At 41.0% G+C, this 144,179-nt stretch overlaps 3 protein-coding genes across 5 annotated transcripts; 1 reads left to right on the plus strand and 2 right to left on the minus strand.

The window, feature by feature from the left end:
• The first annotated feature begins 11,394 nt into the window (after positions 1-11,394).
• col5a2a (collagen, type V, alpha 2a) lies at positions 11,395-53,451 on the plus strand. The gene is made up of 54 exons (XM_058082645.2): positions 11,395-11,631; positions 33,541-33,762; positions 34,710-34,729; positions 34,815-34,847; positions 34,950-34,982; positions 35,186-35,239; positions 35,365-35,457; positions 35,556-35,627; positions 37,422-37,466; positions 37,547-37,600; positions 37,694-37,747; positions 37,925-37,978; positions 38,076-38,129; positions 38,229-38,282; positions 39,422-39,466; positions 39,768-39,821; positions 39,899-39,943; positions 40,069-40,122; positions 40,238-40,336; positions 40,423-40,467; positions 40,542-40,640; positions 40,715-40,768; positions 40,856-40,963; positions 41,352-41,405; positions 41,790-41,888; positions 41,996-42,049; positions 42,160-42,258; positions 42,328-42,381; positions 42,497-42,550; positions 42,631-42,684; positions 42,758-42,811; positions 42,917-42,961; positions 43,046-43,144; positions 44,683-44,790; positions 44,904-44,957; positions 45,054-45,107; positions 45,190-45,243; positions 45,339-45,392; positions 45,511-45,618; positions 45,708-45,761; positions 45,875-45,928; positions 45,990-46,151; positions 46,321-46,428; positions 46,526-46,633; positions 46,714-46,767; positions 46,829-46,936; positions 48,367-48,420; positions 48,509-48,616; positions 48,790-48,843; positions 48,935-49,042; positions 49,980-50,289; positions 50,578-50,759; positions 51,585-51,827; positions 52,929-53,451. Exons 1-54 carry the CDS (start codon positions 11,541-11,543, stop codon positions 53,073-53,075), a joined length of 4,488 nt encoding a protein of 1,495 aa, XP_057938628.2. The 5' UTR covers positions 11,395-11,540; the 3' UTR covers positions 53,076-53,451.
• A 1,253-nt stretch (positions 53,452-54,704) lies between these two features.
• On the minus strand, positions 54,705-106,258 carry gulp1a (GULP PTB domain containing engulfment adaptor 1a). 3 transcript variants are annotated; one of them, XM_058082044.2, is made up of 12 exons: positions 106,104-106,258; positions 69,407-69,484; positions 60,838-60,899; positions 59,978-60,049; positions 58,792-58,890; positions 58,487-58,624; positions 58,253-58,369; positions 57,531-57,617; positions 57,208-57,432; positions 56,923-57,061; positions 56,753-56,847; positions 54,705-55,355 (listed from the first exon to the last, which is right to left on the minus strand). In XM_058082044.2, exons 2-12 carry the CDS (start codon positions 69,432-69,434, stop codon positions 55,284-55,286), a joined length of 1,134 nt encoding a protein of 377 aa, XP_057938027.2. In that variant the 5' UTR covers positions 69,435-69,484; positions 106,104-106,258; the 3' UTR covers positions 54,705-55,283. The 3 variants fall into 3 exon arrangements, with proteins under 3 accessions (XP_057938027.2, XP_057938028.2, XP_057938029.2); XM_058082045.2 differs by lacking the exon at positions 59,978-60,049; XM_058082046.2 differs by lacking the exon at positions 57,208-57,432 and having other exon boundaries at positions 106,104-106,257.
• Positions 106,259-135,278: 29,020 nt separating this feature from the next.
• LOC131131201 (uncharacterized) lies at positions 135,279-136,214 on the minus strand. The gene is made up of 2 exons (XM_058075675.2): positions 136,021-136,214; positions 135,279-135,927 (listed from the first exon to the last, which is right to left on the minus strand). Exons 1-2 carry the CDS (start codon positions 136,131-136,133, stop codon positions 135,645-135,647), a joined length of 396 nt encoding a protein of 131 aa, XP_057931658.2. The 5' UTR covers positions 136,134-136,214; the 3' UTR covers positions 135,279-135,644.
• Positions 136,215-144,179: the final 7,965 nt, after the last annotated feature.

Here is a 144,179-nt window from a genome sequence, read left to right on the forward strand (position 1 = left end):
ATTTACCTATTACTATAAATTTCCTCCTCTCAGCTTGTGCTGCACATAATAAGCAGCTGACCTCTGTCAATTATCGACCTTATTGAGGCCTCACACTTTTCCAGCACCAAACAAGTGAGAAAACATCACTGCAGGCACTCCTTACCTGTACCAACGGCAACCCAACAGGTTTAAATAAATATCTCTGTGAGGTGCCGTCATTACTCATCTATCAGCTATTCACATTAACTGCCTCAGGTTAGGTTTTCTTCTCCCTCATTCAGCTGTATTACCAAGACAAGCCACTCTGTATGTCAGGCCTCTGTATACAGTACATTTAGGGTCTGCACAGACATGTAGCGGGCATGCTGTAAAGACAATTTTGAGGCACACATAGAAACACGAGTCAATGGTGGAGGTGGAAGAGATGAAAACTGCTTCATTTGTGATATCCTTTGTGTGCAACAATTACAAATAAAACACCTCAGTGGTAATTTTGAGATAGGTTTTGAGGCTCTGCCAATGGTATAACAAAATTATGTGTTTCTATTTTTGCTTTGTACCCCTCACAGGTTTCTTCAACTGCAGATTTTCTTTCCTTGTGGGAATATACAGGCTTTTTCCTTTTGACTCATAGATCTCAAGAGTGATAAATTACACCGGTGCATTCCAGTTAGGAATAAAGGAGCCCCCCTGCCCTTGCCAGACACACCAGGGTTGTCTGCTCATCTGCAGAGGTGGCTGGAATATAACGGTCATGAACCCCGCCCCCCCCAGGCTGTGGAAACCAAGACAACAAACATGAACCAATAAAAGTGTGACATCACCGGATTATGTGAATTTCATACCTAGTGATTACTCGTTCCGTGGTGAATATACCATAAAGGTTCTCTGTCCTGGTTTTGTAGATGGAAATGTCAGAACTCCAAAATACGCATTAAATCGCAAGAATAAAAGTGCACTGTACTTGCACTTGAAAAACTAAAGCAACATATTGTCCCCTCAGCATCCCTCCAGTGTTCATACATGAAATTCACATACAGTCCTGCAAACTACAAAAATCTCCCCCTGAGTACAGTGTAAGATGAGATGCCATTATTACTAAAGCTCCAGCAGGTCTGGACTTTTTTGCCTCCGTTTGCAAAACTGTCTCCAAGCTTGTGGTTAAAATGGCTTGAATGTGTTTTACATTTGCTTTTCTGTCATATTCGTCGAATTGGACTACTGCTGTGTTAGTAGATAGGTAAGTAGGTAGATTGAAAATGGATGTGAATGGTTTTTCTAAACAGTGCACCACTAAGCTGGGGTTAAAGGGCTGGGTCAGCGATCATCTCTTCAACAAGTTGTAGGTTTTTTGGTCTGCAGCAGGGCTAGAATCTGGTTTGTAAACCAAACTCTTAGTAACTGAGCTAGTACCTCCCCAATTCCACTGGATGGACCGTTCCCTTGATGTCACAGCGAACTCAAACTGGAGTAATAGATTCCCGTGTTAGCTCCTTTATCCTGATATATATATATACATATATATATAAATCAAAATGTGATGGTTTGATTTCTGCTCTACTGTATATAGGGAGAGAGGCATCTGTCCTATTTACGGTTTTAAGGTGTTACAACAATCCATTTAGTAATGGCCTATGACTTTTGCACAATCTGGCATGGCGCAGTAAGGAGGTCACATGCCTTTTTAATAAGGGGAAACAGAGGGTGTGTTCCAACCTGCACAAGATCACACCCCTCAGCTTTCCTGGAAAAGCCTATTTCAGAGAAATGTGAAGAGAACTAAGATGTCAGTCAAATCTTTAACTGAGGAGTCTTTGAATACTGGATGAGCTTTATATTGTATTTCAATAGGATACATGAGTGTGTGTAAAAGCCTTCACAGTCCCTTATGCTATGTGGACTTTTGGCATTAGACCGTGTTCCTCGAGGGTTTCTCCAAAATTACTAGGTCTCTCCCCCTTGGATAATAGAGGCCTATCGGATGGACAATGGCCTGTACCAAAGTTGCCCTTCATCCCTGATTGTGTTGTATATTTTGTCCCAACCAAGGCTTGGCGTTTCATCACCTAAGAATATTGACTTAGCAATGTGCTGATGTGGTTCTGATGGCTTTACTGAGTTGTGACCATCCAAATTAGCTGCATTGATCTGTTGTGCAAAGACAGCACTGCAGCCAAAGCAGATGCTCCCATTTTATCAATCAACCTTTTTAGCTACAGTAAAGTCTCGTTATATCGATATCGGTTATAACGAATTACTACTTATTACGATACTATTTTCATTTCCCGGCAAATTTCTAGTCTTTTATGATATAATTAGTTCCGTTACCCGGTACGATACCCGGTTATTATTATAATCCGGTTACTACGATGCCCTTTTCATCTCCTGCCAGCCAATTTGGTCTGCTTATATCGATACAAAAGCAGCTTAAATCAATCTTTGCTTAAGGATTTCAATACCAAAAAAGAACACTGGGAACGGCTGCTTCCAGTCAACTTTATTTTTCACACTTTCACCACCAGAGCGCAGCACACACATCGATTCCCGCACTTCCTGGTTCACAGGTCATGCTCAACCCGCCCCACATAGCTGGCCAAACACATGCCTGCAACAGAAGAACCAACTGACATAGCATACACACCTATTCCAACGAAGGCACAAGCGTACAAATACATGTATTTAATTGTGTTGTATTCAGATATCTTTTTATCGCTTGCAATAATCACTGTTTTTCATATGTACATGCTGGCGTTCGTGGTTTCTCTCGTGTGTATAGATTCTATACAGGCATGTGTTTGGCCAGCTATGTGGGGCGGGTTGAGCATGACCTGTGAACCAGGAAGTGCGGGAATCGGTGTGTGTGCTGCGCTCTGGTGGTGGAAGTGTGAAAAATAAAGTTGACTGGAAGCAGCCTTTCGCCGTGTTCTTTTTTGGTATTGAAATCCTTAAGCAAAGATTGATTTGAGCTGCTCGAGTGCATTATTGCCCACTTTAAATGCAGTTCGGCGCAGGATCGGATATATGGATAGTCCGGTTATATCGGTATTTTTTCCGACTCCCGAGAATATCGATATAACGAGACTTTACTGTATTCTCATCTAAGCTTTTGAACTTTGTGTACACATTGAAAGGAAGCCATAATTAATACAAAAGGTTGCCTGGGTTCACACTCATAGAGGGTGAAAAGCGTGCTTATTCATGGTCGAGTTGCCGATCTTCCACTCCACAAATATCTGGTGCCAGATTAGTTTGGAGACGTAGTCAAGGGAGTTCTAAGACGACACAGAAGTTGCTCCACCAATCAGGAAACAACCAAGAGAAAAGATCAGCGCAATTCATTTGTGCATTTATTTTTATTAATGAAAAAAAATGTGTTTCTTGGGTTTCTTGAATGTTACCATAAAGCAGTGAACAAACACACTGAAAATGAAATAGCCAAGTCTGTAAGCGAGGTGAGAGCCAGAAATTTAAAAGGGCTCTAGTTCGATAACCCAAAAAAAAGCTCTGCCAGAAACCTACCACAAATCAACTCTGAAACAGCCACAGTGGGAAGGGGGTTTAGTGGAAGGTTTAGTGTCTTCATAGAGAAACTTCTTCAAAAACAGTGGTTTGAGTTCATCTTATTGAACTTCCTATCATATTGTGTCAAGTGTGACGTTATATCGCACCAAAGACTTATAAACGTGAATCATTTGGGTTTCTACTCATCATTTCCCCTTCTTGTGCCTTGCCCTTGTCTCTCCGAAATGTAAACAAGTCCAGCACTCCAAGGCAAGACTCCCATCCCCCTCAAAGATAGCTGGCCAATGACTCATGCTCTGTGGCCTCAGTCCTCCTCACATTTTCCACAAGGTGCAAATCATTTCCTCTCTAGCATGTAAAACCAAATGTACATGTGGATTTGCTTTAGGCACTCACAACAAATATATGCAGGAGTATGGAGTAAAATGTATAATTTGTCTTTTCCCAGATAAAAGTATAAAGGGTTTTGAAAGAAAAAAATACATAAAGTATATCACTCACTAATTATAATACCTTTATGGGCTTTCACTGTCAAAACAATTAAACACACCAAAAGAAAGGTAGTGTTGAAAGGTCACCCTCAGGTTTCTTATGATGCGTTGGACAGAGAAAGAGAGGGAAGCTAGTCAATTGCTTTTAACAATTAGGTATTAAAGGGGACCTATTGGGCTCATTTTCATTTTCCAACCCTTTGTATTGAGTTGTGGTCTCCTATAGAGCAGCTACACACAATAACGTTTTGACGTCAGAAAAGTTTTAGATTTAGCAGAATTTGAGCTTCCTGCCAAAACGGTCTGTTTTCATTTATTCCACTCCCAGCCCGCCTCCAGGCATGCCCACTCCGCTGTGATGGGTCACACACCCCAAAGTGCTTCCTAACTATGAACCATATAAGAAAAGTCAGCCCCTCTGTGACATCATGAAGAGGCAATTTTGCCATGCGTTTTGAAACCGAACAATTTTAGCCATGCCACACTTCTTTAAGGGCTCACTTCCAAATGCGCAAACCTCATTATCTGAAACTTTGGCATCGCTTAACACAAGAATACAACATTCTAACTACATTTATAGGTCAGAAAAGTGGGAAAACCATAATAGGTCCCCTTTAAATCTGACATCATCATGAACTCATTCGCTACCATAACCAAATTTTTATCAACCTCAATGCCCAATCTCAAAGATGTACTGACTTTATTTTTGTGAGAGGCAAAAGGAGGTGATGACACCACTGCACAATAGAATACATCATGTTTGGTGCAGTTTTAAGTTGTAAAAATGGCCACAAGGTGGCACAAGTGCATTTCATGAGCGCTCGGCATCCATCAAAAATTGTAAATAGTTCATGGTGTTATATTTCTAAATTAATTATTTTCATGAAAAACAGCCATTTTTGTGTTGTTTATGTTGTAGTGTAGTTATTTCAATATTTTGGCTAAATATGTATGGCTAAATTCATGTCAAAGTGACGTATCTTTTCACAAAAATCTGTGTTTCTCCTTTTTCTTTGTTGAAAATTTTCCTGAAACTGCTGTTGATGACTAAAGAACAGAAAAAGGTGCAAACAAATTTTTTTTCTGATTAAAGATGAGAGTGTAATCTTTCTTTTAGTATGTACCATGTTTATATTGCCTTACAGCCCACAGCTTGTACCCGGGCAGGCCCAGCTGACAGATGTCACACACTCTCTGAAAATGAATGTTCAGAGCCATCCCAAACTTCTTTCGGGCTCACTTCCAAATGCAAAAACTCATTAGCTGAAACTTTGTCATCATTTAACACAATAACACAACATTCTAACAACATTAATAGGTCAGAAAAGTGAAAAAAAACATAACAGGTCCCCTCTCTTGAGGAACCATCTTTCTGATTCAGTCTGTCTTGTATTTTTATCCCTCCCACATCACTGAAGAACCCCATTCACTGGTTGTCTGCTGCTGGCGTGAAGAAGCATTCCAGTGTGTGTGACTGATGACTGTGATGTTATGAGTATGCTTCTTCATTTGTCACCAAACATTCCTATTTGTTATGCTAGGACTTGTTCTGATAACTTCTTCTATATCCCAAAACCATTCATTATTATTGTAAAAGCTGTTGTAGAAAAAAGAAAGGGGGCAATCACTTTTTTTAAGCAAACATGAGATAAACATGTTTGTAAGTGGTAGATGCAGAGAAACAAGCCCCAACATAAAACATTGTTGCAGTTTGGTCCGGACCAGTACAGAGCTGGCAGTCATAAAGTGGTTGGACTGAATGCTAATGTTGCAGTGTATCTGCTGGATAACTTACTAACTGGCTTCCCAATGACATCAAAATAATAACTTAACCACATTTTCTTCAAGCCTGTTGTGCTGCACCTACTTTAAAAAATATTGCCTCTCCCCGGCTAACTCATGCAGCTCCTCCCATAGGATTCCGAGGTATTCCTAGGCTAGTTGAACTTATCCCTGTGATCTGATCCAGTGAGAGCTAAAGATTATGGTCCGATGAAGCTAGCAAAACCACGTCATCTGCAAAAGGCAAAGACCCAATCCTCCGGTCACCAAACCGGATCCCTTCTAATAATATAACATTATAATAATTTGATATGATATCATTTTATTTTCTTCTTTTTGAAAATCGCTGTGTCTCTAGTGTCAACACAGCACAGGCAGTACCAAAAGCCATTGTTGTTTATATTCGGACATTCCAATGAACATGTGCTTCACTCAACACAAGGACTTTTTCCAAGCTGTTCGGTTATTGTCTCTAATTTATGGGCCTCAGATGTCTTGTTTTGTTGGGGATAGTGGGAGCACAAAGACTTTAGCAGATGCAAAAATGAAACTGCATTTTCCGGAAATGGGGAAACTCATCCTTGCCTGGCAGTCGAACCTCTGTGTAACATTTACGTAGAAGGAGGATTGCCGTTGCATGGGAGATAGCGGAGCAGAGGAAGCTACAGCTTACTTGGCCTGGGAACATTTTCTCAAGTTTTGTAGGTCCTCCAGGATATTTAAGTGCACTGTTGACTCTTACTTGACCTCGTGAATTTGACTGAATTTAATGGGATGCAAACAGAAAAGATACTTCGAATTAAAAAAAAGTTAAAATTCACATAATACAATAGGGAAATAAAAGTAATTTATGTTTTGATCTCATCTTGCTTTAACTCCTGCAGTCTTAGCTGGAATAAACAAGTCAGTTTTGAAATTGGTTTGACCATTTGTGTCTGACGGTATGATAAACCATCCCTCGGTTAGTCTTCTGTCTCAGGTTTGGATCTATATTTAGAACGAAACATTTTCCTGTTAAGTGATTGTAATACCCAAAGTAATGTTTTGTAGTCTACTCTCCCACATGTTCTGTACCTCTTTTTTATCTAGTTTATTGCCTCCTTTCTGCTCATTGTACATGTATCTGCCACTGCAAGAAAATATAGACTTACCTTTCTTTTTTGTATTAGCTTTTTCTCTGGAGTTCAACATCTTGTAGATCCTTTGCACACAGAAGAATGGACAAAATAAGACCACAACTGCTTCACGTATTTGGAAAGTGGTGATGACAATGCATAATCGTACGGGAATGATGTACGTTGTTTGTGCTATTGTCATTCAGTAGATGTAAGTTGATAAGCTGTGAATAAATCATGGCATGGTCAGCTCAGGCCAATGGGCACCATTTTCGGTCAAAAATCGTGTGCCAAGTGCTTAATTTATGCATAGAGACTGAAAACTAGTGCACAAACTTGTCGTCATGTATTTCAGGTGTGCCATAAAAAAATAAATGACACGCATTGCCACGGCAAATTGTGGGACAATGCAGAGGCAAAATGCAAGTGTAAACGCCGTTTATCTCTCACCAAAGACACAAATTAGGAAGAATGTTCAAAAATTCTCATAAAAAGCATGCATAAAAACAAAAACACCACAGGAAACTGAGATCAAATGCGTGTTAAGTTTTGGAATGTAACCAATATCATTGGGAATATGTATGTGTGCATATATATACATATATATCCAAACAGTATATACACAATAGCTTGACCAGGATAATAAAAATACTGTTTTGAATAAGAATGAGGGTGCAAGAAGTTTGGTGACCAAATGAATGTTACATAACATGACAATGGCAGTGTCTGTCTGATTAAAATGACACATAATGGTTCACTGTACTGTACATTCCAGTCAAGGAGGCCATAGCATGTTGTCGTCACAATATGGTTATTATCTTCAAAGCCCTTGAAAAGAGATTCCAAATCATTTTATCTTTCAACTTTAACAATGAACTTTTTAATTGATTTTGCTCAGTTCGCTCTGTCTGCTGTCTGTCCTCTAGCATTTTGGAAGACTACACAAAATAAGCAGGGGCGGAACTCACAGTAGCAGCACAGGCCAAAGTAAATGCAATTACATTTGGTTGAGAGGTTAACTTAATAAAATAGCTTTTTTTTCATTGACCATGGTGGTCATAAAGGCTCCACAGTGGTCCCTTCTGTTGTTTTCTTATACATTCTTTCCATAACTTTCTATGTACCCTTGTACACTCAAGACAAATGAATTAAACATGTTATTACTGTGTAGAAAGCAGTACAGTTAATGAGAAATACTAAACTATGAGATATTTGCTCTATACTCTACCAGGGCCCTTTCATTTAGTCAGGGTAGCAATACGAGTTGATTCATAACGCATTCATGTTAAAGGGGACCTGTAGTTACAATGTTGTATTCTCGTGTTAAATGATGCTAATGTTTCAGATAATGGGGTTTGCACATTTGGAAGTGAGCCCTGAAAGAAGTTTGGGATGGCTGAAGGACTCGAAAGGACTTCAGAAACTTTGGAATAATTTTGATAGCTCATGATTGTAATTGAAAATTGCATGGTAAATTATATTACTAGTTACAACTTCCATGTTAAAGTTTTCAATAACATAATTTATTTTTAATTTAGCTGCACTGTGGATGAGTGGTTGGGCCTCACATCTAGGAGACGCATGTTCGATTCCCTGCTCGGCCATCTCTGTGTGGAGTTTGCATGTTCTCCCCGTGCGTGTGTGGGTTTTCTCCGGATACTCCGGTTTCCTCCCACATTAAAAAGCATGCTAGGTTAATTGGTGACTCCAAATTGTCCATAGGTATGAATGTGAGTGGGAATGGTTGTTTGTCTATATGTGCCCTGTGATTGGCTGGCGACCAGTCCAGGGTGTACCCCACCTCTCAATCGAAGACAGCTGGGATAGGCCCCAGCATGCCCGCGAGGATAAGCGGTACAGAAAATGGATGGATGGATTTAAATTTGTAGATAGATAAACTTGAACCAAACTTAAACCAAAACTCGCCTTACAGAGAACAGAGTTTACTTAATCTGAGGACCACCTGTACAAGATTTGATGTTGCACCAGGAGAACAGGGGAACGATGGCTGTTTTTTTTCTCCTGCTTTTTTTTTTAAATTCTGCAATCAGAGTGGTTGTTGATTGCTGAAACTGCTGTCCACCTAAGTGGAAGTCCACATATGTTGCTCCACTTTCAATTCAATGTACACGTTTGACTTATGCACCCAATTCTAGTTTCCAGTTTGAGGCATTACAGAAGACAGAAAGAGGAACAAAATGTAACCAAACTGATCCTTACAGCACCATTCCAATCAACCGCTTTCGAAACATTGCTCCAGTCTTTGGTGAACACAAGTTTGCTGGCAGTCTTTGTAGAGACATTTGCTTTGTACATGCAGTATTTCCAGAGGAAATTTACAATTGATGTTTCTCGAGAGGATTCTTGCAGGAGGCCTCTGATTTGGCTTACTTGCTTTGTGGGTGAGGCTGACAAGGAAACAGCTGTCATTCTCATTAGTTCTTTTGAACCCCCACCTCTTCTTTAGACAGGCACACCGACGCACACAAGCTGATAGAAACCCTGCGAACAGCACACAGCTGTTTCCTGCCATAAGGCTCAAGAAGTTCAATCATTTGATTTGCTAATCACATTTTAAAAATGGCTAAATTGTGGAATACATTTTAGGACAAGCTGAAGTAATACTGAATAAATGTAAGATCGATAGACACATCACTGGACTGACTCATATTATCAGATTGGGTACACTGATGGGAAATCCGCATTGCACTGGATCAGAAAACCAGATTCAGCACACTTGAATACACCTGTCTTGTCTTCATCTGTAAAACAGCCAAGAGTCAATGGTATCTTAACAAGCCATTGCATGCTTCAAATAACGTAATAGATTATTCTATGTACTAAGGCAGTAATTCACAACTTGCCGATCTCGTTGTCAGTGGGTCACAGAAAATAAATCATATGAAAATACTTTTGCACTTATATCAAGGTTTTTTTTTATATATATAACAGGGTGTCATCTATTAATACTCCTTAAATGGCAATGCTGTCGCTGTCTTAAGGATTTTATAGAAAAAGACCAACAAAGTGTGGCTTCACTTCATCATGTATTTAAAAAATATATCAATGAATGAATCATGCTGTCCAGGGTGTACCCCGCCTCTCGCCCAAAGACAGCTGGGAAAGGCTCCAGCATACCCACGACCCTAGTGAGGATAAGCGGCATAGAAAAAGTATGTTTTGTTATCTAGCATGTTTTTGGAATGTGGGAGGAAGCCGGAGTACTCGGAGAAAACCCACGCATGCACAGGGAGAACATGCAAACTCCACACAGAGATGGCCAAGGGTGGAATTGAACTCGGGTCTCTTAGCTGTGAAGTCTGCACGCTAACCACTCGACTGCCATGCAGCCTCGTTTATTATTATGATCTCACAAAATGTATTTTCACTCATCTACACCATCGATTACCATTTACCATTACTATTTACCATTACCATTGTATTTTGCTTTAACATTATTTTAGTTTTACTTAGGTTCAAGGATAACATATTTTTAGTAAACCATCTTTTTAGTCAGCCGCGTGCGGCCGAGTGGTTATCACAAATCTTATATCACTTTACAGTACGGATGAACAAACAAGAATCCATTAAGTCAACACAAATAGAACGCACAATGCAATTGCACCACATGGACTATGTGCAGGTATCAATATAATACACTAACATACATGCAAAACTATACCAACATGCCAACAACTTGTAAGGCATGCTGAGTAACTTTCCGGTACCTAATGGAAGCTAATTGAAAAGCTAATAGAAACTTGACAAACTTGAACAATTTGGGTCGCCTCTTGTCATTAAGAGGTGGTGGTTGAGAATCACTAATCTATAGCCTCTCAGACTGTGTCAGTTTATCATTTCACCAGCGTTTGGAGTCTCATCCTGTAAACAAATTCCATGTCTTCAATGCTCCCCACTCAAGAGGTAATGACTTGCACTTCCCTCTAAATTTACACCCTGGATTTCTTATCATTTTGACCACCTACAATGATGACCACCCACAGTGACTATCACACATTGTCAGTTGGTAGTTTACCTTTCACAGACAACCTGTGACTTTCAGGACTACAATTTTATTGACAGTTTTGTTTGTCACAGACTTGACTTCAATTCAATACGATGTCGGGCCACTCTTTGATTTATTACAGACCAATGAGAAAGGGGATACTTGTTTGGCACCCCAAAGCCTGCAATAAAACCTCTTTTATGATCTTGTATAGCAACCATGTCTGTCAAGACTCCAAATTAAGTAACACTTCCAAGCAGACAAAACTACTTGTTTCTTATCAGATGCATCTTTAAGACTGAATTAATTTCACACTTTTTGCACACAAGTGGTTTATCCTAATAACTAAGAAGAATAATTGGAAACTTTGAAAAGTCGTGAACATGGGTGTAGTTCTCTCGCCAACACAAAAGCCTGTGAGAGGATGGGAGAGGGCTGACAAAAGGGGGAGGAAATTTTGGCTCGCCAGCATTCTTCTCATTTAAAGCTGTAACTACACAAAAAAACACTCAAGCAGTCTGGGCTGGGTCTGCTTGCTGCTTACAAGGAGAGGCTCTTTGGTGTACATGCAGAGATAACCTGATCTTTTCCTCTTCTTTTATCCCTTTTCCCCTTTTGGAGTCTCATGTCTTTCTTATAGACATGATGGACTTTGTGCATTTAAGGACTTTTCTATTTTTGGTGGTCTCCATTGCTCAGGTTTTGATTGTTACATGCCAAGATGGGACTGATGGTAAGTAATCCCACCCGCCCCCCCTTGCTGTTTATTTTAACTTCTGATGCTGTGTGATGAAAGCTGTTTGGTTGCTCTTCTGAACTGAATGAACATTTGCTTGTTTTCATTGAAAAAAGACATTTCACTGTAGTTTAGTCCGCTACAAGAGATGCTTGAGATAAGCTGGGGTGTGTGAGCTTACATGCGTTACATGTGTTGCTTGAGTTTTGCAAAAATATTTGATGCCGCTAACAGTTAAAGATAAATTTTGTTTATGGAAGATTTATGGAAATGTAGTATGTCTATTTAAAGGTGAAGTCTCTAAAGCAGATTTGTGTGCAATATGGAGAAAGTTGTGGACATCTGTCACTTATTGCCAGTGATGTCACCCTCAGGCACTGAAAAAGTGCAAAGGGAAGCGGGTATCTTTATGGTGGACTCCGTCACAACTTGCATCACTGGGACCTTCATTATGTCTTACCACAACCAGGTCCCCTTCCTCACCTTCCAAACGCCCACCTCATGATGCCATTGCACTACATTGTATGTCTGCAAAAATCATTTCATTGTGAAGGCTCACACGTCTGAGAGGGAACATAGCTATGTTAATTCAGGGCAGATGTGAAGGAACGTGAGGAGGGGAGAAGCTGTTGGAGTTTGGGGAAGGCGGGAGGACTTTGGGGCTGTTGATGTCTTCAGCTGGCAACCAGAGGAACTGGGACACCTGAGTGTTCTTGTTCAAGTTGACCTGCACTTCCACCATTTTTTTCAGTAAGAAAATTCTTCTTTTGACGTCACATACTGGGTGTTTTTTTTCTGTCTTTCAAAGATGATGTCAGTGGCTTCTTGGAGCACAGAAAGTTCATTTGATGGACTTCTGCTAGGCAGACTAAAGACGTGCAAGCAACACTGACACTTATTAAAATGTGAATTGACAAGTCTTCAACTATTTTAGTTTTAAATAACAGATTCAGTCAGTTAATATGTGGATTTAAGTATTTTTAAATTCACATGTAATTATTATTATTTAATTAATTTATCTTTTTTACATTTTTAATTTAAAAATGTTTTTTTTTATTTTGTAATGAATTGCTATTACTTTTAACTAATTCATTGATTTCCATTTTATTATTATAATTTTTTAATAATAATAATATATATACTTGTGTGTGTGTGTGTGTGTGTGTCTGGAAGTAATGTTTGTTTTTGGTTTACATTAAGACACATTACAAAGGCTGCTGTTGCTTTACTCTTCTAGTCTTGTAGTACAACTGTCTCCGTCTCTACTTGTTCAAATGACCTTGCAAGCATGTTTCCATGGAACAGTTGTGGCTGAGTTGATTGCTTGTTTGAAACTGTGGAAATCTCGCTCATGTCTTTTTTGTGTGACTATAGGAAAATATGGTTCACTTCTGGGTTGAGACGATTCACTGTTCAGACTGTTCAACACTGTGAGCAGTTAGTTTTGGATGGAAACACCGCCAATACAATGAGAAGAGTAAAAGCACTGGAAAACCTAGTACTAAACAAGGTGTGTCCAAAGTGTGACTCACAGCACATTCTAACATTACTATTTAAATTACTATTAGAAAAAATAACTTGAAAAAAGCAAAAATGAAAAATTTATAATAAAATATTATATAAAATAAATATATAAATATATTATATAAAAAGGCGGCACGGCGGTCTAGTGGTTAGCGCGCAGACCTCACAGCTAGGAGACCAGGGTTCAATTCCCACCCTCAGCCATCTCTGTGTGGAGTTTGCATGTTCTCCCCGTGCATGTGTGGGTTTTCTCCGGGTACTCCGGTTTCCTCCCACATTCCAAAAACATGCTAGGTTAATTGGCGACTCCAAATTGTCCATAGGTATGAATGTGAGTGTGAATGGTTGTTTGTCTATATGTGCCCTGTGATTGGCTGGCGACCAGTCCAGGGTGTACCCCGCCTCTCGCCCGAAGACAGCTGGGATAGGCTCCAGCACCCCTCGTGAGGAAAAAGCGGTAGAAAATGAATGAATGAATATTATATAATTAAATATATTATATAAAATTTAAAATGAAATATAATTTGCAAAAATAAAGCAAAAAGTTTTATTTTCATAAGAGAAACTTTGTAATATTATAAAGACAAAATAACATTACATTGCCGATAGTTACTATTGATGTGAAGTACTACATAATTTGTAGCATAACATTAAAATATTACAGAAATACGTTATTATTTTAAGTTCTAATATTAACAAAGTTAACAAACAAAGCTGCAGAGGAAGTTATAATGTTTTGAGACTAAAACAAAAATATTAAGGACATGAAATCCTAATTACGAGAAGAAAATATATAGGAAGAGAGTTGAAATAGTTCAGGAAAAAAGTCAAAATGTAAACAAAAAAGTTTTAAGAGATTTCACTCCTTTATATTATGAAGAAAAGTAATGTCTTTCTAGTGCAAGGGTGAGCAAACTTGTAAAAATTTGTCGGAGGGGCCTTCTATACATAGGTGGCATTCAAGGAGAATGACATTCTTTCTCACGGTGCAACAAAACAAAAACAGCATCAGATAAATCAACAACTAATGTACTAAACATAACAGGTAACTTAAAACTGTAATTTCCAAATTCCTGCAAGACATGCTGGGTAGTCTAATGTGAACTATGAACAACAAAAGATGGGATATCAAGACTATGTTGACTCACCTTTGTTTACTTGTCTGATGACCTAATCAACATATTCTGCATCATACAAAAATGAGACGAACACAGCAAAATGTTGGGAGAACATGTTGAGAAAAAGCGGGACTATATAGGTGATACTGTCCATAGATATTTGTATGCCCACAGTAGGTAGGCTACATTGTGTGTCGTGTATTGATGTATTGTGTTTGGATTGCTTTTGTCTACAAGTTACAAATTGCATCTGACTATTTTGGCAACTCAAGCATGCCACATTAGCACTGCAAGTCATATTGCCAGCTACAGTTTCCATTATAAAGGTTTAAAAAGATAATTTGAAATGCCCAGTGGGCCGGATTATAATGCTTGGCAGGACTGATTTGGCCCGTGGGCCACAGTTTGCCCACCCATGTTCTAATGCAGTGGTTCCCAAACTTATTTTGCAGCTGCCCCCCCCCCCCCCCCTTTTGGAGATGAAATTATCTTCTATCTAATGGGATAGTATGGAAATTTAAAAAAATATATAAGTGAAACACATACAAAAAAATGAACTTTGTGCTTTGCAAAACATCAAATATTCCATCCTTTCATTTTTCAGTATGTGGTTCTCGTTGGACACCCCTGCTCCACTTCAGTAGTACATTCAGGGAAAAAAAATGTACTAGGATGGGATTGACATGGTGCCCTCTGCCTTAAAAGCAGCAGCTGTACCATTACACCACAAGGGACTCACAGAGAAGTAGTTGAATTTTGCCAATTCTGCTTCATCACTGTGGCTAACTCGCTGCTCACATTGGGGCGCTCCAATGGGGCCCCAGAACACTGTGCGTGTTCTGCAGAATAGGGAGAGGCGGCTCTGGGCAAGTTAAGATGGAAAAGTGGTGTGGTTGTATGCTGACGAGACGACATAGTTGCAAGATGACACATTCTGTCAAAGCCATTTAATGTTTGATTTTGAATAGTCAGCAAAAAATAATGTGTTGAAGGGCAACGGGTTGACTGGAAAGATTTGTGAGGAACCTGGTGGAATGTGAGTGTGTTGCTTTGAAAAATCAAACCACGTTTTCTGGGAATGCTAAAGATTTTTCTCAGCACGGTCCCATAGCACTAGATGAAAGTCATATGCTTGCACATGTGTGGACAGTTTGCTTGCTTGCACGTGACCATTTTTGGGCGACGTAGGATCATGAAAAAGGCTTATACGCTCACAGTAGGAAATAGTGCTGCTACATAGATTATCTGGTTTAAAGTACAAAGAACCTTTATCAACTTCCATATGAAAACTGCTAAAACTTATATTTGATGTAGGTTGTGGGTATATGGTCTTCATAAAAGAAAGAAAACAGTAGATAACATACCCATGGCCTCTATTTGTGCTTGAAAATAAGTCCTCTCAGACGGTGACAAGGCTGTAAACTATCTTCAAAGATGCCACTTACGGCTTCACATCAAAGCGCTCCCAACACTGTCGTGTAAAACTGGTGGCTGACTCCATCATCGCCTACTTTGTGAAAACCATCACAGAAAATCATCTCCAAGGAAAAAAAGATCATATCTGTGAATCCAAATCACTAAAATTGACATGAGGTCATTTGCACTTCCACATTGTTTCCATTTGGTTTTGCCACATCACTAACATTGTAACGAATGGGCTGTTTTTCACCAAAGCAGCTACGTCCAAACATGAGAATTTAAGCAGGTCCACAGACGGCTTAGATTAGAACCATATGCTGCATTTTTTTAAGCTCCGAATTTATTACACGCTTCTTTTCTTCCGCACCATATTGTACTTTTGGTTTAGTCCCATTTTTGTTTATTGTTTATTGCGTGGTATAGCAAAACAACAATTCATACGCCTTTAACGATTAGGATTACAGCTTCATGGGAACCTCTTATAAATGAAATTATTGCAGTCAGCAAACGGAGACTTGGGTGGGAAAGGGATGGCTTCCAGATGTTGAAATAGTCACATTCGCCCTATTTGGAAAATATTACACGCGAGGCCCCTTTGCTGTGCACATATGTGAAAGAAGACAACCTAAAATGGCCGATGGAAGCTAACAACTTAAGTTAACTTGCAGGATGTTTTACTTGTACTTTTATGCACATAAAGTTCATAGATATTTAACAAACTTTGATTGAACAGAAAGATGACTTCATTTCCATTAGGGTTACACCATGTACTGATCACCAGGGAATCACAGAGCACATGTTGACAAGCATTCACACTCATATTCACAACTATGAGCAATTTTAGAGTCTCCATTTAACGTGTAAATTACATTAACGCCATACGTTTTGGGGATTGGGGGAGGAAGCTGGAGTACCTGGACAAAATCGCATGTTTACAACCTTCTAAGTGTGGTTTTAAACATTATTAGAGGCTTTTAGATGTGAAATAACATCACTACAGTCCCAAAATAGGAGACATAATAACAGAAAATAAGACATAAATAAGACAGATAGTAAGGACAAGGACAGATAGTAAGTGACGGGTTGAATTTGATCTTGGTCGGGATTATTGTGTTTACTGTTCATTCATTCATTTTCTACCACTTATCCTCACGAGGGTCGCAGGCGTGCTGGAGCCTATCCCAGCTGTCTTCGGGGCGAGAGGCTGGTACACCCTGCGCTCGTCGCCAGCCAATCACATGGACAAACAACCATTCACACTCACATTCATACTGATGGACAATTTGGAGTGGCCAATTAACCTAGCATGTTTTTGGAAAGTGGGAGGAAACCGGAGTACCCGGAGAAAAGCCACACATGCGCGGGGAGAACATGCAAACTCCACACAGAGATGGCCAAGGTTGGAATCCACCGTACAGCCTTTTCTGTCTATTATGAGATAATTCAAACCTGCAATAGAAGCCAGTTGTTCCAATAATCAAGTTTGATGCTTGAACATCACAGTGACATCAGTAACATTACTGACACCTAGTGGCCATTGTGGAACACTACATATCTGCACTACTTCTTTGAATGTGTCTTCTGAACACCTGATATTTATTTGATTTGTATTTTAGGTCATTTAGTCATTTTTGTGCTTAAAAATGCTCATTTTAATGTGTATATTTTGGACTAATAATAGGCTGTATACTGCGTTAGAGTGAAGCTGTGAAATCAAAGGCATTACAGTATTTATAATTAAAATGAATAAATATCAACCAGCCTATTGAGGCCAAACAAAATAATTAGTTATTAAGGACCAATAATGGCATAAAAATGTTATCTTGGTTCACATCATTAAGTAAGTCACTTTGCAATTTACAATGAAACACTTATCATGTGAGGTGTCTTCCTTTAATACTACTAATCAAATATGTTTTGGTCATGCTGCGTTCATGCGTGACGTGCTGAGTGAGGCTCGTTCATAATTTCAATGATCGCTTTGTTGTCATGCGGATGTTTGTGCCACATTGAAATGTCCAGTTTTCAAATTTGTATAGTTGTGTGCCTTTTATCATTGGATTTTCATCTCTGAATTTATTAAGAGTATCAGTCTTAGTCGGAGAACATGTTATTTTGTGACGCGGTGAGCTGAGTGAGCCTTGTTCATAATTCCACTGATTGCTTTGTTGTCATACGAATGTTTGTGCCACATTGTTAATTTAGTTTATTATTGGTGATGATTTTTTCAAAATGTTTCCAAAAAATATGGCACTATCCCTACAGCTTGTTCCAGGACCCTGTGGAGTTATCCTCCATAGGTCGGCTGTATTTTTTTTTGGTAATTCTACACATGTTCTCTCTTTCCTCTGCTGACTTTAAAAGGCTTCTCTAATTGTTTTAACCTTCCTATGTCATGAGATAATGTCTCACCGAAGGAAACCCTCTGTGACACACAACAATGGGTCATGATCCAGCTAAGTGATTTAACAGCTGTTTACTTCCTATAATTGTTTTGGTGAAGAAAATTTACAAATTCATGTCATGATCACACTTTACAACGCTTTGTTCTGTATGGCATTATATGCATTGTCCCTAATTATAAGATATAACTTTTAAAGACAGAAGGTACTTGTTATAAGTGTGATAATATTCACTGTCGGTCGCTAAACTGTCAGGCTCACTTTGCTTTATGCCACAAAATGGTGACTCCAGCCCATAATTGTAGGTTGTGGTCCAACCTAAATTCTACGTTGTAGTAAAATTGTGTGTGTAACAACTGCAGAGGGTGACCAAGTCGAGCGGCTCGGCTGTTGGTGGCGACTCAGGTTAGCAATGTGGCCGATGTGTTTAGGCTCCTATAATGATGAGTTTTGGGCTTTTCAAAAAGGCCTCAGGATGCTTTGTTAGCATTTCTGGTGGGACACAAATGACAAATTCCTTGACATGTGCAGTTATTAGTGCACTAATGCAGGCTGCACGTGGTACCGGTATGTTTTGCACGTTTATGTTTCAGTTAGTTAGTTATGTGTGCTAAAACAAAGTTTCTTCAAAGCCTGTCAGAGATACGGAGATACGTTAGAACACAAACTGGTCCGTGGATTAAAAAAAAGTTGGGCATCACTGCCCCTGGTGTTTCATATTACTTCACCATATAGGTAGAATTACAGTTGTGTGTTTCCTTTCCTATTGTATGCTGTAATATTACTATTACAGCTGTTCGCTACGTCAGGTAAACACATGTAAAAGTAATTCAGGCATCTTTGAGAACAAGGTTTCCCCTGTTTCTATTCAAGCTGACTTCTTTGCAAGATCATTGGCACAAAGTCTAAGAAAGATAGACATACAGTTTCTGCTTTCCACCGTACAAGAATTATTCTGAAATATCTACAGTACATACTAGAACAAATAATGATTTGATTCCCTCATTTTGTACATTTACCCCTTTCTTACATGATCAGAATATAAAAAAATTTTTAGGAAAATAAAAAACATTAGAGAAGTTTGTTAATGATCTAAAATAGAACCGGGACCACAGTGGACAAGTCATTGTCATGAAACTCGATAACATATTGGCACTGGACCTTAACACGGCAGCAGCAGTGCTCAGTTCTAACACTGCACACACATTTCGCTGCAGCGCTGTGGCACATTATTACTTGCCCGCCAACATAATTTTGATACTCTTAAATATGCTTATACAAATTGTGTTACATCAGTGTCAACTCTGGAGCATAACAAAATCTTTATGTGCTGTGTGTAGTGTGACGTCCAGTGACTGGGAAGCTAACAAGCTAAATAGTTGAGAAGAACTTTGATTGCTTACTGAGTTGACAATGAAGAGCTGTTAAAAAACAATGGCCGGAAAACAATAGAACTTTTGTTTGGATATAGGGTCCAAATTGCAGGAAACATTCTGTTCATCGCTCTCCCTCAACAGCAAATCCGCCAGTGTAATTCCATTCTTTGACCTCTCTCCATCCTGATAGTTTGACTTAAATCCAGCACAGGAAGTTCACTTAAAGTGGAATTTCCTTTGGTAACACATGTTGTGGCTCTGGGTTGTCATTTGTGATTAAATGTTCAAAGAGACAGATATGATCTCACATCTTTATTATTGTGTATGTATGCCTTATGAATGTACAGACAGTTCACAAGTTAATGATTGGGTCAGGTGGTGTTAACAAACATCACTATTTTTGTTATTTTTGCTATGTAGCTACTTTTCTGTCATGGCAGTCATTGTTGGTGGTTGTTATTTTGCATATAGACATGTACAACCTGGTTATGTCTGCTTGTGCAAGCTTGCAGTTATCAGCAACATTCAAGAAGTCACACTTTACATCAAGGCATCTGTTTAGTGTTGAAGAGAAAGTGATCAATTGTGTGATCCCTTGGCGCTTTGACTTGACTGATGTCAAGAGAGGGCCAACCCCCTTTTTTGACTCCGCTTATCTAACCACTAGTAATTCCAACTAATAAGGATTACAGGCCACCAAATCCTTGACTTTGAATCAGCCCCTACCAATACTGATAATCTTATAGACCGTATCTAAAGCATAAGCATGTAATACCCAAATATATTAGTTTAGCAGGTTTTAGACTGCTGCTTTCAAGAAAAATTCCAATAACCTCAAATCTGTGCTAATTATTTCTTCTGGAATCTTTATCGCGTGCCTGTGACTCAGTCAAACTCAAGTCTTCGACGAGTGCCATTGAGTCAGTGAAACTTAAGTGGGTGAAATGGTAGTCTTTGTTGAGTGTCATGCATCAATGAAACCTTTGAAATGAGATGAAAATGATATTAAATGAGTAGAAGTCGACTCTTTGTCAAACACCCGAGAGTCTTCATCAAGCATCCATGAGTTAGTGAAACTTTTGTCTCCATTGACCACTTGTGAGTCAACTAAACTCAAGTTTTTGTAGAGCACTTGAGAGTCTGTGAAATCCCAGCTTTCATCAACCGCCAGTAGCAGTGTGAATTAATTAAAAGAGACAAGTACCCATGAGTCCCGATTTAGTAAAAAAATACGTTAAAAAGTTTCACATCTATGCAGTGTAGGATGAATCCAGTTTGCGTTTGTTAATCACCATGTTTTGGGGTAAAAAAATATATATATATTTTTGAATGTTATTTTATTGTTTTTACCAAGCCTTTATTTTGGATGTTTTAAAAATCTATTCAATCTATTCAAAAATCCATTTCATGAATATTGTACAATGACTGCACACAATGGAAAGGTTTATGTAATTTACAATAACTTTAATTTGATGCATCTACTAAAGTAACATCTGCACTCACATCATGTTCTTGGTGATGATCGGTTTTACCAAAGTAGATTATCTTGTTTTAACTCATTGTTTAATATACCAGGCAGTTTTGTTTTCTTTAAAAGAGAAATAAATGAGGTGACTTGTGATTATTATGCATTTGCAAGTTTAAAATTGTAGACGCTTGTGGATAACATTCCTTGCCAGAGTGGATGTATATATGACGCAGTGTATATAAGCTCTCTATGCCAGCAGCCAAGGTATAAGAATAACAAAATGGAGACAGAAACAGCAATGAACAATGAAATCCACACTTGGGAAAATAAAAAAGAATGAAAAAAGATGAGTAAAAATGAGCACGGTATCAGGAGGAAGTCCAGAGGGAAAGAGTATATTTTAGTAGTGATAAGGAAAATGGGAGTTATGTTGGAAAGTTTTACAGAGATATGAGAAAAAGGACAACATGAGGAATTTAAAAACTGCCTCTGGCATCCAGTTGGTTTGAGCAAGGACGGGGTTGCCTTAAACAAGAGCAGCACAGAGGTCAGACAAAATGTGCACGCAATAAACATCCCTGCTTTGGGGGATGGAGGATCCTCACTATGAGTACAGGGCACCTCATAAAATGACTCCTCCAGATGAAAAACAATAATGACTAAACCTGTCCTGTCATTGGTGTTTGATTAGCTGTACAATTAAACATTTAACTCAACCTGTCATGCAAATTAATTTTTGTCAGTCAATTTTTTGTAGCGGTCTTGTGTGTTAAACTTGTGTTTCTATTGCTAAGCGTTTGGTGTTTACATGCCTGTGTTTATGGCTGCACATCATCAAACCAGCAATGCAAAGACAACAGAAGGTGCCAGCACAATAAATGCGACAGCAAACAGATGTGTTGGCAACATTATTGTTGTTTTCTTCCCTATGGTTGCTATGAATATTTTAGTTGGTAGACCAACTTGTATTTCTATTTAATTGGGTTTTTTCATTTAGAGCAGAGTGGGAGTGCCCAGAGGCAAGTCATGGGTGGAATAATTTAAAAAAAAACGTTTTTGAAATCCAAGGAAATATAGCTGGAATAGGTGCAGATTCTGGAAGATCTAGAAAGATTTCTGTGAGGGTTATTGTGTGTAGCTGCTCTATAGGAGTGCAAAACTCAATACAAAGGGTCGAAAAGGAGCATAATAGGTCCCCTGTAAACATGCTAAAGAAATGTGTTAAAAAATGACCTTGCGTATGATGTAATGACGATGTTAAGAATTCCGTTCATTGTGAATGTTGCCCTGTAATGAGGAAGGTTTGTGTTGCTGTTGTGGACAGTGTGAAATCAGTGAAATCTATGTGCGGTGTTGGAACTATAAGAAATAATCCGTAAAACGTTTTGTTCATATTAGGCTACTCAATTGCCAAGTGTCTAGAAACATTTAATACAATTACCATAAGCGGTGTCAATTTGTGATGTTTCCAGCAAGATGAACACCAAATGTGTTCAGTGTCTTTAAAGTTTATTTTCTTCCATCTTGCTATCTGCTCTGACCTTGTGTATAGCCAGAGGCACTGTCTGCCAACAGGCAAGTTGATGCTTTGAAGGAGGGGCCCCAGGGGTTGATTAACTTTGACAAACTACAGAGCAGTGTCACCATGGAGAGTTTACAATGACCTGCACAGTGTGCCTTAAAAGGGGCCCCAGACCCACCTTTGGACAGGGGTTTTGGTTCGCAGCAGTGTTCAGCATGCAGTATTCTGAAAATGTAATTGTGTAAATGTAAATGTGTTATTCGATATTCCACTAATAACTACATGATTTGTCACCTATAACACAAGGCTAACATTTCAGTGTTCTGTTTAAACAGATTAACATATCTTAACCTACATTTGACAAGGCATGATGGCAATTTTTTAAATATGTCCTACCACAAACAAGTACTGTAGTTACATGTGGGGCACTATCATTGAAATGATGGTCAACACTTCCTCCTGGCCCTACCCATCCCCAGCTCCTTGGCTGTTGTTCATCAGTTCATGGGATAAACGATCGCACTAATAAATCGACTTGACTTATTATGTGCAAGAATGTTTGATTGAGTGAGCAAGCGTGAGATGTTTTTCAGTTTTTCTATTCATTTCTATTTTTTTAAAAAATAAATGTCCGATCGGGAGCTCCCATAATGATCAACAAAAAGACAACTGGAAGTTTCTTTAAAGCAGATCATGAAAATGACAAGTTTAAATGACAACCAGCAATAAAAGCCAGTGTGGTTTCTTTAAAACACAAGTGTTTAGTGTGGAAAAAAATAGCCCCTGAAAAGTCCGAAAATGGCGATTCCCATTTTCTGCTGAATCATCCAGCCTTCCATCCAACCATACCCCTTGTACTGTAGAATAGCCTCGTATCAGATGCACCAGTCACAGGATGGATACTTACAGGCAACCATTCAATCTCACATTTAGAACTACAGACAATTCAACCCTCTCCAATTAAGCTGACATAGAGTCAACTCGAGTGCCCAAACAAAGCAGTTTATGCGTTGCTGATTCACTGCCTGTGCATTTTGTATTGACTATCACTGCTAAATAAAAGAAATTCAATCAAGAAGGTGAGAAATAATTTGATGTTGTGGGATCAACAATAAGTTCCATCCATTCATCATTTATAGTTATTTTTGCATTGTTTTCAGTGTATAAAAGTACAATTATTTGATATAAAATGCCTTGTTTGTTATTATTTTTGGAGGTCTGGAATGGATTTATATTATTTTGTTCTATCAACTCTTTACTGTACAGTCCCTGACAAAAGTCTTGTCGCTTATCCAAGTTGTAGGAACAACAAATAATAACTTGACTTGTAGTTGCTCAATTGGAATCAGAAATGACTTATATGAAAGGCAAAGCCCTCTAGATTATGCTTTTTATATCAAAATAAAGTTTTGTACCGTTCATTGAGTTTTATCATTTAATTAGGACATAAAGGTCAGATTTTGCTTGGACAAAAGTCTTGTCGCATACAAAAAAAATTTAGAAATAATACATATACTTAATTTTGAATACACAAATATGCTACAATAACATCAGAACATAAAGTCATTGTACCTTGGAAAAAAGAATTAATATTGTGTATGGCTTCCATGAGCTTGGAGGACTGCATCCATAAGTCTTGGCAATGACTCAAATAACTTATTGATGAAGTCATCTGGAATGGCCAAGAAAGCAGTCTTGCAGGACCCAGAGTTCATCAGGATTTTTCGGCTTCATCTTCCAAGCCTCCTCCTTCATCTTACCCCAGACATGCTCAATAATGTTCATGTCTGGCGACTGGGCTGGCCAATCCTGGAGCACCTTGACCTTCTTGGCTTTCAGGAACTTGGATGTGGAGGCTGAAGTATGAGAAGGAGCGCCATCCTGCTGCAGAATTTGCCCTTTCTTGTGGTTTGGAATGTAATGGGCAGCGAGAATTTCCGGCTGTTGATGTTGCCATCCACTCTGCAGATCTGTCGCACACCCCCATACTGGATGTATCCCCAAACCATGATTTTTCCTCCACCAAACTTGACTGTTTTCTGGGTGAATCTTGGGTCCATGCGGGTTCCAACAGGTCTTCTGCAGTATAACCCGCATGTATAACAACTGTAGAACACCATCTGTTGTGCAATATAATAGGCTGGGAATACTTCTATGTCATTTGCATCTGACATGAATTCTCTAGAGAGGGGTGGTAATTGAAATGCAAACATGCTTAACAAAGTTACATTAAAGCCGAGGTCACAACCGGACGTATGATTGTTTTGGCATTCTCCAAATTACTGTGTTTTTTTTGTTTTGTTTTTTACTTAGTTCTCGACGTGCATGGAGCACATCGGAGAAAGCTGAATGTGCTCTGGCCGCACTAATGACATACATTGGGTGCATGTGTGAAGCACGACATGCATAGGAGTCCACAAGTGCGATTATGAAAAAAAAATACATTTTGCCTAAAACTAACACCAACAAAACGAAATACATACAGAAATGCACTGTATGAACCATGCATGAAAAAACAAAAGCGTTCTCAGCGTTTGTTTGACATGACACTCTGCGGCCGTACATCTTGTTGTACATCTTGCATTTTTTTCATGCCTGTTTGTGAACTAGGCTGAAGGGACGATGTGGAATGATGTGACAGTGAGATCAACACGGCCACCACCATCATGTTTTGCCATTGCTGAGTTATTTATTATATTAAATAGTTTTCTCACCTGATTTATCAAATGCTGGCACTTGCAACTTTCTTCAGCTTCATTTGGTGTTATTTTGTAGCCACAATCAAAAGTAAAGCAAAATACTTGAGGTGAGAAACACAAAAATAATTCATTGCAAAACATTAAGGTGGTGTCTATGTTGCTCTTGCTGTCACATTTTTTGTCAATAATCATGTCTTCAATGAAGATTAATGTAACTTAAATAATTCATTTTGAATTGTATTCTGCATGGAGAACTATAATTATGCAACTATAAACACATGTTTTGTGCTAACAGATTGTATTCACGCTATTATATTTTTTTATGTGGAGAATTGATTTGGTTGGAGTGTGTTTTCTGAAAGGGACAAATGACGCTAGCCAAGGTTGCACTATAATGGAACATAAACAAAATGCTGTATTAATATTTACATTTTCATCTTATTAGTGCAAACCAGCACAAAATCCTTCTAGCCAAATTCCAACACATCTGCATGTTCCACAAAGAATCCTCAAATATGCAAGCAGTCCACCTTTTCCAAAGTGAGCCTCCACAGCTCCTCCCTTCCTAATACTCCAAGCTTTGTTTGGAGAAGCCAAGGAGGAGAACATGTTCAAACGAGACAGCGTTTAAGCCCTGTCAACATACAGTAATGCAGCAAAGCCTGAATGCATTAGAACACTAAACAGACAGGATCTTTAGTTTTTCCACTTTAAAGTCTTTAAAACAAAAGCTGGGTTTTGGCTAATATGGCAGAAGCCTTGTCTGGAATGAAAGCTTTTATGGATCGCTGTATCGGTGGACCATTTATTGGCGAGGAGTAAAGGTCCTTTAGAGAGGAAAGATTTATGTGTTTCCATGACACCTAGGGTTTTAGAGAGGGAAGGAGCAGCTGGTGTGAAGCCACCCCTCAGCAGCTGTAAGTCATCTGCATCATGCCTGGGAATCAAGCTGTGCGCCTTACACTTTTAATCATATCAGTTAGGGAAAGTTAGTCTCACCGCAAAAGAAGTTAACCTTTTACTGCCTGTACATTTCTGGATGAAAATTATGAAAAATACCTTGGAACCTTGGGGTGGGACAATGGAGAGTCAGGAAGGGCGTGAGAGGCAGGGAGTGTGCAGACCTGCCAACATGTACACACTTATTGGACTCAACAATTTGACTCTTGAGTACGCTTGTATGCTTCATAGCTCTCCGATTTACTGGATTTGACTGGTTTCAGTTCCGAGCTCAGTCCGTACAGTACAGTTCAATAACATTTGGCCCTGGTTGGGGCAACACCGTCTCGGTTATCGCACAATATTACACGTAACAAACTTGTATTTTATTTTTTGGTACGTTGAATGTTGGATCTTGAATGTTGGATCACAAACCCAAAACCAAATCTTGCAATACTTAGTACACACAATACTACGGCATCCTATAACGCAAATGCATTTGTGTATGGTCTGCTGACTGAGCTGGATTATCCGTATCCGTAAGGGAAATACTCATTGCGTTTGTATACACCTCTGTAGTTGTGAAAGTTGTTGGAATAAAGTTTTTTTGTTTTTTTTTAAATCATTGGGCAATTCACTGTTCATTCTTCACGCTTTGTGATTGGCCAGTCACACACAGCAACCACCCCTGCAACAAGCAAGCATGTCTCTATTATGTTTGTGCACATGGCGATCCCAAGATGTGGTACTTCCAAGTGTCTGCTGACGACTTGCAAAAACTTGTGGAAAATTTGGGGATTCGTCTGTGGTGGCAGGCAGACACGTCACATTATTTTCACGAAGGAGGGACCTCCACGGCGTGCAGGCAAGCAGTCACTTGTGGAGATGCTGTCCAATGGATACACTATACTGGATTGTTGCAGCAAATACTCTACAGGAAAGACTGTGACATAAGTGCTGTCCTACTCATTTCCTAAAAATACTTTTTTTTCATTTGTATGCATCCACACTTCATTTACATGTGGTGGCACATTTAAATTAAATTTGTCGAAGAGTTGATTCTAAAAAAGAAAGACTCTGACAGATCAGTTACACACATACACAGTACACATACAGCTGAATAATAATAAATAATAAAACAGCTTCTCATCAATCAATCTTAATTTTTAATTTCAATTTCAATAATGGACAGATTTAAGCTACGGCCAACCATCCCCACTTCCGGCTCAAATTACACCAACTTCCAATGTAATTGTGGAATGGAAACCCCAGTATGTACTGCCTCACTGCCTCAGATCCCATGCTGCTGATTACAGACACTTGATTGCGGAAAAATGATGCCATATGTATGCTTTCATTTTACTTTTACAGTCCAGCTCTACACAATGCTAACTTTTTTAACTTAACGAGAATAAGTGATTCACTTTCTCTTTGTATCCACTGAATCAATAATTGACCAAAAAGAATCTTCTAAAGCGCATTGAGCTCTGAATGTCGACATATTAGCCCAAAAAAATCAATGAGGTTTCATCTGCCAGCCATTGTACATCATAGTTGGCAAAGCAATAACAAAAGGGATTTCCTCAGACTGTTTCTTGACGTACTGCATTGTAGATGTTGTTCTCTTCATCGTCTGGCAGTAGTCTGGTGAACTGCACAAAATAGTAGCAAGACACCTGAGTCATGCTGAAATGCTCCAGACTCCATGTTTCAAACCATGGGAGGAAAATGTCTGTCGATTAGCTGACCCGTGGAAAAGACTCATCAAGCTGACACATTGGACGTAGGATGGCTTTTCATCTTCAATATTACTAAAGTCTGCTTTATACGCATGTGGAAAATTGTGGAACCTCAGTGCATTTGCTCCAAAGGGGAAAATGTGAACAGCTTTCTTAAGGCTTGTGGTCTGATTTTTAGGACCCCAGTGAAAACCGCACTACCCTTCCATTAAAAATATCAGATGCTCTTGAAAGCTAAGAGTCACTAAAAACCCAACAGGAAAAATCCCCGTCCAACTATGCGGGTATAGACAACTCTGCTGTATTGTTTTTATATGATCGGAGTAAATGTGGAAATAAGTGTGGAATTAAGTTGAATGTCACAATGCCATAAAGGTTGGGAATCAAGTCAGGCAAGACATGAGACAAAGAGTCCTTAATATAAAAGAGTCCAAGAAAAAAGGTACAAATGATAGAGATTAAAAGGAAAAAAGGTGTACGGAAAAGGCGAGTGGAAAAAGACACCAAGAAGAACACAAGGAGCTAACTCCAAGAGTACCATGTAACCCAATCATTCCCATCTTGGACAGTGGTGCTCAACTGGTTTGGCTGCTCGACCCATCACCACTTATTTAAATGGACTGTGGACCAACAGTGTACCAATGGACCAACAGTAACAGGGCTGCTGAGAGGGCACTAACTAAGTTGGGCATCTCCATTGTGGCCCACACGCAACAGAACATGGTGTATCTCCCTTTAAGGCCCACTCTTCTTCAGCAGGTGTCTTCAGCTGTCTATCAGACTAACTGCATGTGAATCCCCCACTTGAAGCTTGACAAAGTAGCCCATAAACATGACATTACATTTTTATTTTTGCCCAGGCAAAGACCTATGACACTGTCTCTCTCTTCATGGCACACTCCTCTCCAGATATCCACAGCTGTGTGCCGGATTGACAGAGTGTTAAGCCGCCACTCGAAACTTGACATAGTAGCCCAAGGTACAATCACAGACATCATTCATTAGATGTTTTCTGCTTGTTTTCCCCAGGCAGACCCACGACTCACCAATTTAGGCTTGGGCTTTAAGGCTCTGCCACTGGAAAGCAGGCGATGCAAAGAATGTCCACCTGTTGCCCTGTTTGCACAAGGCAATATACCAGAGGTGGGAGCAAGGGGTGTTTTGTATGTCTGAAGTCTTTAATTTCAAGTCTTGAGTCAAGCCTCAAGTAAAGAACTGCAAGTTCAAGTCAAGTCTCAAGTTTGAAGTCATAGGCTTGAAATCAAAAGTGTCAGTGAAGCAGCTCACAATTCCTGTTTCTGGCTGTTCCGCCTTTCACCCCACGTCAGTTGCAATAGACTCCAGCTATTATCCCCACGACCTTGAACAGGGTAAGCAGTAGAAAATGGAGCCAAAAAAATCCCAAACTGAAACCTACCAAAACAGAATGGCAGTTCTGCCAGCCAACAGCCAATTGGCTGCCAGCTCCTCTTCCAAATCCTCTGTGAGCTTTAGTTCTCCCTCTGCCTGTTTGTCTCCTTCCCTGAGCAGCCCCCTTTAAACTTACAGCTTTTAGTGATAACTGATAAGTTCAGATGAATGAGGTCTCACTTGGGTTTCCATATCAATATTGGCAAAAAAAACTATATATATATATATATATATACAGTGAAGAAAATAAGTATTTGAACACCCTGCTATTTTGCTATTTCTCCCACTTAGAAATCATGGAGGGGTCTGAAATTTTCATCGTAGGTGCATGTCCACTGTGAGAGAGATAAACTAAAAAGAAAAATCCAGAAATCACAATGCATGATTTTTTAACAATTTATTTGTGTGATACAGCTGCTAATAAGTATTTGAACACCTGAGAAAATGAATGTTAATATTTGGTACAGTAGCCTTTGTTTGCTATTACAGAGGTCAAACGTTTCCTGTAGTTTTTCACCAGGTTTGCACACACTGCAGGAGGGATCTTGGCCCACTCCTCCACACAGATCTTCTCTAGATCAGTCAGGTTTCTGGGCTGTCGCTGAGAAACACGGAGTTTGAGCTCCCTCCAAAGATTTTCGATTGGGTTCAGGTCTGGAGACTGGCTGGGCCATGCTAGAACCTTGATATGCTTCTTACGGAGCCACTCCTTGGTTTTCCTGGCTGTGTGCTTCGGGTCGTTGTCGTGTTGGAAGACCCAGCCACGACCCATCTTCAATGCTCTGACAGAGGGAAGGAGGTTGTTCCCCAAAATCTCACAATACACGGCCCCAGTCATCCTCTCTTTAATGCAGTGCACTCGTCCTGTCCCATGTGCAGAAAAACACCCCCAAAGCATGATGCTACCACCCCCATGCTTCACAGTAGGGATGGTGTTCTTCGGATTGTACTCTTCATTCTTCTTCCTCCAAACACGCTTATTGGAATTATGACCAAAAAGTTCTATTTTGGTCTCATCTGACCATAAAACTTTCTCCCATGACTCCTCTGTATCATCCAAATGGTCATATGCAAACTTAAGACGGGCCTTGACATGTGCTGGTTTAAGCAGGGGAACCTTTCGTGCCATGCATGATTTCACATCATGACGTCTTAGTGTATTACCTACAGTAACCTTGGAAACGGTGGTCCCAGCTCTTTTCAGGTCATTGACCAAGTCCTGTCGTGTAGTTCTGGGCTGATTCCTCACCTTTCTTAGAATCATTGAGACCCCACGAGGTGATATCTTGCATGGGGCTCCACTCCGATTGAGATTGACCGTCATGTTTAGCTTCTTCCATTTTCTAATGATAGCTCCAACAGTGGACCTTTTTTCACCAAGCTGCTTGGTAATTGCTCCGTAGCCCTTTCCAGCCTTGTGGAGGTGTACAATTTTGTCTCTGGTGTCTTTGGACAGCTCTTTGGTCTTCGCCATGTTACAAGTTAAAGTCTTACTGATTGTATGGGGTGGACAGGTGTCTTTATGCAGCTAACGACCTCAAACAGGTGCATCTGATTCAGGATGATACATGGAGTGCAGGTGGACTTCTAATGGGCAGACTAACAGGTCTTTCAGGGTCAGAATTCTAGATGATACACAGGTGTTCAAATACTTATTTGCAGCTGTATCACACAAATAAATTGTTAAAAAATCATGCATTGTGATTTCTGGATTTTTCTTTTTAGTTTATCTCTCTCACAGTGGACATGCACCTACGATGAAAATTTCAGACCCCTCCATGATTTCTAAGTGGGAGAAATAGCAAAATAGCAGGGTGTTCAAATACTTATTTTCTTCACTGTATATAGTATATATATACACATATACACACATATATATATATATATATATATATATATATATATATATATATATATATATATATATATATATATATATATATATATATATATATTTGATCAGATATTTTATTCATTCATTCATTTTCTACCGCTTACGCGGGGGGTGCTGGAGCAACCCCAGCTGTCTTCAGGCGAGAGGCGGGGTACACCCTGGACTGGTAGCCAGCCAATCACAGGGCACATATAGACAAAGAACCATTCACACTCACATTCATACCTATGGACAATTTGGAGTCGCCAGTTAACCTAGCATGTTTTTGGAATGTGGGAGGAAACCGGAGTACCCGGAGAAAACCCATGCATGCACGGTGAGAACATGCAAACTCCACACAGAGATGGCCGAGGGTAGAATTGAACTCGGTCTCCTAGCTGTGAGGCCTGACCACCTATTTCTATGCCTATATTGCGTGATATTATTGGACATGTACTATTAAAAACATAATCCATATATATTTTAGAAATCTGTTGTAATACTTCTCACAATTGTCAGTAAACTTTACGAGTTTAAAAATGCATATCAGAAGTTTATTTTACTGTTTATTTTTTAAAATGGAAACGCTGTGCTTTCACTGTCACATTTTTTAAGGATTATTAAATATTGTTATACTCTCTGTTGAGTTAACATTAGCGATGTCAAATGATTAAAACATTTGATCAAATTAATCACAGCGATCAAATTAATTCATCACGATTAATCATCATTTGCACTTGTTTGTGAAATATGCAATTTCTTTTGCATTTTATGATTCGAAAGATGAATGACAGGATACAATTAACAGCTCCAAATGAACTGAAAATTTGTAGCAAGCTAAAACATTTTTAAAAGCTGTTTTTTTAGTGTTAGCAGATACATTTGAATCACACTTCAACCTCGTTATTATAAGCAATGAGGGGTTTTGTTTGTAAACACCACGTAATGGAAGATGCGTTCACATGTTTTGAATGTACTGTTCATGTATTTTCTCTGATTTCGGAGCATACTTAAATGCACCAAATTGCACTTTTGCAGTAAGTGTTACAGTACATAGGCTCCAGCATATCCCCCGCAACCCTAATGAGGATAACTACTATAGAAAATGGATGCATGGATGGTGTTACATTAGTGAGTGATGAGAATGTTTACGTATGGTTTTTCTTTTGTGTATTTAGACCACACATACACATAAGACCACACATAAGTGTCTGTGAGTGCATCTCAAGGTCATCTAATGACAATAAGGACATGTTGTTCCGAGGCTGAGCAGACTGGAGATGTGTTTGTCAGTTGGAGATACATATGTGGTGTTAGAATCGCAATGCTGTCGATGTGTTAAAGTCAGAAAAAAGTTCCAAAAGCGGGTCAAACTCTGTGTGACTGTGTTACCACCCGCAACCCTTGTGATGGAAAATGAATGAAAATTAGTTACCGCCGTTAACACACTACTTTTTAAAGCCCTTGATTATATACTTGAGCACTACAATAAACTTCAGATATTTGTATATTTATGTGGAACTAAACGAGATCATCTTTTTATTTTTTTTATGTGTTGTGCATAAAGACTTGTTACCATAAGTTAATGAGCATGAAATACATGTAGCTTAGTCACCAAAGACAATATATATATATCAATATATATATCTCATTTCACTCAATGTTGAACGGCTATCCAATTTGCGTTTACATTCGCATTCTCCCTTTCCTAGAAGATTTGTTCTGCCAGATATGAACTTCGGAGAATGGTTTCTCCTTAGCTTCTTTAGATCTTCTTTAAATCCAACTCAGCTGGAATTGCTTAATATATCCGATTATGGGAATTGTTTTGTTACAGTTTTTCTATTAATGTTGTTAATGTCATACCAATTAGTTATCAGGGCCTGCAAGATTAAATAATATTGGTATGAGTAATTGCAATGCAGCCTTTCTCTACAATGTGTTTTTAAATTATCTAACCTGGTTTACCTGAAGTTAGGCTCTGAGCTGCCCCCTGCTGTTTCCAGGGGAAACTGGTGAAGGCTGAAACTCATTTACTCAAGTCTTTAAAAGGTTTTTTTACAGCACAGTTTTTGTCAGTGGCTTCAGGTTTTCTCTTTAGGACAAATTAATTCACTTCAGAGACAAAGCCTCGAAAGGAAATGATGTCATGTCTAACGGCTGAAATTAAGTATCACATTTTCCAGAGCTTTTTCTTGGTCTTGTGTCTGTGCGTGTTGCAGTGTTGTGTGTGTCTGCAGTCGCTGGGGTATGCTTTACTGTGTATATGTAGTGTTGAAGAGTTAACTTTATACTACACATAATCATGTGAGCACAGGCTAACCAAATATTGTTTATGCATTCTTTGAGCCACTAATGCACACTGATCTCTCCGGCTATATGATTTCCTAAGAGTATTCTCCACTACTGTGTTTCAGGAGATGATGGGAGCTGCTCAGCAGATGGACAAGTGTACCCTAACAAGGACATTTGGAAGCCAGAACCATGCCGGATCTGTGTTTGTGACAACGGTCAGGTCCTCTGTGATAATATCCAGTGTGAAGAGCTGAGCAACTGTGAGAAGATGTTCATCCCTGAGGGAGAGTGCTGTCCTATTTGTCAGAGCCAAACATCCAGTGGTGGGGGGCAAGGCACTTATGGTGAGCAGGCAGTTCTGTGGTTATTTGTCCTTTTGATTGGGATGCCATGGCAATAGAACATGGATTTTTTTCCCCCCCAAAAAACCCTCTCATTTTACATTTCAACTTGGGGTGGGTGATACAGCAACTTTTGGTTTCATTGTTTATCGAAGGAATTTGACTTTATACCAAGTTTTACGATACTGATACTTCTTACTTTCAATGTTGCAATTTATTGAATTATTATTGTTTTTTTATGTATTGATCATGACTATACAGGTGACTCTGAAGTTACAAACGAGTTCCATTCCTAGGCTTATGATGTCAGTCAAGTTTTAGCTTAAGTCGGAACATATAATACATATGTAACTTCCGCTTGTCCTGCCAGATCTCTTTGTAACAGCACACAGAATCCATGACCACGCTTGCATTTTTTAGAACATAATAATGTTGATCCTGAAAAATGGTCATATTGACAGTTGAGTGGTTGAGACCAAAAGAGAGGCCACCATTGGTGGCCGTGTCTCCGGTCTCTTGGGGTTTTAGAAGTCTTCATTTTCACTTAGTATGTGGTAATTGCTTTCCTTTGGTGCACAAAGGTAACTAAAAATCCATCTCTTAATCTTCCTCTGTGTGGCTGGGCAGGCACATAGTCATTGTAGTCTTCCGCTCAGTACAAAGTTTTGTGGAAACTTCGTAATATGGAACGTTGTACCAGAGGACCACCTGTAATTGCCACTACCTTAAAACAACTTCAGTTTTTGAAAAGTGTCACACAAATATAAGGGGCAAAACAACTTGTTTTTTTTACATTTTTGTAGTGATACTGTATACATATTTTTCATTTACTCACAACTGTCCCGAATTGCCATGCATGCAACACTAGTCCTATCATGTAACTAACATCATATTCACGCTATTAGTGTTAATGGAAGACTAATGTGTGTACATTTATTCTTTTAATATAGGTGGGGGTAGAATCTACAGGGTAAGCAGCAGCAATTTTACTATGAAGACATGTGACGTCATTATCATTGGGAATTCTAAAATGTTATCTCTCTTTGTGACTCCAGGGCCAGAAAGGAGAACCTGGTGATGTCCCAGTTGTGTGTATCATATTCCATTTCATTCAAATTTCCCAACATATTTACCAAAAAGAAGGGGGCGAAAAAACATGCATTTTCTGATTTCACATTATTTCTCCATAGGTGACGGGTATTCGTGGTCGTCCTGGACCTATGGTGAGCATCTTGGTGGTTCTTGCCTGATGCGTTTATATTATTTTTTATTTGACTCCATGAATGTTACACATCATGTGTAAGGAAAATATGTTGCTAAAAGTTTTTGGAAATATTTTTCAATTTGCAATTGACAAGTGATCTGGACTGCTACCATTAGAAAAGTTGTCTGGACACTGATTTTCTTTTTGTTTTTAATCTAATAGGGACCCCCTGGTTCTCCCGGAGAAAGAGGAGCACGGGGAAACAAAGGACGGCCTGTAAGTTATGTCCCCTTAGTTCCAAATACAAAATACAGATAATAAAACTAAAGAATCAAGACACTTACAAATAGCTACAATTGTTGTCAAAAAACGAATATCAAACTTTTGGATTATTTTTTTAGGGACTCCGAGGCCCTGCAGGTTATGACGGAGAGCCTGGAGTTCCAGGACAGCCCGGTGAACCTGGACCTCCAGGACATCCAAGTCACCCAGGAGTAAGTTCTCCTCACAGTTAATTCTAGAGTTGCACAACACAAAGTACTTTGTATAAATGTAAACCTTAAACATTTCAACTCTGATTAATGACCTACAGGGCCTTGGGTCGCAGATGGCTGGTGGGTTTGATGGAAAATCAGGACCCCAAAGCATGTTGAGTGGCTCAAGAGTAAGTATGTCTGCAGAATGCTATAACAAATGCAACAATGAAGTTTAACTTTAGACTTTAGAAGCAGCCATGGCCATAAATGTTTTTGTTTGTCCTACCTTGTCGTGGAATATGAACTGATGAAGCCTGCCATCTTGTAAGGCAACATGAACAGATTGATTCAATGCCCCGAGTATGCCTGGTGGAGACACCCTTTGTTGGCAAGCAGAGAGCTCAAGCATTTCCTGCAGTTGGTCACAAGGTCCAAATCTCTGAAAGTCAAGACTTTCAGTTTGCAAGTCAATGTTTCAATGCCCTCTGGAGATTGTCTATGGGGAAAGGGCTGGGCCACACCAGGATCTTAATATGCTTATTCTTTGTTGCCTTGGCCATATGTTTAATGTCGTTGTCATGCTAATCTAACGTCAGTGTTCTGGCTGAGACCAGGTTGTCATCCAGAGTAAACATATGGCCAAGGCAACAAAGAATAAGCATATTAAGATCCTGGTGTGGCCCAGCCCTTCTGTTCTTCTGTTATTAGCAAAGAAGAGTGTACCCACCTATATGTGTGACAGTGAAGATGGAGTTCTTGGAGTCATAGTCATCATTTGTCATTGTCCCAAGCCTTCCTGGTTTCAGGTGTTCACTGACAAACTGCAGACTGACCTATACCTCTGCCTCTTTCAGCTGCAGGAACTTGTGGTTACAAATGGCATCAATCCTTTACAACAAAGGCTATTACCAATGGTTTTCTTGGTGTCTCTGGTCCAAACACAAAACAGCACTATAGTATGATGCTGCCACCATGATGCTTAGTTTTGAAAGCCTCAACTTTACTGCCGAAAATATACATCCATACATCTATTGTTGCCAAAATAGTTCATTTGACTCGTGTAACAGATCCCAGTTGGTGCAGCTGTGTGAAAGTATGTTGGTGAACATCACTCCAATGAAACAGAAATGAAACAGACTGGGTCGGAAGCAGGAAATCCATGGAAACACTGCAGAAAGAGGTGCAGAATCTGGAAGATCTAGAAAGTGTTCTGTGTGGGTTATCATGTATAGCAGCTCTATAGTATTGCACAACTCAATACAAAATTGTGACCTTCAAGCTTGATGGCTAGCGCTCTCAACCTTTATCCTGTGGACGTTGGTTGAAGCCCCGGGAAAATGCAGGCCTGGCTGGACCAGGCAGGTTACACTTGCCTTTGTGGGAAGCTTAAAATTCTTGTTGAGCTTGAAGATGTCACTTTTGGAACAGGAGCTTTTTTCTTGGTCGACACCAGTCCATGGTGGTGAAAAACTGGCTACACTGTAGACAATGGCACTCGTGTTCCAGTAATTTCCAGCTAATGTCTGTCTTAAGTCTTGGTAGTTCCTGAGTGTTCCTGAACATCTAAACCAATTTTCTTTCATCTGAGTAAGATTGTTCATGTCTACTTGTAGATCTTAACAAAGTGGTGACAGATCCAAATGACTCATATGTAGGTTAGTAGGTATTTGAAATGATAATCCTCAAATCAGTTGTTTTGAAATGACTCTAAAATTGTGTGAATCTACAATTTCCCTTCTTCTTTGGACTTTTTCATTGTTTGATCCAATGAGTTCTGTTAAATCCAGGCAGAAAGAAACTCAAAGCTGCAATCATAATCAAAATCAATGATAAAAATCAATGATGAAAATCAATGAAAAGGTTCAGTGTATGTAAATTTCTGACAAGAACTGGATATGTATGTTAATGTATGTTATATTTTGTATCAATAGGACATGTTGCATTGTTGTCATCATTTGTTGAAACCACAATATTTGTTTCAGGGTGAAGCGGGAGCAAGAGGACCACCAGGGCCAACTGGCTCCCCTGTAAGTCCACTTATGTATCTGCAAAAACATGGAATAAAATACTGACACATTGTAAACACTGCTTGTTTTGGTACAATAAGGGTCAATCTGGACCACAAGGACCTCCTGGAGATGTTGGTGATCCAGGACATATGGTATACTATCATTTTTTGAAAAGATTTTGCATCTATCAAATGTTACAAAAATGTATCTATGAGAATCAATTGTAATGACAATCTGCATTTCAGGGACCAGCAGGGCAAAGAGGACCCGAGGGCCTTCCAGGGAAATCAGGAGAAGATGTAAGTCAGGCCTGTGACCTTTATCAAAAATTGCAGCACTATATTCAGTATCCAGACATCTGAGAGTAGTAGTAAATTTCCAAAATAAAAGTCATCCTACAGAGCACTCATCTTTACATGCAAATAAAATGCATCCTTTGCAGCAAAATAACTCTTGTGTAACTATGACATCCTCAGGGCGAACCAGGCAAGTCAGGAAATGCTGGAGAAGTTGGATTCCCGGGATCAGCGGTACGATATCCAACATTACTATGTGACTGTGTTGCGTGTGTTGTATCTATTGTATATCAACTGTAGTTATAACTGACAGTGATAACTCGTATTTTAGGGAGCTAGAGGGTTTCCAGGTACACCAGGGCCTCCCGGACTAAAGGGCCACAGAGTGAGTAAAAATGTTCATTGTCATGTTCTGTATTAACGAACATGTTGATTGCGCTTATAGTTTTTCCTCCTATTTAACTTCAAGTATTTATCATGACAGGGGCATGCAGGGCCACTTGGGCAAAAAGGTGAAACAGGAGCAGTTGGATCTAAGGTAAACACACTAAATAGTGTAATTGTACAGTGAACAAGCATTCATAAAGTACACCCATAAAACCCATAAAACATTCTTATTTTTGACACATACCCCTCTTTTTTCAAAATCACCTCCTCGCTTGATGTTGCCGTTCTCCAATTTCAGATCAACATTTACAATAAAAGTGACTGTTGTAATTATTATATTAGATTCACCTCCAGAAGCCTCTGCCATTGTTCACTCAGAAGCTAGCAAGCTAAACGCTAAATGTCCAATGCAGGTTTAAGCCCTAAATACTCATCACACACTTATTAAACATTTTTAAAAGTATAAACTGTACACACATAATGCACACTGCTTGCCTGTTGTAATTTCAGTAACTACTTACAATCATACGCTACTGGTGTTCACCATGCTGCAAGTTTTCAGGCGTTTTAAGAGCGTACCACCTTCTTGCACTGATGTCACATTCTTATGTGAATTTAGGCATATGTGTTAGGATATGTATATGTAGGATATTTATCATATATACATTTTATGTACTGTATGTCATGTACAATGTGGCTGAATTACAACAAGTATGCAAAGATGAGTGAGCCAAAATTCCTCCACAGCACTGTAAGAGACTCGTTGCAAGTTATTGCAAATGCTTGATTGCAGTTGTTGCTGCTAAGCATGGCCCAACCAGTTATTAGGTTTAGGGTGTAAATTGGTCTCACTTGTCTATAAGCCACAGGTGTCTATGTTGTAACATGGGATAGTCATGGGATCGTTACACAGCAAGACACACTATAAACCTTGCAATCCTACTTGCACTTGGTGTTTACAGTGTTGCTCATTAGTTCAGATGAGATGTGAGACCTTTTTTTGCATTGGAGTTCATGATCTTCAAGCAGAAGCTGTTACAATTCTACACTTGATCAAACTTACTGAAGAATTTTCAGGTCAAAACACGATTGCTGCATAAGACCACAAAACATGTTATTTCCGTCCACTTTCAGTTCATTATTCATGGGAACTTTGCTTCTTTAGCCATAAATTGGCTGCATCACTGTTTTAAGTTGCAGGGTTGTGAAAAAAGTAGTGGCTTACAGTCATGAATTTATGGTACACTTTATCCATGGTTGCAATAACTGTCTTTTTTCATACTTCCTCAGGGTTCCACAGGCCCCCCTGGTCCAATGGGTGCACCGGGGCCGATGGTAAACATTGTTTCTATGTTTTTATCCTCAAATTTACAGTATGCTGTGATATAGAAACAGAATGTCACAATTGGTCTTTTATACCAACGCCATTTTGGTGATGATTTGCAATTTCTACTTCTAAGAAGACAAAATAGATTAATAGATGAATGATAAAAATCTATAAATTTTGCAATGATTGTGTTTGTGTTTGATATTTCCTTTCACATTTGATCTTGTATACAAGTGCGTCTTCTTGCTCTGAAAGCATGTCTGCACTGGGTGGAGGACAGCTATAACTGATCACGTTCTATGTTTACAGGGGCCTGCTGGGATGCCTGGGGAAAGAGGCCGTTCTGGACCTGGTGGAGCAGCGGTATGCAACACATCATTACAACATATGCCAAGAGATACAATATTTTAAACTATATGTTTGTTTTTGGTTATTCTTAGGGTAAGCGTGGCCTACCCGGTAACATTGGAAAACCAGGTCCAATGGTAAGTCAGAATTCACCATGCTTCAATATTTTCAGTATGTATTTGGAAAAATTCAGTTCATATATCTTAATGCATATTGTCTTCAACTGAGTCCATTGTAACCTTGTAATATGTTTGGTAACCAGGGTCCGCTGGGTCTCAGTGGCCCTCCTGGATATCCAGGAACACCAGGGATGAAGGTAAGTACAATAAACCACAAATGATGGAAAAAAAGCAATGACAAAAATTTCATGTTGTCTTTAATAATGTTTGCACATTTCTGTTTTCTCCACTTCTTCTGTACTTGTATCACAGGGACAACCTGGTCCCACTGGTGTTCGTGGTCCAGAAGGTCCTCAGGGACAAAGAGGAGAGACCGGACATCAAGGGAGACCTGGACCAGTTGGCCTCAGGGTAAATAATTTAATAATTTATCACTGGAGCAAATCCACAAATCCAAGTTTTGACTGCATTACTCAAATTGTATTCTACATCCAAAGGGACCCATGGGTACGGATGGTGGTGTAGGTGCCAAAGGACCAGTGGTATGTAAGACAAAATTGAACAGAAAAATAATATAATTATGAAAAGATTTCACTGACATGCTGTCTTTCTACAGGGAAATCTTGGTCCACAAGGTCCGGGTGGGCATCTGGGACCTGCTGGCCCTCCAGGACCTCAAGGAAGCACCGGCCAGCCTGGTATCAAAGGACAACTGGTATGCTGATTCTCAGTTTCAATTCTACAACAAAGTGACTGTTGGCAGTGTTTCATATTCTGTTGTTGATAAAGGGAGATGTTGGTGTGCCGGGATTTAAAGGAGAGGCTGGACCCAAAGGAGAACAAGTAGGATAATAATCACATACATGACAGCATATAGGTTCATACATGTACAATTTCACAGTAAGAGAATGTTACATTCTTCATTATTAGGGTCCTCCAGGGTCCCAAGGAGTGATTGGACCCCAGGGTGAGGAAGGAAAGCGGGGGCATCGTGGAGACCCTGGAACTGTTGGTCCTCCTGGTCCCGTTGGTGAAAGAGTAAGTTATCATTCATCCTCCTTTTATAACCTTCACTAGTCGAAGATGTGTACATTAAGGTTCCTGTCAAATCATAATTTAAGTTAAGTAAGTCACCCCCCAAAATGATAAACCAGTGATTTGGTCCCAGAACATTTGCTAATCCAAACACCTTGTTGAATCATGTTAATCATCTATGTGTGGTTCTTAGTGGTGCTTGTATTTGGAATTGTAATAGAGAACCAAAAACTCCAGATCTGGACTTTAGATAGATGTTAATGATATAAAGGAATTTGTTTTAGTACTATATTACAGTCACATGATGATTGATTCATTTCACTGATCTTGTCTGAAATCCTAATTGTATAAAAATGCAGAAAATAAACATCTGACTCATCTCCGTTCTCAGGGGGCCCCAGGAAATCGGGGATTCCCTGGTGCTGATGGATTACCCGGACCTAAGGTATAGTTATTTATTCCTTAATCTTATTACACGTGTAATTCAAGATATTTGTGATTAAATCTGCAAAATGTTATCACTTATCCAATTAATCGACAACTCTTGGTATTTGATTATTCATTTCAAAATGTAAATATCCTCTGATCTCATCCTCTCCAATGGGAATATTTTCAAATTTCTTACATGGTTGCCTCTTTACTGATATGCTGTGGACCAAACCACTAACTTTTTGTATTTGGTTCATATTGTCCGTCAAATCAAATCAAATCATTGAAACAACTACCTTCAGGTTAATCAACTTCAAAAACAGTCAGCCCGACTTGTGAGAGTATGTGCTATGTATTTGCAAATTTAATAATGTCATCTGTATTTTGTTTGGCTCTGCAGGGAGCTCAAGGGGATCGTGGAATATCAGGCCCACCAGGACCAAAAGGTTCTTTAGGGGATCTTGGCCGTACAGGAGAACCTGGTCTACCAGGTGCAAGGGTAACACTGACAACCCTAACATTTCACTATTTAGCTGGATCTCTGTTAATTCAAACACTTCTGTTTCAAATGATTCTGTTGCTAACAATTGGGGCTGCTCTACATAGGGTCTTACTGGTACTCCTGGGGTCCAGGGGGCAGAGGGAAAGCCAGGACCACTGGTAAGCCTATGTGATCTACACCAAATAATATTTTTTGGTATTACCATTTTGGCATTTCTACAAATACATATGACTGTGTTGATAAAAAGTACGGTTTGCCGGTTGTTTAGGGTGCACCCGGTGAGGATGGTCGCCCAGGCCCTGCTGGTTCCATTGGCAACCGAGGACCAGCAGGAACAATGGGAGTACCTGGCCCCAAGGGATTTAATGTAAGTCTCACACTTTGAAGCAGTCTGTGTCATCCATACTTGAGTCTTTAAAGGTTTTATATTCAAAAGGGTGACCCAGGAAAGACGGGCGAGCAAGGATCTGCGGGAGTGCCAGGTCAAAGGGTAGGTAGCCAGGAATGGAAGTGGGTTTTGGGAGGATTAACGTGTTACAATTATACAGTCAGCAATGCAATGTTTGTTAGGGTACATAACAACTTTATTGTATCTTTGGCCTTAGGGTCCTCCTGGAAAAGATGGAGAAGTTGGCCCTGCTGGCCCACCAGGACCACCAGTAAGTGATGCCACATTGATACCAAATTGATACTTCAGCAACACGCTTATCATGTGACTCACATACTCGTCCATCAACAGGGTGTGGCAGGTGACAGAGGAGAACAGGGACCTCCGGGTGTAAATGGGTTCCAGGTATTTTGTTTTTAATTATCACATACTAATCCCAGATCTCAGTAAGATCTTGCTGCATTTCTTCTTCTACTAGGGTTTACCAGGAAATCAAGGCCCACCTGGAGAACCTGGAAAACCAGGTGACCAAGTGAGTATGCTGAAAGTCATCTTAACATATTTAACATATTTATAATGTATTATAAATCTGATCAATGCAGGATTTTGTTTTGACAACATGTGCATTTGCTTTCAGGGTATTCCTGGAGAGCTTGGTGCTGTGGGTCAAATTGGACCAAGGGTAGGTGGAGTGCACTGTACTAAAACTAGATGTGTGGTGGACCTTGAACCTAAAACTATGTAACTGTTGGGGCTTCTTCTCCAGGGGGAGCGTGGAATTCCTGGGGAGAGAGGCGAGCTGGGACCAACTGGTCTACAGGGACCTAAAGGGATCCCCGGAGCACCTGGTCCTGATGGGCCAAAGGTATCACCAATGTCCTTACCTTTGCGCAACATACAATTTTAGTGTCTTGCAGAAAGCTTGAATTTAATGTACCACTAAACGATTATGGACAATATCTGTGATAATGTAGGTTTTTTATTGGTCTTTTGGGAAAGCTCGGGATGAGCATTTGAGGGAGAAAGATATTTGGGAAAACTGCAAAAGGGGTTTTGCAATCATTCTTCACCTCAACCCTTGGACATAATTCATCCATAAATTTTTCTCTGCTTATCTGGGTCCTTGTCGCGGTGGCAAAGCCCAGACCTCCCGGTCCCCGGCCACATCTTCCAGTGCCACTGAGAGGACACCAAGGCATTCTCAGGCTAGCTGTGAGACATAATCCCTCCAGTGTGTCCTAGGACTGCCCTGGTGCCTTCTCCCGGCAGGACATAACCGGACCACCTCAGGTGTCCGGGAGGCATCACGACTCGAAGCCACCTCAACTGGCTCATCTTGATGTGAAGGAGAAGCGGCTCTACTCTGAGCCCCTCCTGGATGACTGAGCTCCTCACCCTATCTCTTAGGGTGAGTCCAGCCACCCTATGGAGGAAACTCATTTCTTGCTCGCTTCTATACGTTATCTGGTTCCTTTGGTCACAACCCAAAGCTCATGACCATAGGTGAGGTTGGGAACATAGATCGACCGGGAAATTGAGCGCTTTGCCTTCCGGCTCAGCTCTCTTTTCACCGTGATGGTTTGGTGCAGTGACCGCACAACTGCCAACGCTGCTCCGATCCAAAAAAAACATGAAAAAAAACAAAAAAAACTTTGTATCGGTGCATCATTTCGGTGCTCAGCCGCTGCAACATGTGTGTGAAACTGATATTGGGTAAGTAAAATCATACAGCGTCCTCACACATGCACGCAATACTCTTTTTTAAAGGGGACCTATGATGCTTTTACCACTTTTCTAACACTTGGACTTGGACACTTGGTTTCAGAGAGTTTTTTCCAGCACCAGCTCCCTGCAACATCACAGTTATATGGGCGTGCTGAGGTACAAGCTGATAGCTCTACAAGCTGAGTGGAATAAATTAAAACAGACCATTTTGGAAATCCAAGGAAATACATCTGGAATAGGTGCAGATTCTCGAAGATCTACAAAACTTTCTCTGCAGATTATCGTGTGTAGCTGCTCTATCGGAGTCCACAACTGAATACAAAGGGACAAAAATAAACATAATAGGTCCCCTTTAAACTTTATTGCTGGCCTTACCACTCCAATGCATGGTAGGGGTTAAAAAATTTGGGTTAATGGTTCACCCAGGGTTCTCTTGGCACATTCTGAAAATAGCATATAACAAGAAAACAAAAACAAAAACAAAAACAATTGCAAAAATTAAAAAATCAGAAGTAATGTTTATAAGAGTAAAGATAATTAAGACACAGAAGTTGTAATATAATCATAATTTTAATATTTGGATAAAGGTAACAGAGCGTATACCAATATAATCTATATACTACATATATACTATACTATACTATACTATATACCAACAATTTCTGAATTTCTTTGAAGGGTAGTCCTGGTCCCCCAGGGGCCCTTGGTGATGTGGGTCCTCCAGGTCTTCAGGGAATGCCAGGAGAAAGAGGCATCTCTGGCCCACCAGGGCCTAAAGGTGACAGAGTAAGTAACACATTTTTTTCAATTGTATGTTCTGTGTTCCACTCAATAGCATTGTGGGAATTAGTACTTTAGGACAACATGGACAAACTATATGTATGTTGTTTTCTGCACAGGGGGCCATTGGAGAGAAAGGATCAGAGGGTACGCCTGGAAATGATGGAGCACGGGTGAGCAACTTCATATCACCTAACCCACAGATTTTCATTACAATCAAGAATAATGATAAAAGTAATTCTGATTGTTTGAATATTTCCTGCCATTAGGGTGCACCTGGTCCTGTTGGCCCCATAGGACCCGCAGGACCCAGTGGTGAAAAGGTACAATGTTTTAAGCGCACAGTTTTGATCTTCAAAAACAATTTAGCAACATTACTATAAAGACATATGTGCCATATTTTAGGGAGAACCTGGACCTAAAGGACCTGCTGGACCTCCGGGATCAAGAGGAGTACCTGTGAGCATACTTAGTCACTCTGATAAATGCATACATTCCACATTCAGTAGCCGTAGCTATTGCAGTTAAATGTAATAATTGGCCATCATCTGCAGGGAGCAAGAGGTGACCCTGGCCCGATTGGTGCAGTTGGTTTTGCTGGACCACCTGTAAGTCCCCATGCATCAATGCATGCATTCTTGGAAACTCCTACCTCTTTAATTCATGAAAGATAATGCTTTCGAGTGATTAAGTATCCATGTTACTTACACCACAATTATATCATAGGGTCCAGATGGCCAACCAGGAGTCAAAGGAGAGCCTGGAGAAGCAGGCCAGAAAGGAGATGCTGGGTCCCCAGGGCCTCAGGGCTTGGCTGGTGCTCATGGCCCCCCTGTAAGTTGCAAACATGATAAAATCCCATCTGTGACACGATCATGAGTCTTCAATGTAAGTCCCTCTATACTGGATGATTATCTTTATAGGGGCCAATTGGCGTTGCTGGATTAAAAGGCGGAAGAGGAACACAGGGTGCCCCAGTAAGTTTCATCATCAAAAAACTGCTATGATGCAGGTGTTACATAATAGACAAGAAAGGTGTCAGTCAGCGTGAGGGTATCCCCTAAAAGTGATATCATGTTTTTTTTCCCAGGGCCCCACTGGTTTCCCTGGATCTGCAGGAAGAGTTGGCCCACCAGGCCCAACTGTAAGTATCATCCTCAATGGGAAAACCTGTAGACTATTCAGATAATAACTGCTCTCCTCAGGGTCCAGTTGGTGAACCTGGACCACTTGGTGCTCCTGGGAAAGAGGGACCTTCAGGTCTTCGGGGAGACCACGGATCCCCAGGAAGACAAGGAGAGCGAGGACCACCAGGACCACCTGGAAGTCCAGGAGACAAGGGCGATTCCGGAGAGGATGGACCTACGGTTGTAGTGACTCTTTTGCCTGAGAGACTGTTTTTGATCAATAGTCTTAAATGAATTATTTCATGATAAGTCACAGTGGATATATTATATACTGTATATTCTTCTTTGACTCAAATTGTTAACACATAACACACAATATTAACTTCCTGTTATGTGAACTTGGTTTCAGGGTCCTGATGGTCCTCCAGGCCCAGCAGGAACCACAGGCCAGAGGGGCATTGTGGGTCTTCCAGGTGTGCGAGGAGAAAGGGGGATGCCAGGTCTCCCAGGACCAGCAGTCAGTATCAGTTTAAGTCCCTGATCTCCAATACAACTCGAACACATATAAGGGTCAATCTACATCACTCCGGCCTTTCTTCATGTTTTACTTTTAGGGTCCACCAGGAAAACAAGGAGCCACAGGAGCAACTGGAGATAAGGGCCCCCCAGGACCAGTTGGTGTTCCAGGGGCCACCGGACCTCGTGGTGATCCTGGTCCTGATGTTAGTCATGCCTGAGAAATGCCTGAAATTGTCACTCCGATGGTGTTCCTGGTGTCTTAATGTTTGTTTTTCCTACTTAGGGTCCTGCTGGTTCTGATGGTCCACCAGGCAAAGAGGGTGTTCTTGGACAGAGGGTAAACCCAAAAGAAGATGGCAGTCATATGTTGCTTTAGCTGATTATTCATACTTCTACAGGGTGACAGAGGAGATCCTGGTCCAGAGGGCTTGGCTGGTCCACAGGGACTTCCTGGTCCCCCGGGTCCTGTTGGCGTAGCTGGAGATGCCGGAAAAAGGGGACAAGCTGTAAGTAAACCTTGCTTACAAATGTGTCTTGAATTGTTTGTAAGTTGTTAAGCTCTCGCTGCTCTCTTATAAGCTAAACCCAAAACCAAACTGATGTTGTGGTTTACAATTTAGTGGATTAGGTTTTTGGCAAAATGCCGTACTTCAATGATTGCGCAAGTTGCTTGTGATAATGGTGTTCATCCAATATCAACTCAAAGTTCAGATGTATTGTGCAAGTATTGCAAACAACATTTTAACTAACACGACAGTCTCCGTAGGGTCTGCAACTTGTTTGTCCAGAGTAAACCAAATCGCCATATCCTGGTACTTTTTGGCTGAGTGGCGATAAATGACATGCAGTATATATACCGCCATTTTCTGCAAAGTGAAGTCAAAACAAGATAATTTCACAATGTTTACAAGAACAGACAACGTCACTGTTGTTTTTAGTAAGGATGTGGGGGTGTTGCCAGGGGTGCCACTTTGCTTAGGGTTTGCTCTGCCTACTCTGTTTGAAAATAGACAGCTGAATATCAAATGTAAATTCAAGTTGAATAAAATTAAAATAGTCATAATCTCGAAGACAGCTGGGATAGGCTCCAGCACCCTCTACGGCCCTCGTGAAGATAAGCGGTAGAACATGAATGAATGAATGAATGAATGAATATGTCACGTCCTGTGTAGGCTCCCGCATTGCAGTTTGGTTTATGTTACCTTCTTGGGCTTTAGTTTCTGTTTGGACACTCCCACTTTGTATGTAACTTCCTGCATTGCCTTGTCTTCCTTTGTTATCCTCATCACCCACACTTGTCCCTAATTTCTGTTTGTATTTAGTTCAGGTGTGTGTTTGTCCCCGGGTGAGATCATTATCATTTGTCCGTCTGCCTACCTGAGTGCTTTATCCTTCTACTAAGATAAATCTTTTTACCTGCATTTGGTCCTGTTCTCTGCATCTTGGGGTCGCTACACAAAGCCAACGATGCACGACCGTGACAGAATAATCTCTATTGTTTTCCAACAATAACACAGTGATGGAGTGCAAGGAAGACCAAACTGATTCCCAACGTGGCATCCAAATTTGTGTTCTACCAATCAACCATTAAAAAGTATTTTATTACTGTGTGTACTATGTTCAGATGAAATATGTAAGCCTACGTGATATTTACATGAAATACATCAATAAACCTCGGTATACTGCCCAACCCAAGCACAGAGATTTTCACAGTATCACTTTATTTTTCCCCCGGTTACTTCACCATGACAGAAGCACGTGCTTTGTTTGACATGTTAACTAAGAAGAGATGATGAACGCCATTTGTGGGCATGTTTGAGCTTGAATGAACTTAACATGACACATTGGAAAGAGTTGGGTGTTAAAAAGTAGCTGGGAAGTGTTGGCAGAAGCAATTTGTCCCTGAGGCCTTTCTCATTACTCTTCTCAATTGCAGGGCTCCAGAGGACCTGTTGGGCCTCCTGGATCAGCTGGAAAGAGAGGATTAGTGGTGAGTCTTCACCTGACAACAGCTTGATGATAGAACAACAGGAATATTGCTGTTCCGAGTCCTACCTTGATATTTACATGCATTTCAGGGACCCCAAGGACCACGAGGAGATAAGGGTGACTTGGGTGATCATGGAGACAGAGGGCAGAAAGGGCATCGTGGATTTACTGGTTTGCAGGGTCTTCCTGGACCGCCAGTAAGTCAGCATAACAATCATTTTCAGTCCTTCATGTTGTGGTTACATTTAAACAGCTGGTTGGTTTTCTGGCCAAAGAAACACATTTGATTTATTTTGTAGCTCACATAACTATTCAAATGTGAATCTGTGCCCTTGGGAAGCTTCCAACGATCTGAAATTCTCATTTTTAGGGTACAACAGGTGAACAGGGAGCTTCTGGAATTATTGGACCAAACGGTGCTCGGGTAAATGCTACACTTTGCCATATTCAATGTTATTTTTAAGAATAATGTTCTTAGTCTGAATTGTAACACTGCATACTAAATCTTAATTCAGGGGCCACCTGGTCCGATTGGCCCTCCTGGAAAAGAAGGATACATTGGACAGCCAGGGCCAATGGGACCTCCAGGAACCCGTGGAATCTCCGGAGAAATTGGACCGGAGGTATGATCTCAACAGAGCTGGGGTGTCCATACTTTTTCCACCAAGGGGCACATACTGAAAAATGAACGGTTGCAAGGCAACACATTTAGATATGCTTAAAAGTTACTATATATGCTGTTTTTCAAGAAAAAACAGCATCTCAGCTTCGTAATGTAGGTTAAAAAGCCTATTATTAGTATGAACTCACGCTCAAAAAGCCTTTGCTTTTTTCCTCTATTTTTGCTGTTTTTTTAAAATGCTAAATATTTGTGCTATTTTCATAAACCAAACTTGAATTTTGAATTATTATGAATTTATTCTCATTATATCAGATTATTATTGAGAATATAATTTATTCTCAAGATTATAACATTTTCCCCCAACTTCATTGATAAAATGATAAAATAAAATGACATTATTATTCCTCATAATATATTCTGTAGTTTGACTTGTTATGACTTTTTTTTTGTAAAATTTTATTTATTTTATTCTCATAAAATTCCAGCTCTTTTCAACGTTGTCTTATACATTTTGGTATAACTTTATTCCTATTTTTTGACATTATTCTTGTAATATTAATATTAACCCATTTTCTAAAAAAAATAGGTCTAATTTCTTAGTAGAGCAAATTTTTTTCCTTAATATTTTGACCAATTTTTACTGCTGGTTTTACAAATGTCACCTAGTTTTCTTGTTAAATTATATTATTAGAATGTGCTGCGGGCCAATAGAAAAACAAAACAAAACATCTGACGGCCACAAATTGTCCCCAGACTGCACTTTGGACACCCATGCAATAGACAATGAAGCAAAGAAGGTTGCCCTGGAAACATCAAATATAAAACTCCATTATTTCCAATTCACTCAACATCTTTACAACAGATGTTTGTTTTGTTTTTTATGTCTCTCTCGCTCTCCAAACTGGATTGTAATCATAACTATTTTTTTTAACAAACAGGGCCCTCCAGGAGAACCAGGTCCTCCAGGTCCCCCCGGACCACCAGGACCTCCCGTGGCAGCTATGGACGATCTGTTTGGAGGCCCTCACGATTATGAAGATGCACCCCCCCCTCCTCCAGAGTTTAGCGAGGATGAGGCCCTCCCCAACAGCAACTCCTCCACCGTAGTTCAAGTGGACCCTGGTGTCCAGGCCACCCTGAAAGCCCTGAGCAGCCAGATTGACAGCATGAAGAGCCCAGATGGCAGCAGGAAACATCCAGCCAGGACCTGTGATGACCTCAAGAGATGCTACCCCATGAAGAAGAGTGGTGAGTGAGGAAGGATAACACATGACATGGATTGAAGTATTTTAAATTGGTTTGTTATAGTAAAGGCTGTGGGGTTGAATAATTTGGCGTAAACAATGACATACTATATTCGACTGTATTACCACTTCACTATTTCATGACCATGTACTAACATTAAAAACATTAAAACACCAAAAAAGTGCCCCACCAGCCTCGATGAGTATGATGCAGTGTCGTCCTAACTGAATAGATCGCATAGAACAAACTAAGTGTGACCACGCATATTTTTGCTTCTTTTTCTGCATGAAGGGGAATACTGGGTGGATCCAAACCAAGGCAGTGCAGAGGATGCCATCAAAGTCTACTGCAACCTGGACACCGGAGAGACCTGCATCTCAGCCAACCCATCCAGCATACCTCGTAAAAATTGGTGGAGCTCTTCCAGGAACAAACCTGTGTGGTTCGGAGCTGACATCAACAGAGGAACATATGTGAGCGCACACATTTGAACCAAGCATAGTAGCATAGTGTTGAAATATGTATATAACAATGTGTAACGTTTCTAAGAGGGATGATAATATAAGAAACAACACATAGGAAAGTGGGCTGCTCATCGGACAAGTGGTTAGCGCAGAGGCCACACAGCTAGGAGACCCGAGTTCAGTTCCATCCCTGAGTTTGCATGTTCTCCCCGTGCATGCGTGGGTTTTCTCCGGGTACTCCACATTCCAAAAACATGCTAGGTTAATTGGCGACTCCAAATTGTCCATAGGTATGAATGTTAGTGTGAATGGTTGTTTGTCAATATGTGCCCTGTGATTGGCTGGCAACCAGTTCAGGGTGTACCCCACCTCTCGCCCGAAGACAGCTGGGATAGGCTCAAGCATCCCCCATGAGGATAAGCGGTAGAAAATTAATGAATGAAAGTTGAAATGTTTGTAAAATGTAGATAAAAAACAAAAATGGACACTCCTGGTTTACTGGGTTGATTTAGTTAGAGCACTGCTGCCACCTAGCTGTTGGCTTGTGTATCATTCAGGCATGAATACCATGCCACTGAAAAGCTCCCGCCTTGAGAAGCACTGTCTATTTGTGTATTTGGTTTGAGACTTAAGAATGCTGGTTCCAATGAGTTCCAAATGAGTCTTGAGAGCCATGAATGGGAGCAATAAACAGCTGAGTGCATTGTTGGTTGAGGAAGCGTTTTTTTGTGTACGGCAAAATGGAATGAGATCCAATACAATGATGATGGTCAGATGGGATGAATGGCAGTGACGAAAGAATGTTGGTCTCATCGATTTTATATGTCTCTGTAGTTCACTTATGGGAACGAAGATCAGCCAGCAAATACCATCACCGTCCAGATGACCTTCATCCGCCTGCTATCTAAAGAAGCCTCTCAGTCCATCACCTACCACTGCAAGAACTCCGTGGGTTATAAGGACCAGAAGGCAGGCAACTTGAAGAAGGCCGTGGTCCTCAAAGCTTCCAATGACTTGGAGCTCAAAGCAGAGGGAAACAACCGCTTCAGATACACAGTGGTGGAGGACTCCTGCACAGTAAGTTCTTTGTCAGAATCAACAAATCCCCCAAAAGTAGGAGTGGGATAATCGATGCAAATGTCGCCATTGTCAATACCAAGGGATAATTAAAGGCAGAAGCATTCAATGATTCAGAAAAATGACAGGGAAAAAGTATCGACAATACTGAGTTTGTGTTAATTCGTACTAATAATGCTAAAGATGGTATTTAAAAGGTTGTGAATGGGTTTGAACAGTATATCACTCCATTTATGACTAAGGAATCCTACTTTACGGACTGGAACCAATTAACTCAGATAAACGAGAGAGTACTGTAATTGCAATTATTAAAACTCAGATGATGCACTTTATGTTATCATGCCTTCACACGTTTATTATTATTATAGTTATAGTTGGCCCAAATGTCGTCATTTTTGAAGCTCATGGCAGTATCCTGTTTTTTTTATTAAGCTATTTTAGTGTTACACGCAGAAACAATGCAAATATAATTCTAAATGACAAATGAAGTGAATAAATGACATCACTTTTATTTACTCTACTTTTATTGAAGACTGACAGAGAGGAGGGGATCCACACCAATAACGCCTCTTCTTCTCAACATCTTTGATCGTTTGAGATCTGCTTCCATAGTACCGTTACCTCTTTTTGCGACTTGAGCTTCCTTCAGCTCGACTTTCTTTGCCTGGATAGAACTTACTGTAGATACGGCACACGGACCTCATCTGGGTTTGCCACAGGAATGTCCCCTACAGCAGTAGTCCCCAACCTTTCTGGGGCCAACGGACCGGCTGGTCTTCCCAGAAATCCATAAATAGTGTACATTACAGCAATCTAATTGGTCTTATTTATTATGCATTATGTGAAGCTAAGACAGAAAAAACTAATCAAATCAAATTAAAAGCACAAAATGAATACTGACCAGTACGAGTCATTCAGCGCCGTGTGATGTGTGTGGTCAAAGAGTTTTTTAATATCACAAAATACAATGCTTTTGATAAACAAGATAGAGAGCCATGGCAAAATGTTCCCATACATTTTGATCGAAAACCAAATCATCCAAAAACCAAGGTTTATGTGCATACCATCGATACACTCACCTTTATCTCGTCTCTTTCACAGAATGCAAATGGAAACTGGGGCAAGACAGTGTTTGAGTACAGGACACAGAAAACTGCCAGGCTTCCCATTTTGGATATTGCCCCTGTGGACATTGGCGGCCCAAATCAAGAGTTCGGCATTGATATTGGGCCGGTGTGCTTCTTGTAAAAACACCAAGGAGACTCCTGAGACTATTGAACTGACAGGTGTTCTGATCAGCCGCATTGTACATACAAGTACTGAGGACTGTTCTGGCCCTGTGGCAAGATATTTATTGTGCCTTTCAACTCAGAACACATCCAAAGATTTAGTTAGATGAATGTTGGGAATTGGCAGAATCATTGATTTTTCTGGTTTCTGGTCCAAAGTTATTTGTTTTGAAAAAGCGACAGTCCAGATAAAGATTGGTCTGTGTATCTTTCAGCCCCGCCCCAAAATCAACAAAAATGAAAAGCCTAAATAATATCTTGGATTGTTTTTTTTTTGTGAGTATACTTGTGTCACTGACAACCAATGGGAAAATAATACATTTTTGATGAACCAATGTTTGTATCCATTCATTTCAACTCCACATGGACCACATAGAATATTCAAGAAATATTGAGATTGACGTTTCCTCTGTGAGCTACCTCGTCACCGAGACTGACATCCAACGATACAACATGGAAATGTTCTTCCACAGGTGCTGTTTTGTATAGTAGCATGACACTAACTACTCCACGGCAAGGGTCGGGGGGGATGCCAATAAAGCCAATCTTTCTGTCTCACGATGGAAAGATGAATACGATGTTAGTGTGAGTCGTGTGTGTGTGTGTGTGATGCTTTGTAACATTTAAATCTCAGTTTCCAATATTGAACAGTAAAAAGTCGCAACGATTATTCTGTTTTTTTATGCATGTCAATTCTCCCTCTTCAGTATCCTGGGTCAATATATGCTCTTAATCATTTCATTTCTTTTATATAAAAAGGTGGCTGTTTGCTTTGTATCTCTTGCTATGCAACAAATTAAACAAAACGCGTGTTAATCTCCCAAGCTCTTGTCATATTAATTTAGGAAGGTTTTTTATTTTTGTCATTTTGCACACAAAGTGACAACTGTATTGATAAGAAATGTATTCAGGAAAATAGTTTGACTTTCTTTGTGTAACTTGAACTGTTGAATGTGCCCTAAGTCATTCTATTGTGGTCATCTGGTGCTTATTCAAGTATATTTATTATAGTTTGTTTTTTCAAAACACATTTGTTAGGCTTGGCTGCCTGCTAAATCCCAGGCAGAAGGGAAAAGGAGAAAAGAGGACACCATTTTTCACACTGGATGCATTTGAATTTCATCCGTTGAAATAAACATTGCAACTACTTCTTTCTGCCTGTTCTTGTTTCATATGACATAAATGTTCAAACTCCAAAATATGAAATTACTATTTCACAGAACAGCTTTCTCACTGAGGAACATAGAAAAATATACGTACATGGGGAATGTGTGTATGTTGACATTGTCTTTAAAAGGCAGCAGCTGTACCATTACACCAATGGGGACCGAAATTAATTGTTCAACAACAATTATTATTTATAAACAAAAGGGATCAAACCCAATCACCTTCAAGGCAACAGCTGTAGCATGACACCACCAGGGTGCCAATGACTTGGTGTTCTATGCCTCATCGCAGCGGTGCACATTTGCACAGAATAACGCCCCCTGTGGATCACAGGGCGCTGCACACGTGTGTTCTTCGTGTAGAGAGGAGCGGCCCTGCTTGGAAGTCACAATTAATGTGGCATAATAAGGCATCATATCACTTTGTGCAATAACATTATCTTTAATAAGTGTGACAGTAAAAATACAAGACCAAAAGTAAAAATACAAAAAAGTGCCTTCTGGTGCAAGAAAGTTAGACAGCTATAATCTTAAATGGCAACTAAAAATTGTATTAAAATCACAATATCAAAAAGAAAGTCAAGAAAATGTGTGGAATAATAATAGTAAAGATGGACTGCATTAATTTAAAATAAAAAAATGTAAGATGATGAGTAAAATTTGATGTTATGAGTGGGTTAATGACACATTCCATTGATTGACGCTGGCATGGCAACAGTGAGAGTAACATTGGACATACGTAACCAGATACACTCTCATGCACTGTGCAAGCAAATGTACTCAAAGCTATCTCTTCCAGTTTTACAAAAATATGTCTTCTTCATAATGGATCCAAGTTGACCTTTGACTATCCAACAAAGCAAAACAGAAATGAAAATTCATATAGAAACCACAAGATGAAAAGTGTGACATTTCAACTGTGGAGGAGATTTTGGCACTTGTTACGTACAAACGTTGTCAAAGTAAGAGACGAAAAAAACAACAACAACAATGTTGAGGCATCAGCAGCGGCTGTCTAGCGGGTCCAGAGAGAAGACCGTGCCTTCTAAGGTTAGTCCCATTTTGAACCCCTCCTGGAAGACAAGTGAGACATCACATAAGGACATTGTTGGAGCAAAACAAGCCCCGAATGGCAGCTATAAATTTAAATAATCAGAATGAGATGAAATGGGCTGTGATAATGAATCATGCATTCAGGCATGTTGAAGAAAGCGTGCATCTTAAAGATACGGCCACATTTGTAAATAAGTAATTTCCCCAAATACTGCATGTAAGAACACTCAAATTCAAATACAAGGAATTAATGAACTTCACACCTCAGTTCCTAAGCCACAGGCACAATGTGGGCGACAGCAGCAAACCAGGGTAACCCTAACAGAGGTCAAGTACACAATGAAAGGTTGTGACATGCATGATGTGCAAAACCCCAAGCAACCCGTGCAACACGACAGAACACATGTTGACACCAAAAGAAACATACAAACCATCTTTGACGCTACAAGTGGAGAAGGTAGGCCATAAATGCAATTGTGAAGAATTAGACAAAGGTTAAAGCTGACAAGGAAAGGCATTCAACACTGCCATCTAGTGGCACATTCTCACCACAAAGGTTAATTATTTGAAGTGAACCTTGACTTAAAAAATGTCCCCTACTGCCCTGTAAGGCAATTCAAGTATTTGATCCTGCTGATGTTGTATGTTTACGTCTTACAAATAATATGAATTTTAATGATAGCTTTATTGTGATAGACAGAGACAGAATGAAACAAATCCAGAATAATAACATTAAATAAAGGTTATAAATTCATTTGCATTTGATTGAGTGGATTTCATCCCCTACCAACCAGCAAGCATTCTGACCTCTATGTAATGTCCCTCTGATGTACTCGTTCCTGATCCTATCCATCCTGGGCACTCCCAATGACAACCTCAGCATCTTCATCTCTGCTACCTCTAGTTCTACTTCCTGTCATGCCATGGCTGGTCTCACCACAGTTTTGTATACATCATACATATATACGTATTTCCTATTCTCAACTCATTGTGTAAAAACCACACCTGTCACAGAAACAGGACCTCAGGACCTGCAGAAGATTGGAATGGACAACAAGACCACGATTAAGACGTGGATGGTCGTGGATCCAAAACATACTACCAGGGCAACACAGGAGTGTCTCAAAAAGAGGCATATAGCAGCTATAGTATGCCAGTCTCTCGACCTCTAACATAGTATAGAAAATCTGCAGAGGGAATTGAAACTGCCGAGTTGCAGCCTCAAACTGTTTCTTGATTTGGAGAGTATCTGTCAACAGCAGTGGACCAAAATCCCTCCTGAGATGTGTGCAACCCTGGTGACCAACTCCAATAAACGACCTCTGTGCTTTTTCCACCAAGTACTAACCCATGCTTTACTCTGAGATCAAATACTTCTATGGCTAAATAAAAAAAAAATGTAAACACAGATGCTCACCTGCATTTCATCCAACTTGGATTGAATATCTGGTGGGAAGTCAGCTGCACCGCAAGTGAAGGGATCAAATGGCTCTGCACCAAATAGGTCTTTCCCTGCAGTCAGCACATTAACATTACAAAAACTGTTGACTTATTTTGTTATAAATGGACCATAAAGCGGCCACACACCTATATTTGATGGCAGTGTGGTTGGTCGTGGTGGAGGGCAGCCATTGCTGACCTGTGTTGGCACCAGCGGGGTCGCAGGGGAGAAGGGAACCATGTCAAACATGTCTGTAGACTGCGGTTTCACCGAGATGCTCCCTGCCTGTGAAAAGTGTCAGATATGGTTACGGTCGGCAGGGATGAAAGTTTGTAAATAAACAATAGAAGCATAACAGACAAAAGGCTGATAATAACAAGACTTGCAGGACAGCCACAGAAGCAAAATAACAAGAAGCATCAGGGGTTTACACTGGGTCGCGGGATGCTGCATCCCTCAGGAGGATTAGGTGGAAGGAAAGTGGGTTTGGCAGGCGGAGGAGTTAATAGTCCAGTAGACAGGTTGGACTCTGGCGAGCTCAAAGGAGTGAGCGTGACAGAAGAGATTTCCAGACAGGAGTTGATGTTGTGACACCAGAAGAGAGAAGAGGGTCTCTGCAGCATGTATGCTTCATTAGCTTCATTTACATATAATGGCTGAGAAAAGATGGCAGAGGAGCATTATTAGCCAAAAGCTTTGCACAAAAGCATTAAAATCTGTTATGTTAGCAACCGTCTGTGCACATTGCCCTTACTGGTGGCACATGTGCTATCATCAGCTGTTCTTCCAGATCTTGAAGCTGCTTCTTCAGGTCTGAGTTTTCAGTTTCCAGTTCTTTAATCTGCATGCAAAACAATGCAGGTGAGCAAATAGTTACCAAAATTTACATGACTGTAAAGTCACTTCCGACTTACATTAGAACTCAACTTACATCACAGTTTAGGAAGGGAACTAATTTGTAAGCCACGAACTGAAAAACTCCAAATGCACTGTAAACGTGCCAAGTATGATGCAGATGTGATAACTTTATTGCCAAATACACTTGTCTTCAACTTGATGTGAAAAACTAAGTTACACTGTAGACTCAAAATGACATGTTTGTTTCTCCGTTAATTAAGTTCCTATACCCATTCCTCAGAAATCGCATTTTGGATGTAATTATTCAGTTCCCATCAACAAACAACACCCAAGTACCCACACTGGATGATTTTCAATTATCCTTTAATAAGAAAAGGCACATGAGATGAAGTTGAGTGTGGCGTCTTTCATACATAACGGTACTTGAGGCACTTTACTTCATCATCATTCACCCACTTCTGATGGCTGAGCCAAACAAGGTAACGAAAGAGCTCAGTCACATTCACCCATACCCAAATGACACATCATTAAAGGGCAATTAGTGGTTGGTGCATGTCAAAGTCAGTTACACTCATTAATAACACCAAACAAGCTGAAAGAACCACATATGAGTCATACCCTTTTCTGTAGACATCCAATCTGCTTTCTGGTTTCGACATCTTTACCCCCTGACTCCAGGAACTTCTTATAGGCTAAGTCAAAAGCCTGGCCAATAGTTAGCGTGATCTCTTCAGCCTGTAAAATAACAGAAAAGCACGACGTTGCATTTAACAAAATGGCATAATCGATTGAAGACTGATAATTGGGTGGATGAACTTGAGACATCCACCTATCAAAACCTGGAGCACTTACACACTTTTCACTGTCAAACACATAGCAGAGGTGTTTGTTTGACTCAGAGTCCTTGCAGATAAATGTGAATATCCTTTTATCGGTTTTGTCATCTGCACAGAAGGATATTCTGTGTAACTGACAGTTATGCTGCACATCCTGAAAACCAAAGCCACAATATTATGAATTGACTTCAAAAAAGTGTTGCATGACTATTTGTACAGTAGATTATTTTTTTAAACGCAATGGGAAACATAGTAATAAACATAGTAATAATAGATTTAACTGAAAAGCAGTGCAGTCAAAGTTGATGACATAGGCGTTACCTTTGTCTTGGGATCTAGTATCTTCACACCATATATGGAAATCTGCAGTTCAATTTTGGGGATTTTCTGTCCCTCGGACTTCTTGATATGCCTCTGAAACTGCAAACAGATCAGATAATTATTACTCTCAAATAGAGTAATGTTGACTATAAGTCACAGAGGCTATAAGCAAGCTGCACAGGTCAGTTGGTTCAAGAAATACTATTATCCTTATGACTACAGCAAAAATCCATAATACAGTGGACAAACTTTCCACATGAAACACATCTCATTCACCATACGTTGGTAACAATTTATACATACATGATAGTACAGGTAGAATGTACAGCATACATGCAGTTGTTGAATGCACCAATGTTGTGCGCTTTATTGTTTGGAAGGGCTAGCTTTGCCCAATCCAGCCACAAAACCTGCAGTGAGGTTAATATATCACTCTATGCAGCTGTGAAAAACGACTTCTCTAGCCTGCTAGCCTCTAGCGCTGACACTTTTTTGTCCTGTAAATGCTGTCAGAATGTTGTATTCTCGTGTTAAACAATGCCAAAGTTTCAGATTATAAGGTTTGCGTGTTTGGGATGGCTCTGAACGCTAGGTTTCAGAGAGTTTTTTCTAACACAGACTCACTGTGATGTCACAGTGAGCGGGACTTCATTATATGGGCATTCCCCGGTACAAGCTAAGTAGGACTAATCACAGCGTCGTGGGCATGCCCGGAGGAGGCGGCCCGTGGGTGGCTTTTTGGAAATCCAAGGAAATGCAGCTGGAATAGGTGCAGATTCTGAAAGATCTAGAAAGCTTTCTGTGCGGGTTATCATGTGTAGTTGCTCTATACAAATATAAAGGACCAAAAATCAGCAGGATAGGTTGCCTTTAAGGCCATTCTGAACAGTAACATTAGGACTGTTGCTGATGATGAAGCACCATGAGTGGTCCCCAGAAATGTAATCAACTAGGTACTGTACACAGCGTTTAATATGGTCATTTATTTGGTCAACTATGTACACTATACTTTCAGAAACATTCAGGGTTGACTCAGCTGAACAACCTATATGACAAAACTCCAAAGGCACCTTGCCAGTAGCTGAAGAGCTGGTATTTATCACCGCTATCATCTGCTCTGAGGTTTTTATCTAATTTGTCGCAAGTGACAGGCTCCTCCAGGCAAAAGTCTGCAGTCAACCTTTACCTTTAGCTTTCTCACTGCATCCTTTACAACCTCTGTTCCCTTTGGGGCTTCCACTTCTGTGTTACCAAGTAGCTGGAAGAGAACAAAAGTCACATGAATTATCATAAAACAATACTATACGTAATTTTTAATTTGTATTGTATGTGATGAGAATGGAAAAAATGAACATACGCTTTTCAAGAATAGAATAAATTCTAAATTATCATCAAGTTCACTCACACAGATGGCTTCTCAATGCTTTAAAGCAAAAACACAAGTACAAAAACAGCGGCAATACATGCAGAACATTTGCAGAGTTTTGTCAAATAGGTTGTGCACATCAGTGAGCTAAATAAGCAGTCTTCCAATATCAGATGTCATAAACACCGATGTTGGCCCCTTTAAGGCCAGGAAAACCAACATTTATCCAGCTATATTACATGGCAGCTCAAACAGGCATTGATCTTTCTGGTCTCTGGTACAAATCTGTGTGAATCCATCCATGGTTTGCCGCTTGGCTTGCAAACTAATGATCCTGCATTCATGCGGCATGAAGCAGTCTTCCGTACATGGAATCCTCTCTTGCACGCCTTATTTAATCAAACACGCTACCTTTTATCTTCAACCCGCTTCAGTGAGTGAACCACTTACTTAATTTTTATTCCGACTGTTTGTCACCCTGCCTGTCTATTCTAGGCCACAGTATAAAGATAATCACTTTTCTGAAGTCTAGCTGCAATAAAACAAGTACTCAGACAGTCACCTAATTAAATAAGGCAGTGTAGTCTCCACTTTCCTCTGTGGACAGGAGAACATGACTGTATGTACAAGTAAACAAGTAAGTAAGCAATTCTATTCCACACCAATTTGTTGTGACGTACCTTGGCATTGTAGGCTATGTAATGCTTGGCCAGGGCCTCGGGGGTGTGCATCCATGATTTATCTGATGACAAACATACAAAAGAAATAATAAATAAACAGACACATCAAAACATTAGGGTCTCATTGGCCAGGGTCTTATTCAACAATATACATACACAAATATAACAGATGTATGCGTATGCAATCAAGAATCAAAGAGAAAAAATTTCAATACTCCATCGTGGTACTCATGTGCAGTCAACCTTTTACAGTCAGTCTTACGTTACAGAATAACACTTTAGAACTGACTTTTAAGAAAACGAGTGATGAATGTGCTTGAACAAATTAAAAGAAATTAAATGATCCATAAGCAAAACGCGACTTAAACATTACCAGAGCCCTCTAGACATGAAATAATAGCCCTAGTCATTTTGACACTTGCATTATCCAACATAGTACATGTAATAACAATAAATAAGCAATTAAAGACATAAATAAGACTCATGCTTGAGTGTTTCTATAAATGTATTCCCTCGGGGAGTTGAGTCAGGGCGGGACAGGAAGTGATATCAGGGGTTCAGAATTGAGTTTTAACTTGCCGTGGATTACGGCTGCAACAGTTGCCTATGTTATTACTACTGTGCCTGTTGTGAGATAATTCACGGGCAATAAAAGCCTGTTGTTCAGGCAATCAAGTCTAGTGCTTGTGTGTCTCATCGAACATAACAGTAACACTGACACTGAATATTACATATCATTGGAATGCCTTATATTTGTATTTTAGTTCATTTAGCCATTGTAATGCTTGGAATCAGGGGTGGGCAAACCTTTTGAATCGTGGGCTGCATTGAGTTCACAAAAAGTCCACCTGATGAAGATGAAGATGAATTATTACATTAATTTATCTGTAAAACTGTCATACAATCTGCTATATTTTTGAAAAAACTTAATGGAGTGAAGCAATAAAATTTTAAGCATGATGGTGTAAAATAAGAATAAAATAAGAAGCGATGATGGTGTAACCCATGTCATGACGCGACACTACTGAGGAGCGGTCATATGACTTAGTCAGCTGACGTGAAGTCCCCTCCTGATTTGCTGTTGTTGCTGAAAGGAAACACTGAAGTGCCAGCAGGTGCAGGCAATCAGCGGCTCCTGCTGTGGCTGGTCACTACAAGCGGCACGCTCACAACCATTTTGGAAATTGACCTAAAGAAAACAACTTTGTGGTAAGCCTTTCCCTCTCACCGGCTATGTCTGCGGCCGCTACATAGGTATGTTGGACGAAAATTGTTGCTAGCGCCGATCGCGCCGTTAACTCTGCACTCCATTAGGGAAATGCATGTTTTTTGGGTTGCTAGGTTACAGTTGAGTGGCTGATTGAAAAGCCCTTCCATAAACGTCCCTGTTGATTATGTGTATGTATACGTATATGTCTCAAAATTGCTAAACGTATTGCTATCCAGTAAAGTGTGATGATGATTTGAACTGTTACTGAAACTATGAAGTGTAAATTAATTGTATGGCCATCTTGAACTGAACATGTAATAGTAAATTTTGACTGACAACACAAATTTCTGGCCTGTACAGGTCAGGCTCTGCACCAAGCAAGGAAGCCCTTCAGAAGCGACAGAGAACTGGTAGGACTGTCTTTCCTTTTGGCTCTGTGGATAGTGGACTAAAGGATCGAGGACCATTCCTCAAGAGTGGAGTTCCTCAACCCACCATTACCCCAGAGACTCCACAAACTGTTATACCCAGCTACTTGACAAAGATTGCTGTGATCCTTGTTAAAAATTGCCTTTTGTTTGTCATTTTGTTTACCCCCCTCCCCCCATTTATAATCTCACTGAAAAGCACCTGTGGGTCATTGTTTCATTCACACCAGTTCATACTCTCAAGAACTGTTTTTCTGCATTTAGTCACATAGCCCTAAAATAACCCCGCACTACAATGGCACAGTGGTAAAACGGTTCTTGTAGTTGGTTACCAGATTTGTGCACAGATAAGGAGGTACTTTGTTTTGCTCTTCTTTACAAAAACTCTCCAAGGCCTGAAGGCTTTGAGACTGTCACTTGGAAACCCAAGGTTCCAGGTCTTTCAACAGATTTTTTTTTCGAATTAAGGTTCAGAGATTAGTGAGGTCATGCCAGCATCTCAATGTGCTTTTTCTTCAGCCACTCCTTTTGTTGTTTGACCTGATAGCTTGGGTCATTGTCATGCTGAAAGATCCACCCTCAACCACATAATATATGCTAACAGTGTGTGAATAGTGACAGCAACACCCATTTAGTGTATACATGCATATTGTATGTAAATAACTTTACAGAGGTAGCAAGTAAAGACATCCTCTCCAGTACTGTACCATTTTAGAGGATTTTGACTAATCTTTCAAAGCACATAGAGTATTATGTTCTCGGGCTATTATAAACAAAATGTTTAGACTGCCACCAGAAAAGTTTTTTTCTACCTTTTTCCATTCCTTTTGAAATCAGCAGTAGAATGTAGGTGACTTTCAGCAAAATATCAGTTGTCAACAAAAAAGGGGAAAAAATCTTTTTGAGAAAAAATGCGTTGCAAGCACTTTTTGACACAAATTTAGCCAAAATATCTAAACAACTATGCCACAACATAAATGGCACAAAATGGTTGTTTAAAGTGAAAATAATTTATTTACAAATATAACACCATTAACTAATTACAATTTTCATATTTGGAACTGAACTGTTGCGCACGCATGTTTGTGTGCATGCGTTAAAGTTTCCCGTCACCTTCTGCACACTACACTCCATGCTTTTCCACTTCCTCCTTCCTGTGGAGTGTTTTAATACATGGGAAAAATGCATGGCAAGTTCTTATCAAATACACTTCTGCCACACTAAAGATGATCTCTTCTCCTGTGCAGTTGCATCATCGCCTCTTTTGCCTATTGCGCAAAAAATATAAAAGATGTATAAACATGTCTTTGGGATTAGGCTATCGGTTTGAAAAAAAAAAATGGATAAATACGTCTTTGGTAGCGAATTAGTTAATTAATCCTCTTTTTTTATTGCCAGTACATAAAGTTTTTTATGATGCAATTAAAATATGATCACTTCTTGCATTTTAGGCATCCTGTTAAGTGAAATTAATTTCCTAATTTGCCTCATGAATGGACTTTGATAGAGGGATGACTAATGCTGAGCAAGGGGGCACAATAAGAATAAATCCAAGGGCGTGGTCAAGGATGTTACTTGGGACAAGGAGGCTTGTTTCAAGGCTTCAGTACACATTTGGGCATACACATTTGTTTGGACTAGATGAAAAAGTACTGAATCTAAGACAGGATTATTTGTATCATTTTGTAGTATCAAATCCTTATAGGGTCAGGAAATGTGGCAAAAGCTGTTGTCCAAGTGAAGGTTGCTCAGTTTGGTTTTGTCATCTGTTGTATGACAGCAGGTCACACGGTATAAGAGTGGTTAGCCCGCAGGCCACATAGCTAGGAGACCCGGGTTCGAGCTATGAGAAAACTCACATCAAGCTTATCAACCCATCATAAACCGTGTGAGGTCATTAGTCAATATAACAGTGTGACTCACAGTACCATCTTAGAAGGAACGCTAAAATCATCATGCAGCAACTTAACACTCAAAAGGTAGGTGAAAAATATATGAGTACCAATAAGAGTTTAGAATAAAAAAAACAACTCTTCAAAAGGATTCCCGCCATGCCTTTCTTCCAAAACAAACATTTTATTCGGCCATGGCTGCCGAGCTGCAATGATTCTTTCAGTTGCCTCTTTGACACATCTCAGGCTGTTATTGAGTAATGACCTCCTGCAATTTCAGATGGGTTGACAAACTGGTTGTGAGTTCCCTTCGATCTTGTGATTGGTTCCTACTAAAGAAAGAGGTGTTGTTTCTTCACTAACACGCGTTCTTCCTTTGGAATTGTTATGGATAGTATTAAATAATACAACAATTTTCTATCCATACAGAGGAGGCATACTTTAAGTTTATTGAATTTTTTGGGCATCTTTGCGTAAACTGTATCATTTTTCCATGCCTAATGTCCTAGTTTTATGTAATCAATACACATTATGTTCACCCGATGGTTGAGATGGTTGACGTTTGCATTGTAAATGAGTCTTTTGTAAGCCTTCAAGAAGTGAGGATACAATGACTTTATTCAATGGGGTACTCAATCAATGACACAAGAAGGGTGCAGTGTTCTCTATCATGCGGGAAGAAACAAATCAGATGAGCACCAAGGACAACCTTTATCACACGTCTACTGATACACAATTGTGCCGCTTTGAGATACACAATCTCTACTCACAGCACTTTTTTTCAAATATAGTCACATGGAACTGCAGTAGAAGATGACACGTTCCCCGATGATGCAGAGATCTATACAAGGATATTATAATATATGTATATTTTGAAATTGTTCCTCATAGGTGAAATAGAAATTGCATGATTAGAATTGTTACAATATTGAAGTGTAGTGATGATCAAATTATTCTTGAATAACGTAGAGAAAAATACTTGTATCAGAACTTTATTGAGAGACTCTGATATTGACTATAATTGCATCCTATAAAATGATTTGCATTGTCACTCTCGTTAATTAATGTAAGAACCGTTAATGTAAGCAAGAAGCTGGGCTATATTTTTGGGCTATTTTTGGGCTATATTTATTGGCGGAAATCCACTTGTTGCAGTCGGGTCTGGAACCAACTAACCGCAATAAAAGGATTACTTTACTGCTTTTGGTCATTATGGAGGTGGATTAACCAGTGTTTTTTTTGTGTCAGGTAATTAAACTTATCAGCAGTTTAGCAAAATCTCAACAGTTACATATTTCACATACAATGTCTGATTTAACTTAACCATTATTAAATTTCATCTTCTGGAAAACACACACTGTATGTATATTTCATAGATAATTGTGCCATTTCAACAATTTTCTGATATTCTATACCTTCTAGAACACATGGATGTGAGTAATGTCTCACAGTCCATGTGTTGTTTCCTGTTCACCTTGTAGAAATCCTGTTGTAGTAGTCTTTTCATGGATTACATGTCAATTGTTGTACATTTGGCATCTCACTTCTTTTTACTGAAAATTACCTTAAAACATTTAACCACTCTTCTTGTCTGAGTTAGTTCCTGGCAGAGACCCAGCTTTGAAGCATATAGTCCGCAAATGAGGGCTTGGGTATTCCAGAACTGTAATAGTAGCCTGCTTTATCCTTTTCAAAACTGGTTATATGTGCTTGGGATCATTGTCCTGTTGGAATACCCAACTGTGTCAAGTTTGGTCCATGTAGCTGCACTTTGTACAAGAGTCCCAGCGCCTGTGGCAGAATCCCAGCCCCACAGCTTGATACTACCACCCATTCTTGACAACTGCCACAATGGTCTTAGAGTTGAAAGCCTCAACTTGACTGTTCCAAAGATATTTCTTAACATTATGGCCAAATAGCTCGCGTACCTTTTTGTCTTGTCTGGAAATAAACCTTTTACCCAGGAGGGATGTGTCTTGTACACGAATGCAGCTGTAAATTTCAGTCAAGTTTTTCTTGGTGGGCTCATTTCACGGGGGTTTATGCTGCCACAGAGACACTCTCACCTTCATGATTATTACTAATGAAATGTTAATAGGCAATGGCCATGTTAAGTTAAAAGGCATTCTGGACCACTTATAAGGTTTAGTACGGTATCTCAAAAAAGTGATGACACCCCTCACATTTTTGAAAGTATTTTATTGATATATTTTCCTGGTAAAACACTAAAGAAACGACAATGTATGTAAAGTAGATCTTGCACAACCATACGCTTACGCATGTTTGGTCAGCCTATCAACTTAGCTTCTTTATTCGAAGCGTGTTACAGCTGCATCATGGTTCACTCCCTCACTTTGTAGTGTTTGTCAAAAAGTAATTAAGTGATCATCGTTTTGTGGTTGAATATGGCCTATAATTAATTTAAAAATAGGCATACGTAAAATTTTCTTATTCTTGGGTTAAAATAAGCCCTTTCAAGCAAACATTTCTAAATCAACTAAAATACAAATATAAGACACAAGAAATCTAATTCTAAGAATTTGAATTTAGTACTCTACTGTACATTGGCCACTAGGTGTCAGTAATTGTTTGGTGAGACAGGCACTAGAATGGTCACTGAGGTTCACTAGGGAACACATTTACTGTGAAACGAGAAGTTTTATTTATGTCTTAAATTGCTTATTTGCTCTTATTTTGTCGACTAAAGTCATGGAAAAAATATTACACCAGCCTTCTTTCTTTACTTTAATTAATTAATTCTACCTGATGAAAGTATTCTTTTACCAATTTGAGTTCATGTTGAACAAGAAAATAAAGTTTTCTCCTGCATTTGACACACAGTGCAGAAATGAGACTACGCCGGAAAATATGGTACAGTGCACACGACAGCATGGAATGCCTAAAAGCACTGTTTTTGCAGTACCATGGCAGAGCTACTGATGGAAGTGGATGGATTCAATGTCTTAGGGCGCTAATAATGTTAAAAAAAACATATTTAAAAACATGTTTTTTATACCACAACTACAGAAATATTCCATATCGCAGTTGGGTCCGGAACAAATTAATGGCAATAAACAAAGGATGACTGTATTCATATTTATATATTATTGCACAGGGTAAACATAACATAAGGGTGTACTCAAGGTTGTTGTTATACATGCTGTACACTGACTAATTTACATTGTATCCTAGTGGTTTCATTAGGCAAAGTAAAGTACAAGCAAAAATCATTTTGAGAAACTTTTCGCACCATGCTGGAGTGAGAAGTGTTTGACCTTCTTGATTTTCATCTTTAGCTGGTAAAATAGAATAGTAGAGTAAAAGTTAATTGTGACATCAAATCGTAAATGTATCCTAGTGGGCCACATGGGCCCTGAACACTTTACCATACACCCTCCAAAAATCCTCCAGTCCTGTTGATTTAAAGCGGAGGAGCACAGCAGATGGCGGTAAACAGATCAAGCTGTTTTTCTGTAGCACAGCCCCAAATCTTCCCTTTTTTTCCTTTGGGTAAGGTCACCTCAACTGGTGTGCTGCATATTTCTCCTAAGTAACCAAAACACATGACCGGTTGTTTTTGTCTTCAGTGCCTGTGTTGTTTCCATAAGCTGCAGTCTGCTTGTATGAATTGTTTTATTGTGCTGCGTGTGTTCATTAATAATGTTTTTGTTTAGACTCAAGGAGTCAAGTCATGTCTTAAAGTCAGGAGGCAAAACACCACTTTAGTGCATGTGATGCATTACTTAAGTTAACGGTGTTTAACAATGATGTCAGCTACGATTCATTACCAATCCACACATTTTACTTCAGTCTATCACACGCAGCACCAGAGAGCAAAACATCAGAAACTTAAAGCAAAAAAGGTAGTGTTTTCAAAAATAAATATTGTTAGTAAGGTTGGGCCATAATTTTTATATACCAGTATACAGTCTTGGCATACAATGACAACAAAATGGCTTATACTGGTAAAAATTATAATTTAAAATGGGGAAAAAAGCAGAGTTGATCACCTCGAGATGATAAACAAAATATGTTAAAATAGTTGACGGAACCTTGTCTTACGGAGCATGAATAGAAGCTAGCGGGGCTTAGCTTAGTTTAGCATGCTAGTGCGGTTTATCGTACAATGCCCGATGACGACGTGCAGGTTCTAAGTGAAAAAACGAGAAGCATGTTTATTCTTGCACCAAGTTCAGGTTCTCTTACGTCATTATGAACACACAGAAAACACTACAGGCCTACAAAATAAGAGCGCCATTTGCTGTCGAGCCGTGTAAAATATAAATAAATAAAAATATCTTACATATGCAGTTGGAATTGCACCAGCGACTACATCTTCCTTATAGCAGCAATGTGTGCAGAGGCTGACATCCCATTAGCAAAGTTAGCCAGTTTTTGCTCAGGATGAGCGAGTACACCACTACCTGTATCTGTCCTTGGAGTGGGCGGGGCATAAATCAGAAATGGGCGTGGTTTGACTGGAAATGTGTGGGGTTTACCGTTGCCAAAAGGGTCTGTTTTAATTTATTCCATCCATGGCCCGCCTCTGGGCATGCCCACTCCGTTGTGATTGGTCACACTCCCAAAGTGCTTCCTAACTATGAACCATAAAAAGTCCGACATCAAAGAGGCAGTTTTACCACACCTTTTGAAACTGAGCGTTTTGAGCCATCCCAAACCTCTTTCAGGGCTCCCTTCCAAATGCGCAAAAACTAATTATCTGAAACCTTGGCATCGTTTAACATGAAATGTATCTGTTTCGCAAAAATGAATATTCGTAACAGATACTGCTTTATAACAAGTATCCGGCTCATCCCTAGTTCTTACCAATAAATAAATGTGCTTTATGATTTAAGACAAGTGTATTTAATTATATGGGCTAAGGTTGGTAGCTTCTTTTACATGCTTCAATGATTTCATTAGATCAACATAACGTGATACATCCCAAAAATATCATTATACAGTTCATGCTTAAGGTCCATATTTCCCAACCCTAACTATGAGTATCATTCCAGTTTCAATATCGTTTCTCTACTCACCTTTTTTCCTGTTGAAGGCACGATTCATTGCGGAAAATGTCAGCTGCTGTGGCTCCTGAATATAGTCCAATATTCCACCTGGACGAGCAGTGAGAGAAGAAGATAACAGGTTAGACTAAAGAAGTTTAAGCAAATCACCACAACAACGGCTGTCGGGTTTAAAATAAATTTATTCCTCTGAAGGGCTTGGTCCCTAACATTTATCATCACCATGTGCTATTAAGCAGGGCTCGACAATAACGATGTACCGATGGCCCGGGGCAAGTTAAAACAAAATTCGGGCAAGTAAATCCAATCAGTGATATTCCCATCGGGCAAGTGCACTTTGGCATGCCATACTGAGTTTTTTTTAAAGCGGTTCTTGTTGGGTGTTGGTAAAACACGGACTGCGTAATTCTGGTGGTAATTTGCAAAGCAATCCTTGCAATGGACCAATCAGAATCGTTTATTTAGACCGCGGTCCGTAATCCACAGTCCGCGTTTTACCCACACCCGTTGTTCGCGATCAACCAATCAGCGATCGTTTGACTACGAAAACATCCATCATGGCGTCGCTGCCAACATCGTCTAATTCTGAAGGAAACAGCAAAAAGTGATGAACCTCTATCGTTGCATGGTTTTTATTTCCAAGGCAGCATGAAAAACAACTTACTGGCCTGTTGCAGACTTAACTAACTAGCTGGGCGCACGGCAACCGAACTTCTCCTTTTTTCCCTCTCGTTCCTCTTCTTTGGTCCCAAAACGCCCGCTCCAAGACCGCAAGCTGAACATGACTGCCCCCCAGCGTCCATGCATGAAACTACAACCCGGAATACAACACACACACACAACGCTACAGTATTATTTATTTTATTTATTTGAGATTCTCATGTGATGCCACAAAAAATGACATGATATCATTATGGCAGTCTTTTCATTTTACATGGGGCAAGTTCGGGCAAGTAGTTCTCACCTTAAGGATTCCCCATGGGCAAGTCATTTTGGTTTTTAATGTAGAGCCCTGTTAAGTACTTTTGTGTCATGCAATGATGGAAAGTTGAATGACTCTTGCTGCATCAATGCATTGCTTTTTTGAGCCATGGCCAATATTCTTCATCTAGACCCAGAACATGCTGTGGCAACTGGAGCAATTAGCTATCGATCAACGTCTGCACGATAAAAATTTGGTTTCCAATCACATTCTGCTTGTGTTACTCCAACTTCAAAGAGTCACAGACGGGTCAAGGTGTTTACATGCATTTTAAGTCTGGTTTCAATAGATTATATGCACTACAGAAAACTGCACGACTGCATCAGAATATAAGGATTGACACAGGTTTTCCAGTAATGACACATTTCCATCTTAATGTCTTTGCCTCCACTGCTTTGGGTCTTTGAAAATCGAAGTATCCTGGATAAGATAGCAGTGTCAGAGTGTCCCACAATCAATACCCTTCATCCTTTTACTACAACTACTACTACTAATAGTAATAATAAATATTGATTAAAAGCATAAAACATAAGTAAATATAAAGTTTCAGCCCTGTTAGCACACTTTCCTGAACAGAAATGTTTTTTTTTTTTAATTTGGTCCACAGTCGGGCTGCATGGTGAGGAGGTGGTTAGCGGGCAGGCCTCACAGCTCGGAGTTTCAATTCCACCCTCAGCCATCTCTGTGTGGAGTTTGCATGTTCTCCTCCATGCATGGGTTTTCTCTGGGTACTCCGGTTTCCTCCCCCATTCCAAAAACATGTTGTCAACTCCAAATTGTCCATAGGTATGAATGTGGGTGGGAATGGTTTTGTCTATCTGTGCCCTGTGATTGGCTGGCGACCAGTCCAGGGTGTACGCCGCCTCTCGCCCGAAGACAACTTAGATACGCTCCAGCACCCCCTTGTGAGGCTAAGCGGCAAAAAATGAATGAATGGTCCACAGTCTGTGACAACTGTGGATGCAATAAAATGTACACTCTGCCAGTGCATGAGCTGCAACCTTCAAAATGTGAATAATATATTAACAGTATATGGAAATATTTTACATTTTAATGCAGACCCGCTGTCTCTGGCCACCATCAATGATCAGATCCATTCCCTGTCCTGTCACTCATTAGTATTGAAACTCACTACCCCCTGACCTTGGCAATATTGACTCTTTAACCCTCTTGAGCTCAAGACTGAAAACACACTTATTCTACTATGTTAAAATCTATTTTCATACTGCTTTTATTGGTCCTCATGGCTTGTTTATATGATGTCCTTGAGTGCCAAGAGAGGCGCCTATATAATAAATGAATGAGTAATATTATAAAATGGCATAATAATTGTATGTTCACAATAAAATGTGCATTCATTTTTTTTAGCCATTTATAACCCTTGTTAATATCCGAGGGTATCCAAACCATTGCACGACTCTTAATTTGACCATGTTGTACTGTAGAATTATAGTCAGCATTAACGGTGCAATTAACAATTTTTGCAACAATTGATCTGAAGCTTGCTGTTTCCATTAATTGAGTAATGGGTTATGCCCCAAGACCAGAGGTCACATTGAGATTTTCTGAAATAATGCATGTATGCTAAGAAGTATTTGTTTGTTTGTTTGTTCTTTTGACTGTTATATTTCAAGCAAAAACTGCTTCTCAGCTGTTATACAGGTGAAAAAGTGTATAAAAATTGCATACCTTCACTGTCATTTTTTAACTCTATTCTGCTAAAGTGACATTTTGTTTATTCTCGTGAAACAGCTTTTTTCTCTCTCAAAAAAAGTTTTCTCTTAATATGACTCTTAATAATATACTTCATCATTACATCATTTGTTTTTTTTTTAAATTCCAACTTTAACTTTCTTGTATTTTAATTTTCTTCTTGTAATTGACATTGTTCCCATATTTGACTTTATTCTCATAACATAACCTTAATTTTCCCCAAAATAGTGATCTGTTTTCCATATTACAACTAAAATACTTTTTTCTTTAATAAAGCAAAATTATGTTACTGAAATTGTTACTTTCCCTCCTAGTATGACGATACTTAAATTACGACTTTTTCTTGTTAGATTACAAATATTGTCTTTGACTTTACAGTCGTTTAGAGCCCATTTTTCATTCATTCATTTTCTACGGCTTATCCTCACGAGGGTCGCGGGGGTGCTGGAGCCTATCCCAGCTGTCTTTGGGCGAGAGGCGGGTACACTTTGGACTGGTCGCCAGCCAATCACAAGGCACATATAGACAAACGGCCACTCACACTCTCCTTCATACCTATGGACAATTTGGAGTCGACAATTAACCTAGCATGTTTTTGGAATGTGGGAGGAAGCCGGAGTCCCCGGAGAAAACCCACACATGCACGGGGAGAACATGCAAACTCCACACAGAGATGGCCGAGGATGGAATTGAACTCGGATCTTCTATGAGGCCTGAGCGCTAACTGCTCGGCGGTTAGCATACTTCATGCAACACCCCATAATTCACAATAAAAGATATTTGTGTAAATGTATGAAGCACAAACTAAAAAAAAACTGATGGCGGTTAAAGAGCAACAGACATAGTCTGTCTACCTTTTAAGCGAGTTGTAATACCGTACTGATGTAATTTGATGCTTCGACCACCAGCACATCATGTCACTCAGTATGATTGGCAGCTGCAGTGTTTGGTCTGTTTTAATAGCATCCTGTCTGGTGACTCAGCAGTACCCTCTCGGGAGACCTGGCAACCCACACAGACATAAGCACACACATCGACTTAACACTTCTGCCAACTGTCTATGTTGTCCCCTTGTGTTTACTAACTGCATCAAGATTTCCAGATATACTCTCCAACATGTCAGTTAATGTGCATAGTTGTATTTGCTACATGAAATAAGCCTTTGGCATATGAAATACTGGTCAAATGTGATTGGATCCACAACAACTACATTTCCATCCTTGTAACATCAGAAAAATATATTTTGTGCCTAGCAGAGGAACTCCTGTGACTCAAACATTTGGAATTCAGCTTGCAGAGGAATGTTTTTGGAAAAGAGCACCGCCCACTTTGTCTTTGTCAACTGTTCTTTTCTACTAAATGAATTAATAACTAACACATGAAAATGATTTCTTGACTTAAACCAAGAAATCCAAGTCCACCTAAAAAGTGTACATCCAACTCACTGATGGGACTAAATGCACTAAAAAACAACACAGAAACATGCACTTGGGTCGCAACACAATTCAAAGTGAAAGAAAATCAACAGTTTTATTTCCTCCTCTCACACGGGACGGGGAACCTTACTAGTTAAGTGCAAAATAATTGCTAGAGAAATGTATCTAGTCATGCATCCAATTCTTGAATTCCTTAGTTGATCAAACGAGGTGTCCAAAGCAAATCCTTGCTCTCTTACAGTCTGACAGCTTTATAATCAAACCCAGCACCTGTTCTATCACCACTTTAGCAAGATAAAGCTGGACTTCAGATAACAATAAAAAATACCTCTACAACAAAATGCAAACAATAACAACAAAGTTATTATTATAGTGACTTACGTGCCGTGCCGTCAAACGATGATGGAAAAGCAGAAGAAGGAACAGATCTTAATAGTTTTCAGCTGCTGGCCAGATGGTGCTACACTAAAGACTGCAGTATGGAGAAAACAGGGGATTTGAAAACTCAACAAGAAACGTTTGCCCAGACACACGATACTTAACATTCAAAGCCAACTTCCTCCGCCCACAGTTTGTGAAGAATTCTTTTTGAGTTTGACATGATGTGTGAAAAAGGGACCCCTTTTGACAGAAAGTGTTTCACTTAGATGCATTGGCATACCAGGCATGACCTATAAACCCCAACATGCCAGAGGTTGCAGCCTGACCTTTTTTTTTTCCACAGTGAATCATCACACTACATGGCAGAAGCCTTCGGTCAACATCCTGGCATCATTCAAAACAGCAGGCAGACCAAAACATTTTGAAGTCAACCATTTGTGTGGCTTCCCTTTGAAACAATGTCATTGTACCACCCATAACACCCTCTCCTAGAGCATAGAAAACCTGTTTATGACCTTCTAAATCCAGTGTTTACCATTATTAGAGCCCTCTAGACGTGAAGTGACAACTCTATATTCACATTTGCACTTGTATTACCCAATATAGTACATAATAACAGAAAATAATGAAATAATAACACATTCTTAGACGCTCCAATACAGTCGATTCCAGACTCTGCCCAAGCATGTCTATCCAGCAACAGCTAGACAGTGCCCATGTGATCACAAAAACATTGTAGTAAAGTTTAATACAACCAACCACATCATGCATTTGAAGCATCATCAAATGCATGATGTATTTGACCTCCCTGTGTTATGCCTAGCTGCCATTGCATTGTCAATAAAACTATACCGCAGATGCAGGAAGAAATACGTTTTTTCTTATACCAACTGTTGTTCCCTGTTTTAGCAATATCACTGAATCAAGCCTTTTCAAATATAAGTCTTAAGTATGTAAGATTCATGCTGATATCAGTATCAGCCAATATTCATGGCTGCAATATCAGTATCTTATTGGATGTCAATAACTTGTATTGGTACATCTTGAGAATTAAGGGTCTGCTTTGCATTGAAATGAAGTGCATGTCAGTATCATACTGTAATTGATCAGCTGTGTTCTCTTTCAACTTAAAAGCATGTGTAAAATTGTATTGTCATATAATTAAGGGGAAATGTTACCTTGATAGTCATGGTATGGCATTATAAGGACAAACCACAGACACGCACATCTGCTTTAGAAGTCCTTGACAAAGGTCACACAATGCAGTAAAATACATTCCTTGTGTTTTCAGAGGCTCTGGTTAGGGATCCAGCTTGGTCAGGGCTTTGGGTGTGGGTGTGTTTTTGTTGGCGAGGTAGCCATGGACTTCTGCATGAGAGAGCATTTAAAATCTGGGAAGTCTGCGGATGTGGGCTTGTCTGTTCACACTTTATTTTGCTTGGGATTTTTTTTGCTGTGCTCTGTACTATTGCATGGATATTTGCATCCTGTATGCACAGGTGTGGTCAAAGGCAAGGGAACGTGCACGCCCCATCCCACACATTTACCAGCTCGACAAATGCGAAAGTGGAAAAACACTTAAAGTGGACCTATTATGCTTTTCCCACTTTCTGAGCTATAAATTGTTAGAATGTTGTATTATCATGAACAATGATGCCAAAGTTTCAGATAATGAGGTCTGCGCATTGGAAGTGAGCCCTGAATGAAGTTTGGGGTGGCTCTGAACACCTGTGCCTGGGTACAAGCTGTGAGCTGTACACACTGAGTGGGAGCAATCACAGTGGAGTTCCCAATATGCGTGACGTCTTTGTTCTGACATCAGGACAATTAATACAAAAATGCACAGTACATGCTGGTTCAGATGGTTACATTAAATAGTTATTGCTGTGATTGTTTAGTGCATTGAAATGTGCCTGATACTCTGCAGAAAACCTGCCTGTGAGGTTTTGGTGATGTGTGCGCACTGTGTGCCTGCGCCAAGAATAGACCTGGCGGAGCTGGCAATCTTTCAGTGCACCTTTGCCGTCAACCAAAATTCAACCAAACTGGCTGCACACAGTGGTGCATTGGACAAAATTACCACTGCATGGGGGGCACCACGCTCTGCCACCCTGCACTGCCCCACAAAATTAGAGCCCACAGTGTGAATGTGCCTGCCCCACTCACAACAACAGACATTAGGCTGAATATGGCAGATGGGCAGTCATTCCACCTTCCACATGAAAAATAACAAAAAATAAAATGACAAAAAACAAGTTAAAGCATGCTGTCAGCTGGGTGTATATTGTAATTTTGTAGTAGTGTCAAGATCAATACATATTTTCATTCATTCATTCATTTTCTACCGCTTATCCTCACGCCAATTTGCACTTCTCTCTGAAGGGTGTAGTTAACATCATGGTAAACAATTTAAAATTTCCTCGCAATTTCTGGCAATAAATAGCTTTTCTTCCTGAGCACAATAGATGGGTGTCTTTTTTTATGTTATTTTGAGCCTGTCAACAAACAAATCATGATTCAGACAAAGCTTGGGAGAATGTGATGTGATGAGGCCAAAATTGAGCAAATTAGCATCAACTTGACTCGACGAGCTTGGGGCAAGGCTCCAGTGTAACTTTGTTTTACTAGGAGCACAGTGGCCATTAACGTAATATTTTTGGACTGCAAGCAGAAACTTCAGGGGCGCACACCAAAATCGACTTGCAAAGTAAATATTCAAATTTCCTCTAATTTTCACTGTATTAATGCTCCAAGAATACTAAATGAACTGTCTTCTCTATCCACCCTGATAAATTAATTTAAACAATTAAAATAAAAAATACCAACAATTAAGGAAATATTATTTTGCTAGCTACTCAAATGATCAGACGGCAAGCTACTAACAGTTCACAAGCTACCTGTTATGATACTGTGATAGCACTGCTTTGTTAAAGCTGGACACAAAACTAGTGTTTTGAAGACAATACATAATTGTTATAATGGTGACAAGAGAACAAGGTTTTTAAAAAAAAAAACGTTGTTTAAAAAACAAGTCAGCACGTACCCCATGAATGTGACAGCCATCGTGGCTCCCCTGTGGGACAAAAACAAGCTCAAAAAGACAAAATGTGGTTGGGGAAAAAAAAGGAGTAATTTTTCGAGTCCATGAACCAAAGACTAGGTGGGTAACTATAGCTACCCTGGGAGATTGTGGAGCCAGGCAAAATGGCAAACAAAGATGGTACGAGGATAGTCAAACTTCAAACGTAATTTGACAGACTATTTGTCATTCTCACGGTATTAAGGGACAGCCCTTGTCAACTCAATATGGAACATATATTCTGGTGAATGAATCTGGTCGCACATGCGCAAGTAGATGAAAAAATTCACTCGAAATGTCTCATATTTTTGGCGCAAAATGCAACCAGTTAGTCGCAGTATGGAGGCAGATAATATGACCCCACTACACCTTTGGGGCTGTTTCTGACCAGAATCCATCCAGAGATGTGTGCAACACTGGTGACTAATTACAAAAAATCTCTGACCTCTGAACTTCCCAACAAGGATTTCACAGCCAAGTACTAATCCATGTTTTTCATAGGGATTAAATAAGACAACCTAAAACTGAGCTGCAGCACAGTGGCTGAGACCATGCAGTGGTTTTCGGGACAGAACAGGCCTCGTCATGCTGGACTGTAGAAGTTGCATGCAGATGCTCAGCGTAGTTTTGAAAGGTTGTATTTGGAAAATAGAACCATGAGTGCTGCTGGCATAGCTGCAGAGATTGAGGTTTGGGCGGTCAGCTGGTCAGTGCTCAGTGCTCCGACCATCTGCCGCATTCAGCATCAAATTGGTCTGCGTAGTCGTCCGAGTAGGAAGCCTCTTAAATAAATGGCCAACAGGAAAGCCTGCAAACAGTTTGCTGGAGACAATCAGACTAAGTACATGGATTACTGGAATCATGTCATTCAAGTGTCACTGAATGAGGCTGCATGAGTGCTGCCGGCACTGGGGAGCTTCAGTTATTTGAGGTAAAAATGAAAGCCATTATGTACTGTGAAATAGAGAAGCAACAGCCGAACAGTATTCCAACATGATAAGGACCCCAAACACACTGGCAAGAGAACCACTGCATTGCTAAAGAGGCTGAAGGTTAAGCTTATGGACTAGCCAAGCACTTCTCCAGAACTAAACCCTATTTGGCAATGGGGAAAGTGTCATTCATTCAGTCTAGTAAAAAGGTTACTAGAATAGTTATACTGTGTATGTGTGTGTGTGTATATATATATATATATATATATATTATTTGTATAGTATTCTGTTGCAGTCCCCTAAAAATGCATAATAAAATGGTTGCTGAAATTTCAGCTGTCTAAAAAGCCTTTGCCTCACCCCTTTAGAAATGATGAAACAGAAACAGCTTTAACTTTAAAGTTCATTTACTTTGCACACAAATCTTCTGTCAAGTGTTGCTGAGAAACACTCCATTGTGTCTTAAGGCCACTGATGACGGGATCTTTATACCTTCCAGATTCCTGCTACTAAGAGGCTTGAGTTACACAACAGTTGAACATAGAGGAGAATCAGTGATAGATCACAACATTAACAAGAGGATGACCAATTGAGTAATTGAGAGCAGAGCAGAAACCCTGTGACAAGTACAACAAAATTCAAACCTTGAACGTCTGGCTATGAGGTAGGTGTGCTGCTATCAAATCAATCATCAATCACTCAATCATCTAATCACCTTATATTCATTTTTCAGCCCTTTGTATTGAGTTGTGGACTCTTATCAAGCAGCTACACATGGTAACTGGCACAGAAACCTTTCTAGTTTTTCCAGAATCTGCACCTACTCAGCTGTATTTCTTTGGATTCCGTGCTTCCTGCAAAAACGGTCTGTTTTAATGTATTCCACCCACAGCCCGCATGCCGGCATGTCCACTCACCTGTGGTTGGTCAAACTTGTGAGTACTTGTGTGATGCTAACTGCGAACCCAACTCTATAGGAGTTGATGAACGGTATAGTAGAGTAGAAAATAAATGGCAATTTATCTTTTTTAAATGTCCACTTTTAACATACAGCCATGTGTTTCTCAAGAAAAGAGATTACTTCAATACGTCTCTCAATGATAAGTAGCTTTAGCATTTTAGTGTTGGGTTTTGTACAGCATCTGTAACGTCTAACGTGGTCATGACATGGTTTTTGCAGGACTACCATAGTTTTAAAAAAACTCGAGTAGAGCCACTAATTGTGGTGGGAAATGGAACCCCACTCCGTGTATGCACAATGCTACACAGACAAGCGCTTTTGTTCCATGACTTACATAAAATAAACAGTTAGGACACTTACTTACTGCTTGCTCTTCAGACTCTTCGACCCGACCAAGTAACATTGGAAAGGCGTAGAGCTTCAGTTGGCTAGTCCAGTTACATACTGGCTCATGTTCACAAAACAGAAAAGTGTGAAATGCCGGTGACAGATTAAAATGTATTTCTTTTGCTACGAGGGAATCGGGAACTCCAACCACTGTTGGCGGAATCTTAAAGAATTGTAGACAAATGTGGATTTCCCTTACGAGCCCATTGCTAGCAACGTAAACAGAAGTAGATCTTGGGGAAGGGCAGAGAGTATAGTACTGTGCCTACAACCATGCCGGGAAAAACCCCACTCCTCTGTGACATCAAAAAGGAATGGTTTGCAATGCCCTCTTGAACGGGGCATTTTGAGTCATCCCAAACTTCTTTCAGAGCTCACTCTCAAATGCGCAAACATCATTATCTGAAATGTTGGCATTGATTAACATGAGAATACAACATTCTAACTACATTTATACGTCAGAAAAGTGGAAAAAGCATAATAGGTCCCCTTTAAAAAATATTTCTTAAACCGTACAGGTGGTCCTCTGTTTATGACTTTTCGTGTTATGGCCTTCAGTGATTAAGAATGTGCTCTCATAAATTAATTTAAAATGCAAATCTGGTCCATGAACATGACATTCACTTGAGAATTAGTTACAGCACATGAATGCCGTCTCACGCAGAAAGATAATACAATGTGTGCCTGTGACAACTTAGTAGTTAAATAGTTAGTAGTTAACTTCGTGGACTTCACATTGTTGCACTTGCACTGTCCTTTATTTGCCTGTGGGTTATTCTAAAAATATAATACATTATGAATGAGAAACAGTATGTTATAAGGTATTACACTATTATGCTTTGTCACCAAAAACACAACACTACAATAGCTTATAGCACAGCGTATTGACCTACACTGGATTGGTTTTAATTATTTAATGCACAAAATGTTCATGCATGAATGCATACAAATAATTTAACACAGAACCCAAGTAATAGCCAGGAGGCACAAGGTCCAAATCTCACCTTGTTATGTTACACTTGTCACAGCTGGTGCAGCTGGCAGTAGGTCAGTCTTTCATGAATATAGTGTTCTATTACTGATAAATTCCACTTTTATTCAACAAGTTATGCAACTCGAGTCTCCTAGCAGACAGAATGTGAAAGGGATATAAAGATCCTCTGATCCCAGATCAGTGGTAACAGACACAATGGCATGGTTCTCAGCAACACTCTCACAGAACATTTGTGTCCAAAATAAAGCTTCACGGCAGCCTTGGAAGGACACTTGGAAGAACAACAGCATCTACTGAAATCTTCAGATTTTTATTAAATATATTTTTGGCAAAGTGTTAAAGGAGACATATCATGCAATTCTTTCACAGATTAAAACAGCCCTTAAGGGTCTTAAGGCAATGTCATTTTTCTAAATGAAACCACTCTCCCTTTAAACAAGCAGATTAAGTGCCATTAAATTTTGGGGAAAAAATTTGAGCTGCAACAATTAATCAATTACTCAACGATTAATAAATTATCCAATTAATCGATCCCGTTCAGCCTTTGAAATATAAATATTTGAGTGGCGCAGTCCTCCACCTCTCACCAAACTTTACGGGTATTTTGACAATTTTAACATAATTGAGAAGCTTCTTTGTGACATCTAGTTGTCTCTGCACTGACCAGCGTTGTGATGTACGATAATTACATCTGCAACATACAATCAATAACTAAAAAAAATCCAAAAATCACAAACAGGATACATCTTAAACTTGATGTTAAGCCTGATGTTGTACATTGTTTCACCTGCCGGTTTACAGCCAATCCAAGCACAGCAAAGCATGAGTGACAAGAGACAATGAGTGCATTGAGGAAGGGACACAAAAGAAGGAGCGCTAAAGAGTATTATCAAGGGGTGTCACGATATCTCTTAAGAATAAAACGTTCCAATCTTGTGTTTCGTCTTGTCTCGTGACAACTCAATGGCAGATGACATTTGGTTAAGAACTCAAAAGACTGTCTTGTTTTGGCAAAGTTCATATTGTATTTTATGTTATCCAGAATCAAATGACTAGGTAAACTTATATCCCCAATATTGGAATCAGCCTCAAAAATCCCATATTGGCTGGATCTAATCTGAATGTTAGTACCTGTCTCCTCTGCCAAGTCAAAAGAAGGGTTGTAGCACAGCCATTATGAATTAAATTCCTTTATAGTGTCAATCAAAACTGAGCTTTAATATCAATTTTTTTTTAGATAACCACTGTTTCCAAGAAGTTGATTTAAAAGTCCTGCATCCTATCGTGATGATTTATTTTTCTTTTATGAATTGTGTGGCAGGAATCTGAAGCTTGCCCTGGGAGGGAAGTATAAATGTCACTGACAAGCTTAACTGTCCTTCATTTTCAACAATCCTGTGAAAGACAAAATCTCTGCTTACTTCTGTTTCCATGACATTGCACAGACTGATGTTGTGTGCGTGTGAGTATAAACACTTTTGTCACTACAGGTATATTTTCCTTCCCACAATCACATAGAGCTTCACCGTATTAGTAGTCAGCTGCTGCTTGAATGTCCTAGGATTAGACTCACAGCAGGGACTAATAACACACCTCCAATGATTGATATGCTGTGTAAAGTAAAGGCAGTGTTTTTCATACATTCAATCATTTTTCATTAATTTGTGGCAAGCCACCACAAATAAATTTAGACTGCACAAAACAATTTGACAGTAGTCTGATTTTCAAGACTTATTTTTTTTTAGATCCGGATGCCACATTTTAATTGAACTGTCTGTGTAGCTTGGCGTTACAGCTCCATATACAGTGCATCCGGGAAGTATTCACAGCGCTTCACTTTTTCTACATTTTGTCATGTTACAGCCTCATTCCAAACTGTATTAAATCAATCTCTTACCTCAAAATTCTACACAAAATATGTGAAAAAAGGTTTTTTTGACATGTTTTGAATTTATTAAAAATAGAAAACAAAAAAATCACATTTACATAAGTATTCACAGCCTTTGCTTAATACTTTGTTGATCCACCTTTGGCAGCAATTACAGCCTCAAGTCTTTTTGAATATGATCCCACAAGTTTAGCACACCTATCTTTAGGCAGTTTTGCCCATTCTTCTTTGCAATAAGTCTCAAGCTCCATCAGGTTGAATGGGAGACGTCTGTGCACAGCCATTTTCAGATCTCTCCAGAGATGTTCGATCGGATTCGAGTCTGACCTCAGGCTGTGGCGAAGGTTCATTTTTCAGCAGGACAAGAGCGCTCTGGAGCAGGTTTTCATCCAGGATATCTCTATATATTGCTGCATTCATTTTTCCTTCTATCCTGACTAGTCTGCCAGTTCCTGCTGCTGAAAAACATCCCCACAGCATGATGCTGCCACCACCATGCTTCACTGTAGGGATGGTATTGGCCTGGTGATGAGCAGTGCCTGGTTTTCTCCAAACGTGGCGCCTGGCATTCACACCAAAGAGTTCAATCTTTGTCTCATCAGACCAGAGAATTTTGTTTCTCATGGTCTGAGAGTCATTCAGGTGCTTTTTGGCAAATTCCAGACGGGCTGCCATGTTCCTTTTACTAAGGAGTGGCTTTCGTCTGGCCACTCTACCATACAGGCCTGATTGGTGGATTGCTGCAGAGATGGTTGTCCTTCTGGAAGGCTCTCCTCTCTCCACAGAGGAACGCTGGAGCTCTGACAGAGTGATCATCGGGGCCTTGGTCACCTCCCTGACTAAGGCCCTTCTTCCCCGATCGCTCAGTTTAAAAGGCCGGACAGCTCTAGGAAGAGTCCTGGTGGTTCCAAACATCTTTCATTTACGAATAATGGAGGCCACTGTGCTCATTGGGACCTTCAAAGCAGCAGAAATTTTTCTGTATCCTTCCCCAGATTTGTGCCTCAAGACAATCCTGTCTCGCAGGTCTACAGACAGTTCTTTTGTCTTCATGCTTGGTGTTTGTGCTCTGACATGCACAGTCAACTGTGGGACCTTATATAGACAGTTATTATATTTCCAAATCATGTCCAATCAACTGAATTTACTGCAGGTGGACTCCAATTAAGCTGTAGAAAGATCTCAAGGATGATCAGTGGAAAAAAGATGCACCTGAGCTCAATTTTGAGCTTCAGGGCAAAGGCTGTGAATACTTATGTAAATGTGATTTTTTTGTTTTCTATTTTTAATAAATTCAAAACATGTCAAAAAAACCTTTTTTCACATTGTCATAATGGAGTATTTTGTGTAGAATTTTGAGGTAAGAGATTAATTTAATACAGTTTGGAATGAGGCTGTAACATGACAAAATTTAGAAAAAGTGAAGCGCTGTGAATACTTTCCGGATGCACTGTACTAGATGGCATCATAACTCTACTTTTGCATAGAGGAAGACCAAAGAGGAGGTTTATGGATGTAGTGAAGGAGGACATGAGGGTAGATAGTGTGTGAGAGAGACAGATGCAGAAGATGGGTTTGGATGGAAGCAATTGATTTGCTATGGCAACCCCTCAAAGGAAAGGCCGAAAGAGCATTAAAGGAAAAATATGCCTGAAATCCTGAAGGAGAATGTCCATCTGCGGCGACCTTTTTAAGGTGGAAAAAAAAACTTGGCTTCTGGAGCAGGACAATGAACCAAAACACACCAGCAAGTCCACCTCCGAATGGCTGAAGAAAAACAAAAAGACTTGCAAGTCTTAGTCACCAAGTCAAAGTCCTGACCTGAATCCTATTGAGATGTTGTGTGTGGCATGACCTTAAAAGGTCTGTTCATGCTGGAAAAACCCTCCAATTGAACTGAGGTCTGCAAAGATGAATGGGCCAAAATTCATCCGCAGCACTCGCTGAGACTCATTGCAAGTTATGGCAAACACTTGATTGCAATTGTTGCTTCTAAGGGTGGCTCAACCAGTTATTAGGTTTGGGGGAAATCACTCTTCCACACAGAGCCATGTAGATTTAGATTTTTTTCTCCCTTGAGAAAAAGTCCGGAAGTCTTCGGGAACACTTGGGAGTGTGACCAATCACAGCGGAGTGAGCGTGGCTATGGGTGGAATAAATTAAAAAAGACAGTTGTGGAAATCCAAATATAGGAAATACAGCTAGTTGCAGATTCTGCCAGATCTAGAAAGCTTTCTTTGTGGGTTAATGTGCACAGCTGCTCTGTAGGGTTCCACAACTCAATACAAAGGGAGGGAAAAATGAGCATCATAAGTCATTTTTAACCTTCAAGGTATGTTGGAAATAAACTGAAATCATCACAATTACCATATTACGGTAGATGCAGAATGACAACGAGTATGTTATCTCCTTCATGCAGCCCAGGAAGCCTCATGAATGTAGTTTTTTTTTCCCTATCGCCCATGCATGTTATAAGGCGCTTTATATCATGCAAGCGCATCTACCAGTGCATGAAATGTATGTATGAGGATGCTAAAGGTTTCTTTAGTTCTCCTCACTCATCTAAAAGCTGCTAGTCCCTTGAGTGTTGCAACCTCTGTAAGCAGTAGGAGACAAGAAAAAACACTTAGCAATCTACTATAGGAGATGAATGACCACAGCAGCATGTCACCTCTGTATAGTGATTACATTAGGCTAACAAGGTATGATTTTCACTCTTGGTTCGTCTCTTGAACTGGAAAGTATAGCAACCATTCCTAATGTTGTTTCCAATGACTGCATATCATGACTGCATTTTTTAAAACTTTATTTTATGATTGGGTCGTGGGCCACATGGTGAGCGTGGTTAGCATGTTGGCCACACATTCAGGAGTTCGGGAAGACCTGGGTTCGATTCTCCGCTTGGGCATCTCTGTGTGGAGTTTGCATGTTCTCCCAGTGCGTGGGTTTTCTCTGGGTGCTGCCGTTTCCGCCCATATTCCAAACTCATGCATGTTAGGTTATTTGGCGACTCCAAATCGTCTATAGGTATGAATGTGAGTCTGAATGTCTGTTTGTCTATATGTGCTCTGTGATTGGCTGACGACCAATCCAGGGTGTACCCCGCGACCCTAATAAGAATAAGCGTCATAGAAAAATGCCGATACCAATAACTGATACATTATATTATATTATCACAGTGTATGTTGCATGTGTACATGTGGCTCTATATAAAACGATATTCTTCCATAAAGCTGAAACTGTTATAAAAGCAATTTACTGTATTTACACTGAAATGAGCGCGATGCATAGTTCAATAGTGAAGTTAGCCACTAGGTTTTGCCCTGCATATGCATCCATCAGCATCGGTTAATGTTGCCAAACAGATTGCTCCACAAATTCAATGAATTACAAATTAAAATCAGCTCAAAACATTTAGTTCAGATTCCAAGGTTGTCGACACAAATGTCAATGGAGGAGGTGAAGTCTAAAGAAGATTGGCAATGAATTAAGGTACTTTGATAAATATGGTGTTATATAACTGTTTTTTTGGGGGAAAAATGAGGATACATAACTTTCATCAGACAGCTATACAGTATATCTTACAAAACAAAAAGTAACATTTGTCAAAGAGAAAGGGGAACCTCTTTTCCAGGCTTTGCATGAAAGACTTTATCAGTTCAAACCTGCCTGCCACATCAGAGTAAAATGAATTTGGCTACTCTGAAGTGAAATTATTTTGTGCCATACCAAGCAAAAGTAGATCTGTCTTTCTGGAAACACAACCCCCTTGTTGAAACTGCTGTCTGAACCTACTTGCATCTCCCCCTGATCACTTCTTATGTGGAAAATATAGCTCAGCATGACAGAACATATACTGTATCAGTTAGTGTTTTAACTGATTCGGGCTGGACTTCAAAGTTGCAGTGAGACACTTTTTCTCCAACACAATAAGAAAAAGGAAATGTGTTTGTGTCTGCAGGCAAAGCTTTCGTCTTAGTGGGGCAGATTATCCAAACATTTCATAAGGTTTCCTATCATAACATTTCACTTGGTGATACAAGCACCAAAAATGGCACAGATGACGTTTAGGATAGATATTTTAAGAAAAGTACGATATCCAACATAAAATGTAATATGGCTGCCAATTTTGATGAAGTAGAACTCAAATAAACTCAATATTTTTATGGTCAGAATACCAAAGGAATGTATTATAATTTATTAAATCCAATAATGAATTCCAAATTCCAATATGGACACCATTTTTCAATATGGAGCCTGATACATTACTATAAATTGGTGTTTTTATCAGAAAAGTTGTATGCTTCTAAGCTACCTGGTCACAAAGTTTACTTGTCCTCTGCTATGTATTTGTTACATTACTGTAACTTACAAATATTAATGTTGGTTTGTATTATCTCATGAGAGTGATGTCATAGCACAACCAGGGCACACTGGTGACATCACTGCTGCGAAACTCAGCATGGGGTTCAACGTCGGCTAGTGTACTAAGTGTAGTTGTTATAATTACTAACTGTTGTAGTATTAAATAGGCAACTTAGTATAAATAAGTGTCCCAAATGCTATCTAATAATCTCAACTAGTATAGAAGTGTAGATAGTTGTAGTGTAGCTGTTAGATAGTCGCGCCTGAAAAGACAGGGTGTGCCAGCGTGGGAAAGCCAAGCCAAGGGTAACGGGGCTTTAGTTACCCGCAAGGTGTACAGATCGCACGGGATCTAAACGGTGTTGGATGAACGATCGGGCTAGGTGTAGGGGACCAAAGGGGAGAAGGTCTTGTCAAACAAACCCATCAACTTTGAAAGCCTACAACCTTGTAATCATGAAGAAGCTGACTCCAGGATTTTCACACATGCCCTCCATGCAGCCAAGCAGCAGACACAGTCTGTGTTGATCAAAGCATGTAACACAGACATTCTTGTCATAGGGTCTTTGCGAGTCTTCAAGATGCTGGCTTGGAAATGTTCTGGGTTGAATTCTGCCAGGGGTAGTCCATTAGATGGTTCCCAATTCATGACTTGGTGAGGAACCTTGGCCCAGAGAAATCCAGTGGCATGCTCTTCTTTCATGCCTTCACTGGCTGTGATGGTGTGTCAGTATTTCGAGGTAGAGGCAAGACAACAGCATGGGCAGTTTGTCTTGAGGTGAGCCCAGTGTTCAGGAAACTCAGCCAGTACCCACCTACCATAGAAGATGACATTCTTGAAAAATTTGTTCTCACTATGTATGACAAGCACAGCAACACTACAAAGGTTGATGAGGCAAGACTGCACTTGTTTGGTCCTATGATTCTATCCCACCAACAAGTTCATCGCTTGTTCAGCATGTCAAACGATCAACCTTCCAAGCTGCCTGCATGGGGCCAAGCAAGGGTCTGCCAAATGCATTCTGAAAGCCCTGGCAACTGGGGCTGGAGAAAGCAAGGGGAATTCTGGGAAGTTTTGTGGTCAACTCTTCCACGCATTGATCAGTCCTGCCAGCAGCTGACCAAATGCCGCTGCACTGGTGAATGTCGGGGCCCATGCAAATGTTATTGCTACACTCTGAACTGCACACAACTGTGTTCCTGCAAATGTAAAAAATAAAACAATGATTCAGGCGAAATTCAGTTCAATCTATTGCACTTCTGTCATGAAGAATTGTGATACCATATTGGTAGACAATGTCATTGGAGACATTTATGCAAATCATAAAAGTCAAAAAGATAAAAAAAAAAGAAAAGATAAAAGTCAAATCATGGCTATAACAATTGGTGATATTGAAATTTTGAATACATAATTGGCTTCCTCATGTCCAGAAACATATTTTGATGTACAGATTATCACAATGACTTTATTTTGTCATTATTTTAGTGCAAATACGATTTCGAACAACTATGAATGGTGGCCATCTTGAAAAATGGCGGCTATTTTGTATTTGAAGTTGGATATGGTACTTTTTTGAAAAAGTAGGTTCTATTGCATAAGTGTGCCAATTTTGGTGCTTGTATCACCAAGTGAAATATTGTTTCAGCAATATGCCCCACTACTGCTTAGAAACAAATCGTGACAAGAATACATCAATATGTTTCCCTTTCAGATAGTGTTTCTCCCCTTTTCATTCATTAATTCATACTCGTGTTCATTATTTCATTGTCCTGACTCAATTATCCCTATTAATGAGACAACCTTTTCTCAAGATCCTTTTTAATAAAAATCTTAAACAATATATTACTTTAGAAGGCTATACTTTCAAGCAACATTATGTTCCCCCTTCCCTGCATAAGTTATGAAGCAACATCATGTTCCCCCTTCCCCGCATGATCTATGAGTACATGTGCAAGCGTACCTCATGATACATTCTGTACAAATTGCCGACAAGCGGTTCTAAAACTATTCCGTTCATAATTTCAAAGCCGTGAGAGGTCATAGACCTGACATAACTATTATTATTATTATTATTATTATTATTTTATTAAAAAACATACAAGTCAGCACTATATTTAACCTTCTGTGCAAAAAAAATATAATTCTGATCAAGTTCCAATGAAGGGTACCTAACAGAGGAACATACGAACAACTATTAATCAATGTGTTAAAAATCATTATAACAATGTGTCTGGTAGTCATGTAGCAATCCAATATTGATATACTCTGTCTCATAACGCTCCCAGATAAGCAGCACATTTCAGACTCTTCTCCAACAATTCTAGCTATCAGTGCCGGATCGAGCATGCAGAGCCCACAATCACAACAATGGTAACAAAGTAAGAAGGAACTGGAGCGACATTGACCATAGCGTGTGGCAGTACCCCTTGTCAAGGTCTGCAACTTAGCGCAAAATCTGCCATGCACAACTCCCCAGTAATGGCACAGAACCGGAAAAGTTCAACATGCTCAACCCCATCGCACATCCAAAGTGACACCACAAAACACAGCATGAAAATCCACACCTGATGATCAAAACCTTTACCCCAAATGTGTCAAACGCAAGCCTGCGGGCCGGATTAAATTGCTGGCCAAATCTCAAGGAAAACTGTGTGGAAAATGGCTTTGAGTTGGCCCGCATGACAGGCCTCAACAAACAATGTGCTTCAAACAATATGCATTGTCTAGTACAGGGGTGTCAAACATACGGCCCGCGGGCCGGATCCGGCCCGTCTGATGGTTTGGTACGGTCCGGGGAAGAAAGCTGCATTGTATTAAAAAAATATGAATTTTCTTTAAAATTTGTAGTTCTTGTATTATCCGCTAGGGGGCGCAGTGTTTTAGTACGTGCAGACAACATGAAACCAACACTGCGGCGAAACTAGGACCACCTTGACCTGGTAAAATTGAACGTCTGTACAGCGTCTATTGGCGACAATTGCATTATCTACTTTTCCGTTTGCCTCGCACCCTCATCAGCAAAATGTCTTTGTCAAAAAGGAGAAAAGTAGACACAGAGTGTCGGACTTTTCAAGAAAAATGGACATGGTCTTATATGTTCACGGAGGTGAATGGGAAACGAGTGTGCCTGGTGTGCCAGCAGCAAGTTTCGGTGCTTAAAGAATACAATATTCAGCGCCATTACGAAACTCAGCATGGTGAAAAATACAACAGTTTGCATGGAGAATTGAGAAAACAGAAGGTAAATGAAATGATGGCGCGTCTGAAGAAACAGCAATCTGTTTTCACCCGGAGCCGAGAAGCCAGTGATGCTGCGGTGAAAGCCAGCTACGTAATTGCGAGCCAAATAGCAATGGCATCAAAGCCGTACAGTGATGGAGAGTTCATCAAAAACTGCTTGCTGACGGCTGCTGAAATTGTGTGTCCTGAGAAGCGACATGCTTTCGCCAATATAAGCTTGACAAGAAATACCGTGGCAGACAGGATTTCGGAACTCTCTGCAGATTTGGACCACCAACTAAAACGCAAAGTGGGGTCATTTGTGGCATTTTCTGTTGCGATTGATGAGAGTACTGATATCACGGACGTCGCTCAACTGGCCATATTCATTCGTGGAGTTGACAAGACTTTGAATGTCACAGAGGAGTTTCTCGAGCTGGTGCCGATGATCGACACCACAACAGCTGAGGACATTTTCAGCTCCGTCGTTGGAGCGCTGGACAGAGTCGGAGCGGACTGGTCACACGCCGTAAGCCTGGCTACTGATGGTGCGCCGTCAATGATCGGTAAAAAGGCAGGTGTTGCGACAAAGTTCAGAGATAAAGTACAAGCCGCAAATGGGGGAGGTAATTTTTGGACATTTCATTGCATTTTGCATCAGGAGGCATTATGCAGCAAATCGCTAAGAATGGATCACGTCATGGAGGTGGTTGTCCGAACTGTTAATTTCATCCGAGCCAGAGGTCTCAATCATCGTCAATTTGACAGCTTTCTCAGTGACTGTAACATTATCCATGGTGTGCCTTATCACACGAACGTACGATGGTTAAGCAGAGGTGCTGTGCTAAAGCGCTTCTTTGATTTACGTGATGAAATCGGACAATTCACGGAGAAAAAAGGTAAACCTGTTAAGGAATTACAGTGCCATCTGTGGCTGCAGGACCTTGCGTTTATGGTTGACATCACTGAGCACTTGAGTATTCTTAACAAAATGTTGCAGGGACGCAAAAAAATCGTAACACAGTATTATGACAGCATACGTGCATTCAAGTTAAAGCTCGGGTTATGGGAGACGCAGGTGGCAAGCGGTGACCCTGCTCATTTTCCCTGTTTAAAAGATATGTGCGCAGCAAGCGTTAATTCTGACGTGAAACGGTACAAAGAGAAGATTTCAGGGCTGTTGATGGAGTTTGAGAAAAGATTTCAGGTTTTTAGCGAACTCGAAACAGATTTTGCAGTTTTTCGCTCACCATTCACAGTCAAAGCTTCTGATTTGCCCGTTGCCATGCAACTTGAAATCATTGATTTGCAGTGTGATGTAGAACTGAAGGACAGATTTGCCTCTGTAAGCTTGGACACATTTTACAAGTACCTCCTACCAGGCTATCCCACATTGACAGCACTAGCTGCTAAAACATTGTCCATGTTTGGGACAACCTACCTTTGTGAGCAAGTTTTCTCACTAATGAACATTAATAAAACTAAGCTGCGCTCAAAGCTCACACATAAGCATTTGAATGAGATTCTGAAATTGGCTGCTTCTCAGGACATGATGCCTCATATTGATGCACTTGTGCAGGATAAACGATGTCAAGTTTCAAGGGCAAATTCCAAGCAAGACGAATAATTGCTGTGAAAGTTATTCATTTGTTCAAATTGCTTTCCAGATGTTGAAAAACAGTGTTTTTAAGTTCCACAAGGCTGGTATAAATGTTTTTGGAACATTGTTACTATTTCTGTGATCAGTTTTATGTACAACACACTTAAATATATGTTTAACTGTGTAAAAGTGTTGTTAAAATTGCACATACTTTATTTATGTTCTTATGTTATTCTCTTGTTCATAATATATTGTTCATAATGTAAAAGGAAAATTCTGTTAATAAACATTTTGATAATTTACTCATTCTTTGCACTAATTATTAGTATTAGTGACTAATACAAAGGAAAAAAGTGGGCTTATTGTTAGTTCTATGTAATTTTGCAATGAGTTTACTGGTCCGGCCCGCTTGATGTCAAATTAAGCTGTATTCGGCCCGCAGACCAAAGGGAGTTTGACACCACTGGTCTAGTAACTTTCCCAGTATGAACTGCCCCTCTGGTGTTGCAACATTCAAAGTGGTCACAGTTTTATACACAAACTGCACAACCATTCTTACTATGGGTGCCAGTACCAGACAAAATGATTTAATTGTACAAAATTATTTAATTGTACAAGTCATACTGTAGTATGAACAAAACAACTTTAACAATTACAACCTGTCTCGACAAAATAACACCTTAAAGAGGCATCAGCCAGTCAAAAGTGATCATTCACCAGCTGTCATACAAATTTTGTCCCAGCCTGAAAACACACCGCAGCTGTAGCATTATAATAGTATGTTCAGTATATCCCAGCACTGTGCACAGGGAGAATCAGGATAAAAAGTATGTAGGCCGCTTACTTATCTATTTATATGTGCTTATGTGATATTTGCAACATATGTTTGCAACATTAAACAAGCATGACTGGTATTTGCATGTGCTACATTAACCTGTCGTATTTGTTAAAAGGCTAAGAAGGTTTCAAGTAGGTGTTTTATATTTTCAAAATCAAGAAATATGCAATAGTTGAAAGGTTCATAATAAATGATAAGAATGACACAAAGGGGGAGGAGGATCCTGTTCGGCCCTAGTGCATTCAAAACTCATGTTCGATGAAGGGAACATGGCCAATTAACATGTCTGACCACACAGCCACTCACTGACTGTACATTACAAGTCTCACAAACACCCCATTAAACTAAGCAGATTATCTATTCTTGTCTGTGTTTGCTCACTGCAGCTTGAAGCAGCTTTTGTTAAAAATAGACACTATTTTACGGAGCATAACAGAGAAACTGTTCTTGGCGGCAAGTCTAGTAGGAACGTAAGCAGTCGCTTCATTTTCCAGTTCTCTGTATGATGCAGCCATTCATGAGTGAATCCATTGCAGGATTATGGAAGTGATAAATACAAAAGACAATGAATTCTATGTGAAGCAACCCAGGAGAAGTAATCAGGGGTTGAGATGGAAACGAGGCATAGAGAGAAGCAAACAAACAGGCAAGAAAAATAGGAAGAGCAATGCAGCTCTGACGAAATGATGAGTAGTCGGTGTACCCCGGGATCAACACTCATCATGAGCTTCATGAATACGTTCCCATTTACCTTAATCATGGACCACATTAGTTTAATTTTACTACAAAAATCCACTGCTAACTGTCACGTTAAAGTATTATCATCCGAATGGGTTGTAAATATCTATGCAATGTATGCAGTACGTATTCATTTAGAATTTTAGTCAACATTATATACTACAATGGGACCCACTTAAGTCGGTCTCACATATTTCGACAACCCGTCTATGTTGACCAACTGATGAAATTGCGGTACAAACTACTGTATGTTCAAAAATCCTGTATTATTGCCCATTTTCATGTCTCTGGTGAAAGTTACAATTAGCAATCCATGTAAGTGTCAATCAGCCCTCGGCTCTGCATTAAAAACCAAAATGACTTGCCCATGGGGAATCCTTAAGGTGAGAACTACTTGCCCGAACTTGCCCCATGTAAAATGAAAAGACTGCCATAATGAGAATTTCAAATAAAATAAATAATACCTTACACATCGTAGTCGTAGTAAGCAGTGATATTTATAAGTTGTGCACCACAATGAAACATTATTGAATAGACACATTTGTGTACTAGTAAAGTGTTTTTAATCCAGAAAAAAAGCTCAATGGTCAAACAATAATTTGTGAAGCAAAGGTGAGGAAAATACAGAGAAATGGAAGCGCTAGATTTTGTAGCTTGTGCAAAATCAGCACTTGGTATTGGATCTAATCGGTGGTGTTTCATTGTGACCACTTCAAATTGTCACAGCAATGTGATTCACTCACCTGTGCCATCATTTGATTTGCTGCCGCTAATAAAATACTTGTTTAGGAGGCACTGGTTCATCACTTTTTGCTGTTTCCTTCAGAATTAGACGATGTTGGCCGCAACGCCATGATGGATGTTTTCGTAGTCAAACGATCGCTGATTGGTTGATCGCGAACAACGGGTGTGGGTAAAACGCGGACTGTGGATTACGGACCGCGGTCTAAATAAACGATTCTGATTGGTCCATTTCAAGATTTGCAAGGATTGCTTTGCAAATTACCACCGGAATTACGCAGTCCGTGTTTTACCAACACCCAACAAGAACCGCTTTAAAAAAAACTCTTGGCAGTATGGCATGCCAAAGTGCACTTGCCCGATGGGAATATCACTGATTGGATTTACTTGCCCCAATTTTGTTTTAACTTGCCCCGGGCCATCAGTACATCGTTATTGTCGAGCCCTGAGCCAGTCCGAGGGGCATCATTGTGAGTTCAACTGTAGTGGTAGCTGATGCAAGACAAACCATTACATTGGTTTTCAGGGCTGTGCACAACCCCATTTCGAGGCAACCCTCTTCATTGCTGGGCGATACACCGCAAATCCTGAGTAAATTGGGCCGGTGGGCTCTAAATTGCAAAAATATAAAATGTATCCCTTGCATTTAATGCATGAGTACCTTAATGTTCCATAAAGTCTGAGTTATATCGAAGACTGTGGGGTCATTTGAAGTTTTAGTAACTTCTTTTCTTTATATATCAAAAAGAGACACATTTCAACTCTCTGCAGTATCTGTTCTGGTTGAGGTTTTGTATTGAATGCGGCACATTTTTATAGCCTTGGGTCGTACTATGTTGTGCTGCCAGCTGGGCCTGGTCTGTATGTTCTGCTTCTCTTATCTACCACTTCCAGCATGTTACATTCTGGAGCTAAGCTATACTTTTTTCAAGATTGTTATATCTGTAGCTCCACAGTGTGAGAAAGCAAAGTGGATGGTTTTACGTTTATGTTGCTGTCACCATAAACTAAAATGGTGATAAATTGTCTTTCAATATAGAACTTGATGCCTAGTGTTCAACCAAAATGAACATTTTGTCTTCATTTGCATTTTACTTTTCTTTTGTCATCTTCACTATTAGGGGGTGTTTTTTGGGGTTAGCTTGCGTGGTTCTGTGTGCGCGACTCGTCCTCGAATGAGTATATTTTTACCATGTTGTGTAAAGCCATAAAGGCTTTAATGTAAGGGACATTTTACAGTGCCCGGTGACAACATGCAGGTTCTGAGTGAAAAAATACAAGAAGCATGTTTATTTTTTAACGTAGCTCCTCTTAGCCCTAAATACACAGTTGCTTCCAAAGTATTTATACTTTTACCATACAAGCTGGAAGTAGTCAGCTTCAGTCAATTTGAGGCAACCTTTTGATGGTTTAAGTAACTTTTCACATGCAGCGATCCGGACAACTACCTCACCCATGGTGTCAAACAAACACAAGTCAACAAATAACTGACACGCATGATGTTTAACATGCTCCTGAAAAAAACGACACAAGCACATATAGCCGATTGTATGACACTAATACAGATGAAATGAGGCAAATAATTCCCGGTGGACTGTTAAAAATGTAAAATAGTGTGCATGTATCAACTATTTAGTCTGGGCCCCTCACCAATTTTGTTAACTCAATGCGGCCCGCAAGTCCAAAAGTTTGTCCAACCTGTGCTAGACCCGCATACATTCCTGATCAAAAGTTGAAAAATGTACATTTTGCACTGTTGTATCTTAAGGTTCTATGTAGCGTGAAAAGAACAAATGGGAGTGCGACCTAAGCCATTTTTGAGTAAGCAATTTATTGCCATTAAACCATAGGCTGTTCATCAGCTGATCAAACATAAATTTTTTATCAAACTTTTGGTTTGTGTAAAAATGTGTATTCAATATCATTTTCTGTCAAAAAAAAGCATTCTCTCTTTAAAAGTGTTCAAATTGTTGAGCTGCATAAGCAAGGCCTCTCGCAACGTGCCATTGCTGCTGAGGTTGGACGCAGTAAGACTTTACATTGGCGGGACATTCGTGTTCATCGACTGTACAGAGACAACATTCCAGACACAACAAAACACATCACATACAACAACAGTAACAACACACAATCAACATGACAGCAACGGCAACAGCAGCAGCACAGTAACAGGCCAGACAGATTATTCGAGGCGACTATGGCTGCAGGGATCAGGCTTTTCCCAAGACAGGTCCCTGTGAATCTAACTGTTCTATGTCTTCGCACTGAAGGTCGTGGGATGAGGTATTGATGCAATGGGTGGGTGATATCCTCTGTTATATTGTTTGCTATGTAGTTTAATTCTGCTGCGTTGGGGGTGGCAAGACTGATGATTTTAGCAGCTGTGTTGAGGTGATGTCCCTTCTAGATCAGCAGGTGTTTCCAGAGGGATCTGAGGTTCACAAAAAGGATCCTAGCCTGGGGAGTCCAGGTGCTGGATGAGGAGGTGCAGCAGACAAACCACAGCAACTTCTGTGCCCCTCTTTGCTTTTGAGTGCAATGTTGGAGAGAGCTCCATAGCACAGGTCTTAAGCACCCTGGCTGGAATGGCATCAGGCGCTGGAGCCTTGCCTGGCTTGCAGCAGCTCAGTTGGCATCGTACCTCCTCTTCTGTGAAAGGGGCCGGTTCTTCAGGGTCTGGTGGTGGGAGGGACCTAAGCAAGGCTGGCAGACTGATGAAAAGTCCTGGTTGTCATAATGAGCATAACATGTATTCAGATGTTTGGTGAAGTTTTCCAGGTCACTGACTGTACATTTGGATTTGGGTGACATCCTCTCAGGGTTTTCACTTTCTGGAAGACTCGCTTGGTGTTCATACTACTGAATTCTGTTTCAGGTGTGTTTGTTTAATCCAGTTTTGCTCTAAAACCTTGTTTTCTTTTTTTCCGGTTTGTTGCCTTGATGCTTTTAAAAACTTCTTAAAAGAGCCTGAGAGTTTGTTTGTTTGTTTCGGCTTTTTCCTGGTTTCGGGTTATGGAAAAAGTCAAGTGGTAGACCCATAAAAAATGTCACCGGCCCTGAGTCGGAAGATCCCATTGGTTGTCCATCCAGAAATGGAATGATCCTTGGCCCAAATGATGGTTGTTACTGGTACCGAGTGTAGACCAATAACTATCGTATGGAACAAGAGAACGTCTTGAAATGTCACGTCTTTCAATCCCACAACCCCACCCCGGAATTTTCCCAAGACCACCAAACATACGACATTGAAAGGTGGAAGAAAGAGACAGTGGATGGCCTTTGTGAAGCCATCTTCACCACTTGGAGCAAAATTCCGACAAGCCTCCTGGAAACATTGGCATCCAGCATGCCCAAACCAATTTTTGTGGTCACTAACAAGAATGGCGCAGCTACTCATTACAGAGTCCTTTTTTTATTACAATTTTAGATCTATTGTAGGGTGGTTTGGGATTTTGATAAGCTGATGAAGTCTTATTTTCAGTTTCACAATTTCATTTTCTTGCTAATTACCTCAAAAAGACAACAGAGCAGGTAGGCTATGTGTACAAGCCATTTTTTTCATTCATAGATTGCTAAAAGATTCAAGATGTTTATTGTCATGTGCAACAGCAGGAACACAGTGGTTAACACAGAGCAAAGAGGTAGCACCTTATTTAGTTTTAGGTGAAAAGACTCTGCTGAGCTGGATGGCCTCACAGGCAAAGTGATTAACATCCATCACTGTCTGCTGCTCTCTGACTGCGGGGCAACCATGACAGATGAATTTAACCACAATCAGGGATGAAATGGCAAAGCAAGGCAGACAAAGACGGAAAAACACAGAACAATAAGCCTGGACATGAAATTGTTTTTTTAAAGGTTACCAGAAAAAAGAAAACTCTACTTTGGGAAAATAAAGTGTAAAAAAAGGTCTGAACAAAGTAAAGTGTGTGTGTGTATATATACGTGTGTGTGTATATATACGTGTATATACGTATATATATACTATATATATATGTATATGTGTATGTATGTGTGTGTGTATATATATGTATATGTGTATGTATGTGTGTGTGTGTGTGTATATATATATATGTGTATGTATGTGTGTATATATATGTATGTGTGTATAGATATATATGTGTATATATGTGTATGTGTGTTTATGTACGTATATATGTATGTGTATATGTGTATATGTGTGTGTGTGTGTGTATATATATGTGTATATGTGTATACGTATATGTGTGTGTATACACACGTGTGTGTGTGTGTATATATAGATATATATGTATGTATGTGTATATAAGGTGTGCAATGATACAGTAGTTTCACAGTGCAGTTCAATATACTTTATTTACACATAAATATCAATATCAATTTTTTTTCTGTTCATAAATAAATATTCATACCTTTTACCAAACTCAGCTGCACAGTGATCAAGTGGTTAGCATGTTGGATTTAAGCATGGCACTATAAGACATTAAACATTAATTGTGTAACTGTTTGATTTGGCATAAGTTGATGCCATGCCTGTTGAGTGCAGTGCACGGATTATGTCACCGCCACGCTTTATACTGGATTGATACTGAGTGTTAGACCACATTGAGACATACAAGTGCTTCGAAAGTTAAGTCCAACGTTAAGCCTTTCAAACCACTTGCCAAGGTCTGTGGGTCAATCACAGATTTTGTCTTGACTCAATGCTAAAGCAATAGCAAACAAAGGCACTATTTCCCGGTATGAAATGTGCTTGAATTTCTTTAATACTTGGGGTAGAGAAGTGATTGAGGTATTGAGGTATAAGTTCAAGCTATGATTTAATAAGAGAATTAATAAGAGACTAAGATTTATTTCAACCTGTTAATTCATTCATTGTTAATTCAGCCTGAAGTGTTGGTTGCACTTCATTGAAATGTGAATGCAATTGTCATTAATTGTTTTTTACTTGTTTGTTTATATCCATAATTAATTCATGCTCGATTCCCTTACAAAAATAATTGGGAATCTAGGAAACCCTGCACTGTCCAGTATCCAGGTATTCATGTAGGTATTTATTTCTTAAACAGTCAGACTGTTTGGCTAAAAAGTTACTCAATCGTTTTGGATCATATTAATTAATATTGCCCCTCGTGATACGAATTGAATCATTATTACAATGAATCATTACACCCCTGCAAACTACGGTCATGTATACATCCAGTCTGCCATGAAACATTCATTCATTCATTTTCTACCGCTTATCCTCACGAGGGCCGCAAGGATGCTGGAGCCTATCCCAGCTGTCTTCGGGCGAGAGGCGGGGTGAGCCCTGGACTAGTCGCCAGCCAATCACAGGGCTCATATAGACGAATAACCATTCACACTCACATTCATACCTATGGACAATTTGGAGTCGCCAATTAACCTAGCATGTTTTTGGAATGTGGGAGGAAGCAGAAGTCCCCAGAGAAAACCAACGCATGCATGAGGGTGGAATCGAACTCGGGTCTCCAAGCTGTGTGGCCTGCGGGCTAACCACTCGGCGAGAGTGGCAAAGAGGGAGGAGAGAAGGCGTGAGAGGGTCTAACACAGCCGAGTGTAATCTTAACCAATCAAATGAGCACCTGTCATTGTCTTTAAATGCGTCGGACTGGACTGCGCATCAGAGGCCAGTGTTCACCACATATGCCACCTTGTGGGACACGTCATCTGTCATTTAACTTTCAGGAGACAGTTAAATTAAACACATCGGGCTAATCCAAGCATCTTACTTGCTGTGCCTCGAAATTAGAGCCCACCACTGATTTCTTGCATCTGACTGATTCAAATGTTTTTGAAATTGTTCTGAAATTTGAAATTGTTTGATAGATAAATTATATATAGGACACTGAATTGATTGCAATTGCACTATTAAGTTGTATTGAAGACGTTTGGTCACTCATCTGAGCAGGATTCATCAGTTCATGTGACTATACAGGACAGAATGAATACAAAAGATTGCAGGCATTAGGATTTATGGTCGAGTCATGCCAAACCACCAACAATAATATCTGAATTAGCCATGGGAACTCGTCATATATATGATGAGCATTTATTTAAACAGCATTTATTAAAATTACACAAATGTCAGACAATAATTTGTTCCACCAACCACAATGGCTGCCAAATAATAGCATTATGTAAGTGGGGGATGTGGAGGATTATTCAAGATGTCATTTCTTCCTTCAGGGGGGCAGAATATTTTTTGCACAGTTTTAACATGGTGTTTTTTAATGATTGTATTAAGCAAAGTACATGCATACTAATCTATATGACAAGAATAGAAGTTGGTATTGGCTGTATACAGTACACTATATTGTGTACTGTGTTATGTATTGTTCGCAATGTGTAGTATATGTATATATGTATTAGAGCTCTACCAATATATTGATAATGACGAAATATGACATGACAGATTAATCAATATCGCTGAAAATATACTCAATATTTTCCGATATATAGCTTTTCTTTGCTGCGCCGCAACTCTCTCCTTGTGCCAGTCTATGCTGCTCGTTCCCTGCTGCATGGCTCCTCCCCCTCACACCTCTCACTCTGTCTGTCACTCACTTTGTCCAGTTAGGAGGCAAAACGGAAAAGAAACTGACCATGGAAAGCTGTGACTATGTAAAACAATATACATAACACTACACTTTAGTGCCACACTGTCAAGAACATTCCGCTTTTAGAGAATGTATTACATTCATCCATTTTCTATACCGCATATCCTCATGGAGCCTATCCCAGCTGACTTCGGGTGAGAGGCGGGTACACGCTGGATTGGTTGCCAGCCGATTGCAGGGCACGGTACGCATTAAAGCGCTTCGTATTACAGCACTTCGATGTCCTTATGCTGACAGTCAATATCTCGGAAGACGCATTGAAAGATGCTGGTAAAATGTAGTATTCTACACTGGTCCTTTGTGAATGGTCTTTCCCTTGTATAGTGCTTTTTCACCTCCAAGGTGCTCAAAGCGCTTTGACACAGTTAGCACATTAACAGACTGATGACGCAGCACTCGGAGCAAATGGGGGTTCACTATCTTGCCCAAAGATACTTCAATAGCAGGTGGGAGATGACCACTCTGCCAATTGAGCCAACACAGGGTCACCTTTTTGTTTTGTTTTGTTTTTTACAATTTTTGTCTCTCTGCAAACACGGTGGCTGACATGCAAAATCTGTTTTTTGGTTCATCTCGCTGAGCTTCAGTAGAGCTACCCTATGCTGCCAGTCATTGTGCCACAATGACACATACCTCGCTGGGTTTATAAAGGCTCTCCAACATAAAGAGGGCTTTTGGAAAATTCTCAAGTTTGGGCAGTAAGCCAATGTGACACAAAGCCTAAGTCTACAAGCTAGCAACAATAGAAACAACTGAGAGCAGCCCTGTTGATTAAATTTCCAGATATTTCCTTTTAAACTGTGCCTCATTTTGCGGCCAGCAGACTATACAAGTCTGGTAAGTTTAATCAACAGCTTTGTTAAACACAGGAAATCAATGAATCGGCCCAAACCTGCACAGGGAAGGTATTATGCATCAAAAGGCTGAAACACAATGTCAGTGGCCAAAAAGCTCAGTGCTGACTGTGCTACTGCTTTCCGACGGCACGCATTTACTGCTTTTCTTGGGGCGTCAGCACTACCCTTGACAATTGATTGAGCCACACAGCATATTCCAGATGACACGTTAAGACATTAGGCAGGCAGCACACAAATATTAATTATCTTGACATAGGCGAGACACTGGCAGGCGTTTAACTTATTTAAAGCTTTTTTTTTGTTTTGATGTAATCATGATAACGCTGAGGAAGGCAGTCATCAAACGCCCTCTAATCTTGCCGTTTTAATTATCCACAAGTAACAAATGCAGAGTCTTAGTGGATTAAACACTCTTTCATGTTTGCCACCGTGCACAGAGTTGAAAACACTTCAGTGAGCTGATATCAAACCACTCAAACCGGGAAAAATGAAGCTTTGGATGACAGTAGAAATAGTGTACATGGATTCAGAGTAAAGACGTTATCACTCACTGTATAATCTTGTTGATGGATGAAGCCAGAAACTTGTTACGCAAGCAGATCAGAAGTGCTCATGTCACCGACGTAGCAATATTCACACCCTCTCAGATGGAATGAGTTCATGTACCATTGTGATCAGACTAAATATTTCAGAAGAGGAGACTTGACAGACAAGAGGCAGGTGACACTGACCTGTTTTTAATTTCCTTGTAGGAAGGATACAAATATTTGCAGGTGACAAGATCTGGGGGGAAAAAAGCTACAAGCTGGTATGGTTGAACAAAAATGCATTTTACCTTTATTGTTACCTTATTGCATGCAATAAATGGAACTAGTCCTGTCACAATAACAATAAATAATAATTAATAATAATTGTGCTACAAATTATTGTGGATAATCAATATTATTGACCATTTTTCATGAATTATATGGCATAATAATGCGAGTATATCATATGGAGAAAACACAACACAAAACAAGAAATAAAATCCTGGGATCCCAAGTCTAGTGTAGTAAAGAGAGACAAGGGAAACAACACACTTGCATATGTCAACTCATCAAAGTCGCAAAATTATCCCCTCCATTTTTATTGATCGTTCCATTAATCGATTTATCATTTATTGTGACAGGCCTAATGGGAACTGAATAACATTCACCAGAAGGTTAAAACTACATTATTTGAATGTGTTATGATTAGAGCTGCAACGATTATCCAATTAATCGACAATAGGTTTGGGCGATCTAGACCTTTTGTATATCACAATATTTTGGGGAAGTATCACGAGGTGAAACTGCTAACTTTGCTACACATTGCCACTAATTCAACAAACTGCAATGCTTGTGATTAAGAAAGATGTAGTCACCCATGCAATTTTAACTGCATATGGAAGATATTTTTAATGACAGTTCTATTTACACAATTGGACGACAAACAGCGCTTTTATTTTGAAGGTTGGTAGTATGTCCTGTGTGTGTTGAGAATGTGTGTACAACAAGTTGCAACAAAATGGAGATGTACATAAAATATCCTGATTTCAGCCTCTCAAACATGACTATTTTTTATGTCCTTAGTTATCCCTGAAAGCACTGGGTCAAAACATGGCTATTAAAAGGGGGCCTATTGTGCTTTTTCCACTTTTCTGACCTTATAATGTTTTTAGAATGTTGTATTCTTGTATTAAGCTATGGCAAAGTGTCAGAAAATTAGGTTTGCACATTTGGAAGTGAGCCCTGAGAGATGTATTGAGAGGGTTCTGCACACTCCATTTTTTCTAACTAGACTTTCTTATATGGGCAGCATATCACCTGATCTCAGTAAATGCTGATTTCCGTATTCAGAAGTTCTCGGGAGTGCAGTACGACATTAAGGTTGATGACTTGGGTATGGACTATTCTACATTAGACACTTGGTGTCAGTAATTGTTCGGCTGAGACCACCACTGCACATGACTCGAACAACTGCCTTTTACTGCAGGTTCAAATTATCTCACAATTAATAATAACATAATAATAATCAGACTCATAATAATGACGCAAGTTACTGTTGGGGCCATGGCCCATAACAAGCTAAAACCTAACTCTGAACCCCCGATGTCACTTCCTGTCTGTCAACAATTCTGCTCCCTTACAAGGCAAACTGTGTTAAATGGCTTATTTTCTCTGATTATATTATAATTTGACTCTATGGATGTTAATTAATGCCTAGATAGTTTTAATAAGGTTAAAACATATTTAGAAGATAGTTTGCTTGATCTTTGACAGGCTAAATTTCAATAAGCTTTGGCGAACAAGACCGAGGTGTGGCACCTATTAAGGTGAAAAAATGTGCATTGGGCAATTTGCAAACACCTTGACAAATATATCTGGAGTTGCCAGATTAATGGCAGTATGTTTAAAAAAAACTCTAGCAATGAAGTATCGATGGCCACAGTGACCACTGCTACTACAGAAGATAAATTCATTCAGGCCTCTGCATGTGCTGTGTAGTAAATCGTCATCTAACGCTTAGCTCTGCATTTTAACAGTGCAAGAATATTAACAATTAACATATGTTATATGAATGAAGGGCATGGTTTATAATTTTACTTTCAAAATAAATAACAAAATAATAATAAATATATCTAAATATGAAATATAACTTAAATAAATAAACTTTGAAAATACATGCAACACACCAACTCACCAAAATACTGCTTATGGTCACCAAACATTAAGCTAAGGGAAAATAGCAAACAAATGAGAGTCTAACAATCCTAGCAGAGCAAAGAGTTTGTATGAATTCCCCTTTTAAAGACATAAACGCTAAACTTTTAGAAGCACAATATATCCCCGTACATTCTTAATTTAGATTAATGGCCTTGCAAATTCACAGAATTTTGGTCCAAAAAAATTGTTCTCCATGAAAATAGGCCGCATACTGCACCGAAAAAAAAATCTAATTTCCCCAAATTGGAAATAATTTATCAATCCGTAATAATACAGGCAAAATGTACAGCATACCACAAAAGCCCTCAATTCTTACACGTATGTGTTATGCTTCACTGATCATGTGTGTGCTCTAAAGATAAAAAAACAGCTTTAAAAAATACAGCTCATTACTGCATGTATGGGACTTCCTTATTCTACCAATGAAGCCATCTGTATAAGTAACTACACTCTATCTATATATGTGATGTGCATATACATAACATTGTTATTATTAAGTCACATTGTTACGCTGATTGAAGTACATTACTAGCACACTTAGACATAGCACTCCTAGTAGCTACTAGCCGGCTCGAGACGAGCTTCACCATAAACTCGCCCAAACCGCATCAGCACCGCGCTTAGACAACTACCATTACCTGCAGTTAAATCTGTTTTTATATCCGTAAAATGCACAGAAAAGAGAAGGACATATGTGTCGTGTTGGCAGGGGAACTGTCAGGGTGGGCGGGGAACTGTCAGGGGGGACGTGAGAGGCTTTCATTTTAATGCAGACTTACATGTAACATTTGTAACATGTACTCAGCATGCAATTTGACTCTTGAATATGCTTGTATGCTCTCCATTTTGTTGCATTTTCCTGGTTTAATTTTTAAGTTCAGTCTACAACAGTCACTTTTATTGGATAATGCTGATCCAAACATCAACATCCTTATGTTTAAAGACTTTTTTGTCTATTCACTGGTATCTGTGGTTTACGTATGTCAAGTGTTTACAGTAATACCTCATTTATCTTGGTTAACTGGTTCCAGACCCAGCTGTTATGAGTGAATTTCTGTGACGTATGAATCCTGATTCATAAATGGAGCATGTTTCTAACTAAACAGCATCAAAAATCTGTTTACAACCTTATAAATATGGTTTTCAACATTATTAGAGCACTCTAGACATGACCTAACACCCCTATAGTCACCTTTTTACTTGCATTACCCAAAATAGTAAAAGATAAAAAAAAAACATTTAAGACTTGAGCTTAATATAATGTGTTCCCTAGAGGATCTGAAAGAGAGGCGGCCAAGTCAGAGTTGAGTTTCAGCTTTGCCCACAAAAGTAGCCTGTGTTTTGATTTGGGATTTTTATTTAGGATTATGTTGCTTATCTGAGATAATTAAAACCTGCAATAAAAGTTTGTCGTTCTGGCAAATCTGATCTTTGTCTCATCCAACATTACAGTACCATTACTGTCACCTAGTGGCCACTGTAGTATACTACATTTCATCAACATCTCTGAATGGTCTGGTGAACTAGCGCATATTGCAACACTTGGTTATTTATGCATTTCAAAACTAATAACAGGCCGTATTCAATCACGAAATAGTATGACGCTTATCCCCACTCGAGTTGTGGATATGCTGGAGCCTATTCCAGCTGTCTTTGGCCAGACACCCTGGACTGGTCGCCAGCCAATCACAGGGCACATATAGACAAACAACCATTCACACTCACATTCATACTTATGGACAATTTGGAGTCGCCAATTAACCTAGCATGTTTTTGGAATGTGGGAGGAAACCGGAGTCCCCGGAGAAAACCCACACATGGGGAGAACATGCAAACTCCACACAGAGATGCCCAAGCGGAGATTCGAACATATATTGACGTGAATTCGGTGCTGCGGAACATGCAGACAGCCTACCAGTGAGAATGCAAGTATCCGTAAAGCCTTAAAGTAACATTCTGATCTTTTTCTGTCGACAGGACGACAGCAGCTTTAAGCCCATCTTGCCAGGACTTGCGCAACAAAGTTAGAAAGGACTTGAGCTGCTCAGTAACAAACCACCACAAGCGGAGAGCAACAATGTCAACTTCCCACTTTTTATTACCCAGCAGAAAAAAACAGAAGACAGAAGATACACAACAGAACAGAGTTACACACGCCGAAAACTCGAAGAAAGCATCCGAGGGGCAGCAGTGAGTGAATAAAAGGGGGACAAAGACGGTCGTCTTTACTCACAGTGGAACGCGTAGAACACGTAGAAGTCCAAGTATTCCAAGGGAAAACAAGCTAGCCTCTCCGGCGTCTCCTGCCCTGCTCGCCGGTCACATCCAACCCGTTACTGCCCTCCTCTTCCTCTCCTCCTCTTCCTCCCCTCTCATGCTTAATGACGTCACTGAGCACTCAGCCTCCACCTCCACTGTTTGGTTGTAACTTGAATAATAGATATCAGAAAAGGAATGAGCAGCCCCCCCCCCCTCCAAGTGGTATGTAAAATATAATAGTAATAACACATGAACCCATTTTGATGCAATTTGATCCCATGATACTGAAGGTAGTGTCAGTGAAGCATCATTAACAGTGTGATGGGATGACATGGTGGTGTTCTTGACAGGAAATGGTCTGAGGCTCCCCGGCTTGCAATATTATGAAAGTAGTGGTTGTCAATAGCCAACATTGAGCTGAGTTGTATTTAACTTAAATTTTGATTTGCAATACTGTCGAGAAACTGATATCTATCTATGATAATATATTTCCCCAACAAAACGGAGAGCAGTGAAGCATACCAGCGTATTCAAATTGCAAGCTGAGCACGACAAATTCAGACATGTTGGCAGGACAGCCCTAGTATTCAAAGGCCTGCCTGACTCACTAGCACGTCCCAGTATTTGAGAAGCACTGGTTTTAGGGTGATGTGCAGGGTTTCATTTCATTCAATATTCATACAAGTATGAGCTAGTCTGTTTGATGCAATTTTAAGGCAGACGTTCGCTGTGAAAAAAATTGCATAAGCGGACCTTACTAAATTTGAATTGAAGACCCCTGCTGAAAATGACTTAATTTGTGTAAAATAAGTGAGAAAAATGTTGCTATGCAGATGTTATTCAGAGTGTTCCCATGTTGGTTATTTCTAAACAGCCACTGCCAACGGCTAAATTCTATTTAAATCCCTGTAAACAAAACTGCAATGTGCATCTTAATTTAGAAAATTAAAGAAAAATGCAAACATGGTAATTGCTGTCTTTTAAAATGCATTGGGAAGCAGCTTCACTCCAAATGAGAGCCTTTGCTGTGTGTGTGTTTCACTCATAACAAAAGCTCTGTTGGAGCAGTATTAACCCATTTTCCAAACTGCTCATCCTTCCTGAAGGATGCAATAGCAACTGGAGCCAATATAAAATATTTAATCACGACAAGGCAGGAAATTAGTTGAGTTATTCACAACATCCTCAACTTCCCATGACAAGTCTGAAATATGAAAACGATCATATTGTTGAATACATTGTCTGAACCCATATATACAAATATAAAAACTGTAAATTCCGGTGCATACCCTCTACTTTTTTCTCACACTATGAACCCTACAGCGTATACATTGGTGTGGCTAAAAAATGCATTTCCTATGATGCTTGGTGTGGTCCTGTTTTCATCTCATCATAATTCAAAACAACTACTAATTGTTAAAAATATGTATTTGAGAAGACAGCTAGGATAGGCTCCAGCACCCCCGCGACCCTCGTGAGGATAAGCGGTACAAAATGAATGAATGAATGAATGAATGAATGAATTTGAGAAAACACTATTACTAAGATAAAGGATACTAAGGGAAAATGAAAATTCAGGAAACAACCAAAAAACGCAGACCACCATTCTCAGCATCAGAAATTGTCATTCTCTGCGTTTGCTATAAACCATACACTACTACATCACCATGGCGCTCACAGACTCCCAACCTTGTCTCCGTTCCTCATGAGCTTGAAAATTATCCTCCATCCACTGCATTTCTCCCAAATGTGATTCTTCCTCTTCAGCTCACTTTCACCACCAGCTTCGGTCAACCTTCCCACATTGAGTCGACAATGTGTGAGGAAGGAATTAGGACACTGTTCAATTCTAAACTATTATTATCTGCTGTACGTTACATGCACTATTCACCACTGTTTCTAATGAGGTTTGTACAGTTAATTAGCAGTGTTGCACAACTGTCTCTCATACTGTTTTGGGGAAAAAAAAACATTTACTAAAATACTTGAAAAAAAAAAACAACAAATCGGTTTTGTAAAAACGTATGGTATGGTACATTGCTTGAAATAAAATCCGTATCATGTAAGGCAGCAGTAGCTGTAATTAAGCAAACATTCAATACACAAGATATCATTCGCCACACATTTGTAATGACAAGAAGCTGGCAGACAGTCAACCTGACTTTCCTTTGCTTGTGGTTTCCAACACTGATGATAGATCATACATGCTGGCCAATTTCAGAGAAGATTGTGATGACAATGCAGATACAGTCTGGTGCCTTGACTTACTGTAAGTCAAATTATAGTCCTCGCCGTCATCATTGATTTGATTCTCCATGATGTTAAATAAGCAGAGTAAATGAACAATATATTTTATGGGTTGGGTGTCATGGGTGGGTGACAAACAGCACCACACAGAGAGTGTGAGGGAGCGAGAGAAAGAGCCTCACAAACACATGCAAACCAGCGTGCATACACGCAGCATATACTACAACTGTATTGCAATGGGTCATGAACAGTTGCATTGAATAAAAGGGGGTCATGAGACAGCCTGCACGGCAGATACTTGTGTGTGGAATGGTTGTATTTAATTACCAAATAAATGCACGATGCAAATAACACTCCCTGCCTTTCACTTTAAATGCACACGGATCTCCTCTATCTACTGTATAAACTGTGTTATGACGTGGTGTTATGGTCGCCACATTACACCTTCATGTCAGACACACATTGCGGGCAGCCTCAGTGCTGCTCCGGAGGTCAGGAGAAGAAGAGTATAGAGCGTTCTATACTCTGGTGCCTATAGTCAGACACTTGCTTTGAGCATTAATGTTGATGGTGATTAATAGTAAGGGTGACTAAGGGTGAAAATAAGTCAGAACATTTGCATGTTTTAATCTAAGTCTTGAGGGTGAGAGTTGTCTCCACCTATAGGAGTATTGCTGGACGACATCCCGCTGCATAAAAATTTTGCTTGAGAATCTAAGCGTAAGATTAAGACTTTTGGGAATCACTGCTCTAAAGCATTGGTTTTAATACCAGTGGTTGCCAGTCATCTTACAAATTTCCCCACTGAGGAACGAATAAAGGCATATGTTAATCTATGCCATTGTTGTTGTTGTTAATGTTGTTTTTAGTTTTAGTGTCTTTAAGTATTTGTAATCATATCAATACAATTGTTTTGCTTTTGTTAGTATGTTTGCAGTCTACCCTGTAGTCCTGTGTAGGGTTCGGCATAGAGAATTGATTGGGAGCCGGGACTAACGTCGCGATGCTCCCAGATCGCTCACATTTTTACATTTTGATTCGTAATTTCGATGCTGACTTCACAAATAGCTGCGAATACCAGTGAAGAAGTGGCAAAACAATTGGCTTACCATCATAAAAAAGAGCAGTTGGCTCAGTGCAACATAATATCATGCAAAGGAAGGTCAACACCCCTGCATTCATGGTGTGGAAAGAACAAGAATACCTCGTCTGTGTAGTAATATGTCAGACTAACTCATGTTAATATTATAAGGGATTCAGGGTGCCTACCTATGTGGAAGTTTGGTGTAAATAAAGGATGGGAGCTATGGCTTTAGAAGGTAAGTTTATTAATGTGCACAGTCTCGTTTATCAACAGTCAAACCACACAACACACTTATTTTTTCCCCAAATGGGTTTTGAGTTTTTCCTTGCCCGAATGAGGGTTCAGATCAGGGGATGTCATCCATCGTCTATTGTTGCTTGCTTGTAAAGTCCTTTGAGGCTCTTTTGTGTTTAAGGGCTAAATAGATAAACTTCACTTGGTGTGTTCTGGTATGAGCTGTAGTGTTTCATGTCCATAATCATACTGTTTGTGATGAGGGAGGGGGTTCCTCAGTGTTAATGATTGATATTTCACAAGTAAAAAAACAAGAAGTGCTTTTAAGTCAAGTCAAGTCAAGTTTATTTATATAGCCCTTAATCACAAAAGAGCCTCAAAGGGCTAAACAAGCAGGCAACAGTGTATGATAGACAATAGACGACAAACGACATCCCCTGATCTGAACCCCCATCAGGGCAAGGAAAAACTCAAAACCCATTAGGGAAAAAGAAACCTTGAGAAGGGACTGCAGATGGGGGAATCCCCCTTCTAGGATGACCAAGCTGCAATTGATGTCGAGAGGTTAACATGTGACAGTTAAATATAAACAGAGAGTATAATAGTCCAGGTCCAAGATGTAATGCCATTAGAACAGTTGGGCAGCCGCGGGTCTTGAGATGATCACCATCCCTCTGCTGCAGCGCCTCCACAAGGTAGGCCACGTCAGATGTCCAGTTTCGTCAAGGCAACTTCCAAACAGCCTCTCCTGGAAATTATGCTATTATCAAAACTCAGAGTGGTGTCCTTAAACAGGTGAATGGCTTAATAATATACAGTATTGTGGTCAAAGCCATTCATGGATATAAAATACTTCAGAACCTCTTCAGCAAAAACATTAGTTTCCGTTTACTAATTGACTGGTTTGTTTCTCTGCAAACTGTCATCTTTGATAGCGCATAAAACAGAAGACATGCTGCCATGTCAGTAGAACACCAGCACAGGTTCGAAATGAAACCGACAAAATGACAGTTTTGACATGTTTTGATTACAGTCAACGCCACATTCATCATCTGTTATTAAACAAGATTCTTGGCAGAATCTGGATTTCTGTGTTGACTGAAATAGAATCTCATTTTCTAGTTGGCATTGCCTTATGCAACAGAAGCTTGTTTGAATAGCCTCTTCACATTGTCAAGTCCTGTATTGTGGACTCAAACATACATTATTTTCAAGAAAACATTATCTCAACACGCAATATACTGTATGTATGTGCTGGTTGTTTGAGAGGCTCCAAGAAAAGTCATCATAGATCACTATGGAGTGATGCAAAAACATGCTGCAAGCATGTCAGTAGTACAGCAATGAAATTATGGTTGACGTTGATCATAGTCACTGACCTTATTTCCATGTTTTTAGATTAGTGTACGTTTGGTAAGTCTTTTTCTAAGATGTTGTGACAGCAGACATTTTAAAATTTTATTCACAGGTTCAGAATTCATTTGGCTTGTGATGTGCCGTTGCAGTAATGGGATTTAAAATCCATGCAGCAGCATGAGATCAGGGATGAATCAAAAGTAGAGCATTGAGAGTATTGATGCTATATAAAAGCGGCAATTAGAGAACTTGGGATGGAGCTTAGTGAAGTTACTGGGTAAAGAGTTGACTGTGATCACATGGATTGTGATGCCATTCTCACATAAACGCTCAGTTTTTCTTCTCAGCATACAAGGACAAATTTAAAAGCAGGTCAAAGCCACAGAGAGTGAATATAAATCTCTAAATCTTTCTGTACAAATGTAATACAGTCCTGGAATACAGTTCTACTGTAGTTTGGCCTTTACCAACAGAAACCGAATTACATAAAGTGGTAGAATCTTAAAAGCTTCCCCGTTGTGAACAACAGATGAATAGAGTGTGATAATGCAGTGGCAGCAACAATATAAAGAGTCTAGAGAGAAGAAAAATACATCTTTGACAGAATATGCCAGCAGACTGCTTACATTTTGTTATGGCCAGTCAGTTGCATGAACCAGCCTAAGGATTTTTTTCAGTGTTTAAATCAACTGAGTCAAATGTTTCACTTCTGTTTTCAGTCATCTTGATTTTGCACTACTAAAATAGACTACAAATCCAAATCGGATTCACTTTCTTCTTACATATACAGTACAAATACATTTTTAAAACTAATTTAACTATATGCTTCTTACTGAGGTTGTAATTTGCAGTTGCATTAAACTACACTGCATCATATAGCTAAAAGAGTATTATATAGCTAAAAGAGTTACCCAAAATATCAAAACAATTGTCAGTATGATGCAGTACCAGACCACCAGCGTATGGAAAATGTTATTCATTCATTCATTTTCTACCGCTTATCCTCACAAGGATCGCGGGCATGCTGGAGCCTATCCCAGCTGTCTTTGGGCGAGAGGCGGGGTACACCCTGGACTGGTCGCCAGCCAATCACAGGGCACATATAGACAAACAGCCATTCACACCCACATTCATACTTATGGACAATTTGCAGTCACCAATTAACCTAGCATGTTTTTGGAATGTGGGAGGAAACCGGAGTCCCCGGAGAACACCTACTAACACAGGTGGAGAACATGCAAACTCCACACAGAGATGCCCGAGGGTGGAATCAAAGTCGGGTTTCCTAGCTGTGTGGCCTGCGCGCTAACCACTTGTCTGCTATGCAGCTGGAAAATGTTATTTTTAGAGAAAAACTGAGATATTTTTACCAAATATCTGCAAGTTTGTAGGGGCCGTGAATGCTGAACCATGAATGTGTGGGGATACACTGACACTAATATTTAGTATGTCATAAAATATTACAAAAGATAAAGAAAGACTGGAAGGACAAGCATGTACTATAGCTATTTAGCATAAGCTTTTATCATTATCATTTGGACTGAGCTTGTGTTCATATATTCAATCCAGGTTTGTGTTTTAGATTACTGTCATTAAGCATTTTCAATAAAAATCAGGTTTGGAGGTAACCAAGATTTATTTTCATGCATTACACAATGTAATCGCACTGGCTTATTATATTATATAGACTCGTCAAGGCTTTGCAGAGCAGGATTGTTTCATTGTGCTGCATTTTAATGAACTGATATGATGTAATGCCCTTTTTCCATCCGTCAATCTCTCTCATTCATATTCTTTCCAATTCTTTCCAACTGCTTCCTGAAAGGTTGAATAGAGAATTGTTTGTTGAAGATATTTCACCTTTATATTTCATCCAGAATTACAGGATATCTCTTTTGGGTGTGTCTCCTTGAGCAAGTACGTCACAAGTACGTTCTTGTTGCCCGCCGTGGTTTTGGATTAAAATTGAAACTTCTTCAACAAACATGTGCTATCTAAAGTTTTATTTTTTTGGCCGTCCTAATTAGTTGATAGCAACAGAGAGGACCATGCCCCTTCAGTTGGAAGACTGCTAATGAAAGCCAGAATATCTGGTCTTTTGACCAGGATGAGCATCACCTTAAGAACACACACAAGAGTGACCTAAATGTTGCCTCACCTGGGTCGACGGCACCTGGGCACTTGTTGCAGCATCATTCAGAAACGGGTCGGTTGTTCAATGTTACGCACCAACAAACGCCCACAAAGAAAACTGTAGGTAGATTTCTACAACAAACTTCAAACTGTTTCCCAGAACGTAGCTGCAAGAAATGTCATCATACAAATGAAAGACCTCAAAGGTTGCCTCAAACTAAACAGGAAAAGGGATCAGTCAGGAGAGATTTCCCAAAGCCAGAAATTCAACATAGCGCTACAGAAAGGCACAAACAAGCCGGAGAAATTCAAGCTGACACCAAGTACCATGTGCTGGAAGAGCTGCTGGAAGAAGATGAGATGATAGAGGACAGATTGGAAGCAGTGAAAGAGGTCTTGTAAAGCTGTATTAGGCCAGAGGATACACCAACACAGAGAGGGGCATAGCTGAGCCTTCCAACAACACAGAGGTAAGGAAACAGAAAAAAGGAAGCAATCAACTACAATAGTACAAGTGCAGCAAAATCAAGGACCCAGCAACAGGACAGTGAGGCAAACAAGCAGGACAAATAAAGCAGCCAAGAGTCTGGTAAGGGAAACTTAGCAAGCCAGAAAAAACACTGAAAGGGGTAGAGAATCAAATGAGAAGCACCACCCCCGATATACCACCAGGAGAAACTGATTTGCCTATCAGCTATGACTCCATCACCTAAAGAAGACATTGGCAAAACTCTCAAAAGTCTCAAAAATGCAAAGGCAGCTGGAGGAGAAGTGCAACAGTAGAAATGCTTTAACCACTGTGGAACAGGAAAGCATACGATCAAACTGCAAAGAAGGTTACATAGTCACGTACCAAAGAAAAGAAGCCTTAGCTCATGTGCCAACTACAGATTACCCTGACTGTCGGTGCCAAGAAGAGTTTCAATAGAATCTTACTGGAAAGAATAAAGTAAATGGTTGAGACCCACCTGCACAGCCCTTATAATTACACTCGTTATACTAAAACTATAGTAACTTTAATTGCTGAAATATTTCAGATTCTAGATTCTGTTTCAAGTACTTTCTGATTTGTTTTTTAATAAACCCATATATGGACCCAGATTTCCCTCGCCCGAACCTGAAGAGGCAACATGGGTCCCCCCTCCAATGAGCTCACCTCCCATAGGAGGGGCCAAAGGGTTCAGGTCCAGTGTTACCTGGGTGGCAGCCAAAAGCCGGGACCTTGGCAGAAGGAAACTCTTGGTACGTGGAATATCAATTCTCTGTTGGGGAAGCAGCCTGAGTTGGTGCGTGAGCTGGAGTAGTTCACGCTAGATGTAGTTAGACTTACCTTGACGCATGGCACAGGCTCTGGAACCACTCCTCTCGAGAGGGGTTGGATAAAGAAGTCTGGGATAGGGAAGTTTGGGCTTCTCTGCTTAGACTTCTGCCTGACCCTGATAAGTGAAAAACAACAGATGGATGAGTTTTTTTTAATTTAAGTATTACTGATTTGTCTTACTGCTCCACTCTCAATTGGTTTCTTTACCAGGTTTTCCTTCATGGACACACTTTGTGTGTTTTGCCATTGTTTTGTATTGTATGCTATTCTTTTTTTGACTTTTATATTGTTGATACCACAGCGCCTGTTCCATTGTCTGCCACCTGTTCCACTGTCTTCCTCCGACCGCAAACTCCCAGGTACTCAGTGGAACGAGGTATCTGTAGCCAATTTATACATCAGTGCTCTTTAGTATTCGATCAGCAACCATATACGGATGCCCATGAGAAATCCAAGGGCACCTTGATAATGAGCTTACTGTCAAGCAAGGCGGCAGCATGGGCCATTGATGTCATTGAGTCAAATCCAAAATTGCATAATGCCTTGCCGAGATGCATTTGTTGGGAACTACAGTTTTTAACAGCTCATTTTGAGTCTGATTTCAAGTCATTGCCCACTTGCATGTTATAATGGCACAGGAAATAAGATTATTGTCATAGCTAACCTACAATGCTGTTTTGGAATTCACTACCTTTAAGTTTGTTATTTTTACAAGCACACTCTAAAAATAAGATAGTCTTCTAATCTTATCGCGTAGATTTCAGCAGCTGGCTCATGTGCCTTCTGAATTTGGCAAGTATTTGAGCTAAAAGAAGACTATTTCCTTTAAGTGGGGTGGATTAGTGCCGGGTATTAGTGCAGCTAACCATTATTGTGCCGGACTTTATTCTTCAGCCAAATCTTCGGGCTCCGTCTGTGTGGCTATAATATTAGTAGAGAGTAAAACCCTGAAATCTATGGTCGTAGATCACCAGAATGTGTCTATGTCTATGTCTATATTGTACACTGTTTAAATACTTCCAGTTTGCATGTTAATTGAAGCAATTATAGTACAGTTCCTGTACATAGTGGATACTTTGGTACATTGCTGTTTAATTAGTCTTCTTACACTCCAAAAAAAGTATTTCAAATAAAACTCTTACCTTTTTTGTGCAGAAATAATCCCTGATGCTGTGAAGCATCACTTGGGTTGTGAAGTTTGGTGTCAACATATAGACAAAGACCAGGGCCCCGTTTCACGAAGCAGGTTCAACCAACTCTGAGTCAACCCTGAACTCTGAGTTGATCTACTCTGAGACAGGAAACTCTGAGTTTCACTTGTTTCACGCACATTTTCAATTGAAATAAGTAGAAATAACAAACTTGCTCCACTGACAGATTTTTCAAATTATTTTTTTAAAGTGAAATGTGATTGAAACACGTGAACGTTGTCTAAAAACAATTTACTTTTAGGTGTGATTCGTTTTGATCAGAAATTAGACATTTTGACGAGAAATAAGAGAAATATTGTTGGTATGATTTTGAGTTTTTGCAGTTTGATGCAGTCTGACATTCAATCTACCTGCACATTGATGCTGTGAGTGGATTTTCTGTTCACAAAGTCTCCTTCATTTTCTGAAGGAGCAACGATGGGAATGTGCGTCCCATCGATGCACCCTATCACACCAGGGAATCCTAAAAGAAATTAAAATGACAAATCCCAGTGTGAGGTTGCAGCACCATGTCATTAACTGAATATGATTTATAATCATACATTTTAACTGATTTCTACATTCACCTGCAATTCTGTGGAATTCCTCCTTGATGACCCCCACGGGTTTATGTCCCGGGAACACAACGAAGGAGTTGATTCGTCTTTTTAGTGCTAGGGACACTTTTCTCACAGCTCTGCAGACGGTGGCCTTGCTAATGTTTTCTGCATCACCTATATTATATAAAAAACTTCCGTTGGCAAAACACCGAAGAGCAACACACAGAATCTGGGTGGATGACAGTGGACGTCCACGGTTGGTGATGTTTTGAATGTCCTGACGGATGAGATTATGGATGTAAGTGATGGATGGTGAAGTGAAGCGGTACCGTTCGAAAAGAAAATTATCTGGAAATGATAGCGTGTCCAATCTCGGCCTGTGGATAACTTCCCTACGAATGCGGAGCTCTCTTCTGAGTAGTAGTGCCTCTTCGTCTACAGGGTCTTCTACAAACGGACATGCCATGGTTCAAAAAACAATGCGACACACAGCACACCTTGAAGAAAAACGACCAAACTGGCTTTAAACACGCGCGACAATGAATGAATCACACCGTGTGTAGCGTAAGAGGGCGGAGACAGAAAGAAACTCGAGGTTCACTGAAGAAAACCCGGTCCTGACCAGGTTATGTTCACAGAGTCTGTTGCCATAGTAACTGACACCGAGGTTAAGTTACCTCTCTCTGTGAAACAGGCTGGAGTTACTCCTCTGTCTCTGGTTTGACTTACCTCCCTTTGTGAAACGGAAAACTCAGAGTTTCCCTCATTTCAGGGTTAACATACTCAGAGTTTTCACTAAACCTGCTTCGTGAAACGGGGCCCAGGTCTTTCGGTCACACATTGCATTCTAAAGAATTGTATACCTGCTGTGTCAGTGAAATACAGTGTTGTCCTATTGAAAAACACAATCATTACCACACAGAGGAGAGCCTTCAGTCATCAGGGATGCCCTCTGCAACATCTCCAAACAGTCAGTTGTTATTTGACACCCCTGCACAACCTGAACCTGCATATCTTTATCAGGGCTTGACAATAACAATGTACCGATGGCCTGGGGCAAGTTAAAACAAAATTCGGGCAAGTAAATCCAATCAGTGATATTCCCGTCGGGCAAGTGCACTTTGGCATGCCTTACTGCAAAGAGTTTTTTTAAAAGCGGTTCTTGTTGGGTGTTGGTAAAACACGGACTGCCTAATTCCGGTGGTAATTTGCAAACCACTCCTTGTAAATCTTGAAATGGACCAATCAGAATCGTTTATTTAGACTGCGGTCCGTAGTCCACAGTCCGCGTTTTACCCACACCCGTTCTTGTTCGCGATCAACCAATCAGCGATCTTTTGACAACGAAAACATCTATTATGGCGTCCCTGCCAACATCGTCTAATTCTTAAACAACTTCTGAAGGAAAACAACAAAAGCTGATGAACCAGTGCCTCCTAAACAAGTATTTTATTAGCAGCAGCAAATCAAATGATGGCACAGGTGAGTGAATCACATTGCTGTGACAATTTGAAGTGGTCACAATGAAACGCCACCGATTAGATCCAATACCAAGTGCTGATTTTGCACAAGCTACAAAATCTAGTGGTTCCATTTCTCTGTGTATTTTTCTCACCTTTGCTTCACAAATTGTTTGACCATTGAGCTTTTTTTCTGGATTAAAAACACTTTACTAGTACACAAATGTGTCTATTCAATAATGTTTGATTGTGGTGCACAACTTATAAGTATCACTGCTTACTACGACTACGATGTACGTACTACATACGTACATCGCCACAATTTTTTTTTTTAAGCACAATGTTTATTCAATCATGAATGTACTTTTATTTATCAAGGCAAAGTGCCTAGAAGTCTCTTGACAATCCAGATTTCCATGCAATGTCATGATCTATGTAGGAAAACAATAATCATTTCATCTTTATTTGAGATTCTCATGTGATGCCACAAAAATTTGATGATATCATTATGGCAGTCTTTTCATTTTACATGGGGCAAGTAGTTCTCACCTTAAGGATTCCCCATGGGCAAGTAATTTTTGTTTTTAATGTAGAGCCCTGTTTATTGAAGAAAAAAGCACCAGATCACAATGGCGCCCCCTCCACTTTGCCATGTTTTGGGCATTGATGTTGGAAGCCATCAGGACCGTTGAGATGACAGTTTTTCTCATCATACATTTGTTTACAATTCCAAATGACGCAATCAGGCACAAGTGGTTGGAATGCCTGATTCAGCCTGATTGTCTGTGTACCATTATAGAGTGTACATACAGGGTCTGGGATTGCTAATATCAATTTCCCACCACAATCAGTGTATTTTTTAAACACTAGCAGTCCTGCAAAAAAACATGTTACACGTTACCAATGCTGTTGAAAACTTAATGCTAAAATGCTAAAGCTACTTACCATTGAGAGACATCTTGAAGTAACCTTTTTTAATGGGAAACTTCGGACTGTCCAGTCTCTACTTTCAGATTGGATTATTCAACACATATGGCGGAGTTAAAACCGACCATTTTTGCAAGAAGCACAAAATCCAAAGAAATACAGCTGGAATTGGTGCAGATCTAGAAAGCTTTCTGTGCTGGTTATTGTGTGTAGCTGCTCTATAGGAGTCCATCCATCTATCCATTTTCTACCGCTTATCCTCACGAGGGTCGCGGGGGTTGCTGGAGCCTAGCCCAGGTGTCTTCATGTGAGAGGCGGGGTACACTCCGGAACTGACCGCCAGCCAATCACAGGGCTCGTATAGACAAACAACCATTCACACTCACATTCATACCTATGGACAATTTCTCAACTCAATACAAAGGGACAAAAATGAGCATAATAGGTCCCCTTTAAACCCTTTCTCTTGCAAATCAGCTTTGATGTTTTTTGGACAACACCCACCATTTGGGCAGAATGTTGTCCCATGCCTTGACGGAAAGCCAATTGAATCTTCCAGCTCAGGGCCAGTGACATTTTTTTGGGTCTACCGCTTGATGTTTTTGTTCCATAATCTTCAGGATCTTTTAAAAAGTTTGAAAAGACTGCCTCATTGGGTCCAACCTCAGCAGCAATGGTGCACTGCGAGATGCGTTGCTTATGCAGCTTAACAACCTAACCACGTTCAATGAGGGAAAGGTTTTTGCTTTTGCCATCAAGAGATCATGAGTGAGAATATTTGACAGACCATGACATAACACTTTTTCAACAGGTCTTTTCAGGTCATTTTCATCAGTGGTGTACTTCACAGTGAAGCTTTATTCTCACTCATACAAAATAATTAATAATTATTATTAATTAATTAATTATTAATAAAATATAATGTAAAATAATTTAAGGGAGAAAGTATTATTTTACTTATCTGAATATTTAATTCTGTCCCACCGACGGCATACATGGCATTCACAATATGTTGATATGATTCGTGTGCAGAGGATAGGTCACAAAATTATTTGGCTCACATTTTCAGTGATATCTTGGTAGACAAGATTATTAAATAAAGTCCAGTTTTGAATAACTTGGGGCACGTGTTCACGGCATTTTTTACAGGTCTTGACGTCAAGGTTTAGACATCAGGTGAATGAGAAGACATTCAAAGAATTGCCTTTTTGTATGGTTTACTTTGGCTTTTGTCACGAGCAGGCTTGCGAGCTTAGCGATGCGACCCCAGGATGCAGAGAGCAGGACCAAAAAAAGGTAGGTAAAAGGAATTTAATGGCATTTAAGCAACGTAGACAGCAACTACGGGCAAACCAAACACAAAGACAAAGAAGCCACAAACGAAAGAGCACACACCTGAACTAAATAGGGAGAGTGGAAATTAGAGACAGGTGTGTGAACTGAGTCAGAGAAAGCAGAAGGGAACAAGAAAGGAAGTAGTATCAAAATAAGGGCATGAACAGAGGCAAGGAAGGAAACTAAAGGAGCTGTCACGAGAGGGTGACGCCCACATCGTGACAGTACCCCCCCCCCCTCAAGGACGGATCCCAGATGTCCAAAAAGTCCAGACAAAGAGGGATGGGAGGCGGGGGGACCGGAGGTGGGTTGCTGGCCGGACCTCTCCGGAGGTCAGCCAGGGTGGCAAGGCCACGCAGGAGGGCGGCCCGCAGGGTGAGCAGCCCGAAGGGAACCGGGCTCCTCTGGAGGACGGCCATGACGGCAGGCCCAGCAGAAGCCATGGGTGGACCCCTCTGGGGGCCGGCCAGGGTGGTGGGCCTGGCAGGGGAGGCCCGCCCGCCGTGGAAGAGGTGGCGCCGGAGGAGGCGCCGGAGGAGGCGCCGGAGGAGGCGGCTGCGGCGACGGCGTGGCGTCCCACCGTGGAAGAGGTGGCGCCGGAGGAGGCGGCTGCGGCGACGGCGTGGCGTCCCGCCGTGGAAGAGGTGGCGCCGGAGGAGGCGGCTGCGGCGACGGCGTGGCGTCCCGCCGTGGAAGAGGTGGCGCCGGAGGAGGCGGCTGCGGCGACAGCGTGGCGTCCCGCCGTGGAAGAGGTGGCGCCGGAGGAGGCGGCGGAGGCGGCGGAGGCGGCGGAGGCGGCTGCGGCGGCGGCGTGGCGTCCCGCCGTGGAAGAGGTGGCGCCGGAGGAGGCGGCTGCGGCGTGGCGTCCCGCCGTGGAAGAGGTGGCGGCGGCGTGGCGTCCCGCCGTGGAAGAGGTGGCGCCGGCGTGGCGTCCCGCCGTGGAAGAGGTGGCGCCGCAGGAGGCGGCGGCGTGGCGTCCCGCCGTGGAAGAGGTGGCGCCGGAACACGAGGAACGGACTCTCAGTCTTGGCTGGACTGTGGAGCAGAGGAACAGCACAGTGAGTCTTGGCCGAGAGGTAACCTACCGGACAGCACATCCCGGCCAGCTGGAAGAACCGGTTGCACTGGCGGTCCGGGGGGCTGTTCCTCATCAGGCGACCAGCTGAGGGCATCATCCCCACACCCCTCGGACAGGGTGTGATGTGCGTCCTCCAACGCACGGCTGGTCATACTAGCCCCCCCTTCCGAAGGCGGATTCCAGACGCCGTATGCTGCTGGATGTGGAACCAGGGACGGGAGGAGGGGGACCTGGAGGAGGGTCTTGAGTTCAGCCCGCTCTGCTGCCCGGACCAGGTCTAGAAGGGACCTCAGGCGGGGTTTGGGCTCGGGAGGGGTCTGGAGTATCAAGCCGCTGGACAGGAGAGCCAGGGGATGCTGCGGCTTGGGGCTGCGCGGCTTGGGCACAGGAGGAATCCGGGGAGTCACGCAGCTTGGCACGGGAGCCGGGGTTTGGGAACCCTTGGGGCTGCGTGGCTTGGGCACAGGAGGAATCTGGGCCGTCACGCAGCTTGGCACGGGAGCCGGGGTTTGGGAACCCTTGAGGCTGCGTGGCTTGGGCACAGGAGGAATTTGGGCCGTCACGCAGCTTGGCACGGGAGCCGGGGTTTGGGAACTGCGTGGCTTTGGCACAAGAGGGGAACGTGCGGCGTGGTCCTCTTCGTGTTGCATGGGAGTCAACGGGGATTCCAAAGAGGTAGGCGGCTGGGGCTCAGCGGGCTGTCGTAACGGGGGCACCATCAATAGTGGTGTGATGGGCCTGCATGCGTCGGCGTCGTGGTCGGATAGGCTTGTCCATTGCGGGTCCCGAATACACCCACGCCATGGGGATAAGCGTGCCATCCGGCCCCCAAACCATATCCTCCAGCTCCTCCGGGGTAAACATGGCTGATTCCTTCTCCATGGCCTTCAAGATCTGCCAAGTCCAGAAATCGCTCTCCGCGAGATCATCTTGTGGTGGCTTCATTCTGTCACGAGCAGGCTTGCGAGCTTAGCGATGCGACCCCAGGATGCAGAGAGCAGGACCAGAAATGTAGGTACAAGAAATTTAATGGTGTTTAAGCAATGTAGATAGCAACTACAGGCAAACCCAACACAAAGACAATGAAGCCACAAACGAAAGAGCACACACCTGAACTAAATAGGGAGAGTGGAAATTAGAGACAGGTGTGTGAAATAAGTCAGAGAAAGCAGAAGGGAACAAGAAAGGAAGTAGTACCAAAATAAGGGCATGAACAGAGGCAAGGAAGGAAACTAAAGAAGCTGTCACGAGAGGGTGACGCCCACATCGTGACAGCTTTTTTTCGTGTGTTTTTACCCCCCTACTTCTTCAATGAAAAATTCCATAGGGATCAGTATGGAGGACATCATGGGTCATTGCCTCATGACAGCATAGGAGCATTTCTGCCACTGCAACCTACTGAATGTACAGTGTCTCTATTCTTCACAGTTCACAGTTTTATCACTGCAACCCGACAATGCAAAATGTAATTATCTTAACCATAATATATAAAATGTGTTTATGTTTATGAATCCATCCTACTAACCAGGTTATATATGTGAAAGCCAGCTGTGCCAACCAAACTCATATGACAATTGGTGTTATTTGTATTATTGTTTACTCCCCTGATACCACACTGTAGAGTCACAATAACAACACACAACATCCATCCATCCTTTTATATATATCGCTTGCTACATAAGATTGGAGGTACAAGTTGGAGCTTATCCCAATTAATTTCACGTGAGGACTGATTTACACCAAACACTAGTCGCTTGTCAATTGCAGGGTGCACAAACAACATTAATCTCCCTGTAAGGGAATACTAGAACTGTCAACTCCACAAATACAGTGCAGTCGACATCCCTCGGATTGGCTGATTTATGTAGGTCAACATTAGTGGTTGTCAACCTATCCAAAAATAGTCATTATTGCACATTTTGTCATGTTCTGTTCTTTTGTCTGCTTTTATTTGTCATTTCACTTTTGTATGTGTCTTCCCTACATCGCTGATTCCCTGTAATGGGCGGTACCACTGGATGCAACCTATTTGTTTCATTAGTTGTGTCGATTTAACTTGCGACCACACGGCTTGTGGTTGCAGGATCGTACTTTAATCTCAGATCCTGTAAACTGACCATTTGACATGACTACCCTTTGAGGTATCTATTGTCTAGTCCCCTACTTACTAGTTGCCTGTGCATTCCGCAGGCTGCTATTTTTGCATGTTTTTGTTTTGTGTTCTACTGAGTAGTCCTTGCTTCCTCAATCTCCCCAGTTCAGAGACTCTCTTGTGTCTGTCGCTGCACCCCAACCACTAACCTGACACATTTACTTGTGACATTCCCATGAGACATAGGGAAAATGGGCCATAATTCAGGATTTTTCAACCTACAGCAGATGACATTGTTGTCCTCCATTGTGGCAAAATTTAGGGGGCATTTTGTTAGTTGCACAAAGGTTTGAAGATAAGTGACATCTCCTTTCCTGTTGCCCCTCCTATCATTGGTCTTGTGTTTTTATTATTATTAACGTCGTCCATAAGGACATGTCTGCACAAATTTCTCTCTTTATTTGGAAATTGCTCTCAAGTTGCAGAGCAGTATATGAATACATTAGTTAAGGGTGGCCATATTCAGACTCATTAGCGTGGCCTCTAGCTCGGCAAGAAGCAAATTGTCTCATTAGGAGGAATCAGAGCATATGCGACTTCATCAAAAATAAATTTACAGTCAATACATTAAGGGAAAAGAGCAAAAGAGATGGTGAGATGGTTTTCAGAGAAAACTGTTGACACCTGCGTCGGATGCTCCCATAGTGAAAATCGCACTTGATTTCCTACCTGTCATTCAGTTTGACTGGTGATGACGCAGTCAAAAACATTTATTATATGCATATTAACTGAAGGTCAATGAGCCTGGGATGTACAGTATGTGTAACATTCTGCAGATGTGTGTTACTGTTGTGCAAACCTTGGTTTTCAAACACTCCAATTTTCATATGAGTCAATGAAAATTTCTTGTACAGTGTCTCAGTTATTGGAAAATATTGCGGGTAACAAACTGTTGGGTTTTACCCTTTAGTACACTGAATTGTGTGGTAAACATAAAGATGTAGACAGACACTCATCTTGGATCGCACACCCAACGCAATACTGAGGCTACTCAATAGTACAATATCCTGGAAAGTATTTTCCATTGTTTTCGGCATGTAAAACTGCAACATTTTTTGTTCATATTTTTGGTTCCCGCAACAGATTAAATGGATTTACATCATATCGTATCTGAAAAATTGCTTTGGTTTTTGTATGTTTCAGTTTTCACCTACAGTATGCATCTTGATGGATAAAATAAAAATTATTCTTTTGATGAAAGGTGTTTGATTACGTAGTTATCACTTGAATGATCTAAGTCCTAATGCAAACAGGGCCTGAGGCATCAGGACCCAGAGGGGGGCAGTCCATACCGCCTCGCATTGGTAAGCTGATAAGTGGAGTCTCTGTAGCACTTATGGAAGTATATCACAGCACTTTTCTCATTTCATAGGTTTTCTTCAGGGACCAACAAAGGCAATTTTCTGCTCTGTCCACATTTTTCAATGAACAGATAGCTTGGCCCAGGGAGGACAAAATGTGTTCGCTTCAAAGATTAACTTGCCAAAGGTGGAGGAATCACAACAAAGGCAGAAATGTTCAAAGACATATACAAGGAATGTGGAGCAAGGCCTTAATGAATCTTGGCAAACCACCAGCCAAAATTGCCCCCCCCCCCCCCCCTGTGAATTGACCCACAAACAAAACAAAAGAGTGGTGCACATATTCTTTTTTGCCAGGCCAGCTCATCCAGTGTCGGCCTTACTCCAACGTCATTTGGGTGAATGAGGCATTCACAGTTTTACCACGGGCCAGCAACCCAACCCTCTCCAAGCCTCAAGTGAAAAACACAGTGCTTATTATCATTTTGCATGGCAGGGAATGGTGCACAGTGTAAGCATTCTCTGCAAGATCGCAGCGTCTCATTAGGGCTTCTTTGAAATGAGACTGTATTATCCTCCTGAAGTGCAGTAATTCCAGCTATACAGCACAACCAGTTAAACCTTTCTTCATCAGAAATGAAGAGGAATCCTGGCTAGCGTCACTCTATGTCGGTGACTCTTATTCTGATAATGATACTATTTCTCACAGAAAGATGTGGTGAAAAGACATTACTTATATGAAATTTACAGCATTAAAGCACTGGGTCCATACAGCTGACATTTCTCTGTTTCAATTTGCACATTTCAGTACTTAGACATAGTCTGTGGTGTGAAAACGTGTTTGCCCCCTTCCTGATTTATTTAGTTTGTTGCATGTTTGTCACACTTAAAGGTTAAAGGTCAGATCACCAAACAATTTTCTTTAAATGAAACTTTTCTTTTTAAGCGAGAAAAAAATCCAAACCTGCATGGCAACTGTGGTTTATCGCACCACAGTTCAAATGGAAAAGGTTATAAAGCTGTTTCTAAAGTTTTGGGACTCCAGCAAACCACAGTAAGAGCCATTATCCACATATGGCGAAAATATGGTAGACAGTGGTAAACTTTCCCAGGAGTGGCCAGGCAACGAAAATGACAAGAGCGCAGTTACACCTCATCCAAGAGGTCACAAAAGACCCCACAACAACATACAAAGAACTGCAGGCCTGACTTGCCTCAGTTATGGTCAGTGCTGATGACTCCACCATAATAAAGACTCTGGCCAAAAATGGCCTGCATGGCAAAAATCACTGCTGAACCTGAACAAAAAGAACATTTGACACTCAATCTTGCCAAAAAACATACTGATGATCCCCAAAACTGTTGGGAAAATATTTTATGGACGAATGAGACGAAATGTAAAGTTTTTGGAGGCGGAGGAGAGCTTAAAGCCCCAACTGTCAACTCCTTGTCCAGCTTTGCTCTTTAAGGCATCAGGGAGTGAGGTTTACCAATGTAATTATCAGTGCCCTTCACTCCCAGAGTGTGACCTACCATCAGGCTCATATGCCTTGTGGCTTTCCAGGCATGCGTGCAAAATCCAGAGGTGCCAGCCCACGCCACACCAGCTCGCACCACAAGCAACAAGCGTTGCATAACAAGCACCTCCCAACACATCCTCGAGCTGCAGCAACGTGGCTCGTGCAGGCTGACTGGCCCAACATTTTGATGGCACCATCCGCAACCTCTGGTATCATTTGTTATTGGTCCGAGGAGCAAAATTAAACTCAGCAAAAATGGCAAAAACAGAGCAAAAGGCACAAGGCGAAAAAGCTGCAATGTTGACACCAATAATCATGAATAACACAAACCCGGGATCCACTTTTTCACAGTAGTGTGAGCGTGAAGCATTTACCCCCTTCCCAATTTCTTATTTTTTTGCATGTTTGGAACACTGAAATGTTTCAGATCATCAAGCTAATTTCAATATTAGTCAATGACACAGATGCACACAAAATGCAGTTTTTAAATGCTGCACGGCGGAGAGTGGTTAGCGCGCAGGCCTCACAGCTAGGGGACCCGAGTTCAATCCCACCCTCGGCCATCTCTGTGTGGAGTTTGCATGTTCTCCGCGTGCATGCGTGGGTTTTCTTCGGGTACTCCAGTTTCCTCCAACATTCCAAAAACATGCTAATGTGAGGTTAATTGGTGACTCAAAATTGTCCATAGGTATGAATGTGAGTGTGAATGGTTGTTTGTCTATATGTGCCCTGTGATTGGCTGGCGACCAGTCCAGAGTGTACCCCGCCTCGCGCCCGAAGACAGCTGGGATAGGCTCCAGCACCCCCTACGGCCTTTGTGAGGATAAGCGGTAGAAAATGAATGAATGAATAACTCAAAAATGAAAACAACACTGATGTTGAAAACACACGAGTGGCATGTTCCACTGAGCTGCCTAAATTGTATGAACTTAATATTATATGCGATTGGAGATTCCCGTCCTCAGTTTTGTGTGGGTTGTGTTTGGTCTATGTTATTGTAAGTGTAAAATATGCGGTCGGACTATGCTGTGCTGACTTTTGTAATGATTCTGTCCTGCGGCATTGTTTATCGATTCTGCCTGAGAAACACAGGCGCACTGTTTTGGACTTTTTAATTGTTTGTTTTAACTGGTTTACAGACATATCTAAATGTCGACAGATGACGCAAGGCGTTCCAAATTATGGGCATGTTAAACATTTTTGACATCCAGCTTTGGATAGCGATTAGCAATTGACATGTTACTCTTGCGTGCTTTTGTCTTTGACGCTGTTACTCGGGGGGAGTCTGACTGCTAACCACAGCATGGTAGAATCAGGACTGACAGGTCAATGTTTCAGCTGAACGTCAAGATAGAATATCAAGAAAACAAAAATGGCAGTGAAGGACGATGACATGAATAGGTCTGTTTACATTTGATTTTGCATATCCATAACTTAATGAATATGCTATATATTACACATCTTCTCATTAAAGAGCATATGGCATGCCCGTTCGTGTTCTTGGATCCCATTCATGTGTTATACTGCATCTTTCAAGTACAGGAAGGAAAAATTACTTGTAAGTGCTGTTACAGAAATGCACTAAGCATAATTATTAAATCAGTTCATGAATTTAGTTAATTAACAATTTATTTAATTGAAGCTTAAAACGGGTTAAAATATTGTACATTATTGTCATGAAATGACAAATATGTTAATGAATTTATTGTGTATGTTTTCGTTGTTCCCATGGCGGAACTAAATATTCTTGTTTGTGCTGCTAAGTGGCAGCATTAAGTGAAGGACAAAAGAGGAAGTTATAAACGCACAGCAAGTATTTTGCACGTACTGTCTAAGTGGGAAGCAAACAGTCATCCGGATTTCCAAGACTTTAAGGACCTCTTTTCACGACCAGCAGCCAACGAGGTATATATTTTAAGTTGTTAATTAGTCTTATGATATTAAGTTTCATTTGCATATGTTCAATATGACGGGATCATTTGTGACATGTACCGTTTGTATCCGGTTGAATGCAGTTCTCACGGCGTGAAGGCATGGATGTATGAGAAACAAGCTCATATATTAAACGCCCGTTTCAAAGAACCGACCTCTGTCTGTTGTCGTGGAGAGAGCTACAGTGAGAACTCGCCTGCTCATCGCGGGTAGGAGAGACCGGAGCATACAGCGGATGACGACGCAACGAACATCCACCATGTCAGATGACCAAGCCCACGGCGCATTATCGGCATAGCGACTCCAAGTAACGGTGATCATAGACTGCGTTAAAGCTGCAATCCAACGGGACGAGGCCAGAAGTGCTCTACCAAAGTCTTAAAGTTGAAGTGGTGTGAGAAGGGCTTAAACCCGGAAGTTGCAGCCAAGAACTCAGGTCTACTTACTGATTATTTACTGTGCTAAGCATATACGTTTGGGATTCATTTTGTATGCAGATGTTCATAGCTACATGTCATAAGGTCTAAACGGTAATTTAACCATAAGCAAACTAATAAGTTAAGGTTTAAAGGTGAAAGAAACGTTTTAGGTTGAAACTACGATTTGTGATTTTAAGGTTAATGGTAAAAGGAAGGCATTTACTCTAGATTTAAAGGGTAACACCAGTGAAATTCAGAGTCACTAAAAACATTTATTTCATCAAGATAAGGTGATTTAACACATTTCTTAGCACATTTGGTCAGCATTTAAGGTTGATGTTTGCATATTTGTGCTAAAGCAAGTTTCTCATTTGCTTAAAGGGACTGAGGTAATTTAAGTTTACATCAGTTTATACACTATAAATTAAGGTTCACACGTAAACACAGTCTTGACACAGCCTCCACAGTTAATAACGACTCATTGAAGAAATATTGTAACTAACATTACACATAGTGATTCAATTCACTTAAAATGTCTGACACAAACACAAAGACCCACCACGAAAACACGGAAGGAACAGCTCAACCCCATGCCACTGACATTCAAGCTGCTGAAGAAAGGGAAGAGTTGCGAAGAAGTGAAAGAGCTCGAACCCTGACTAAAAAGGGAAAGGAATTTCAAGAGGAAAGGTTGAAGGATGTACAACGTCGGTACAGAATTGTTTATGAAAGATGGAAGTCTCAAGCAAGAATAGGAAAGGAAATATTGACTGATGAGGCCTCTGAAGATGAATTAATGGAGATCATTGAAAATATGCAACATACTTGCTCAAGTGTAAAGGCTGCATATGAAGATTTACGTCGGATACAAACTCCAGAGCCAGACTTGCGACGCAGAGTTGATGCTTGCATAGCACTTTCAGAGTTCATGGTTCAAAGAGCAGAAAGGCAACTCAGAGGGCACACAGCAGGTGAAGAAGAAGAACCTTGGCCTGACGTTGGATCAATTGTGGACTCAACAGGTTCATTATCAATGCCACCATCACATTGATCAAAATGTGGCTCTGCTCTCTCAAGCATCCACTCATTCAAGAAAACTGAGGCCGTGGCTGAAGCTGCCGCAGCTCAGGAAGCGTTAGCAGTGTTGGAAGAACAGGAAAAGGAGGCAACAGAACTACAACGGTTGGAAGCTGAGAACCCAGCCAGACAACAAGTAATGCAAGGTAAGCGTAGAAAGCTTGAACGTCTTGAAGAACTTAAGAAGTTGAATGCTGCAAGAGCTCGAGCAAAGGTCTATCACCAAGCTGAAGAAAATTCAGATACAATTGACCTGCATGACGTTATACAAACTAAAGAACCTCACAGCCTCCATTCCTCAAGTCCACCATTCATTCCTCAGCCTCTGCCAGCCACAGCGCAAGATCTCGACCCCTCAAGTCCACCATTCATTCCTCAGCCTCTGCCAGCCACAGCGCAAGATCTCGACCCCTCAAGTCCACCATTCATTCCTCAGCCTCTGCCAGCCACAGCGCAAGATCTCGACCCCTCAAGTCCACCATTCATTCCTCAGCCTCTGCCAGCCACAGCGCAAGATCCCTGACCCCTCAAGTCCACCATTCATTCTCCAGTCTCAATCAGTCTCAATCAGTTCCTATTTCCCAAGGCTTTCAGTTTGTGCCTCAAGCTTCACCAGCTCTATTATCCATGTGTCAAGGGCAGCACAACTCTGATTTGGTTAATGTGCTAGCAGAAGCTATAAGTGCTAATCGCCTTCCGATACCAGAGCCTGCAACATTTGATGGAGATCCTTTGAAGTTCAAAGACTGGCGACTGTCTTTCAAGACATTAATAGACAGAAAAAACATTCCGAAGAACGAAAAACTGTATTACCTGAGAAAGTACCTAGGTGGTGCTGCAAGGAAAGCTGTAGAAGGATTTTTCCTAGTAGGCACTGAAGCAGCATACGACTCTGCTTGGCAGCTGCTAGAAAAACGCTTCGGAGACCCATTCATTATCGGGAAGTCTTTCAGAGATAAGCTGCACGGATGGCCGAAAATAAGCTCTCGGGATGGATGTGAGCTAAGAGAACTCGCAGACTTCCTCCAGAGCTGTGAAGCTGCAATGCCTCACATTAAGACACTCGAAGTTCTCAACGACTGCAATGAGAGTCAAAAAATTCTGATGAAATTACCCAAGTGGTTAGTGTCAAGGTGGAATCGTACAGTCATGAAAGTCAGACAAGCCAATGCTGTTTACCCACCATTCAAAGAGTTCGTAAACTTCCTATCAAAGGAAGCAGAGCTGGCTTGTGATCCTATATCCTCCATATATGCACTTAAGAGCGTACAGGGTGAGAAACCAAAATACACCAAAGGTCGAGCCATTCAAGCAAAGACATTGTCTACAAACACGACACAGAACGACAGTCCATTATGTGTCTTCTGCAAAAGAACAGGTCATGCCCTTGCTAAGTGCAGAAAGTTTAGTGTAAGGACTGTCCAAGGTCGCGTCAAGTTTGTGCAAGCAGAAAAGCTTTGTTTTGGATGTTTAAAGACAGGTCACCACTCAAGAAAGTGTGACAACAAAGACAAATGCGAAAAGTGTCAGAAGAGACACCCAACGTGTTTGCACGATGACAACTTCAATGGAAGTCAAAGGTCGACACCTAAGGGAAACGACAACTCAAAGGATGAAACAGACCCCAAAGAAATAGATGCAACAGCGACCACTAATAGAGTCATACAAAGGGCCAGAAGCACGCAAACATCCTCCATAGTTCCAGTCTGGGTTTCATCAACAAAGGAACCAGATCATGAAGTCCTGGTCTATGCGCTCTTGGACACTCAGAGTGACACGACTTTCATCCTAGATGAAGTGGCCCAGGATCTAAACACAAACAAGGAAAATGTCAGTTTGCGGCTATCTACAATGTCAACGAGGTCAACAGTTATCCCCTGTCAGAAACTGACAAACCTACAAGTAAGAGGATACAACTTACAGAAAAGGATTTCATTGCCACCACTCTTTACTCGAGAATTCATTCCTGCCGATAGAACGCACATACCCACCTCAGAGACAGCTCAAAATGGCCTCACCTGCATAAACTGGCAGACAAGATACCACCACCACTGGACTGTGAAGTAGGCCTCTTGATCGGCTATAACTGCCAGCAAGCCCTTCTTCCAAGAGAGGTCCTATCCAGCAAAGAAAACTATCCATATGCTCAGCGAACAGATCTCGGCTGGAGCATTGTGGGTTGCTCAAATCCAGCAAGTGATTGTAGTGATGCAATAGGAACCAGTCACAGAATCATAATACAACAAGTTACTCCCACTGTACACCCATCAGATGAGCTTAAAACAAAAGTGCACTTTGTGTGTAGAAACCGAGTTAAAGAGATCAACCCAATGGATGTAATCAAAGTTCTAGAGTCCGACTTTGTGGATCACACGGCAGATGACAATCCAGTCTCCCAGAAAGACCTTCTTTTCCTGTCAAAGGTGAAGGAGGGAATAAGACAAAAGGAAGATGGCCACTATGAGCTCCCGCTTCCTTTCAAGACAGAAAAACTCATTCTCCCAAACAATAAACCGTGTGCGGTCCACAGGCTTGCCTCATTAGAGCGACGAATCAGGAGAAATTAGGAATATTACAAGGACTATGTCCATTTCATGAATGACATAATAGAGAGAGGAGATGCAGAGAAAGTTCCAAAGTCCGAACTCGATAACCAACCAACATGGTATATTCCGCACCACGGAGTCTACCACCCCCACACGTGTGGTTTTCGACTGTTCAGCACGCTTCCAAGAAACATCTCTGAATGATCATCTTTTGACAGGGCCAGACTTGACGAACACATTAGTGGGTGTGCTGTGTGATTCAGAAAGGTTCCAGTAGCCATAATGTGTGATGTTGAAAGAATGTTTCATCAATTTCACGTTATAAAGGAGCATCAAGATTATTTAAGGTTCCTATGGTGGGACAAAGGTGATCTGGACACCAAACCCTCAGTGTACTGTTTGCGTGTACATCTCTTTGGTGCAGCTTCTTCACCAGGCTGCTCCAACTTTGCACTGAAACATCTGGCAGCACAGGGCCATGGAAAGTTCAGCGAAGAATCAATTAAGTTCATCCAGAGAAGCTTTTACGTCGATGATGGCTTAACAAGCTTAAAGTCATCTGCTGAAGTCATACATCTGGTGACACAAGTTTGTGTCCAATGATAAGGACGTCATTGCCACAATACCACCAGAAGAACGTGCCCAAACCAAGGATCTAGACATGGCACTGGGGGAGCATATCGAGCGAGCCCTTGGAGTACAGTGGTGTGTCGAAGCAGATGAATTCCGATTCAGAGTCATCGTCAAGGATAACCCACTGACAAGAAGAGGAGTTCTCTCCACTGTTGCTTCTGTCTACGATCCATTAGGGTTTGTAGCCCCCTTCATCCTAGTCGGCAAACAGATCCTTCAGGAACTATGTAGAGATAAGGTAGGCTGGGATGAAGATCTGCCTGAGGACATCCTTTCAAGATGGGAGTCATGGCTAAGAGATCTGCCTCAATTGGCAGCCCTAAAGATCCCAAGAAGTTATCTCCCTGCAAGTTTTGATGAGATCACACGACATGAACTTCACAACTTTTCTGATGCCAGTTGCACTGGATACGGTGCTTGTTCATACCTTCGAGTGATAAGTAAAGCAGGACAGATCAGCTGCTCACTTGTCATGGGGAAAGCAAGAGTAGCCCCTACCAAAATAATGACTATCCCAAGACTTGAGCTTTCATCAGCCGTGACTTCTGTCCGCAACGCGGATGTTATTCGCAGAGAGCTTGAGATTGAGAACATTCAAGACTATTACTGGACTGACTCAAAGGTAATTCTTGGCTACGTGAACAACGATGCGAAGAGGTTCCACACATTCGTAGCCAACCGGGTCCAACGTATCAGATCCAGTACAAGCCCCGAACAATGGCAATATGTCAGCTCTGCCAACAACCCAGCGGACTCCGCTTCAAGAGGAGTAAGTGCAGCTCAGCTAAAGGATTCCAACTGGCTGAAAGGCCCGGACTTTCTTTGGCAGAAAATTCTTCCATATAAAGAGCAGATGGTGGGAGAAGTAGAGATCACAGATCCTGAGCTTCGCAAGACTCATGTCCACACAGTTAAGACAAAGGAACTGAATTTGATTTTAAGCCGTCTCACTAAGTTCTCTGACTGGTCCAGAGCAGTAAGAGCTGTGGCCAGGCTCAAGAGGTTTGTAAAAGAGTTCAAAGGACTTCAGCCAAAACCCAACGAAGCAACAAACCTTGAAGAAAGAAGAGCAGAGCTCTTCATTATAAAGCTAGTGCAAGCAGAAGCCTTTGCTGAAGACATCTGCATAATAAAGTTCCAAAGGGAAGGCACCTCAAACAAGTACACCAAGCTACATCGCTTAAATCCCTTCTTGGACACCAACAATGTTCTCAGGGTGGGAGGAAGGCTATCCCAGTCAGCCCTGCACTATGATGTAAAACACCCTGCTATACTTCCCAAGAAATCTCATGTGTCAGCCCTGCTCATCAAACATCATCATGAGTGTGTACATCACCAAGGAAGAGGCATGACCATGAACGAGTTAAGAGCGCACGGAATATGGATCATAGGATGTGGAAATGTGGTATCCTCGCACATTTACAGGTGTGTTAAATGTAGGAAATACAGACAAACAACCGAGGTTCAGCAAATGGCAGACCTCCCAGAGGAGCGAACAGAAGCATCCCCTCCCTTTACATACTGCGGCATTGACTGTTTTGGTCCCTTTCTCGTAAAGGAAGGAAGAAAGGAATTGAAACGATATGGATTGCTGTTTACATGCTTATGCTGTAGAGCAGTGCACATCGAAACACTGGATGACTTGACTACAGATGCGTTCATGAATGCGCGTCGAACATTCATAGCCATCAGAGGACCTGTCCGCCAAGTGAGATGCGATCGGGGAACAAATTTCATGGGAGCAAGGAGAGAGTTTGTTGAGTTGCTCAAGGGAATGGATCAGGAACGGCAACGAGCAATGGGTTGTGAATTTGTGATGAACGTCCCCTCTGCAAGCCATATGGGTGGAGTATGGGAACGTCCGATTCAAACAATTCGCAGCATCCTGACTGTCATGCTTGACAAGTCTGCAGGCAGGCTTGATACCACAACCCTAAGAACGTTTCTCTATGAAACAATGGCTATAATCAACAGCAGGCCTTTGAGTGTTGAACTTCTCCATGGTCCTACTGCCCCAGAGCCTCTGACCCCTAACCATATCTTGACCATGAAATCGTCGATCGTACTGCCCCCACCTGGACAGTTTTGCAAGGAAGACCTCTATCTGAACAAAAGGTGGAGAAGAGTGCAGTTCCTAGCCAACGAATTCTGGCAAAGATGGAAACGGGAATATCTACTAAACCTCCAGCAGCGGCAAAAATGGCAAAGACCTGTAGTAAGGGGGATCTAATTGGGTGTAGCAATGGTCAGCAATCACTCCAGGGTGTCGGGTCAGGACAGCAATTCCGTTCAGGTGAGTGCAGTAGCAATGAGGGACGTCCACATCCAGCTTGATGGCTGCTTTATTTTATTTATCACAGGTAGGTGGGTGCACATGGGAAGTTTATAGTCCACCACGACGTCCGTGTGGGCACATCAACACCCAGGGCTAAAACAGTTCGAGTGACATCAACTCACGAAGCTAGCGGCTACCGCGGTGCATTCAGGTACCCGACCAGCGTAGTAATTCCGAGTCACGCCCACACACATGTCAGCCTAATTAAACCAGAACAGAACAGGGTATAACAAGGAGTCTTTTGTACAGCCGCCCCCAAATTTGTTAAACAAATTTGACCATTAGGTGTCATCAATGTCCCGAGTTCTCACTCGGCCGTCTGCTCCAGGAATGACAGTCTTCACTGTCCCTATTTGCCAGAGGGCTCTTGGGGCTTGCTGATCCACAATGAGGACGACTGTGCCGACGGTAATGTCATCACTCTCCGTCTTCCACTTCTGTCGGGCTTGCAAGGTGGGAAGGAAGTGCTGAATGTAATGTTTCCAGAAGTGATCGGCTATAATCTGAGAATGACGCCACCTTTTCCGACTCAGTAATTCTGTTGCAGGGTAGATCACTTGAGGGAGTGATGAGTCCGGCCGCCCCATCAACAGGCAGTTGGGTGTGACTGGATCAGGGTCAGCAAGGTCAGAGGATACATAACCCAAGGGCCTTGAATTGAGGATTCCTTCTATTTCAATTAAGACGGTCATCAAAACTTCCTCTGGCACTGTCTGAGCTCCCAAAGTGGTACATGGGGGCGTTCTTAACAGATCTGACTTCTCGTTCCCAGGAGCCGCCAAAGTGTGGAGCATTAGGTGGGTTGAATTTGAAACGGATCTGTTCGGCTGCAAGTCGGTCCTTGATTGCAGGTTCTAGGGCACTGAAGGCCTCCTGCAATTCTTTATTTCCTCCTTTGAAATTGGTGCCCTGGTCCGAGAGCAGTTCATAGGGCTTGCCTCTGCGAGCAACGAAGCGCCTGAGTGACATTAGAAAGGAATCGGTATCCATGTTAGGTAGGAGATCCAGGTGGACTGCACGAGTAGTGAGGCATTTGTACAAAATGCCCCACCTCTTCTCTGTGCGTCGTCCCACTTTAATAATCATCGGTCCGAAACAGTCAACACCAGTGGAATAGAAGGCAGGTCGACATAGTCTCAAACTGGAGGGGGGTATATCGGCCATCCTTGGTACCTGTGGGCGGCTTCTCCACTTCCGACAGTCCACACAGTAATGCTGGTGCTTCTTGACCGCTTCTCTGCCTCTCAGTATTTCCTGTGAAGTTCAGCAAAAACACGCTCTGATCCAGGGTGGTGCAGCTGGTTGTCATAATGCTGAATTAGAAGCTTGACCACTGGGTGAGAAGATGGCAGGAGAATGGGATGCAGTTCTTCTTGGCTCAGACTATCACATCGTCTAAGCCTTCCCCCGACACGTATCAGACCTGATGACTGGTCATATTCAGGAGCTAGGGTTAACAGTCTACTATTAGATGAGAGGGGTTTACCCATTTTGAGCAGGGATACTTCTTCTGGGAAACTCTTTGATTAGGTGTGCCTGAGGAGGGCCATCTCTGCTTCATGGTAATCGGCAGCAGTGGGACGTGTGTTGTCAGCCGCCCCGTGCAGCTTCTGCGTGGTTGCCTCCACAAGCTTTTGAAATGTTCTAAACTGAATGATGTCAGGTATTTCTGAATCGGTTGAGCTGACCGTCAAGCCACAAAACATGGCATTCCTCAGTTCCTCCGCTTCTTCCAGGACTGGACTGGGTGGTGATTCAGGCCACTGGTCAGATGGTTGTAGAAGAAAGGGGGGTCCATGACTCCATCGGCTCACTCCGCTGAGCTGTGTTAGTGTTTTTCCCCTTGTAATGTCGTCTGCTGGGTTTGTGGCTGAGTCAATGTAGCGCCAGGCATTGATGTCTGTCAGATCCTGTATCTCTGCAACTCTAGTGCCCACAAATACCTTATATCTGCAGGAGTCTGACTGGAGCCAGTGGAGGACTGTGGTGGAATCGGTTCAGTATACTACTGCTTGGATCTTGATTGTGAGCTCTTTGATCAACACAGAAGCCAACTGTGCACCGGTTAAGGCTCCACACAGCTCAAGTCGGGGTATGGAGAGTTGTTTCTTTGGTGCGACTCTGGATCTAGCTGCTAGGAATGCCACTTGAACTTGTCCTTCACCGCAGTCGGTCAGCAGGTACGCCACCTATCCATATGCACGTTCGGATGCATCGCAGAAGACATGGATGGTCCGGTTGCTGCTACTGCAATCAGTGAAGCGGTCAGTGTAGCATCTAGGTAATATGACTCGTGCCAACTGAGGAAGTTCATATTCCCATGCCCTCCAAGCCTGCAGCAGATCTTCGGGGAGATTGGGATCGTCCCATCCTCTTTTCCGGTCCCAAAGGCGCTGCACAATAATCTTGGCTCTTGTGATGTAGGGAACAATATATCCCAGAGGATCATATTGTTGAGCAAGAAGACGATAAATGTTGCGCATAGTCGGTTCGGGACACTCACTCTGGTGTTGTTTGTAGCCAAGTGTGTCTGTCCTACACTGCCATAAGAGTCCAAGTGTGCGTTCCTGAGGGTCAGCTGTCTGTTGCATGAACCATAGGGTGCTACTTTCTGACTGGGATTCCTTGGGCAGGTGTTTAATGACAGCGGGTACGTTGCTGGCCTATTCTCGGAGTTCAAATCCGCCCTCCATCAGTCTCCTTTGGTTCAGTGTGCCTGTGAACGTGAGTCTGAAGGGCAAAGGTAGCACAGCATGGAATACACGTCGTCCCGAACGGGAGTACTTGCCATTCATAGGTGGTAGGTTCTTGATCCACTTTGACGTCCCGCCACAAGAAGCGAAGGAATGGTTTGTCCTCTTCAAGCAGGCGGACTTGGTGAAACATTCCCTTGACATCACTGCTGATGGCCACTGGATGTTCCCGGAACCTGAGCAGGACCCCCAGGAGGCTAGCTCCAAGTGTGGGTCCAGGGAGTAGGTGGTCGTTTAGGCTCTGTCCATTGAATGTGAAGGAGCAGTTGTAGACTATTCGGTATTTCCCATTGTGTTGCACCATGTGGTGGGGGATGAACCACGAATAGTTGCTCTCTTTGGTCTTACAAGGAGGGATGGCCTTGACGTAGCCGGCATCGATGAGCTTGAGGATTTCTTTAGAGTAGATGGCGGCTCTCTTAGGATCTCTCACAAGTCGTCTTTCTGCCCCACGCAGCTGGGACAGCACTGCTTCCTTTGTTGCCTGAAGCAGAGGTAGGCTTTGTTTCCATAGTAACGGAGTAGCATACCTGTTTACGCCATCTACCATTACTCTGGTGGTCTTCAATTCAAGGGTGCGGACTGCTTCTGCATCTTGTTTTGATCTAGTAATCAGACGCTCATTTCTGTATGGTAAAGATGTCTAGTTGCTATAGTTTCTCCACATGCCTGAAGAGTTCTTCTTCTGGAGCATTGCAGGCGGTGAACAGACATTGCTGGGGGGAAAGTTGGTGGTTCAATAGGCTGGTAGGGCCTTGTAATGTCCATCCGAGTCGGGTGTGTACTGCTGCAGGTCCACCGGGGGGGCCTAGACATACTGGTTCCACTGGTGTAATTAGATGAGGATAGTCTGACCCAATTAGCAGCAGCGGCTGGGCATCCTTGATGGGTGGCAGTGGAATGTCTCTCAGGTGGCGATATTTCTCCTGTAGCGCTTTGACTGGATAGGTGTAACTGGCTAGATTCATCTCTCTGGAAGTGAAGGCTTTGTTAATCTTGTAGCATTTGTCTGGCTGAGATGCAGCAGCTACTGAGAAGGACACAGTGGCTCCATGGATGGTACAGATTTCTTGTCGGACTGTTCGGAGTGTGAGGTCTTCAGCCTTCCCTTCAAGGCCCAAACAAACAGCAGCATCGTTGAGGAGTATTGTGCGCTCTGACCCATCATCCAGTATTGCGTAGGTCTCGAGTACCTTGTTGCCGCTCCGGAGGATGACTCGATTCAACTTGAGTAACACTTGGCGGCTACTGGCTGGCCGATCGATGAACAAAGTCTCTGACACGGAACTCACTAAACAAGTGCTTGATTCAGGTACGTTGGGTTTACTGGGTGCTGAGGAATGTTGGCTTGAATTGACCTCATGTAGAACCTCCAGGTGCTTCCTCTCGCATCGTTTGCACTTAGCTTTCAGGTTGCACTTTGCTGCAGCATTCCGACAAGTGCACGAACCTGGAGAGCGAATGACTTAAAGGCCTTAATATCTCCAGTCCTGATGTTGGGCCCATCCATCAACATGGAAATCCGCTTTAGCGCCAGCTGCTGTGGTTGACCATACATCTCAGTGAGCACCCTCATAGTGTCTGCAAACGGGCGTGGACTGTTGCTGTAGGAGTCAGCAATGAGCAACGCTTCCTCACACTTGAGATGATCCATGAGGATTTGGAACTTGAAGCGCTCTGGAGCATCATATGGGAGTAAATTGTCCAGGGCCAATTTCAGTCTTGCGAATTCACGAGGATCCTCTGACTTAAAGTCTGGGATGGTTGGTTTCGGTCCACGGTAGGAGTCCAAAGCTGGCATTCGGCCATATAGAGTGGTAGAAGGATATGGCGTGTCAGGTGGGTATCTCTCCTCCCTTTGCCGGTTGTCATGTCCATAAACAGCGCTGTTATAATCATCGAGGTGGCCTCTATAATCCAGAGGGTATCCACTTTCGTGCCCGTAGTAGCGGCTTTCGTGACGGGCTCTTGGACTACTTTGTAGACGGGACGTTACAGGATGACGGCCTCCATCGCTGTAGTAAGGATAACTTGGATGGCGTGGAGGATGATAAGGATGATGATAGTGGTTGTCGCCCTCTTCATAGCTTGAGTGATGCTTGACATAAGACTGCCTCGGTGCAACTTTAGGCCAAGGTTGTTGGCCATAGTTAGACCGATGGCGAGCTTTACTGGGTGGTGAGCTGTCTTGGTCGTCGTGGTGACGTGGCTCTTGGCACTCCTTTGTGTAGCTCATCTCAAATTTGTCTTGCGAGCAAGGAGTTGAAATGCCCGATGTGACTTGTGACTCTGTGTGCTTGTTGGCTAATCCTGATTCCTCCAAACACTGTCTGAGGTCCTCAACACTGTCACTTTGGTTGCCTTGTGGAGGTGAAGGAGCATCGTTGTTCACCGGTGGATTAATGAGTGGCTGATGTGGGCCTTGATGGCCACTAGATGGCGTCGGCTTGCTGGCGAGTGCCAGTGTGGTGAATATGTCCTCCATTTGGCGTCTGGACTGTGTCTGAGTCCTTGAGGAGGTTGCTGGGAGACTGTGGATCATGTCTGAAAGACGTTGGACATCTCTCCGCAGCTGGTCATTTTCTTCTCTCATGCTCTGGATCGATCTAATAATTTCTGGAGAAGACATTTGTGTGGCCCGCTCATCATCTCCAGGAACGTGGCACCTCATAGGGTAACTGACCTTGTAGTCCTGAAGATGTGATGGCGGTTGTCTTACTCTTTGTGGGCGGTCCACACCTCTGGGCTCTCTCTCCTCTGGCCTGAACATAATGACTGAAGTGGTTGCTTCGATCCGGCTCGAAGGACCAAAAATTGTAGTAAGGGGGATCTAATTGGGTGTAGCAATGGTCAGCAATCACTCCAGGGTGTCGGGTCAGGACAGCAATTCCGTTCAGGTGAGTGCAGTAGTAATGCGGGACGTCCACATCCAGCTTGATGGCTGCTTTATTTTATTTATCACAGGTAGGTGGGTGCACATGGGAAGTTTATAGACGCACACAGCTATACATATCATCCACCACGACGTCCGTGTGGGCACATCAACACCCAGGGCTAAAACAGTTCGAGTGACATCAACTCACGAAGCTAGCGGCTACCGCGGTGCATTCAGGTACCCGACCAGCGTAGTAATTCCGAGTCACGCCCACACACATGTCAGCCTAATTAAACCAGAACAGAACAGGGTATAACAAGGAGTCTTTTGTACAAGACCCTTAAGGAACTCACAAGTGGATGACATTGTGATCGTACAAGATGACAACTCACCAAGAAGTGAGTGGAAGCTTGCCAGAGTTGTGGAAACGTACCCCAGTCCAGACGGCATGGTGCGAAAACTGAAACTACTGATCACCGATACTACATTTGATAAAGGCAAATCACATACCAGATCAGTACATATTGAGAGACCTATTCACAAAGTGGTCACACTACTTGAAGCTAGTTAGATCACATTCACATGCATCCTTAGCATTTCATTCATTCATAGTTTTGTTTACAAGAAAATCACAAATTACAGTTTAAGTGATTTGGTTTGGCTTTTTACCAGGCAAAATATGGACTTCATGTTCTTCACTGAGACGTGGCAAAGAGAAGGGGAGTTCGTTCATTTAAATGAACTCTGTCCTGATGGTTGCTCCGTTCTTGGGAGGCCCCGCCCCTCCCGTCGAGGAGGAGGTGTTGCTGTGGTTTTCAGAGACAGCTTCACCTGTAAAGTGATGGATACTCAAATCTACTCATCCTTTGAGTCTCAGATGTTGAAAATTGGCTCCTCAAACTCATTCTATTGTGTGCTGGTTTATCGTCCTCCTGGTCCGGCCTCTGTCTTTTTAAATGATTTTAGTGACTTTTTATCTTCAATAATTAAGTTGGAAAATGTTTTAATTCTGGGAGATTTTAACTTGCATGTTGATGACAGCACATCTAGCCAAGCAATGGAACTATTAACAATGACTGAAACTTTTAATTTTGAGCAACATGTCTCAGTCGCTACACATCAAAAAGGTCATATTCTCGACTTAGTGTTTTCACTTGGCCTTAATGTTGCCAACCTTTGTGTGGAAGATGTCCATTTGAGCGATCATAGTTGTGTCTTATTTGATCTGCTCCCTACACTTCAGCCTGTGCTTCCTGTGGTTAGATCGCAGAGACGCATCATCTCTGAGAATACTGCAGGTAGTTTCTCTGTCCTGTTTGATCCACATCTGTTCTTGGAATGTGACAATGTTGATAATTTTATAAATTGTTTTAACGACCACTGTGAATCAATTTTAGATTTGGTTGCACCGGTTAAATCCAATCTGGTGTCTCAAAAATCTGTATGTCCCTGGATAAATGACTGTATTCGGAATTTGAAGCGACTTTGTCGGAAAACTGAGCGTCTGTGGAAGGCTACTAAACTTGAGGTCCACCGATTGCACCTTCGGGAACTTGTGTCATCTTTAAATGAAATGATAAAAACTGCTAGATCTGACTACTTTAAGCAGTTGATTATCTCAAATAAGAAGAAACCTCAAGTGCTCTTTGACACCATCAATTCTATTGTCTCTCCTGCTGCTCCTGTTATTCCTGTTTTTTGCAAAGCTGATAGCAATGATTTTCTCAAAGTGTTTCTCAGCAAAATTCAGGACATTAAGAACAGTCTTCCAGTGTTCTGTGGGTGTAACCCTGTTGTTCAGGAGCCTGCACCCCATGAGTGGTCCTCTTTTAAACCTGTGACTGAGGTTGAGATTTCAGCTCTGGTAACAAAAATGAAGCCATCTTCCAGTTCATCTGATGTGCTGCCCTCTAAACTCTTTTTGAAAGTGTTTGATGTCATTGCCCCCTGGGTTACTAAAGTGATCAATCTGTCACTCGCTACTGGTGTTTTTCCCAGGGCTTTTAAACATGCTATTGTGGAGCCACTTCTTAAAAAATCAAATCTGGATGTCACCGATCCCAAAAATTACAGACCTATATCAAAGCTTCCTTTCATGTCTAAAATCTTAGAGAAGGTGGTCTCCGAACAGCTGCTACATTTCTTGCAAAAATATGATATTTTTTCTGGTTTTCGCAAGCTTCACTCAACAGAAACTGCCCTGTTAAAAGTGTCTAGTGACATCATGATGTCTGCAGATTCTGGAAAATGCACGGTCCTTGTTCTGCTAGATCTCTCCTCGGCATTTGACACTGTCGATCATCAGATTTTGCAAACAAGACTACATGACTTAGTCGGACTGTCAGGCTCTGTCCTAGCTTGGTTCTCTTCTTATTTATCGGACAGGAGTTTTAGTGTCTCAGTTAACCAGATCCGATCTGACTCTGCTGATCTGTTGTTTGGAGTACCTCAGGGCTCTGTTTTGGGTCCGATTTTGTTTTTGTTATATGTTCTCCCTCTAGGAAAGATTATCCAGGATTTTGATGATGTCTCCTACCATCTGTTTGCTGACGACATTCAGTTGTACTGTTCTTTTAAGGCTTCGGAGATACAAAAATTGAACTCTTTAATGAATTGTTTAGTGCAAATAAAACAATGGCTCGGCGCTAATTCCTTTCAACTAAATTCAGATAAAACTGAGGTGCTGGTGATTGCCCCTGATGAAGTTATTCCAGGGATCAAACAGTATTTGAGTGCTCACAGCCTGTCTTGTAAGTCAAGCCTCAGAAATCTTGGAGTAATTTTTGACAAGGAAATGTCATTACAGCACCACTCAAAGCAGCTCACTCGGAATTGTTTCTTTCAGCTAAGAAAAATCTCGAAACTTCGAACGATTGTATCTAAAGGTGAGCTCGAGATGATAATCCATGCCTTTGTGTCTTCTCGTTTAGACTACTGTAATAGTTTGTTTTCTTGCCTAAACAAAAAAAGAGTTGTCTCGTCTGCAACAGGTTCAAAATTCTGCTGCGCGGTTATTGACCCGATGCAACAGAAGGGCTCACATCAGACCGATTCTGAAAGCTCTCCATTGGCTCCCAGTCTCATTCCGTGTGAATTTTAAAATCCTGGTGCTCACTTTTAGAGCCTTGCACGGCCAGGCCCCTGTCTACATACGAGACTTGTTGCTTCCCTATACCCCCTCTCGGAGGCTGAGATCGTCAGATCAAAATTTACTCATGGTCCCTCGTAGTCGTTTTAGGACCCGAGGAGACCTATCTTTTCAGGTTGTTGCGCCGAGGCTCTGGAATGACCTTCCACCCTCCCTGCGTTCGCTTGACTCTGTCGTTGCATTTAAGAGTAACCTTAAAACTCACTTGTTTTTGCAGGCATACCCAGCTCAGTAGATTTAGGGTATTATGACCATCATATATTTATTTAGTCTATTTTATTGTATACTGTTTTTATGTACTGTTTTATGTCTATTTTTATTGTACATTGTTTTATTGTTTTATTGTATTTTTTATGTGTATTTTAACCCTGTGTTTTGCCTTTTGTGAAGCACTTTGTGACTTTTGTCTGAGAAAGGTGCTATATAAATAAAAC

The sequence above is a fragment of the Doryrhamphus excisus genome, linkage group LG12 (assembly GCF_037039965.1).
Source record: "Doryrhamphus excisus strain RoL-2023G ecotype Guam linkage group LG12, RoL_Dexc_Guam_v1.1, whole genome shotgun sequence".
Lineage (NCBI taxonomy): Eukaryota > Metazoa > Chordata > Actinopteri > Syngnathiformes > Syngnathidae > Doryrhamphus > Doryrhamphus excisus.

What these genes read in the sequence shown, in the direction of transcription:
- col5a2a (XM_058082645.2), top strand. Translation starts at nt 11,541, where the DNA reads ATGATGGACTTTGTGCATTTAAGGACTTTTCTATTTTTGGTGGTCTCC. An exon ending in GTGGGGGTAGAATCTACAGG is followed by an intron (nt 34,730 to 34,814) that starts GTAAGCAGCAGC and finishes TTGTGACTCCAG; the next exon opens with GGCCAGAAAGGAGAACCTGG. An exon ending in CTGGACCTGGTGGAGCAGCG is followed by an intron (nt 39,822 to 39,898) that starts GTATGCAACACA and finishes GGTTATTCTTAG; the next exon opens with GGTAAGCGTGGCCTACCCGG.
- gulp1a (XM_058082044.2), bottom strand. Translation starts at nt 69,434, where the DNA reads ATGAATCGTGCCTTCAACAGGAAAAAAG. An exon ending in TTGGATGTCTACAGAAAAGG is followed by an intron (nt 57,618 to 58,252) that starts GTATGACTCATA and finishes TTTTGCATGCAG; the next exon opens with ATTAAAGAACTGGAAACTGA. An exon ending in GCAGCATCCCGCGACCCAGT is followed by an intron (nt 57,062 to 57,207) that starts GTAAACCCCTGA and finishes CACTTTTCACAG; the next exon opens with GCAGGGAGCATCTCGGTGAA.
- LOC131131201 (XM_058075675.2), bottom strand. Translation starts at nt 136,133, where the DNA reads ATGGCCGATATACCCCCCTCCAGTTTGAGACTATGTCGACCTGCCTTC. An exon ending in GGACGACGCACAGAGAAGAG is followed by an intron (nt 135,928 to 136,020) that starts GTGGGGCATTTT and finishes AATGTCACTCAG; the next exon opens with GCGCTTCGTTGCTCGCAGAG.